The sequence below is a fragment of the Oryza glaberrima genome, chromosome 3, assembly GCF_000147395.1.
Source record: "Oryza glaberrima chromosome 3, OglaRS2, whole genome shotgun sequence".
NCBI lineage: Eukaryota > Viridiplantae > Streptophyta > Magnoliopsida > Poales > Poaceae > Oryza > Oryza glaberrima.
Window position 1 is genome coordinate 29,308,008 of NC_068328.1, and position 138,298 is coordinate 29,446,305.

Sequence of the window (138,298 nt, forward strand, 5' to 3'; positions counted from 1 at the left end):
AATTTTGCTTAGCCACGGTAACCGTGCTACACTACCACTAACACAAAATATTTTTATAGATCTGCCTTTGAGGATCCTAGGGCTCCCTCCAGGTTATATATGTGAAAGGGAAAGGCAAGTTCCAAACCTGCACAATATACTCCTACTCCATTCGTCTCTCTCATCATCTCATGCGTTGCGTACGTGCATGGCCGTCAGATTGGAAGCCAACGGCAGAGATCTCCCTAGCACCGACCATTCCCCTTTTGTACAAGCTGTAATAAGCTGACCATCAAATCGCTCTTATAACTGGCATTGCTACGGCATCAGTAACTCCGTAGTACTAATAATCACCCAAGGAATGTGAATTGAATTGCCATCAGCTGGCCTGGATGGATGATTAACCGGAGTAGTACAGGCAAAGTTTTCTCCATCAACAGTAGGAGCAGTGCAGTACACGGTGGGGTCAATTTTATAATTGGCCACGCACTCATGGAGGGGTGTAGTCAATTTCACTTTGGCACGGTCACACAAATCCCAACCACCGTGGGGACCATGCAGCAGGGGAAGGAGGAAGAGAGGAGGAGGAGGAGGAGGAGGGTGTGTGTTTGCACGCGGCCCCATGTAAAAACAAACCAAGATTCCCATCCCCTCCCTCTCCCATGTGAGCCAAGCCAAGGCATGCATCATCCCTCGGTTAACGAGAAAACGGCCTCCCAAAGTAGGGTTAGAAAGGGGTTAGTTGGAGTACCACAGGGAGGCAAAGATGAGTATAATCATCTCCTAATTCTAGGGTTTGCGTGGAGCTAGCTGATCGAAAAGGCTGGCCAACTGTTGTGCTGTGTTTTGGTGGAGCCGTTTAATTTGTGTTGTGGCACTCTGGTTTCTGACTCGCAATATTTGTTCACAAAGGCAAATGTACAATGAGCGAGGAGAGAGGTACTGTGTAATTCTGTGAAACGTATAGATTAGATTCGAGTCGAATTTTGCATTGACCCATACAGGAAATATGAATGGAGAAAAAGAAACATGTCATAAATGTGGCTTGAATGAAATTAAGAAAGTTGATGCAAAAATTAGTTCACACACTATAAATGCATATTAAAGAAACTCAAACCTTTTTTTTTACTAGAGTGAGCCAAGATCACATTTGGTTACTTTGAAGGACAAATTAGTACTCCTACATCATAATAAATCAAAAAATTACTCCCCCATTCCAAATTGATCTACATATTTCATAGGTACACCAAGACCAAGAAAAGCTAATACTATATTTCCTAGAAAAAACTCAATGCATGCATCATCCCCACTATTTCCTAGCCAATAGCAAATCAAGATATTGCATGTGGGTTATAAGAGTAAGTTTAATAGTATAGCCAACCGCCGGCTCCAAATTATCTATAGTCAACTTAAGAGCCAATTCATACAATAGTTACTTATAAACATATACTACATAATTAATAGCCGGTCCCACCTGCCATACACATGTACCTTGGAGTCTGTGCTGCAGCTAGCTACAAATCTGTAGCCCGCTGCCCTTCTCTCTCATCTTTTATCTCCTCGAAATATGTTTATAGCTGGCTTATAGCCTGCTATTGTACCTGCTCTAAATACATGTGTGCATGGATGCATGCATCAATGTTCATTTACTCCAATGCACAAATAACGAATAGACCTAATAAATGAGCACAAATATGTAGATCATTTAGGAATAACTTTAAAAAAGTTATATGTAGATCAATTTGGAATGGAGGAAGTGTCTACTAGTAGCATATAGGAGTACGTAGAATTAAGACTGCATATAATGAATGTACTGCTGACATTAATTTTCTGTTTTTTAATTACATTGTATTTGCAGTTCTACTGCGTCCTGGCAGTTTCACTGTCCACCATAATGTTGTGCATACAGTACTGTACACCACATTTTGAGCATCCTGGGTTTCCTCAGTATCTATCCCCGGTGGGAAAAAAATTTGATTCTGGTCGTCCTGTAAGAAATTATTTACACTGCTGCTTCATGCAAAGATAGCTCAAAGCTAGTAGATATCTTGGAATTCTTCCCTCGCCTAGAGTAAATTAAGGCCGATATATCATGTACTCTGATGTTATTATCCCTGTAGATTAAGATCGGATTAGTTGTGGTTGGCATCTTGATGTCTTCCTCGGATGGAGTAAACAATAAGCCCGGCAGCATCCGTTGGGTTCCACCCAATCTCGCTCGCAGGACTTCTCTTTTGTTATCTTCTTCTCAAGTCTTGTCATATGCATCCTAGCTCATTTGTCATTCCTGTAAATATATTCTAGTACTATTCGTGTTAAGATGATCGGTGGTATTAATTTGGTGTAAAGTATGTTTCGCGTGAAACCTCTCAAAAACTAAACTAACCCTAAAGTATCAAAAGAATCAACCTGCTGGTAAATTAACCGTCTACACTTACTCGAGATCTGCAGAATTGTACTATATGGAGATGTCCTGTGCCCAATAGAGGACAAGGTGGCCCTTCATGATAGTGTATAATTTGTAATGTTGGTGCTTGATCACGATTGGAGAGCTGTAAAATGTTCGAGTGTAATGTCATTTTGTGTTGATTTAGTCAAACCATACTGTGACTAAAGCATGTCAAGCTAGCTGCGATGCACGTACTTAAGTTGAGCCTTGGCACACAACACAAACTTGGGATTTCTCTTCGGATGCAATTAGTCGTCGGATGTTTAGTTTTGTACAGAAAACGCTCCCGTTTTAATTAAAAATATACAGTTAACTAGTCGCCAACCTGTGTATTTGCACGAGCTATATATTGCTGTTGATATTAATTTTAAGTATAAATAAAAATTAATCACGTGCTAAAATTGATCATTGTTTTAAAATTGTAGTGCCTTAAATTAAAAGAGAGTCCACTTCAATTACAATTCACAAATTATTATTTTTAATTTAAATTTGAGTTAAATTAATACTTCCTCAGTCTCATATAAATGCAACCTAATACATATATGATATATCATAGGACTATAAATCTGAGCAGTCAGCTATCCAAATTTATAGTATTACAATATGTTATATATGTACTACGTTACACTTATATTGAGACATACTAGAGTATTTATGATGCCACATCTAATCTTTACCTCACCACAAAATGTACAGTGTATTATGCTATTTCTAGCACTACCATTCGAATTCGTTGATTGCCAATAGGGTTGCAGTAGTACTAGAATGTTTTGCTTAAGGCTGAGTTCTTTTGTTAAAGTTTCTAACTCAACTCCCTTATTTTTTACGAGAACATTTTTCAAACTAATAAACGGTGTGTGTTTTTTTCAAAAAAATTCTATACGATAGTTGCTTTAAAAAAATTATATTAATCTATTTAAAAAACTAATATTAATCATGCGCTAATGAATCACTTCATTCTATGTATAAAAGACGAGTTCCTAACAGCAAACAAAGAACTCAGGGTGTGTTTAGTTCTTTGAGTACAGTGTAAAGTTTTTGAAGTATACAAATACACATTTGAAGTATTAAAAGTAGACTAATAACAAAATAAATTACAGATTCCGCCTGTAAACTGCAAGACGAATTTATTAAGCCTAAATAATCCATCATTAGCAAATATTTACTGTAGCATCACATTGTCAAATCATGGTGTAATTAGGCTTAAAAGATTCGGCTCGCAATTTACATGCAAACTGCGTAATTGGTTTTTTTCTCATATTTAATGCTTTTATGCATGTGTTAAACATTTGATGCGATCTTTTTGCTAAAATTTTTTTTATCTAAACCATGCCTCAATATGAAAGACCTGGGAGACACATCGGTTTAACAGCACAGAAAACACCAAGCTGCCATTTAATTAAGCCTGATGCTGCTACTCCCAAGCTCCAACAGATGCCAGAGCCTGCCCGCTGCAGCTGCCGCTAGCTTCTCTTGGAAATCTTCCCTGGCGTTTCTCTCCGGGCAGCTAGCTGCTCCATATAGCTCCTGCATGCCCAGAGCTAAGCTGATCAGTCTTTCGTCACGACTGAAAGCGTCGCCAGTCGTTGTCCGCGCCTTCGTAGTACTGCGTACGCACACATCAGGTTCAGGGGTTCAGGAGCATGCATCGATAGCATGCATGCACGATGCATCCAATTCCATGGCTGCCATGGCTGGCCATATCATCTGCCGCTTTGGGTCTTAATTGCAGCCGCGCGCGCGTTGGCCTCTGTCTCGCCGACTAGCGTACGTAACCGAGCGTGCAAACAAACACAAGAAACCAACGACATACTAGCAGTACGTACGAGTACCAGTTTTCGCCGTGCGTAACGTGCGATCGAGACGACGACGCGATATCGGCGTACGTCCTCACACCGGCTATCGCGCGTATACCGCTACTAGTGCTACGGCGGCTGGGGCCATCGTCGTGCCAGGGTCGCAGCTGGGGAGAGCACGGGGCGGACAAAAGGCACGAACATGTGCATGGGGCCGCGCGTGTGCGTCGGAATGATGGAAGGCGAGCGGATCGGGGGGATTTTTTGGCGCGGGTAGGCGTAAGCCTGGCCGGCCAGGGGGGTCGCGGGTGCGTCCAAACCACACGCCCAGCCCCCAAGGCGTAACGTACGTACGTCCGCGACGGTGGCGCCGGCCGGCCGGCGCGGTGCATGGGGAGTGGTCTCGTCACCGGATCAGGGTGGATTGCGTCTAAGCCACGACGGCGCCGCGGAAACCCAGGTAGGAGTAGGTGGCTACGAGTAGCCTCCTGGTACAAGGCTCGACATCGCACGGTCTTTCACAAGGCTAGCTCATCCCGTGTCCTTTTGCACGTATGCAGCGCAGGGTTAAGTTCACCTTATCAATTGAGCGTCAGATCCTGATCCTCGGTGGTACGATGGTTTTCTTCAAATTTCAATAGATTTTGGTCAAAATTATTACTCCCTATGTACTTTAATATATAATGTTGTTGACTTTTTAACAAACGTTTGACCTTTCGTCTTATTCAATAAAATTATGTAATTATCATTTATTTTATTGTGACTTGATTTATCATCAAATGTTCTTTAAGCATGACATAAGTATTTTTGTATTTACTAAAAAATTTAAATAAGACGAATGGTTAAACGTTGGTTAAAAAGTCAACGGCGTCATACATTAAAATACGGAGGGAGTACTTCCTAATATGAGTTCTGGAAGACCTTTAAAAACTTCGTCACCGGCATATGTACTTTCGTCGAACTAAAATTGACATTTTTTGCTGGCTAAGTTCTTTAGTTGAGGTTTCTCAATTCACATCTTTCGTTTTCTTCACACACGTTTTTAAAATACTAAACAATACTTTTTTTAAAAGTTATACCCGATAGTTGCTTTAAACAGTCATATTAATCTATTTCTGATAGAAAAAGTTAGTACTTAATTAATTACGCTAATAAATTATTTCGTTTTACGTGTGCAAGGGATAAAAAAAAGGCAAACACAGCCAAAAATGAGAAACTAGGCACTTTGGCGGCGTGTAAAATTGTTGCCTATTACTACGTGTGTGAAACTGTGAAATGGAGGAGGAGATGCAAAGAGGACCCATGTTGTTGTAGGGGTACTACTAATTAATTTTCTGAAAACGACTGGAGTCGCTGGTCCGGGTTGGCGAGAGCATGGGGACATCCATCGGCCTTACGCCAAGCATATTTTATTCCAGTCGTAAGCGCAGATTTGACCACGTCCCAGATCGATGTGAGGTGAAGGTATGGTGGTCGCTTCAACACCACGCTGCTGGCGGATGCGTTTGAATAGGAAACATCCACTCCGTCTGTACGTACTACTGTACTCCATCTACTTACTCCATCTACTTCGGCATCTGGGAATTCTCCTGTTGGAACGAACCGATCGACCGCCACGGAGAGAGAGTTGAATCATCACGTGGTGATCAGTACTCCCCGTTCATAAAAAATCAATATAGAATTAAAGAGGTTATATCATTTTTAATTCTAAGTTAATTTTTATGGAACCAGAAGAGTAGTGGTATACCTTATCAAATCCATCTCACAATTAAATGTCAGTGGTAGAAGTAGCAGCAAGCTAGCAACTGTGTACCTACTGGATCGATTGACCGAGTATGCATATATACATTATCAAAAAGATGAGTTAAATTTGAAATATATTGTTTTATTTTCTTAGAAATATTTGGGATTCAATTTTTTTAGCACAGATATAGGTATCGCATAATAGATGCACGAAAATATCGTGGGCTGACGATGCCAACAGTATCACATGGTAACGATGCGTCTCGCATAACCAAACAACGAGACTGCGCGGTCTTGCATGGCCAAACATCAACACCGTTTTGAAAAATGATTAATTATCATGATTAACGAGACCGCTTGTGACGTCACATCCACATCATTCTCGCGTAATGTTTGAGCGAAATTATATTCGTGCCAAATAATTTGAATCTCAAATATGTTTGAGAAAAAAATAAACTAACATTATATTTTCAAATTTAATTCGAGCGTGCCGGGCCGGAAGGAGTTGACAACTTGACCTCGCTTTCATACACGCGACAGTCGCATACTCCTACTCGCATACATACAAAATCAAAGGTTTTTCAAGGGTACGCATGTAGTCGTCTCTTGCTCCTAGTATTGACCTTTTCTACGACAATGTTCTGTTGAGGGAGAGGGAGAGGGAGAGGTCGAGATATATAGGGTCCCGTACGTAACGTAACGCAAAGGGGTCAGAAGTTGGCAACCCAAGCAGCCGTACCATAATGCGCACCGCCCACATTGATATGATGACCGAGAAGAGGACAAGTGAAGGAGGGCCGGGTGACACGTACATCACCGGTTTCCTACCCAATCGCATTGGAACTCGCCCGTCTTTATAACACCCATGCATCCTACTATGCATGCGGCAAGGGCAACGCAAGGCTACCGATTCATCATGCCCAAATCAAGCTTTTACGAACGCAAAAAAAAAAAATCAATACACGGGAAATTCAATACAGTAGTACTCCACTACACACTACTAGTGCTAGTGTGCTACTACTACTATTTTCCGTGTATTGATATTCACCGGTAAAGTCGCAAGGGAAGAGAGAGGCAAGAGGGGCCCGGAGTGCCGGACCCGGAGAAAGCATGACCAGAAAGCGACGGAGGGGGCAAAACTGCCATCCTGTGCTACTGTAAAATACTCGTAGTACTCCTCCTACTTCTACTAGTCAGATACTCCCATTTTTGAGTTTTTGTTTGTATTGTTTGACTACTCGTCTTATTCAAAAATTTTATGCAAATATAAAAAAGAAAAGTTGTGCTTAAAATACTTAATAAAGTAAGTAAAAAAATAAATAATAATTTTAAATTTTTTTAAATAAAACGAGCGATCAAATAGTAAAAGAAAAACTCAAAATCCCTTATATTATGTGGCGAGGGAGTACTACTACTGGAGAAGTAGATCGCTGATGCCAATCCAGTACTAGTACTACTACTGGTCCATCACACTCCATCCAACTCGCGGCTGGTTGCGACGATGCGGCGGCTGGTTGTGACGATGCGGTGGAGTGTGCGGGCAGTAGTAGAGATGGGGTGTCCGCGGATGGGACGGGACGCCGCGCGGCAGCGGCGAGAGGCGACGCGATGGCGGGCAGGTGGGCGCGCTTTATCCGTGTCGGCCACGAGGAAGCCGACCCCGTCTCCGTCACATCTCATATCTCTTGTCAATGCATATGTAATCCATCCTTTCATAATGTTTTCTGGAGTGGGGAAATTTCATTAATGTTTTCTGGGACGGGGAAAATTCGCCATGCTTGGACCGTACTAGCTATACATGCAGCCTAAAATCATTAGACTATGCTAGCGCTATAGTAGTGCGTGTTATCCGGCGTAGATAAAACAAACTGCGTCCGCTCTTTACAGCAGTTGTATGAATCGTGAATTTGTGATTAGGCGTAAAAATTTTAAAGTATACATACGTATATTTAACGTATTAAACATAAACTAATAATAAAACAAATTATATATTTAGCCTGTAAACCACGAGACGAATCTATTAAGTCTAATTAATTTATCATTAGTAAATATTTACTGTAGCACCATATTGTTAAATCATGGCGTAATTAGGCTTAAAAGATTCGTCTCGCAATTTAGATGCAAACTGTGCAATTGGTATTTTTTTCACATTTAATGATTCATGTATGTGTCCAAGCATTTGATATGATGGAATTTTTGGAAGTTTGAAGGAAACTAAACAGAGCCTTAGAGCCGTCTTTTAGGTGCAACTCATACTTTGACTTGTGATCAGATCGACTGGTTCCATTAATGGAATATTGTTCATATTCCTGCTAGTTTGATGGGAGGAGTTGTTACTTCAAGAAGAAAAAAGAAGATAGTAGTAGTTAGTTTTCGTGTTTGATGGGAGCTTACAATTGGATTTCATAAAGAAAACAGTGCATTGTGATAATCTATTTTGCTTTCCTACTTTCTTAGACTACTACAGTATAATACTCCGCACTACTTTTGTGATTTAAATCACACCCATAAATGTTATTATAAATGGACAATAAAACTAGACGTATGGTACTCGATACGAGAGAAATAAATGAAAGCTCGTAATGTTTAAGTTGATCAAAGATGTAACACATTACCAACGCCCTAAAACATTTTTTTAAAAAAAATCAACAAACAAACCAATAACCGACAACATCAAAAAAAACCTTAATCAGACAACACTACATTCAACATTCGCACATGAACCAATGGAACACCGAAAGATAAACATTCAAACAACATCGTGTATGACATTGTAAAAGATCTATTACAACACAAAAACACATGCATTATAACATCTAGCGATAGGAGGCCCCCGCCTCTTTGCCTCCCCCTCCCCGCCCCCGCCCCACACGTCCTCCTCGCTCCTTCCTCATCACCGTTGCATGCACGATTCTCGCCCGACGCGCACATCATCGTACGCATTACTGCACTGTAGCTCATCACATTTTTAACAGTTGACCTGATCCATAGCTTCACTATAATAGACCAAAAAGGATGAGGGGGAGGGAAGATGTGGAGGAGAGAGAACAAACAAAAGGGATGGAATGGAAGGGTTCGTGTGTGCGTAAATGAACATGTTGCTCGTGAGTTCATGTGAGGGAATTATAACATCTGATTATTTATCGTATGTTGGACATCTAATTATAAGTGTTATCAATTTATCATTAATAAATACTACCTTCGTTATAAAATAATTACATTTCTAGGAGATTAGAAACACGTTAGCAGCAATACAAATAACGACAATAACCATGTTTAATGACCACACTGCATACACATTCTATATGTAAACTTGATTAAAAAAGGAAGGTTAGGAGATGAGGATGGAAAGATGGGGAGCTAGGAAACAATATATCTTTATCTAATAATCTGTTGGATTTCATACCCTTTTAGAAATGTAGGGGTTGCTCAGATTGATGCCATTTTCAACCATATTATTTTTCAGTAAAGTTGTTAAAAAGTGTTTATGTTTAGTTTGTTACCAAATTTGATAAATACATAAGAAATCCTGCCAAAATTTGGTAAGTTTTATTTTGGCTACTCCCTTTGTCCCATAATATAAGGGATTTTGAGTTTTTGCTTGCATTGTTTGATCGCCCGTCTTATTAAAAAAATTGTGCAAATATAAAAAACAACTTTAAGTTGTGCTTAAAGTACTTTGGATAATAAAATAAGTCACAAAAAATAAATAATAATTCTAAATTTTTTTGAATAAGACGAGTGGCCAAACAGTAAAAAAAAAATCAAAATCCCTTATATTATGGGACGGAGGGAGTACAATCTGAACAGGCCCATAATCGTTTTGGATAAAATTTAAATTATAGAGATACAATTAGTCTAGAAGGTGTATATCAGTTCATGCATGAGTATTGTACAACAAATAGCGTGTACTACTTCGTATTTGTAACTGTCATAAATAACATATCCGTCTCAAAATAAGTTTTTTACCCATCCAATACATACTAATAATAAAAAATCTAGAACCTCTACTTTATCAAATCTAAATGTAATTGTTTTTAAAATTATTTTATAGTTTCACAAACTCCAATACAATTATTACTTTAAAAGTAAATTTATTTTCAGAAATGAAAGAAGCAAAAATGAATTAATTACCCCACAGAGGAAGTAATAGAAAGTTAGAGTAGGAGTTCCTACGAAAGTTTGAGAAAAATAAATGTTGAAAATCAGCCCCCGAAGGGATTGACGTGGTATGTTCTGCCGCATCCATGTCTCGTACAGTATACTCTCGTTGTAGTGGACATCAAATCAAGGATACAAAGATTTGCCCTCGTGTTCGTCCTACGCTTTTTTTTTTCTTTCCAAGAATCTCCCGATCCATTTAAATTTTCGCGTCACGTCCATGCACTGATGCGTTGGCGGTGGAAGGGAGTTTAAAATAGGGAAGCATGCATCCCTGCATCCTTATCCGGCCGAGAAGAAAAGGTTTTGATGATCGATCGATGATGGATCGATGCCACCTGTACGACTGTACGTGCTCACGTTCGTGTTCCCTATCTTTTCTACGCCTGGAAGCCGGAATGGCCCCGATTCTGCGATGCTACGCCGACACGACGCCAATCATCGCTGCGTGCGTCCGTGACCCTTCCCGGCGGCATTGTAGTCCGGATAGCACGATATGTGCCCGCGCCGCTCTCACTTTTCGATCGGCGTCGGTAAAATATACTACCCCCTCGTACCATAGTATAATAGGTTTTAAATTTTTGTTTGAACTGTTTGACCACTCATCTTATTTTTAGAATTATTATTTATTTTTTGACTTACTTTATTATCTAAAGTATTTTAAGCACAATTTTTTGTTTTTTTATATTTGTATAAATTTTTTAATAAAACGAGTGGTCAAACAATTCAATCAAAAACTTAAAATTCTTTATATTATGAGACAGAGAGAGTATAAAACAAGTCTCGATCCTCGCTAGACGGTTAGATGTGTTATGTGAGGTATTACCTCCGTCCCAAAAAAATTACATTTCTAGCTCTAAGGCTTTGTCCCATAAAAATTGTATTTCTAGTCATGTGGGGTCTAGCAAATTGATTCATCTAGATAAATTTCCTTAAGTTCTCTTAGCCTTCCATCCCACAATATATGGTTGTAATTTAAGTATACTAATTATATGGGTTAATTCTCTCAAACTTCCTTTTAATCATTTGTATATATGGAATGTGTGCATACAGTGGTTCATTAAATAAGGTCATTGTGGGCATTTTCCAATACTACTGTTTTGTCCTAAATTAGCTAGAAATATAATTTTTATGGGAGGAGGGAGTATACATCAACGTACGGTGAGCCAGATTGATCCCGCACGCCACACAATCTTTTGGTCAAGTTAAGAAAAATTACAAAGTAAATTTAAATTTTCAACAAAATTTGAATAATTTTGGTGGAGAGTCAACGGGTTTTAAATATTTTTTTCTCAAAAACCACATACCTCGGTTTTTAGCTCCGAAATAGTTTAGGTGTACTTGGTTGGTGGGATATATCGGATAAGACTAATCAGTCATTTTGTTGTAGGGATGTCTGTTTGATGAGCAAAATAGGATATGGTTACCAGATAGAGAATATTCTATGTAGATGCTGGATATCTAGCTCTAGGCAAATTGGCGGGATCACGCGGTCTAGAAGTGGGACGAGTCGCGCGATTGGGTATGAGTGTGTTTTCCCTACCATCTGTTTTATCACCGCATTTTGGCCACCATCTCTTTCTTCCATTCTTGCGGCAGCACAAGGAGCAACTCTCGAGGGCGCCCCGCGGCACGGGGCGACACTTGATAACACTCAATGGAGCGCTGCGGTGCAAGGGGATATGTTACTGTTTATGATGAGTGACATGTAAGCCCCACCACTCTCGAGCCCATATGTCAGCCACTAACTCTGGGCATAGCACAGATAGTGCAAAGGGTGTCGCAGGGGCGGCGTCCGAGTGTCCAACAGTCTGGCGGTGAGGTAGTGATGTCCTGCTACATCAACATTGATTTAGATATATTCGTGTGTTCTTGCTTTTTTTATGTATTCGTTCAAATCCGACGACCGACGAGGTAGTGACAGCCGACTGCACCCCTCTGGACTATACTCTCAAATTCTTAGCATGCATGTGTTGTTATTTTTGATGTATTAGTTCAGATATGATGTTCCTTACCCATTGTATGGCTTTTGATTTGGGTGTCTGCAAGGTGGCATTTGTGTTCTTATCATTTGTAAATAAATAGTGGATGAAATTAATTTACACCTAGAGAAATATTACTCACAAAACATGCAAGTCAAGGTGAGAGATAGTTTATCGACTGGGGTATCAATGCAGATCATCCATCCTAGCAAACAAAAAAATGTATCATCCCATTCAACCTATCAAACATAAAAAAAAGAAAAGAAAAGAAAGAATTACTATATCCATAAAAATATAGATGGACATGTCCTCGGTGAACTCTGGTTGGACCTCTCCCTCTCTCGTGGTGGCGCACCACCACCTCCAGCTGCCCCGGCATATATGCTCCTCCCATGTCCTCCAATCAACGGCGGGACGTACGTTGATTACGTTCGTTCGATCGCCTGCGCGTTCCATCAAAAAGGCCCGGCCCTACATGTACACCGCGGGCTAGCTAGCCGCTTTCGCAACGAGTAGGTCGGTCCTCACTGTTTGCTGTTGATCGACGTGCAATGATCCGATGCGACGATGATACACCGATTCTCGATCGACAAGGGCAAAAGGAGCTATAGCTTATACAGCACTGTTCCGTGTGTGGTAAATGAGCTAGCTACCACAATCTGCTGGCGATGCACCGGCACAGTTAATGTGATATATATAATCTCGTGCGTCTCTTAGGCCATTTCCAACCCAATAACTAGGATGGTGTCCATAGCATTAAATAAGTTGTCACCTAAAATGAAAAATAATATGGCAAGTGAATAAATAAGAAAAGAGAAGAAAACCATGTCTTGCATGAGGCATGATTTCTACAGAACATCCAAGACATCATGTGAGATAAGGAGCATTACATTTAGGTATAGAATTATAGTGTTTGTTTTGGAAGAATAGTGTCTATTACTAGTTTCTTAATGATGTGGAGTTTATAGAAACTATTTCTAATGTTTTGAGTTGGGAATGCCTTAATTTGTTTCGTTGGGTGGTGAGATCAAACGATGATTAATTCGTTGCGAGATGGGCGCGTACGGCGGCGAACATGCGTGTTGCCGGATCGGGGACATGCGTATGAATGTACCAGCAAACAACTATCCGCTTGCCACTTCTACACGGTAGATATATCTATGCAGGGCGTTTGCACACGCATTGGGTCATCATCGATCGATCGGCCGGCTAAATTGCTGTAGCCACAGCTATATAGCTACCTTTCTTCCGATGATTTTCGAGTCGAGTACAAAACAGCTAGCGACGACCGAGATGTGGTGGTGGTACGTACGAGCCACTAATTGCCAACCACTATTGGCGAACTAACCTGTCGTCCGTCCTCACTCGCTTCAATTTTTTCCTACCCTAATTATTGAACCATCGGGATAGCTACGATTGGCACGTACGGTGTTAGGTCGCTCTAGCTACGATCTGCCTCATTTTTGCCAACACGGCTCTGTGATAAATCTGTATGCTTGTTACAGCTGCACCAGAAAGTCCAAAGCGTACCTTCTACGTCTCGGTGGTACATAATCGTTCGGAAAGAAGTTCACCGAACTAAATCAAGCAAAATTTTTCAATATTTGACAGGAAATGGTTGAGATATGTATGTGCATCATTGGAAGGATTGCGATGCCCGAGGCCTCTGGTCATAGGCGCATATACACATCGTCTGCAACACTACATGTGTTCACTAATATATAAGGGCTGTTCAGATTGTAGCCAGAATAAACCTTACCAAAATTTTGGTAAATTAATAATATAATATTACTAACATTTTTGCAAGATTTCTTATATATTTACCAAAATTTAAAAAGAAACTAAATGTATGTACTACATCTTTGATAACTTTACTTTAAAAAATAGTATGGTTTAAAATGACATTAATGTGAACAGTCTCATAGATTTTGATCATCTATTTTGATGCGCATGTAGTATATTACGGGCCTGTTCACTTTGATGCCAAAAAAAACCTTACCAAATTTTGGTAAATTGCCAAAATTTTAGCAGGATTTTTTATATAGTTACTAAAATTTGGCAGCAAACTAAATGTAGCCTTTTTTTTGACAACTTTACTAAAATTTGGTAAGATTGAAAATGATATTAAAGTGAACAGGCCCTACTATGATAATGTTGCTACAATATGCGTGTGCACGTATATGGTGTAAAACGGAGTAACAAGTGCGTGCACGCGCGTGCGACTACTGTTACGGGAGTACACACCGATTTCATGAGACAACGGGCTAGAACGACGACTCGAAGGGGCCGCGTTTCAATTCGTTCGAATTGAAAGTCCCAAGTCGCTTCCAGTAGGTACTACTAGTAGCTCACACAGTAGTCAATAATGCTACTCATGGACCTCACAATGCTTCGATCATTCATTTACTTCGCTGGGGATATTCAAACGCGATTTTGGTTCACATTTTACAAGTTACACTTCACATTTACCAGATGAGGGTTAAATCTAGCTAGCACTTGTGTAACGCTAGCTAGCAGCTTTATTTCGTTGGCTTGTGCGTGAGAGAGAGAGAGAGAGAGAGAGAGAGAGAGAGAGAGAGAGAGTAAAAGAAATGCAGAGAGTAGATGGATTGGCTTTAATCGTTTGTGTGCGCAGAGGACGACAATGTTTGATTACTCCCTCTAAAGCTATGTGTAGTAAAGGTTAGAAAATATAAATCTAGAAGGTAAGAAAAAGGCAGAATAATAATCAAGGAGATTGAACAAACTTTACGATAAAAACGATCGATCAAGTCGATGAAGAAGTGAGACTTTTCGGGGAGGGAGAGAAATGATCGGCCGCTTTGCTGCTTCGATTTGATTGTTACTCGGCACGTTTTCCCCCTAGCTACCATGCATGATCGGAATCATCCGATCGAGAGATTGTGAGAAAGCGATGGAGAGATGTTTGTTCTACACTCGATGGAAGAAAAGCTTCAGGGACCGCAAGAAAAAGCAGGTTTTGGAGCGCATAATTGGCCGGACAGCCAGCCCAAAAGATCAATTAATTAGAGTTGGTCTGTGTATTTTTGCATCATCCATAGCCTTGAAAACAAAGGGGGTTGATCGATCGATGTAGGGGTCCATCCTTGAACACATTTGCTGCTTGATCTTGATAGCTGCGCGTGAGGATGCAACAGTGATATTGCTCTGCTACAGTAAGGGATATCTATCTTTTCCTGTTACTACTACTCCTACCTTTTTTCGGGCTTTTCTTTGATCGATGAAACGTGTTGCAGGAAGGAAACCTGGTCTCTCATGCATGCATGAGTAGCTAGTGGAGTAATTGACCATTGACACGCCCAAATGATGTTTGACTAGAGATTAAATTAACTAGTGAAAGAGGAGGGTGATGCATGGACCGTTTTTATATGGGTGGCCAAATGTCAACATATATAGGACTTGCGAGCTGATGCTTTTGTTGATGTCAACATACACAGAACTTTCTTAAATATGGCAGGTACGTATAAGTATAATTAACTCCAATTGATGAAATATTTTATAGCACTTATTTTGTTGATGTAAATGAGAGAGGAAAGAGACATAGGAGCTGGTCTCGGCCCTCTTCTTTAATTATCTGCTTAATGAATTAATGGATTATTAATAGGCACACTTTTCAAACTCATAAACAATGTTTTTTCTAAAAGATTATGGATATGATTTTTTGAAAAAAATTATTTTTTATTTATTTGTACTCTCAAATTTATTATCACACATCATTCATTTATTCAGCCATTGAAAAAGAACACCTCATGTGAAGAATAAAAAATAAATGTAATATTAATTAAATACCATCATATCTCTCTTGTTTGTATATAATATAAATTCTAACAGTAGCCATCTCAACCATTTTACTTGCCTTAAAAAATACATAGGGAATATCCAGTGTTAACCATCAAATACGTAAAAACATGTGAAATTACTGGTCATCTAAATTTTATCCTTTTCCTCTCCTAAGTAAAGTTGAGTTTGGACTTGAGATGTAGTCGTAGCGTGGTAGTGTAGTTTATGGTTATACCAATCACTTAGTAATTTTATCATGGATTCGGAAAACTTTTAGGTCTAGTTTTATTTGTTTTATTTGTTTGATATTTTTAATATATATTATCTCCCCTAATTGTACAATAAGGATCTTTCAGGCCAAGTAATTAGCCTTTTGTGAAGACCATAATGCAAACCTATTCCAGATTTGTACCACAAACAACTTGGGACCATTTTATTCCCTCCTACAAAGCCTACCTAATTAATCTATGCGTAACCTTAAAGTTAACTCTAAACAAGTACAATGCCACCCATATATACATGGATCGATCGATCTCATTGCTAATATAAGCTAATAAGCATTATGAGAGGCCCCCCTAGCTTGCTAGAATCTTACCATTTCTTTGACCAAGATCACGACCGCCCAAAAAGAAAGAGCTCCGTGACAAAGCTCGATTAGGCAGAGGTTAATTAACTATAGCTATACTTATACATTTTTTTCGCTATTAAGAAACTAAGCCGCTCGTGAAGGCTTGGGGGAAGGCACGTGAGGGAGCCGTGCTCTTGGACCACGCATATTGCTACTTGATGGTTTTGTAATGCCCTAAGTACATCGAGGAGGGCTAAACAAATGGGCAGTAGTAAATTAATTTGGATGGGAAAGGGGGACATTTCAAACAACTGGCATATGTTTGCACGAGTATTTATTTTGGAAGATAGTGCCATTGTGTACGTTTTTAATGCCAAGGGTGATGATTATGTCATGCTACTGGTTTTTTAATTCCATCTGATGTTTTACCTCACGGTAATAATATAGCATAGTACTTTTACTCCATATATATTATATACTCTATCAATAATACATCCTCTCTTTTAAAATATAAACATTTTTAAGTGCTTATTCACCTATTCTCCGTCATAATCAATCGTAACTATCTTTTATTTAATTTTTTATCTAGTTTTATTTAACCAATCATAATTGTTTATCACCTCAAACTTATCGAAAAAATGCTTATGGAGTATGTATTGTGTTAGGGGTAAAAATAACGGAGAATAAAAAGACAAAAAAAATCGAAATGCCTTGGGAAAAAAATAACAATATTATCCCATCATTGTAGAATGATAGAGGCAGTAACTCTCGTGCGATGAGAGTGAATATATCTGCAGTAGAAATGGGCGTTAGGTAGCCCGCCAAACACAGCGGGATTACCGTTAATTGAGCTGATCTAGCACGGTTGACCCCTACTGTTTGGGTGAACATTCTCTCTCGCGTGCAGCTTGCAGCGAGCGAACGGAGGTGATATGGTGATATACAAAAGCTCTTCTTTTTACGGCCTTGATTTACCGAGTCTTTACTGAGTCCGGGCAAAAGAAGGCAAAGATCGAGAGGTTGGAGAAATTGAGAGCGCACGCAACGTACCGGAGGCGAAAAGCGGACAGCGTACGGGCGTGGAAACCGTTCGGTGTTCCGATCGGGTCCCTGCAGGTCCATCCCTGGCACACCTTGGCGCCCGGCAAGCTAGGTTCTGTAAATTAAGGGCAGTTTTTAACAACGGCCACTTCTACTTAAAATCTTCATCTAGAAAGATGGTTCAGATTCAAACTTAGATTGAAATCAACTATAGTCGTAAAGGTTAGAAAAATAAATAGTAACCATAAGCTAGAAAACCCAATCTTTATAAATAAATACCGAGGCTGCATTCTTTGATGAGAGTTTCCAACTCCCCACTCTCGCTTTCCACGCATATGTTTTTCAAACTTAAACGGTGCGGTTTTTTGCAAAAAGTTTCTATATGAAAGTTGCTTAAAAAATCATATTGATCTATTTTTGAAAAAAATTAGCTATTAATTAATCACACGTTAATGCAAACATCGTTTTGCGTGCCGGGAAGGAGGGGTTCCCAACCCTTTCTCCCGAACACAGCCTAATTGTTTCTCAAAATTTTAAGCTCATGACCTAAATATAGGAGTTTAGAAATATGGGCTCTGGCGGTAAAGCTGCAGTTGAAATATATGAAGCAACTTTATATATATATATATATATATATATATATATATATATATATATATATATATATATATATATATATTGCAAGTTTTTATATGGTGAAAAATAGACAGCTATAAATAATTTTAAAAATTAAGTTTTAAAATTTAACTTTTTAGCTATACGGTTCAGACATCAACCAGCTGAGCTGCCTCGTGATTTCCTTTCCTTTTCTTTTTCTTTTTCTTGAAAACATACTAATTCCACTACACCGCACTATTTTGTCAAACCCTTCGTCATAGAGCATTTAGGTCTTTTTCGGAACGCAGAAATTTTAGAGGTTTTTTTTAACATAAAACAGTTTAACTCCTCCAAGATTCCCGTGCAAAATCTTCCAAACTGAATGGCCCTTCAAGTTATATATTTCCTCTGAACTGCACATTAACCTTGTTTGAGATTCAGGACTCGTCCGCTTTGCTCGTGTGGTCTAGCGTGCTAATCTTCAACCATGATTGATACTCCTGCGATCTTAGCCTACGGTATTTCAGGTGCATGTGCGCAACAAATATATATACACAGATATGGACCGATCGATCCATGCATACGTGCGTCTCGCGTGGCTGCGATTCCATGGCCTAATATCTTAATTAGCGCAGGAAGATAGTACTACTACTTACTTACCAGCTAATTGCCTAATTTCCACGCCCAGTGAGCGGCTGGAGCTAAGCACGCAGCTAGTAGCTAACAAACTCATATATCAATCAAAACTGAATCTAACACAAATATGCACTAACATATACTCCATAGTGCAATGATAAGAGGTGTGTGATTCCAACTCCAAGGTACCATACCGTTCCCAACACACTCACATTTTCTTCTTAATTTTTTTTAGAGACGTCTCTTTCTCCAAATCTCATTTTCTAAAACTGAATCTAACACCAATTATAAGCTCTAGATAAGTTATATGAAGCTATCGGCATATCACACAGTGTCACTATGCTACGTACCTGCCGTTCAATGTGTAGGGAGGAGAACGATCGAACCCACCAAATGTTGGTGTTAGTTGCTCTTGTTGCTATTGTCAACTACCGGTTACATCTATCAGTTCATCTCTTGCACAAACACAACGCTTGTCCTGGTTGATCTATAGGACAAAATGGTGGTTTCGGCTTAGCTATTCCAGTAGTACTTTCTTCTCGGAAAGATAATGTCTTTTGAATCTTCTGGGTAGGAATCATAATCCTCCTTAGAAATGTTGTTGAATCTAGTAGCATTTGGAGCAACTTTACAATGCAAAGATACCGGCACCCTACATTAAAGGTAAAAAAAAAAAAATCCCCCAGACAAATAAATCTTACCAGCTACAGTACCACTTACTACTGCTACAGCTATACAGTAAGATCTCTCCTTACCATCAATTTTGCCGGTGGTTAGAGCAGTAAAATGACTCGGTTAAAAAAAAAATGGAGCAGTAGCAGTAAAAATCTTCAAACTAGTTTCCCTTTTTACCCCTGGGTGTTGTACTACTAGTACTTGGGGCTTGTGGCTAGCCTTTGCCCCCAAAAGGAAAACCATCCCGGTTTCCCGAACGCGAGCCGCCCGCGACGACGACGCATCCGCCATTCCAACGCGACGCGACGCGACGCGAGAGCACGCGCGCGCTCGCGCGGCGCGCCACCACAACCCGCACAGCGAGAGAGGGGGGGATGCGGTCGCTTGCTCCGGTAGCTGCGGCTGCGGCGGATGAGCGGGGGAGCAGGAGGGGGCAGTGGTAGGAGGTGGGGATGGACCTGGGTGGCGGGGTGGGGGTGGTGATGGCGGCGGTGGACGGGGGTGGCGGCGGGGAGCTCGGCGGGGGAGGGTTGCTCGGATCTAGGCTGATGAAGCACGGGAGGGGCAATGCGGGGGACCAGGAGCACGGGTGGAGGCCGCCGGCGAAGCAGGCGAGGGGCGGGGACGCGTCCTCCGCCGCGGCCGCCGTGGCGGCCGCGGCGGCGGTGTCCGAGGCGGTCAAGGTGGCGGCGCCGTTCCTGCTCGGGGCGTCATGTAGCCCCGGCCATGGCGGGGAGCAGATGCTCAGCTTCTCGTCCTCCGCCTCGTCGTGCTCCTCCGGCGGCGGTGGCGCCGCCGTGGCCGCTGCGGCGGCGGCTGGCGGGGCGATGCCGCTGTACTATGGCACGCCTGCTTCTTGCTCAGGTGAGGATGGTGCAAAAATCTTTTCGTTTCCTTTATTTTTTTTCTTCTTTCTGTTCTGCTCGTCTGATTCGATTTGGTGATTGAAAAGCTTTCTGCTCCTTTTCAAGTATTATTGCTGTTTGATTCATCTCTCTTTGTTGTAGATTTATTTTCCATTTTTTATGCTACTTCTCTGCCTTTTTATTCGTTGCTATGCATCATGCTTGATCCTTGCTCACACTGGGATGGGATGGAGCTGATTTAGTTTTAGTTTTTGTTTTTTTCCCACTTGGTTCTTTTACTATTGTGGTTTAGATTCGGATTTGCATCTTGTATTTTTTTTTTGTTTCATATTTCTCATTTTTTTTGTCTCCTTTTGACTAGATCACTGACTGCGAATAGCTCACTTCCTCTGAAATAGACCAGTTTATTATCTTTAGCATAGATGAGTGTGAGTATAGACTAGTTCTTGATTTTTTCTTGATACTGGAGTATAAGTTTCCTGTTCTTTTCAGTGACATCCACAAACGCTTTCTTGTCCTCATCGGTGCGGATCGGGCGTATTCTCTTTCGTCATACCTTTTGCCGAAACTAAAGGAGAAAGCACATATATGGATGAGAAAAGTCGTGATCTTTAGCATTATATCACTACTATTTCTACTACGTTTTTCTCACTAGGGAAGAAAGAAAGGTTAAAGTAGGAAAAATAAAAACATGCAAGAAAGGTTTCAAGTAAACAATGCGGCAAACGCGAATCAAGCTTTGCTGCAACGGATCGAACATGTGGTTGGTTGGTGACTTTTTATGCACACGCCACCTACAAATCCGTGCTGCTTCTGATCCTTGCAGCCACTTTGCTTCAGATTTTTGTGTCTTTTGCTTGCCCCTATCTATGTTATATCTTGCACAAGGATCGTGTTTAGGAAACACATGCATCTGGATGGTGGTCGTCGTCTCGTCTTCTATAAAGTACATGTGTGTTTTGGCTGTGCCTTGTTGGCTTGCACTGCCTAGCTTGTTGCTCATCTCCTTGGTGTATCTGGCTGCAGGATTGAGCTCAGTGAGCTTGAGCAGCAGCATGCAGGGTGCAATGGCCAGGGTGAGGGGTCCCTTCACGCCGTCTCAGTGGATCGAGCTGGAGCACCAGGCGCTGATATACAAGTACTTGGCTGCGAATAGCCCTGTACCACACAGCCTCCTCATCCCCATCAGGAGGAGCCTCACATCGCCCTACTCACCTGCCTACTTTGGCTCAAGCACATGTAAGCCAAGAAATGGGAAAGGAAGCAGATCAACCGAATGCTTTCTTGGCTTTAGTTCCTTTCATCATGGACTGATATTTATGATAAAAGCTGTTCCATTCCCTGATCTTGGTTGCATTGCCCTTGGTTGGGTTTTTGCTTTGCAGTGGGATGGGGATCTTTCCAGCTGGGCTACTCCGGCAGCGCGGATCCGGAGCCCGGCCGGTGCCGCCGGACGGACGGCAAGAAATGGCGGTGCTCGAGGGATGCGGTCGCCGACCAGAAGTACTGTGAGCGACACATGAACCGGGGACGCCACCGTTCAAGAAAGCATGTGGAAGGCCAGTCTGGCCATGCCGCGAAAGCAATGCCCGCGGCGGTGGCAGCTGCCGCTGCCTCTGCTACCCAGCCTAGTGCTCCGGCCGCCCACAGTGGCGGAGCTGTTGCTGGCCTCGCTGTCAACCATCAGCACCAGCGAATGAAGAACTACGCTGCCAACACTGCCAATCCTTGCTCTCTGCAATATAGCAGGTAGAATGTTGGCAGCACTTTCAAGCTCCAAATATTGCTTTTAGTCAATCATGTAGCCAATGCTTAAGCTCAAGACGTCAAGTTTCGCTTTTGCCATTTTGCATGGATATTCCATTTCCGTACATATTTGCCTGCCGGCATCCACCAAATAATATAGATAGAAGGTAATTTAGTTACCTAGTTTATTTAGCTACCATGATTGGAGATGAGCCCCAAAGATAAGCTATTAATCATTTACCAGCAATTAAACAAGTCCATTATTTACATTGCTCATCTATGTACTCTGGTAGCCCTAAAGGTACTTGTTTTGTGAGTAGAGTGGCCGTTGAAGAACTGCCATACTAAAGGAACAACTGCTATATGCTGTATTAACTACTTCACTAATGAATCACTTGTTGATCAAACTTCTACAGGGATCTGGCAAACAAGCATAATGAGAGTGAACAAGTGCAAGACTCAGACAGTCTCTCGATGCTGACTTCCATTAGCACGAGAAATACGGGCAGCCTGTTTCCGTTCTCAAAACAACATAATCCTTTTGAAGTGTCCAACTCAAGGCCAGATTTTGGCCTAGTATCACCTGATTCACTGATGAGTTCTCCTCATAGCTCCTTGGAGAACGTCAATTTGCTCACTTCGCAGAGTCTGAATGAACAACAGAGTGCAGTTTCCCTTCAACACTTTGTGGACTGGCCAAGGACACCTGCACAAGGAGCTCTCGCATGGCCTGATGCTGAAGACATGCAAGCTCAGAGAAGCCAGCTCTCAATATCTGCTCCAATGGCGTCTTCTGACCTGTCATCAGCCTCAACATCTCCCATCCATGAGAAGCTGATGTTGTCACCACTTAAACTGAGCCGTGAATATAGTCCTATTGGTCTCGGTTTTGCAGCAAATAGAGATGAGGTTAACCAGGGAGAAGCAAACTGGATGCCTATGTTCCGTGATTCTTTGATGGGCGGACCATTGGGAGAGGTTTTAACCAAGAATAACAACATGGAAGCAAGGAATTGCCTATCGGAGTCTCTGAATCTTTTAAATGATGGCTGGGATTCAAGCTCAGGGTTTGATTCATCCCCAGTTGGTGTTCTGCAGAAGACCACCTTTGGATCAGTATCCAGTAGCACCGGAAGCAGTCCTAGACTGGAGAATCATAGTGTTTATGATGGCAACAGTAACCTGCGGGATGATCTCGGTTCAGTTGTTGTAAATCATCCGAGCATCCGCCTGGTGTGAGCTTCTTGATCAACAAAAAATGCAACAAGATGACAGGCATGAGGAAACGATTCAATCAGTCTTCACCTTGTTACATATCGTTATGACATCTTCAAGTGTGAGCATTTACCTCGGTACTTTGTCATTCAGACTAATCTTGTGTTTTTGGTATTTCTGCTCTGTTATTTTTCCTTTGCTTTGTAACCTTCACCTTGGATCTTGACGTGATATGACGTGTGGTATGGATGGATTTGGTACTCCATTGTGGCATATCATCTTAAAATATCCCATGCTGTGACGTCATAATCGCGGATGAATGTAATCCGATCCTTGTCTTGCTTTCTGGTAGTATTCAATGGATTGTTTGTGAGCTGATATAAGTATTCCTCTTGACTTCTTGATGCTTGTTGGTAATTTTAGTTGGTCCATGCGGCATTCGTGTAGTGTTTCACTGGTATTTCGTGTACGGACTGTTCTGTTTGTCTCCCAATTATTGGACCATATATTCGGTGTATACTAGTTTTGCATAGTACTTCTACCTTGTTTGCAGTCACTAAACTAGACAAATGAGAACTATAGTTAGGTCAGTTTGGACGAGGCAATTGGGTTTTTTTTTTTTTTTTTTTTGGGGGGGGGGGGGGGGGTCCTTGCGATTAAATCTGTGCAAAATTCTGACCAAATAGTTTAGCATTGCTTTTTGGAGCCTGAGGGCGGTCTTTCTTTTCCCACTATTATTGACAGACAGTGGACTAGTGGTCTAATCCAGTTCTGATTGTACTCCCAACCAACAGCCTCACCAGAATACAATGATACAAATTTGGGGCATTTGCAAATTTGCCACCGGTTTTTTCAATATTGCAAGGATGCCACTCGAATGACAGTTCTAGTGGCATTTTTGCAATTTTCTAGTGGCAGTCTTGCAATAACGATTCAAAGTAGTGGTAAATTTGCAATTGCCCCTACAAATTTCAGGACCATTCACCACCAGCCTTTTCTTCCTCTTTTAACAGCTGCCAAGCCCTGCAAAAAGAGACCAGCCTCCCTCTAGCTTGTGTAACTACCCAATGTTCATCACTGCATGCATGCATCCATGGCCAGCCTCTACTCCACCACAGGCAGCAAGCAAGCACTGTGTGGTTTTCTCCCTTTTGATGATTTGCACTACAGTAGCCTACAGTAGAATGATTCATCATCAGCAGCAATAGCAGCTAGCTAGGCTTGCAGTTGCACAGGTGTGCAAGATGAGAGCCCTGATGCCATTTGCCACCTGCTTTTTATGCACCCAAAAGACTCAAAAGCGATCCATGCATTGCATACCACACACATGGATGGACAGATGATAGTAGTGTTCTTCCTCCAGGAATGGGCTGACCTGGGTGACTCCTTGATTGCTCACCTGCTAGACATGTCAATATTTTTATTTTTTTTCATTTTCTTGTGCTTATTTTACTTTGTTTCTCATGCCTATTCTGATTATTTGAAGGAGAATGTTCACTGCTGGATGCAAATTACTGGTTTTGTTTGGAGGCACAGAAAGGGAAAATTTTTGACACAGAGGGGTTTCCCCGTTTTTCCTGCCTGCCCGTCACGTGTGCTCGCTAGCTTGTGTTTGGACAAAAGTCGCGCGCGTGCAATACATTACTGAAAAGCAATGCACTCGTGTGTACTAGCAGTACAGGTAAAAAATGCTTCCGTGTTTATACTATCCGAATGTTTTCGTACTTGCCCCAGCATTAGTGTGAGCTTAGCCGCACTATCAGGTACAGGTTCACACCACTGCCTTGTGTCTTCCAGAAAACGCAGTACTAGTACTACGCATGAGTCACAGTGCGGCTGCATTTCACGGACGTTCTTGTGTTCACGAGACCGACTGCAAACGCCATTCAGAAAACGACCTGAACCGACGCCGAAATCGCCGAGCCGATCACGCAACGCAACGCATGCCAAAGCAGTAGTCGATCGAGCCGAGTCGATCGCTCGCGTCGTGTGTGGCGTTGCAGAGTACGTGTGCGCGCTGCACCACGTAGCGATCTCACGGGCGGAGCAGTGGGCATCGGAGTGAAGAGGCGCGAAAGGAACAGCAACGACACGTCCACGCCTCCTTGCTCACATGCCAAGGTAAAGATTACGTGCCAAGGTCGGCCACGGTCGCACGAGAGCTGAGTACTTGATCGTCGCGTATAAAAAACCTCGACGGCGTTAGTAAAAAACTTAACTCGTCGATCGATCGATCGGAGTGAGCCGGTGAAACGGGAGAAGAACACGAGATGAGCCGGAGGAACGGCGTGGCGACGAGCCGCCGGACCAGGCGGGCCGCCGAGCAGGAGGTGCAGCCGCCGCCGCTGTTTGCCGCGAACCCGATCTTCCTGTGCGAGGACGACGGCTCGGCGGGGCGGCTGATCAAACCGGGCGGCGGCGTACGCGGCTACGGGCCGGGCTCGCTGCACGCGCTCGTGCGAGGCCGCGGCCGCGACGTGGCGGCGGACGACGACGACGACGACGGTGGCAACAAGCTGCTGCCGTTGCCGCTGCCACCGTGCAGGGCCCACCGCGAGGGGCGTGGTGGGACCCGGGTCCCCACGGCGTGGCACGTTGGGCCCACGATCGTGGTGGGCCCGCATGGCGCGGTGGTGAGGATCCGTGCGCCGCCGCCGCCTCAGCAGCATGACCCGTTCCTGGCCGCCTACGTGGCGTGCACCAAGGGCCGCGCCGGCGCCGGCAACAACAAGAAGAAGAAGAAAGCCAAGGCGGCCGCGCGCGGCGGGTGCGGCATGTGGAACGGGTGGGCGTCGGGCGCGAGGTACGCACGGGTGATGTCGTGCAGGTACGGCGGCGCCGTAACCGTGCTGCAGGGCGCCACTCCTCTTCCCGCCGTCGCCGGCTATGCCGAGTCGCCGGCGCACCCCACGCTGGACCTGTCCCGCCTGCCGGCGGTGCTGCCGGGGAGGAGACGGGTGCACAACTGAGGACAGATCGTGTACTCGTACGTGGCCGGTGCATGTGTACATTGATACTACTGCCATGACGTCGTGTGCAAAGAATTAAGAAAGTAGTAGTCCATATTTGCCCAAATATTGTCAGTCCAAAAATATAATGGGCCGTATCAGCCCTAAAAGTAAAATTTTAGCCCAAACAGTAGTATGGGCCGGGTCACAATTGTCAAAGCTTTACAACGCAATAAAATCTGGATGTCAATGTCATATCATATAATGTCATATCATATGAAGACCGAGTCAAATTAGCCACGTACGTGCCATGACAGCTAAAATCACCGTCCAAACATATTGCACCGTTTTAGACAGTTGAGGGACCTGTTGTATCTGATTTTTTGGTTCAAGGAGGAGAATGTTAAGTTAAGGGATCTCAGATGAACTTATTCATAAAATCTCGTTTATGATTCGTTGGGCCACGGATTGCGTAGGGCGCAAAGTGCACCGCCGCCGCTACATCCGAGGGTGCTTCGTGCCTTCGTCTGCTCGCTTCATCTGCTGGGCGGTGGCTCGGCTGCTCCGGCTCCGGCTCCGGGGAGAATCCGGCGTGAGCGATTGGGGAGTGGGCCTGCCTCGACGGCGTTGAAGCGGGACCGCCGGGATGTCGCCAGCCGCCACCTTCTCGGCGCTGCTCCGCGGGCTGCCGCCGCCGCGGGGCCGGCGCCTCCTCGTCGCCGCCGCCGCGCGAGCGCACAGCACGGCCGGCGGGAGCCGCGCGCGCGGTGGCCTGCCCCGTTTCCATTCCCCGACGCTCCCTTCGTCCAAGGCAAGCGCGCGCTTCATTCATTGTCCCCTGCTCGGCTGCTCGACACGTCCATCTGGGTCGGCGTGGTCATTTCGTCGAGCACCTCGTGCTCAAAAGGTTCAGCATGTCGTAAGCTTTCTTGGTAGTTGGTAGACTATGACCACTAGAGAAATGTTCGTCCCCGTTGTCGTGGGAAGACATTGTCTGTCGTGTAGACTGTAGAGTGTAGAGCGCTGTTCCTTCACTTACCGCATAGGCATTTTGCCGATCAGGTGGTGTGCGTGGGTTTTCTGCGTGATGTTCCATTCCTTAATATCAGCTGTATGCCTGTATCTAATATAGGTATTTCCTTTCAGGGTGAAGAGGTTCGAATCCAAGGAGACGAATTCTGGCACATGACAAGAGTCTTACGCCTTGGCATAAATGACAGGTCTGTCTTATTGCTCTGCATGAGTGTAAATTTGCTGCGGTGAATTCCAGCTTCAATTCATCAATGCTAGATTATTTAGTAGAAATTCTATCCACCGCTGATCCTAAGAGTCCGAAGTTTGGAAATAATTTGATTGCTGCATATGTTCATATGATAAGCCATATGTGTAAAATTTTCAGCTTTTACTTCGAGGCACCAAATTTATTTATTTATTATGAGTCTGATTACTATTTGTGTACATATTGAAACTTTATATGAAAACTTGGAAGGGTTGAACTATTTGATGGCGCGGGTGGTTTGGTTGAAGGATCTATACAAAAAGTTGACAAAGGCGGTTCAGATGTGAAGTTGCTTGAGGATGCTAGACTCATCGCTCCTGATGGCATTCAATGGCATGTTTATGCTGCATTTGGTGAGTCCCATAAATTGTGCGCACTTACTGTGAAGACAGGGTAGTTTTCTTCTCCATAGCTTACCATTTTATAATTCCATTCCCCAGGGACATTGAAAGGTGGACGTGCAGATTGGCTTGTAGAGAAATGTACTGTATGTTATGTACAATTTTGGGTGTCTTGTCTCTTCACAATCTACTTCTAAACATTATTTTACTCTTTCTCTGTTTAGGAGCTTGGAGCTTGTAGTGTTACACCTCTTCTTACAGAGCGATGCCATACAGTAGCAGAAAATAGAGTTGACAGATTGCAAAGGCTTGTGTTAGCTGCAGTTAAACAATGTATGTGTCTCTGTTGGCACCAAGATTTCAGAGCAAAATGAACTGAAATAAATTGACAGCATTACTCTTGTTTCTTTAGGCCAGAGAATACATGGAATGTTGCTGAATCCCCCAATTCAGATAGCTGACCTTCAGCCTGTTGTAAGTGTTCACATATGCTTTATTATCTTTGCACATAACATTGTAACTTTGTTACCTAGTTCATGCATTGGATAGTAAGAGTTTTGTATGGATCCAGTAACTTGCTTTTTTATAAAGTGGGCAAGCATGATATTGACCTTTGTTGAGCAAATGTTCTAGGTCAAAGCGCAATAATCTTTAGTACTGCATTGTGGAGTGAATGGTCATGATGCATTGTGCAGTGAAAATTTTGTTAAGAATAAAACATAGGAATAAAATTTTAATGTATGTACTAGAATGTAGAACTACCAGAGTCATTATTGCATCTTCTTTTACACCACGATGTGTGATTGACAAAGTCATATTATTGTGTTATCTATCATCAGATATCACAGTCAAAGCTTGCTTTCGTAGCTTCAGCAGAATCACCTCCTCTTTTAAGCACTTTGCCGAAGTCCTGCAATGAAGAAAGTGGGCTTTTGATTGTTGGACCAGAAGGAGGTAAGTCTAACTATAGATTAGATTCATGTCTAATTATTAAAATAATAAGATCATTGGTTAGGGTAAACATGTGATTTTCAGTATTCTTGTTTCTTGCTTGTATCAAATGTGCACTTCACGATTTTGATGTGATATTAGTTGTCTGTGCTTTATGAAGTGAATGCTTTATGTAGGGCCAAAAGAAAAACACACACAATAATGTCAAAGATATGTTCTTGCAGTAGCATAATGAACAGTAGTAAATTTATACTGGTATTTATTAATGCAGTTCAGTAGTGGGATTACATCGTGTTTCCTTAAGCATGCTAGATTTTAAAACACAAAATATAATTTTGAGGATTGAACTATGCGAATGATTAATGGCTTTTGAATTTGGCCTGAAAAATCTGGGGTCCAAAATAAACCAATGTCAGTAGTATTATTTCACTGGAACTAATATGCTTTGTTTTCTCAACCTCCATTTCATCAGATTTCACGGAAGAGGAGGTAAACGTTTTGAAAGCATCAGGCGCTGTTCCTGTAGGTCTTGGTCCATGCAGACTACGAGTTGAGACAGCCACAATTTCACTGCTATCTGCGCTCATGCTGTGGTCAGATGCTCATCGCCAGGAAACACTGAAATGCAGGTAGTCAATGTAGAGCTGTCACCCATGTGCTACTTTATACTCGCATTATGTCCAAACCTTTTGAGGTGATATCCTCTTAAGCAAGACCTTTTAAGGTGATTTTCTTTTTGCCTTTGAAATGTTTTTCAAAACCTAGTTGGGCTTATCAAGGAGCAAAATCAAAGAGAATCGTTCCACTGGATCTAAGTGAGCATCTCTGTAACAGCATGACAATTATGGACTGGTCAGTGGTACTAACAAAATCAGGCAAAACGTTATGGAAAATAAACAAAGTCGTCAATTTGTTGATATTATAGGTCATAGTTGCATCCCGTTGGTTAGTCGTATGTTGTCTCGCTCGCATGAATGTGACCTCGCAGCATATTTGGTTAGTACACCAGCAGAAGCCACCCTTTTCGAAGACGATCATAGAATAAAAATGATGATGAATTATGGCCTTGATCTCGCAGCGTATTGGTCGAATGTGGCTGAGACAGCTAGAAAGTTTTGTCATGTTGTGATGGCACACTGAGACACACGACCATCAGTCCAGATAAGTTGCATATGCTACATATTCCGTTCGCGGAGACGCGAAGCTGTTCAAACAGATTCGCAAGTATTTTTTAAGCTAGGAACTCGTTTTTTTGCATAATTTGCCCGTGGTTTTATCACTTTGTCATGTGCCATGTGGATGTGGAACAGTGGAAGTGCTTTTGAATTTTGCTGCATATAAACAAAGAGGTAATCATACGCAAAAATACACCTTCGCGCTCATACTGTTTCGGTAGCATACTAGCATGTGTTATGCTTTTTCATGGTCATTCGATCTTTCGAATTTGTAGGTGAGTCGTTTTTAAACTTGTATTTTGTGTAGTGATATATAATAGGGTATAATGTTATTTTTTTTCTTCGTAATTACTTAAATGACATAGAAAAACAACAAATTTGCTACATATTTATCCATAATTTTTTTCCTAAAAATTTGACAGATGTAATTACAGTACAATCGTAATGTAATTTAAATGTAATTACACTATAATTTGCATGTAACTTTAATGTAATTTTGAACCGTTATATTTGTTTCAAGATTTGTGCAAATGAGGAAGGGAAAAAGTCACAGCACGCACACATGTGAGAGGATTCGTTCCCACAACCTCCATTTCACCGAAATACTACATCCGTCCTAAAATATAAGCATTTTTTTTACCCTGACACGATCTGTAAGATGCTACTTTAACCAACAATATCTATAAAAGTAAGATGTTTTAAATAAATATAGTTACATATTATGATAGTTTGTTTAATAATAAATCTAGTAGCATTGATTTTACATGATTGGTCTTTTTTATTTTCTTGCTATTAATAGTCAAAGTTAAAAATGTTTGACTTGTCACATGCTAAAAATGTTTATATTTTGGGACAGATGGAGTAACTTGTTACGTGGAGATTTTTGAACGTTACATACAAGTTACTCCATCTGTCCCAAAATATAAGTATTTTTAGCATATTGACAAGTCAAACATTTTCAACTTTGACTATTAATAGCAAAAAAAAATATTAATCATGTCAAATTGATATTACTAGATTTATCATTAAACAAACTATCATAATATTGTAGTTATATAGATATTGTTGGTCAAAGTAGCATCTCGGAAACCGTGTCAGAGTCCACAAATGTTTATATTCTAGGATGGAGGAAGTATATTGTAGTTATATGCAAGTTATAGTGCAGTTACATCACGATTATACTATAATTATATTGCCAAATTTTTTTAAAAAAATTTATCTATAAATGTATAGATGATCTAAAAACAAAATAATTTCCCTCGCGGACAAAATGACTTGCCCATAAATACTGGGAAGAGAAGAAACCCGCACGCTGCATCTTCACACACAGACACATCCACGTTCCCCACGCACGCGCGCGCAAACAGTCGCGTTTCGGCGTGCTGACGTCGCCGTGCGCCGCTGCAGCCACCGCCCACCGCACGGCGCACACGCCACGGTTGCGCGGATGTCTCTGGCCGCCGCCACCAAACGTCCCGTGCACCACCCACGCGCGGCGCCGCCCCCATCCCTCGCTTGCCCACGCACGCACGCACGCACGCACGGGCGTCACGCCCACCGCACCGGCGCGCACGTCTCACCGCTTTCTCGTTGCGACCGCAGCCGTACGTTGCCCGTTGGGCCTTTGTCCCCCGCGGCGCCACGTTTACCGCGTCAGTCAACTCGCGCACAAACTTGCAGGTTAACCGCCTCCGCGCCGCGTTGCGGCCATCGCACGTACGTACGCGCGTACAGAGAGATCCGCGTCATGTGCATGCAGGCCCAGCGGCGGCTGACGGCTGACGATGCGGTGCGGGTGTGGGGATTGCACTCGCGGCCGACCGTGCAGCTGCACCTGCACGCATAGCGGCAGCCGGCATGGATAGGTTGCGGCTAATCGTAGGTGCTCAACGAATCTCTCGAAGCAAAAGCGGCACGACGATTGGGCAGCGCTCTCCTGCGCCGTCTTACCGAAGCAAAAGAAATTCATCGGTACGCACAATCAACTTAAGAGCATCCGCAATGATAAAATAAGTTGCTATCTATAAAACATGTGCATCTCAGTAATAGACTAGATTAATAGTAAACCACTTCAATGATATGTCTACATGGGTATCTATAGCTCTCTAATCCATTGCCTCGTTTTTCTCTATAGACTATCTCCAGATTAGTAGATAGCTTTGCTCTCTTTCTTCATTTAATCTCTTTCAAGTAAAAAATATACCGATATGGATCTTTTATAGAGAGCCTATAGATAACCATTGCCGGTGCCCTAGTCATCATCATCCTCGTCGTCCGTGTTCGAACTTCGAAATCAATAAGAAAATCCGCCCGTACGTATGGCCGTGTAATCAAGGTTCAGGAACGACGGACAGGCTGCGTCCGTACCCTATCATGCCCATACAAATTGTTGCATAATAAGGGGCGGCTTCAATTGATGGGCTTAACAATCTATTGAGGCAGATGAAAGCTATACCACGGATTTGGTATGGTTTCACGACTTCATCTGTACGCACCGCGTCCGTCAGACTCTTTTGTTGTACTGTACAGCGGACGATTGGGGATTTGCTTGACCGCTACAAGTGGAGCCATAGACATTTCCAGCCGTCAAGCAGAGTCGTCTACTTTAGTCATGCTGACAAGCAAACATTGCAATGTTGCCGATGTGTAATTTTTACACGTGAGATGGGTCGCTCTGACGTGTTGGTAGAACCAAAAACATTTTGAAGATTTTAGTTTTTCTTTTTTCCGACGCATGGACCACTGCACATATAACACCACACTCACACATCCGAGAATATACCCTAACATCCTAACACGCGCTTAAAGAGACAAAACTCTAATCTTAATAATTGTGGACATTGGGATTTAAACCTTGTTAGATTTTTTTGTAGAAATACGGTACAAACGTAGACGTTCATAACGCGCGTATGCTCACCCCTATGAACGCATACATGCACACCCTACCCCTATGAGCATCTTTAGAAGACTGAGCCGATATACCTTCAGATTGACGAAGTCATCACGGGCGCCTCGCTGTCGACGGGTACATCGCCTACCCATGAAAGAATAGTTAGTCGAGCACTCGTGTCAAATCTAGAATTTGAACCCGGATAAGCTATTTCCACGACAAAGAACATAACCATTTGAGCTACTTTCACTTCGCTAAACCCTGTTAGATGGAGTCATGCACCGACGACAATACTGCCACACTCACACTACCGATGCTTCCTCAAATTTAGTTATTATGGTATTTTTATTGGGGTTTTAAGCAATTATATAGTAACGATTTAAAACAATGGTAAATCTGTAATTGGCCTTTTTATAAAATACTCCATCTATAAAAAAATATTAGACTTATTTTATATTTTGTTTTTTAAAATAATTTGGTTATATTTGTAATCTCTATATACCCAAGATTTAAATAAAGAGATAAATTAAACATTTAAACGGAATCATTTTAATACTTATTTGTGCATGCACCCATATAATTCTTGTATAATGAACTAAATTTCCTTTATCTTAGTAATAAAATGTAGGGAGTACACATCTGTAATCACAAGAATTACGAAATGCTCATAAAAAATCAACAAAATACCGCTACTATCTTGGGCGCCACGAGGAACCACCACCACCGAATAGCCCAAGAAAAATTAGTACTACCAGTACGGTGATGATGAACCGGACAAAGGGGCGCGCTAGCAACCAGGCCGCCCCCGCCACGTGCCGTCCTGCCCGTCCGACGTGGCGCCGCGGCCGTTCGCGCGCTCAAATCCTCAAACGCCGCCGATCCGCCGAGTTGCAGAGAGAGAGAGAAAGAGACACCCCCAAACCGATCACGCGATGGCCGCTTAAGCTGAATCGCACAGCGCAAGAGAACCAGGCGCCCCGCATCGCCCGCACGTGGCCCTCCTCTCCTCCCTCCCACCTCGTCTCCTCAAGAAATCGCAACCCAATCCAAGGTAATCTCATCAATAATCTCCTCGCTACACTCTCTCTCTGCGCTTGTCACAACGTCAAGAACAGCAGCGAGAAGGGGCATATGATTTTCAGTTGGTTTCTGCTGCAAGCGGCTGGGAAAATCTCGCCATGTGATCTCTTCTCCCCGGCGATCCGCTGCTTGCGCGTGCATGTGAACCATGGGCTGCTTTCACCGTGTTGTGTTCATCTCCTTCGTTTACTTCTCTTCTCCTCTGTTCTTGGTATTGAATCGGATTGGATCTGCTCTCTGTTCTTATCGCTGTGCGTGTGTGTGTGTCAATCCCCCAGCAGATTTCGCGTCCAGGACGTGACGACGACGGACGCCACTGGTGACGTTGGGAGCTCGGTGGGATGAAGTACGTGTCCGGGCCGTACTTCGAGCCGGATTTCGATCCGCTGCTCTACCGCTTCGGTACGCCTGGGTACGCACGCGTTCGCTTCGTCCGTGGTGAATTCTCTCTCTCGATTTCCTTTTCAGGTTTTGATGATTGTGACGAGCGGCTGTGCATGGTCTCGCGTGCAGGGTCGTCGTTGACAATGAGACGCGCGAGGACTGCACGCTCGTCAAGGTTCGTCTATTCATCAGCAGAGTGGGGGGTGGAGATCGATTGCGTTCGTTTTATGGTTGATTTGATGGGTTTTGTTTCATAGGTTGATAGCGTCAACCGCGATGGCGTGCTGCTGGAAATGGTGCAGCTGCTCACCGATCTCGACCTCGTCATCTCCAAGTCGTACATCTCCTCCGATGGCGGCTGGCTCATGGACGGCAAGAACACTACTTCCTTTGGATCGTGTTGATGTCGTGGGAATTTATTGTGAAAAAAGGGATTGAATTGTGGTGTGTCTGTGCAATGCAGTGTTCCATGTGACGGACCAGATGGGGCGGAAGCTGACGGACCCGTCGCTGCCGGAGTTCATCCAGCGGGCGCTCGTCCCGTGCCAGCGCCCCGGTGGCAACGGGCCGTCGCCCAGGTTCACGACGTGCCTCGGCAACGTGGTCGGGCCGGGCGGGCCCGACGTGTCGGACTGCGCGGCGCTGGAGTTCACGGTGCACGACCGCCCGGGCCTCCTGTCGTCGATCACCCAGGTGCTCGCCGACAACGGCTGCCACGTCGCGTCCGGGCAGGCGTGGACGCACAGCGGGCGCGCCGCGGGCGTGCTCTACGTCACGACGGCCGGCGGCGGCGCCGCGGCCGAGGCGGCGGCGCCGGCGCCGAGCCGGTGGGAGCACATCGAGGGGCTGGTGGACGCCGTGATGGGGGCGCGGGAGAAGCTGACCGGGGAGCGACACTGGGTGAGCATGTCGGCGCCGGTGGAGGGGCGCGTCCACACGGAGCGGCGGCTGCACCAGCTGATGCACGACGACCGCGACTACGAGTCCGGCCCCGCCGCGACGCCCGTCGACGAGGAGCATTTCAGCATGGGCGACAAGGCCGCCACCACGGCGCGGCTGGCCCGCCGCGTGGAGACGCGCGTGTCCATCGAGAGCTGGGAGGAGCGCGGCTACGCCGTCGTCAAGATGACCAGCAGGGACCGCCCCAAGCTGCTGTTCGACACCGTGTGCGCGCTCACCGACATGCACTACGTCGTCTTCCACGCCACCGTCGGGTCCCAGGGCCCCCTTGCCATCCAGGTACATCGGTTGTATGCTGCATCGTCATCAACAGCAACGCCGAGCTGACGCTGACCTTGCCGTCCTCGCCGTCGACGGCGCCATGAATGGACGCAGGAGTACTACATCCGGCACAAGGATGGGCGCACGGTCGACAGCAACGCCGAGCGGCAGAAGGTCTCCCGGTGCCTCGTCGCCGCCGTGGAGCGGAGGGCCTCCCATGTCAGGCTCATCATCGCCATTCTCCATTTTTCTTCTGTTGGATACTCCTACGCGCGACGCCACGGTCGGTCACTGACAATGTTTCCGCAGGGCGCGAAGGTGGAGGTGCGCGCCGCCGACCGGTCGGGGTTGCTGTCGGACTTCACGAGGATGCTGCGGGAGCACGGGCTGTCGCTGCTGAGGGTGGAGCTGAAGCGGCGGAAGGACGAGGCCGTCGGGACATTCTACCTCGTCACCGACGCCGGCGGCGAGGTGCGCGCCGAGACGCTGCACGCGGTGCGGGCAAGGGTCGGCAAGGTGGGGATCTCGTTCGAAGTGGCCAAGGACGCGCCTGGCTGGCCGCCGGTGAGGAAGACCAGAGTGCCGGCACCGCCCGCCGAAGCGGCTCCGGCGGTGGCAACGCCGGCGGCACCGCCGGCGGCGGAGGGCCAGGAGAGGCCGAGGCCCTCCCTCGGGAGCCTCCTCTGGTCACACCTTGTGAAGCTCTCCAATAACTTTGGCTACATCAAGTCTTAGTGTTAGCCAGGTCAATTCATCACCCTTTGGCTGTTGCTAAGCATGGCCTTCAATTGGTACCTCCATTGCAGTGATATCTTGCATTGCATGTTGAGGAATATAGTGTCAGGAAGCAGTAAAAAATTTGTATATACACAAGTACAGTATGTTGTCATTGCAAATACAATTCTCCAGACTGGTATGCTCTCCTGTGTATAGTGTAGATGTGCAAGTGCAATCCTTTAAAAACCAACCAACGAATAGAACTTTTATTGTCGTGAACTTGAAACATCACCAATGCTTATGTACACGGATTAAAAGAATAAGATTACAAACCGTAATGCTGGTGACCACAGTGCTTCCATCAGGGCAGCTTGAGCCAAAACAAAGCAGCTTCTACTTTCACTGCTTCCAACCGGGCAGCTTGAAACCAAACAAAGCAGCTCTACTTCACTATACAGCTTTCATTCTATTGACAAAACGATTTCAACTTCGCTTGTACAGTAGAAAAGGCAAGTTTCCAACATACAGGCTGAAATTGGCCATGACCTAGAATCATTTCCCATCATCATCCTCCAAGTCACTAAAAGACACATCTTCCTCATCACCTATGGGAATGGTTGTGTGCCCGGCGAGCTCGGCCTCCTCGTCGAACCAATCATCTATGTCATCATCAAAGCTTTCTTGCAAAACATTTGGGGTCTTGCTACCATCCTTGGTAAGCTGCTCTTTGATGACAGATTTGTCGACTACTGCAACTTCAGTTACTTGGATAGGATGCTTTTCGGTCTCAAAATCTGTTATAGGGATGACGGAAGCGGTCTGTTGTAGCATAGATGGGAATACCTCTGGAATATCTTTGGAGGTATCCTCTTCTGAATGCATGCCGAAATCATCTTTACGATGAAATAGTTGCTCCGTTTCAAACTTTGACTGGTGCTGCAAACATTGCATAAGCATCGCTCTAGCTTCAACAATCTGCAAGAACAAGAACAGCATTAAACTTAGCTTACCTGATAGAGCATGTATTGTGTTGCACCAATTCTGAAACATACTATTTTAATTCCTGATATGCATTATAGAATATGTGTTGTATGCAACCAATATCAACCAAATAGAAACAGACAGAGATCAGTTGGTTGGAATGCATAGTCCTAAACAACCCTCAAGATAGCTCATCATAACCAGCCAAATTCACATTATCTACTGGAGATAGCTTGCCTTCCTTTATGCAGATATAGCCAGTGATTGCTTTGGGGGATGAGGACATACTTGTCACGCATTTATCACAATACATATATCAACGAGAAGGCTTGCTGTGTTGTTTATGCAGCAGGAATGCAGGATCCACATGTTGCCACATGCTTCTATTCAAGCAGTTTTGATAATTGAGCATAACTATTGCCATTTATTTAGCCCAATGTAAGGAAGGTCTCTCAAAAATCCTTAGCCAAGATGATTAACTGAGTATACTAGGTAGAATATGCCACTTGGTTGGATAATCAAATTCCCTACGAGTGCTTTAATTAATTCCAATTATTTGTCCATATAATTTTTCAAAACAGACTCTTAAATCTCAATGTATGGTCAAATATGCTACCTTTTGAACAGAAGTACTCCCTCCTTCCATTTATATATGACATTGGTTAGTTAAAAAATGAACTAACCAATGTCATATTTATGTGGAAGGAGAGAGTAGCTAGCAGCTGGGTTAGCTTCAGTGTTAATTGGATGAAAGGCTAGCTTTGCTCAGTTTGTTTGTCACTGAACACTAAATAACACAAGTATAATTTGTACAGTGCGCTGGCATGAAGTATGAAACTTTTCTCCAATAGCCATCCTAGGAAGGCTGAATTACCAACGCATAAGAAGAATACGATTGAATATGCACATGGATTTTGGAGGACAGCTATCCACATATACTATCAACAAATATACAACCTAACCTGGATTATGTAAGCTAAGCTGCCTAACGGGTCATGGGCATATCTACTGGTATGTTTTTGTGTCCATGTAAAATTACATAACTTGCTCGATTGATCAGCATATACTGATGTTTGTCATGTGCAGTCCACTAGGGCCTATATAGTAGTGGTCGACACCTATAGGGCCAGCAGCAGTCCATGCATGAAGTGTTCACACGTGGTTAATGTTCAGCGTTCAAGTGTGGATACTGTTCACATGGTTTAGATTAAATTGATTTTTCTTAATTTTAGAGATAAACTTTTCAAGGGTGAAGTCATCCTATCTATATAAGGATGGGGTGCTATCTCTATTCCTTACGCAAGAAACAAACAAGAGTCTTAACCATTATTTAGTCTCTCCCTCCCTGCCCTTGTGGTGCAGCCTCCATGGTGCCATCATGCCAAATTGGGTCCGGGGACAACCTCAAATAGGACTAAGGGCCCTTATCGCATCCATGCTCATTACAATGTTAACATAAAGATGGGATCTTCCCTTACTACAATCATAGCACACAAACAAGTAGTGACAATTCAAGGCTGAATTGATTCGGGTTAGGCAAAATTTTCCATGTTTACTATTAGTGGTGTTCAAGTAGCCACTAATACTTTGTACTGACAGTGAGCAAAAACAAATAGAACAAATACAAAGGGTTTCATGCAAACACTGTTGAGTAAAAACAGTCATCTCATACTTTCTACTGAATTGAATTGGTTTTGGGAACAGTTGATATTACATATAAAAATAAATCAATATCAATAATGCAGATCAATTTACCTGTGGTGTTGACAGAAGCTCAGCATCATGCTTGTTCAGTCTAGGATGTAGGAGAACAAAATAAATTTTCCAAAAACACTCTTCGCTCATATGTATTGGGCATAGTTCAATCCGCAAAGCAGCTAATCTAGGAGCAAGCTGTTCAATAGCCAAGGCATGCTCTTGCTGAGCATTCGACATGTCAAAATCTGAAGAACAAAAAGATTATGAATGTTAATAAACAACTTTCAATCTGGGCAGAGAAAATAAGGTACGATTGATATACTAAATGCATCAGAGTATCAGACTACATGGCTTTCTATCAAAATTAAGACAATGAGTTCCTTAGCAAAAACAAAACACAAACGCATGCAATGTCATCAGCATACTACTACAAAGAGTGGCACTCAACATTGAAGAAGACATTTGACAAATATTAAATCATGCATTTAAAGGGTTTTATGAATTTTGTTCATAACCTGTGTGCTCACCATGTTGGCAGAACACATTTTCCCATGCTATTATCCTATTAATTACGGAATGGTCACTCTAGGATTCTGTTCAGTAGAGTAATGTTCAATGCCCTATGAGGCTATGATATGCAGCAAGCTGACCCCAGAGATCAATCTGGAGTTCTGGACCACAAAAATTTGGCGAAGACTTCTTGGTATCAAATACTGGTACTAAGAATGCAGTCTCACTGTAAAATACCACACAAAACTTTATGACCCTGGGATCCTAAATATGGGAGCTATACTCGGTGAAATATTAGAAGCAACAGGTTAAGTTGTCAAACATAGATGCAAATACATGGATGACATCAGCACACATAAGGTACTACCTCCAACAAAATATATAGCAACTTTTGGCTATGTATCTAGACATACTCTTGTCCAAATGCACAACCAGAAGTTGTTATATTTTGGGATGCAGGTTGTAATTGCTTAGTGGAAAAATAATATGTATGATTATGTCCAATGCTTAGAAAATTCATTATCTTGTTTAAGATAGTCAGGTATCATGCAACTAATTACCCCAAATCTCGTCTTGTTTCCACTGTTATCCACGGCATAAGAGTCATACCAGAGCAATTTATGGCACTACCAATGCAAAATAGAAACAAATAAATGTCTAGCTGTCTACTATAACTGCAGTATCTATTAGTGCCTATACCTAATACAATCTTAAGAACAATACAGAAGGAGCATAACACACCTAAACCGTAGCTTTTCATGGTCAAACAAATACATATGTCTAACTGCAGAGCAATTCGATTTGTTCAAATACGAAAACAATAACTTGTAGTGAAGGGAGAACAAATTACATGAGAATGGCCCATCAGAGTCATCATCATCAGGGAGCAGTGGGAAGTCAAGCCAGGTCTCGGGGTGCCTAGCGATGTTTGTGGCGAATGCAAGCACCTCCTCGGTGATTCCTATAACATCCCACTCCTCTTCGACCTCCTCCTCCTCCTCCTCATGTCTTACAGTCTCCAACTCCAACTCGTGGTCATCCAGCTCTTTATGCATTACCTCGCCGCCATCCGCCTCATGTTTTAGCCTCTCCTCCCACTCATCATGCCTCCCCTCATCGTCGTCAACCTCATGCCTCGCTTCATCGCCGTCCACCCTATGCCGTACACTCTCTTCCCAACCATGCCTCACCTCGTAATCATCTGCCTCATGTCTTACCCTGTCCGTCGCCACCTCCTCCGCTCGAAACCTCAACTCTTCCCTCTGCTCTTCCACCCCGTAGCCCCTCACCGCATCCACCAATTCCTCTTCTTCCTCGTCTTCATCAGCGAAGAAATTGGAGGCAATCCTAGAGAATCCGGACATGGCCTTGTGATTCGAGATCCGCGAGATCCCGCTCTTGAACCTCCCGCCGATCTCGGCAAAATCGCTGCGGATCCCGGCGATCTCAGGCGGCGTCTGCGCGGTTCCACCTCCGTATCTGGCCTCCGCCGATGGCGGGGAGGGCGAGGGCGAGGTCTCCCCGGGCGGGGGCGCGAGGAAATTCGCGACCCCCCAGAACTGCCGGGTTAGGGTTTTGGACAGCTCGGTGAGGTCCTCCTTGACGCCCTCCGCCGCGGCCGAATGCGGAGGGTGGGGATGCACGGATTGCGGCGGATGCGGATTGCGCGCGGAGGGAGACGGGGCGGCGGCGGCGGCGTAGGAGTCGGGGTCGTCGTCGGCGCCTGGGTCATCTTCGGGGATGTTGAGGGAGGTGGCGAGGGAGCGGGCGAGCCATGACATCTCCGGCGATCGCCGGCGGCGGCGGGGAGGGGAGGGGGAAGGGGTGGGGAGTGGGTCGCGTCGCGTGGGGTTGGGTTGGTTCAATCGATGGGTTTGCTTATTTTTTCCGGGCTCGCGTTTGAAACGCACGGGTTGGGGGTGGGGTGACGCCACAAGAGACAGAAAGAGACGGGTGGCTTGCCTAGCTGCGACTGGGCCCGGCCCTCGTGGCGCACTAGTCCTAGGCTCACACGGCTGTCCAGTACGGCACAACAGGCAGTTCCTAAATCTGGGTCGTCCGTTTCAAATCGACGGGCTGTGGAAGTGGATGGCTGGGCCGTGGTTGGCTAGAGTGGATCGGCCCACTCATTTTGAGGCCCATGAGGTGAAAGATGAATGAAACGATCTACTTCTATAATCTCGTGAAATTTATTTATTATAGAATAAAAAAACTATTATGTACAATCTTTTGATAATTGTCAGTATATCGATGTTTTAGCTGTAGGGTGTGTTTAGTTCCTGAAAAAAGTTAGAAATTGGAAGTTTGAAGAAAGTTGAAAGGTTGGAAAAAAAGTTAGAAGTTTATGTGTGTAGGAAAATTTTTTTGATGTGATGGAAAGTTGGGAATCGAGGGGAAACTAAACACGGCCGTAGTTTGTCAAAATAGCATCTAGTGCGACAATGACAACTGCCCCCTAATCTAAATGTCAACATCTCATTCAAACAATGTACTCAATCCATTAGTACTCTATAAAATCAAATTATAATGACATGAGGGAGTAGAATTTTGGCAAAACTATAGCTATCTCTATGTTTTTAAATATATGCCGTCATTGATTCTTAATATGACGATTGAACATTTATCTCATTAAAAATAGTATGTAAATATCGTTTATTTTTTAGACTTATTTTATCATCAAATATATTTAAATATAACTTGTATTTTAAATATTTGCACAAAATTTTAAAATAAGGAGCAAAATACTAGTATATTACGTTTAAAAGTCAACAATATCATATATTTAAAAAAGAGTGGGTAATGGGCAGTCCAATGACATCGCCACAAATTTCACTTCTTTTATCCCATAGAGAACCTCAAGATTCCTACCGAATTATGCATGGGCTTAATACAAAGTATACGGGGGTGTAAAATGAATGTTTTGATCGGCTTCTTCTGTACTGTTTGGAGTTAGGGAACTGGATCCTCACATTGATATTTGCGTGATCTCTACGAACATGACAGTTCTTTTGCTTGCAGGGGTAGCACGCACGGAGTAACATGCCAGAGTTTGCTCTACGTACGAGCTCAATTAAGTTGTAGCTGTGCCCCACTAAATCCATCCTTGATTGATCTCTACGGGTAATGAACATCACTCTAAAACGAGATTTAAGGATCCTAATTGCACTTTGTACTCGCCGATCAGATTTTGTGGTGAGTTATTTCACAGCAGCAGCCGAATGATCACGCGATTGCTTTGCATGTCCTGGCGCATGTAGCACGTACTCTGTGACTTTGATGCGTTGCAAGCAGGTGTAAATGCGAAATTCAGACTTGTATCTTAAGGAAGCCTTTTTCAATTGTACCCATGGCATTGTACTGTGGATAAATTCAATTGAATTAATGGATGATAATACTGTATGGCAACGCAAACCTGCCATTGAACAAGAAACATCTGAAAGGAATGACCTCGAATTTCATAGGCTAATATGATACTGATAGTACTATTACGAAAGGAACACCTTTTAATTGCTCTTATTGTTGCCTTAATTGGCTTGTCAACGTGCAAAAAACATGCACTTGACCGGCCACTATAGGTAGCTAACTACTTCATCCGTTTCACAATGTAAGTTATTCTAGCATTTTCCATATTCATATTAATGTTAACGAATCTAAATAGATATATGTATAGATTCATTAACATTAACATAAATATAGAAAATGATAGAATGACTTATATTGTGAAACGGAGGAGGGAGTACCCCTTGCAAATTCTCAACGATTAAAAGAAGCAAATCTTGAAGCGAGCAATATAATCTAATTGTACAAAACATCCTGAGACGATCGATTGATGGAGGAGCTCGAGGTCGTGGCGTTCAGATTGATGGCGTCGATGATCCTCAAGATCTGGTCGAGCGCGCTCTTGTCCTTGAGGATGCCGGAGTGCGACACCTCGGGCAGCTCGACCACCTCCACCACCTGCTCCGGCGAGTCGGACCACGCCTTGATCGGCCCGACGAGGCTGTCGAGGTTGACCGTCCCGTCGCCGTCGCCGTACACCACCTTCTCCGGCCCGGCCTCGAACCCGCCCTCCCCGTACACGAGGCTCTCCACGGTGTCGACGCCCGTGCCGACGAGGCACGTCACCGGCACCCCGGGCTCCGGCAGCACCTCGACGAGCGGCCGTATCCGCTCCCGGTACGGCTCCACCCCTTCGGCGAACCCGATGTCCCGGAGGAACTGCGTCATGTTCTTGGCGGAGTAGGACCGGTTGTGGTGCCGCGACACCACCAGCGTGGTGTTCCCGAACACCCGCGGCGCCGGCAGCAGCCACAGGTTGCTCTCGGCGGTGCGCTGCTCGTCGCGGATGAGCGACGCGTCGACGAACGGCACGCCGAGGGTGTTGCCCGACGCGAAGGTGAGCATCTCCTGCACCGACCCGCCCCACGGCGCGGACAGCGTCACCAGCCGCTTCACGTTCGCGGCGCGCCACGCGGGGGGGCTCCGCGCCACCATCTGCAGCGCGTACAGCCCGCCCAGGCTGTGCGCCACGAGGATCGCCGGCCTCCAGCCGTTGGCCGCGCACGCCGACTCCACCAGCTTCCTCAGCCGCTCCAGGTACGCGCTGCCCACACGCGACGGGTGCCCCGGCCCGGCCAGCCCGTACCGGAAGTCGTACGGCGCGCCGAACAGGTCGAACCCTTCCTCGTACCCTGCCTTCTCCAGCGTGCTCGCCAACACGTTCATGTACCCCGTTAGCAACCTACACATCCCATTTGCAATTTGCATTCGCGTCATCACCAACAACAACGCGTTGAATGCTGATAGTAGTAAGAATCGTACTTGAGGTTGGGGTCGAGGTAGCGGAGGGTGGAGGTGGAGCCGAAGTCGGAGACCCTGGTCTCGACGCCGGGAGCGTTGCGGTAGTCGTCGGCGACGGAGTCGTAGAAGAGGGTCATCCGGTCGGCGAAGCACCTGGTGAGCGGCGCCACGACGACGGACGGGTCGAACCAGAGGCGGAACCACCCGCCGCGGCCGCGCACCACGGGCCACACGCGGCACGCGAGGCTCGACGGGGCGTACTCCTCCGTCAGCCGCGCCTCCAGCTGGTTCCCGCCGGCGCCGGGGATCAGGATCACCGGGTGCAGCTGCTGCTGCTTCTCACGCCGCCGCGCGCCGCCGCCGCCGCCCGCCGACGCGCAGCAGCACGGGCTCAGCGTGGACAGCAGCATGGCCGCCGCGAGGAGCACGACCGCACGAGCCACCGATGATGACGACGGCCTCCCCACCACCATGATGCCACCGTGTGACCACTGATCGATCCAACCCTGTTTTTTTTTTTTGGTTCCGTTTGTCTCTTTTGCTGCTCTGGATTTGGTGATTCCTGCTTCGTGTGGTGAAGCTGCTTCTGAAATTTGGATCGTTCGGAGCCGCTAAAAAAGCAGGGGAAACGGTGGTTAGTTACGTCTGTCCTTCCAGCAGTAGGTAGTTACAGTCACACACACAATGACTTTCTCTGCTAAGATGGGGACATCCACTGGGCCGTTCAGTCGCTGGGCCGTTGGCGTACGCGCGTGCGGGCTGGGGAATAATGTACGGGCTGTGCCTCTGTCGCGGGACACGACCGATCGGATGGATATGTAGGGGGAAAAAGTACACCAAAGGTCCCTCAACTTGTCATCGAGCTACAAAATCGTCCCCCAACCACAAAACCAGGTATCCAGCGTCCCTCAACTATAGGTCCACAATAGGTCCTTCGGTAGTTTTGACCCCGGTTTTATCCTAAGTGGCAGCTGAGTCAGCGTGGGACCACGTGGGCCCTACATGTCAGGCTGCCACATCAGCCTCCTCTCTCCCTCTCTTTTCCACTCTTCTCTCCCTCATCTCTCTTTCCCTTCTCTGACTCAGCCGATGGGAGGAGGAGGGCGTCGGCGGCCGGCGAGGGGTGACGCGGCGGCGGTGGGGGGAGAAGCTGCGGGTGGGCGGCGGGGAGGGGCGGCGAGGAGCAGAGCGCGGGCGGCGGGGGGAGGAGCGGCGCGCGGGCTCCCCCGTCGGCCGCCGCCCACGAGGCTCACGTCGTAGAAGTCCTTCCCGTCGGCGCCGCCCAGCGTGAACTCGGCGAGGGTGACGGGCAGCGCGCCGCCGAGGGAGCAGCTCACGGCACCGCCGAAGTCCCCCGTGGCGCAGGCGAGGGACGCGGTGCCGGAGGGTGCACAGTCCGTGCGCGCCCACAAGCGGCCGGACCAACCATCCGGGGCTGGGAATGAGACGTTGGCGCGGGTCGACAGCTCGAAGTCGCCGCCCCCAACGGCCCCCGACCGCTGTGTTTCCGGACAAGGTGGTCACCCAGACGGTGTAGGTGCAGTTGTTGCGCAGCGTGAAGACCGTCGTGTCGGCTACCTCAGCGCCGAACTGCAGCTGCGACCATAGGAACCCTGCATTGAGACACACCATTGTTGAAGAATGAAGAAGATGTGTGCTAACAGCCTAAAGTTAACCGGCCTGAAAGTTTCTCGGACTTACCAACGAGGAGTAGAAGGGCTGGAGATCGTCCGAATTCCATTGATCGAAATGGTTTAGCTCGAATGAGAAAAAGGTGAATATATTTTTTTGGAATTGAGGAGAGAAATGGCAGTTGAACAATGCACGTACTCAAAGCGTGCGAGCTGCAGCTAAGATAGTAGAAGAGGAAATGCACAAATGGTGAAGTAGCAGCAGCAGCAGTAATTTGCCTGGTGATTATCTTGTTTATATGGACCTTGCTGATATCCTCAGTAATTTGCCGTGTCGTTGCCGCCGTGCCGCCCGCCGTCTCCTCCTCTGCCTCGTGGGCCTCGTGGGCGGTGGGCGGCGGCCGGCGGGGGAGCCCGCGCACTGCTCCTCGCCGCCCACGTGCCGCTCCTCCCCGCCGCCCACCTACAGTTTCTCCCCCATCGCCGCCGCGTAGCCCCTCGCCGGCCGCCGACACCCTCATCCTCCCACCGGCGGCTGTCAGAGAAGGGAGAGAGAGAGATGTGGAAGGGAGATAAGAGGGGAAAAGAGAGAGAGAGATGAGGGTGATGTGGCAGCATGACATGTGGGGCCCACGTGGGTCCCATGCTGACTCAGCCGCCACGTAAGCCAAAACCAGAGTCAAAACCACCGAAGGACCTATTGTAATCGGTTTTGATAGATGAGGGACGCTGGATACCTGGTTTCGTGGTTCGGGGATGATTTTGTAACTCGATGACAAGTTGAGGGACTTTCGGTGTACTTTTTCCTATGTAGGGTGTTGAAGGGCAAGAGTGGATGGTCCATATTTCACGCGAAGTGAGTGAGACTTTGAGACTCAAGTGGCGTTCTTTTCTTCTGAAGATGAGGATGAAGATTAAATTTTTTACGCAAAACGAGGTAGTATTAACGTATAATTGATTGAGTTTTAATTATTACAAACTTGAGAAATAGATTAATATGATATTTTAGATCAACTTTCATATAGAAAATTTTCGCACAAAACATACCGTTTAGCAGTTTGAAAAGCGTGCCACGAAAATTTTAATCTTTACCCAACTCTTGTTGAAGAAAAGAACGGGACTTCAGATGGGGAAAGCTGCTTGACTGGTTCTGCGTTGTTCGGGGGAATGTTTGTTGCTACGCAAAAGCAAAGCAGTTAGTTAAGTTAACTTCAGGGATGTACTAACCGGGAAGAGGATAATATGGTCCATGGTGTGATTGCAATGTGCTTTTCGAGCAAATTAATTCGACAGGTTGCTTCGAGTATGGACATTCCAGTATTCCACTATCTTCTACAAGTCGCAATCCGCTATTAATTGGTAGGGAGATTTGATCGAATGGCTCGGAATTAGACCAGTGGCACATAAAAACTAGTAGTGGTAAAATAAATACGCAATCTTTTCGGAAGGTTTCCCAAATGTTTTTAAAATTTTAGTTTTATTCCGTGCTCGTGCATTTTACTTACAATTGAAGTTGCATTTGTCCATATGTAATATATTGTTTTTTCCCCAATTACACGGCATATACGACACACACCACAATACACACAACACCATACTCACTCGCGAATACGCCCCCAACACGTTTAAAATGACGTAAACCAACAACGCGCATTTTCGATCTTACTAAATTCTTATTAAAAGCACATACACGTGTACATGGGTTATGTTTGGCAAGGATTTATTTCCTTGATCCTTGTCTGGTGAAGGTAAAGCCAAACCAAACACTACTACATTCTCAAATTTTTAAGAGTGGAGTGAGTGGATGTATCTTCTCCACAAATATATAGGAAGGGTGAAGCTACGTTTTTCCAGCTTCACAACCCTAACTCCAAATCTGATTTGAGCCCTACCAAACAACCCATAATATTCGTGAGCATTAGAATTTAAATCCTAGTGGGTGAATGAAGTTAGGCACACACGATAGCACCATATTTACCAACAATGCTTTCCCATTTAACTCTTGAAACCCAAATTGTAAATCTTAACAATTTTAAATGAACTACATCACTGTAATCTAGAATAGCGGCTGCATTAGTTTAACAATATAAAAACAAAATATTACTCTGACATAAACAATTCTCCTTCATTCCTTACCTTTCATTCTTGTAACGAACACAACCTTAGGCAAACCTAAATTCAGAGAGTTATGGGCTTATGTGGGTCCATAATACTAGAATTAGCCCAGTAACCATGTGTCCTACACGTGGGCTTTTTATTAGATTGAAAGTACTAGAAAACACTATACCATTACAACGAAATAGTTTATATTTACTAGTATCATGATAAAGTTAATATGGTATCTCTGATACTAAGTCTGATACTTAAGATATCATGCTGATGTCATTATGGTATCTAGATACCTAGGTATCATCTTTGTAAGATTTGTGATATATACTTGGGAAATAAAATTGATGGCATTATATGTGTCAGTAATTATAAAGCTAGGCGCTCTTGTTGATATTTGGAGAGTATAAATGGAAATATATATGGCCTCACTTGAAGTAGTTCTCTATGAACATGAATCACAATATCTCACATTGTCTTGTGAAGTTTGTAACCACTATACTTGCTATTTGAGATATATCTAGACCTTCTATACCACTATTTGTAATCACAATATCCCCTACATTGACGTGGTAGGGGTCAGGGGATTCAACCGACATCAAAGTAGGCATGCCATGAAATGATATTTGCCAACTTCGTTGCTTTGAACGGTCAGCAGAGGTTTTATAGTTTTGAGTCTCAGATTTGAATGGCTAAAACATTGGTAGCGATCCAAAATTTAGAGAATCCCTGATTTAGCCTGCATTTTTTTTCCTCTTTGCAAAATAGTCCCCGGTGGTGAGAGGCAGCATGCAGCAGCAACAGCCCCCGCCGCTCCGGTTTCGATCGCTGTCGACGCGCTCTGGGGAACATGGAGACGACGCAGATACGCAGAGGAGGTCAGTTCGACAGTTCGGGTCCCTCTTATCCACTCTCGGCGGCGCGGCGTCAGATTTCACGCTGCTGCTGCTGCTGTTGCAACAATAACGCTGTCGACTCTCATCTGTTTTCTGCTTGCATCTGCTCAACTACAACTCGACAAGGCAAACTCGACAGCAGATGCCATGTCGTAGTTCATGGCGGAGCGGCGTCCGGGCGGCGGGGCTGAACAAGATGGAGAAAAAGGCTTCAGCGAATGGCCCTCTGGTTAAGGGGAAGCGATCCCATTGAGGATCACGGTCAATTGGTCAAAGAAGTAAAGCTTTTTATCAACACGGTCATAAGCGTTCAACTTAAACAGGCTCATTTGAATTGACACAATCGCATCACACCAGGGCGCACTAGGCGGTCAACCTAAACACGCTCTTAATTACACTCCCTTGTTCTCGCTACTAAAAAATCAAGTTCAGTGATCAGTTGTCTAGGTCCAGGTATGCTATTGTTGCACTGCACCCGCGGCAAAAGCTTTCCTGTAATTATGTTGGCACTTGGCACACTTTTGGCTGTGTTTAGTTCACATAAAAATTAAAAGTTTGATTGAAATTGAAACGATGTGATGAAAAAGTTGAAAATTTGTATGTGTAGGAAAGTTTTGATGTGATGAAAAAATTAGAAGTTTAAAGAAAAACTTTGCGCAAGCAATGCATGCAGCGTTCAGGTTCATATATCATATATGATATACGTTCAGCAATGCAGCATGATGGTCAAACCCCAAGGCAAAGCATTGCGCAAGGCTCTTGCATGCATTAATTTAATACGTAGTAATCATCAAGATGGAAATGGTTGACCAATTCATATGCAATTCCGCTGGTAGCATATTTTACCAGAATGTCAAGGTACTGTACATTGCATGCGACCTTAACATCTGGTTTTATATATTCACCTATCTTCTGACTTCAGCTAGTTAAATATAGTACTCCCTTCGTCCCTCTATCAGAGATCTTGATATTTTATTTGTACTATTTGATCATTCACATTATTAAAATTTTTTAAAATTATTATTTATTTTTTTGACTTACCTTATTATCTAAAATACTTTAAGCACAATTTTTCTTTTTATATTTATACAATTTTTTTAATAAAATAAGTGGTCAAACAGTAGATGTAAAATATCAAAACCTTTTATATTGGGGGATGGAGGGAGTACTGCATCGAGCTGACTGAAAACTTTGCATGACGCGCCCAAGAATTCCAAGCTAGCGAGCAGGACGACGTGTAGAGGCTGGATTTTAATCTATTTTGTAAGAAAAAGGAGCCCGCTTGACTTGAACCGGCCAAGCCCCAGTAGAAGCCAGAAGAGACCTGAGACCAACACCAAAAGGGCAAAAACACCCCGTGCGCGCCCGTGCGATGCGTCCTCACCAGTGCACCAGTCAATTTCAAACAGCATCGACCGCATCGCATTGCCGCGTTGTACGCCCCAGGTGAGCGAGCCGCTTCGCTCGGAACGAGTCGCTCCTCTCCCGCGCGCGCTGCGTCTCTCTCCTCCCTACATAAGCACAACCAGATTGAGCAGAGCAGAGCAGAGCAGGCGTTTCACTTATACGTACATGGCGGTGGCTGCGGCGGCGGGGACAAGGGGCATGCGGGCGCTGGCAATCCTGGGGCGGTGCGTGCGGGCGCCGTTCCGCGCGCTGGTGCGCGCGCGGGACCTGTACGTGAGCCGGATGGCGGCGTGCGCGGGGGGCGGCGGCGGGGGAGGCGCGCCGGTGGGGCTGGTCGCGGTGCCGCGGTGCCAGAGCCACGGGTTCTACCGGTCGGCGGCGGGAGGCAGCACCGACGACGACATACGCGAGCTGATCCGCCTAGCCTCGCGCGCCGGTGGGCCGCCGAGGCCTCCCGGCGTCGGGCCGCGGAGCCAGAGCGTGGCCATCGGGAGGATCGACGAGGACGAGCCGTGCGAGTTCGGCCTCGACGCCGAGGCCAGGGCGCTGGCCATGGCTCCGAAGAGCAAGAGCTGCACCGTCGGGCCAACCGCCAGGACCGCGCACAGGGTTGGCCCCGTTGCTTGATACATCGATGCACCTTCCATTTGTATTTACCAATGGCTCTGGCAGTACTACCTTCATCCCAAAATATTATAGTACACAATTCAAATTTAGATTCGGAATATTAGAATATGTTTCATCCTATATTATCAAATTTTTGGATGGAGTGAGTACGAGTGTTTTGTGTAGCAAATGTAACATGTTAAGCGCTACAGTGATCTGTACGTGTCACTGTAATTCAAAGAGTGTGACTGCGTCCGTCAGGCAAAATATTGTTCGATGTGTGCCACAGCGATGGGCGTCGTCTCCGTGCCAGAGTGCCCGTAAAGCGGAAGATGAACTCGCGGTCGAGTATTTGTCGGCTATCTGGAGAACGTCGCGCCCTTTCTTGACCGTGGCAATTCAAGAACGGGTGGCGCTGGCCAGCAAAGCTGCGGAATCGCTCGCTGTTTTTGTGTCCACACGCGTTTCAGACATGTTGAAGTAACATATGCGTCTCCGGTGGGGCAAAAAACTATGGATACGGGGATAATAGATCGAAAGAACGTTACTCGCCCAGACCGCTCGCAATCTGCCAATCTTGCTTGTATCAGACGATTTTTTCTCCATCCGATCAAAATCTAAGTGCAAAGAACTAAAACCATTGGGATGCAACGGTAAACAGAACACTAAACAATCCAGATCGCTCGCAATCTGCCATTTGCTCCTTTCCACTTAAATAGGCACGATTGGAAGATGTGATGGCACGATTTGCCATCGCTAGCACAGAGATGGCAGAACGACGCAAGGTGCCACCCACGGTGTTGCATGGTATCGGCCATCATACATGCCCCTCTGACCGTCAGAAACATGAAGAATTTGTATCTGGCGGGGGTCCTGGATTTCCAAATGATCTTCCCCAGGGACAATAAGTTCTTCCGGCTGTAAGCAATGCCTAGGCTGATTTGGTTGGGAACACTCCATTCCCCGACGCCCGTCCAAACAAGCGTGTCTGTGGACGCAGGGTCGAGGCTTATACCAGCGAGCTCGTCCCACAGGCCAAAGAATTCAGAGCTCGCCTGCTATGTCTTGCTTCTCTCGACGCTTCCTTGACTATGTACGTGCGGCGCAGTCGCGCCCTGCTTGCTCATTGCCCATCAGGAGAGAACAGAGAGAAGAGGCCAGAAATTACTTGGCTGCCCATCCCTGTTAGTACCTCCTTCAATAGTTATTTAGCACGTGCCAAGTACCACCCGGTATGGACCACTCTTAGCCGTTCGATATGGTATAATGGATGGCTCAGATCTTAGATACTTGGAGGTACCAACTACCAAGAGATATCAAGGATAGTAAAAAAAAAAAACTCCTTGCTTTAACTGTTATTGTGGAATTCTAACCGACACAGGTACAAGTTAGAAAATTCATTACACATTTTATTGAGAAAATTGCATATCTACCATGGTATAAGATGGGATTCGCTGGAATGTCATCGCTTAGATGGGCTTCGCTAGAATACCATCCTTAACCAGAGTGTCTTCGCAAAAATGCCATTCCGGATGGAAATGCCCCTGGCTTTTCTTCTTCCTCCATCCCACGCGTGAAGATCTCGCCGGTGGCCATGGCCAGCTCCACCGCCGCGCCACCGGTGCCGCCTTGCCGACGGCGATTGGGGCGCTGCCCTCCTTGCCATCTCTGCCGACCCTTGTCGTTGGATTCGTCCACTTCTCTCATCGACCAAAAAGAAAGAAAAAAAAATGTTTTCTCACGCATGGCTTCTTCGCCGCTGCTCCTATCCGCTCCGGCGGTCGATCTCCCGGACCCAATCCGGCTAGGCGTTCCCCTCCTCCTCATCCTCCGCCGCCATCGCCCCTTTTTATGCCCCCTGCTGTTGCTGCGTTAGCGGCGCCTCCTGCGGCACGAGCGCGTTCTTCCTCCCTCGCCTCCTCCCCCTTCCCCTCATAAGCCGGCACACCAATAGTGCGACGAGCAGCACCACAGACACACCGAGGAGCGACGCTGACAGGGCGCTGAGCGGCGTGGGCAGCCTCGACGACCTCAAATGCACGGGCGCACCACCCTCCGCCGCCGGCGCCGGCGGGGATGGTAGGGAGGGCAACGCCCCAATCGTCGCCGGCAAGGCGGCACCAGTGGCTCGGTGGTGGAGCTGGCCATGGCCGCTGGCAAGCTCTTCACGCGTGGGATAGAGGAAGAAGAAGAGCCAGTGGCATTTCCGTCTGAAATGGTATTTTGGCGAAGACACTCTGGTTAAGGATGGTATTCTAGCGAAGCCCATTTAAACGATGGCATTCCAGCGAAGCCCATCTTATACCATGGTAGATATGCAATTCTCTCTTCGCTACAGTAAAGGTGATTTTATCCTTTAATATTCATTTGCATGACCTTTTCTGGCTGATGTTTGTGTCCATATTATGCCCACCACTTTACATACATAAGTTACACAAATAGATAATCATGGTAGGTTATGTACAGGGTGGTTACCATGTTGCTACAGTAAACAGGCCTAAACAAGGTTTTGCTATGGGGCAACGGTGGTTGGACAATAAGCCTCTGTGATGCATTTTGTCAAAAAACCATGTCGCTACATTAAACAGGCTTAAACACGGTTCTGCTTTTTGTCAAGAATGTTTGTAGGGTTGAGGTGCCACTTTAAGTCAATCGACTGATTTTTATTTCCTTTTCAGTAGTTGATTTTTCTCCATCCCAACAAAATCTTTAGCAGAATGCAAAAATAGTCTTTAGCAGGCCCGTAAAGAATTATTAACGGGCTTAAAAAGCCTTAATGGGCTTGGTGAAAACCTTTAATCAAGTAATAAAAGCAAATAGTGGGTCAGTAGAGGATTGGTGTGTCTACGTAACAAATCACATATAGCAGGCGCTATAGTGAATGCTAAGTTCTAATGGTGAAATTTAATAATCATACACACACATACACACTAACATATATTTTTTTTTTGGCTAAATAGATGTAAAAATGAGAAGATCATAAGACCTCACCTTAAACAGCCGCGTGGGAGTCGGACATGATAGTACACAATGACGTCCTGCTGGTTGGATTGGTTAGTGATGGGCCCTGACCGGCAGTCACACAACCGGCTTAGGCCTTTGAGCCAGTCCTGCTTTAATTGTTAGTGTATAATTCTAATTAACACAGGGTGCTGTTAACAAAAATTTGGTAAATCCGGAGTAATCATCGGGTTAGAGTCAGCATCGACTTTGAAATACTGAGATTAGCCGATGAGAGTTGTCAAGTTAGTTGTCGGATTCTTGCTATATTCGATTAAGGAAATTGATCTATTAAAGGAAGCTTATCCAGAAGAGACCGAGTTCAAAGAGAATGCGGCATGGCAAGTTATCTATTAATTAGGAATAGTTTGTTAGTTTCCTTTTATCTTTAGAAAAGTGTGTTTAGTGTCCTATAAGGACTTTATCTTTTCCTTTTATCTTTAGGAAAGTTTCTTTCTTGTCCGATAAGGACTTGTATCAACCTATGGGTATAAATATGTACACCTGGGGTCTATGTAATCTATCGCTACGATCAATACAATTCGGTGCATCGCCACCCTTTTTACTTCTACTTTTGTTTTTACGTTCCGGCGGAACTTGGCACCCGACGCGGGGCTGCATTGTCTTCGATCTCCAGTGAAGGGATAAGTCCAATGTTCCGCCGGTCCAGGCAACTGTATCGTCTACGTCGGCGTCGTTCAAGGCTGCATCAGGACATTCGACCTCTTGGATTACTCTGGTTTGGATAATATATTTGCCTGGCTATTTATCATATGTCTATGTTAATCTAGTCCTAGCATCTCAATTTAGCTCTATCGGCTGTTTCTCGCTTTAGGGTTTCTGCCAGTATCGACTAAATCGTCTTACTAGATTAGATTAGCCTAGGCATCTACCACCCTGAAAATCAGTCAACGGCTTGATTGTCTAGATATTTTGTTTCTTTTCATACTTAGTGCTGCATCAGTTAAGTTTGATATACTAAGTCGTGCTTAGAACCATAATCCCTAGCCTGCTTCTTGATTGCCAATAAGGGTTTCATTGGAGTTTCAGCCGATGAGTTATCTGGACATTGCATCGGCTTACAAGGATTGCAAACATATTGGATTTAGCCGATCGCAATAAGATTTAATTGTTTAATATAATCTTGTGGATTTTATGACATCGGACCTCCAGCCGATGTATGCTTTAATCTTCGGATCAATGCTTATTATATATTGTTTCTAGCCGATTGGTTTATACTCGATTATATTACATCAGCCGATTGCCTTTATATCATCATCTACATTGGACATATAGCCGATTGTTTAAACCCTATCGCTATCGGCTGGTATCAGCATCGGCTGAAATCATTACATCGGCTTGTCAGCCGATCGGTTGTTTTATCTGCTGTTTGCATATCTTGTCAGTTGCAGGATCAAACTGACTGGCACGTCCGCATCTCATTAATTTTTGGACCTGCACAGGAGCTAAGCAGATCTCCGCCGATGTGTTCGATTTTTTCGTTAACAGGTGCAAGATGAAAAAAAAAATCATTACACATTACGATCTCAATCTGTCATCCACTCCCCACCCTCCACTTCCTCCTCCACCGCCTTACGCCACCACCCGTCTTTCCATTGGGCACCTCGACCCACCTTCTCCTCTTATGACCGGGGTCACCGTCCCCATCTTCTCCAACGAGACGACAGTATGTCGCCACGTTAGTTTTTCATTATAGGTTTCTATAACAGGAGATAGAGGGTCCGGCTAATACGCGATTAGTCGTTGACGGACGCGGCACACGATCGGCGACACTCGACACGTTTTTCCCTGAGCCTAGCTCGCGGCTTGCCTACACACGTGCATGCTCGATGAGTTTAAAACCAATTTAAAAAATAAGTTCGGAAAAACGAAAGAGAATAAAAAATATATTGCACTAAAAACTATTCATATACATTGCTAACTTTGTACATAGGTGTAGAAAATGTTTTGTAAAAAATATATTTAAATTCAAATCCATCGGTAATATAAACTTTTATTGCATAAAGCTTAGGTGTGTACAAACTTTATGAGTTTAAACTTTAATAGTAAAAACTTTAGGTATGTAAACATACTTAAAAATGAAAAGCACGAGATGGAAAAAAAACAGTGCCAAAAATGCAAAGGGAGCCAATCGTGCAACTTGTCGGAACCAATCGTGTAACCTGTCAGACACGCGAGCACCACACGGACTAGCATTTTCCGGAAACGACCGCGTCGACTTTATCCAAGCGAGCGATCGTCCATTAGGATTTTTGGGATATATATAGCTCATTATAAACCCATAACAACCATTTGGTTATGGTATACAGAGGCAGAGAGCCCCATACGGCAGGGTGACCCACCTGCCGTACCCCCGGCCCCGCCCGCCCGTTCCTCCGCCAGCGAACAAATGAGTCGTTGCTGACCCCGTGAACAAACCATGAGCGGTATAGCCTGTATGCAGCCTAGCTTCAAACTCGAGCTTCTACCAGTACCAGCTACCAGGTGAACTCTACGTACCATCGTGAGGATGGGCTCACCATCGTTGCTTGCGTTCTGCACTTCTGCTCCTAGCAGTACTGCACAAACTTCTTGCGTTCACTGTTGTTTACCTGTTATTTTTAATCTTCTTACGAGAGGTACCATCTCATACATGCAAATCACATATGTCGCGTGTTCGATCCATCTAAATTTTTCGATGTGCTCCATCACTGATCGCGAACACACATTAATGTGCATAATGTGTGGTGAGGAATCGGTTAGTAGCTAGTGTGTCTATATCAGATCAAACAGTACCCTTGGTTTTATTTTTTTAAGAATATTATATTGTTTTCTCTTATATATCTGCGCGTGAGTTGTGTGCTGAATAAATTAACACAACTACTGACCTCATGTCCTCATTGATTATAAGCTTGAGCTTTACTTAGTTCCACAAAAAAAAAAAAAAACTGTTGACAAAAAAAACTCAGATCTTCAAGCTGCCAGAGCACTGAAAAAGGAAGCAAAGCAATGGTCTTGGAGCTTCTCACAATGGCTGCTCACCGCGTGGGGCGATGCATGCTCCTGCAACCACCGCGCCTCGCCACCTGCGTCCTCTTCCTCCTGCTACCGCTGCTGCTGTCGTGCTCGGCGTCGTCGTCGGTGATCACCCACCTCCCGGGCTTCCACGGCCGCTTGCCGTTCCACCTTGAGACCGGGTAAGGGGCTCCCTGTATGTTTTCTTTTCTCCAGCTGTTACATATGACTTTTAATCGAAGGGAAATTGGAAACTCAAACGCAAAAGGGAATCGAATCCCAGGGGAATTAGGAGTAGAGCAGACGACTCGTTTTGCTTGATTTGGTTGGTTTCTGACTTTCTGCAGAGAGAATGATATGGGATGCCACTACGTATTTACACTATTCTCTGTTGAAAAATAAATCTATTTTGTCAGTGAATCTGGGACAGTGGGACTGAGGGTGTACATGGCTTAGGGAGACGCTGATCCGCGGCTGCAGGCGCGTGGTCAGTTTCCACCGTTGCGTCCTCCCCCATATACTACTGTATGTACTCTCTCTGTCCAGAATATAGCAACCTAGAACCGAACGGGACATATCCTAGTACTACGAATCTGGACATGCCTCTGTTCAGATTCGTAGTACTAAGATACGTCCCATCCGGTCTTAGGTTGCTATATTCTGAGACGGAGGGAGTATGTATATATAACCATATACGCATATACTTCCTCTGTTTCACAATGTAAGTTATTCTAGTATTTTCCACATTCATATTGATGTATGTCTAGATTTATTAACATCAATATAAAAGTGAAAAATGCTAGAATGACTTACATTATGAAACGGAGAAAATACTTTAGATATGTATAAAAGAATTTATACATAAACTATATAGGTATAGAGTTTATAGGTATACATGTAAAGTTATAAAGTTTGCATGTATAGGGTAGAAAAAATATATATTTGGTGGGTCCGAAACTTATAGCCGGTGCCACCCTGCTAACGACTGATTGCTAATTAGCGATTCGAAATGGTTTGGATTAAGTAATTACCTTATTATAGTGTATAGCAATTCTAATATTTTAAGTTATTTCTCGGTTCCTAATATTAAAAAAACGTATTTATCCGTTACAACGCACGGACATTTTTTCTAGCTGGACCTTAATTGAGAAATAACCTTGCAGGTATGTTGGTGTGGATGAGGAGACGGGCACTGAGCTCTTCTACTACTTCGTTGAATCGGAGAGGAGCCCAAGTACAGGCCCTGTGATCCTCTGGTTGACAGGCGGGCCTGGCTGCTCCGGATTCAGCGGTGTCGTCTTTGAAGTAGGTTAGTAGTGGTGATTGGGATTTGATGATGAGAAAAAGATTTGTAGAACTGACAGAGACTATGCTTTCATTGCTCTAAGGTTAATACTATTCTCATGTTGGCTCAATCGAATATAAATTATGCATGATTTTTTTGAGTTAATAAATTATGCATGATTATATATATTTTTGAGTAAATTGCATCATCGGTGAACAAACTTGTCATGTGGGTGTAATCTAGTGCACGAATTTGTAAAATGCTCGTTTTGGTGCATGAATTTGTCTGGTGTGTGTGCGGGGAAAAACCAAAAATACGCTAAGTAGCTAATCTTGTTGATTTAGAGGTTGATTAGCATACTAGGTAAACACACACACATGAGAAGATTGTTGTTAGATATACACCTCTTCATAAAAAGATAGAATATGATATAGTGATTGTAAAAAGATATGAAAAACCAAACAATGATCGATATAAGGGTTAGAAATATATGAAATTCATCATTACCATGATAAAGGATAAAATAGAAACCAAAATTATAAATATAATATGTCTTATGCATACTCATTACACATATACACGTCACGTCCTGATAAACATCAACTTCGTAAAATTAACATTGATAAGCCATTTTTGTCATGGTTTGCACGAACTGGAAACGAGCACTTTACAAGTTGATATACTAAATTACACCCACCTAACACATATTCGTGCATGATTATATGGTGGCCAAGATTGTACAGTTTGCCATGGTTTTGGACTACTGGGGAGCAATTGGGTCTGCTCCTACGCTCTGTGCTCTCTACACTCACACATATTTTACAATGCACGTGTTAACCTTCTGATATCCATAGGTGATGATTATGTACAGGACCTATGAAATACGTGTTGGAGCCTTATAATGGTAGTTTGCCACGATTGGTTTATAATCAGTATTCATGGACACAGGTGATATGATTTTACTTATTTGTGGTTCTGTTACTATGATCAGATGGCAAGCATCCTCTTCTTGGACACTCCTGTTGGTTCTGGTTTCTCATATGCTCATGATCCTAAAGGTTATAATGTCGGGGACATATCATCGTCTTTGCAAGTCGTAACATTTCTGAAGAAGGTGACCTGAAAGCACATCTGGTTTTCTACTACAGTAAAAATGGAAGAACAACTTCTATATTTATTACTTACCATCTTGTACGTACTAGTGTAGTGGTTCAATGATCACCCACGCTATCTCTCAAATCATTTCTATGTTGGAGGAAGCTCATACGCTGGAAAGGTGATTCCAATTATCATGAAGTTCATTTCAGAAGGTAATCAACTATATATTTCACATATTCTGCGATGAATTAGATGAGAAGATTTTTTTTAGATAATGGAATATAATCCCGACCTTTGCTCAAAGAGTTACAGCCAATTATTACACCAACTCAACAAAAATTCACACCTGAATAAACAAAAGCATAGACAAACTAATAAAAACTCACACAGCATAAAAAGACCACAAAAATTATTGAATTTTATTTGTGAATCTCCATCGAAAGTTGGCGAACAGCTGCATAACCAATAACTCAAGATTACGACATGCACCTTTCACTGACTTGATTTCTTCATCACACTTTAGTAGCTGAGCCCAAGATCAGAGCCAGTATGTTGCCCTGAAAAGATTTTTTATTAACTCCCACAAGCCAATTCTCAAAAATATAAGATATACTATGAGGAGATAATTTCGGAAATCATCTAATGTATATGTTTTAGAACCTCTGTTGTGTTATATAAAAGATGCAAAAAGTGTTCAGCGGAAAGTTCAAACTAATCTCAAAAGACAAATGGTGCATTTGTTTGTTAATTTCTTCAGAGTGATAAGCTCACTATGTTTTCAACCTTTGAACTTCAATTCGCCACAAACCAATTAATGTTTGCATCTACTTATGTTTAATCATTACCTCCAATCAAATAACTAATTCCTTACCTTGTTTGGTTTATGCCTGCTCTCCAGGAATTGAACAAAGGCAGCAGCCATTGGTTAATCTTAAGGCATGGCATTCTGTATCCTTCAAACAACTAGTGACCTTTGCATAGTTAATAATGTGGCATCATGTTTCTTATATTCTTTTTGGTGATTATATATGAAATCAGTTACAGGGTTATATAGTTGGCAACCCCATTACAGGCTCGAAGATTGATGATAATTTCAAAATTCCATATTCTCATGGTGTTGGGATCATATCTGATCAATTATACGAGGTAATTTCACATCCATACAATTAGAATATGGTGATACAACTCTGTAGCATTTTCCTTTCCCTGTTTGTAGGCTGCAGTAGCAAACTGCAATGGAGATTATGTGACCACAACAAATGAATTATGTGCTAAGGCCCTAAATGCTATTGATAATGTAAGATTCTTGTCTAACCTAGTTTAGAAGTTTACTAATATCCAACTACTATCAAACTTATGCATATCCCTTTTGTTTCAGCTCATGTCTGAAGTTGATAATGGAAATATCTTGGATGATAAATGTGTTCGTGCTACACCAAAACCCATAAATGAAGTTTCAAGAAGTAGGAGTCTGCTAGAAGATTACATTCGGCTAAGTGAGCCGACTGTTCGACCTACTATCAATTGTTTTGTAAGTTATTATCATTCATCGATCCCATTGTGTTAGTTTGATTGAAGATTGTAGTTTTTTTTTAAAGAAGCAGTATAAAGAGATTGTAATGATACATTATATCACAACTCTGTTTTTTCCTAATGTTAATCTGCCTCCTGTTTTTCTTCTTAAATGCAGTCATACCGTTACTATCTATCATTCTTGTGGATGAACAACAATTTGACTAGAGAAGCTCTTAAGATCAAGAAGGTAACCATTCGTTATCTTTTGCCTGTATAATTAGGACCCTACAATGTGTTTCCCTCCTAAGATTTCTTGCGAAGCTTAAATGAGAAGAGTATAAGATGCCATCTATACAAAGTATGATTTGCTAGCTAGGAAAAGCTTCCATTATTTTTTAAAAAAGTTGGCTAAATATAACAAATCCAATAATGGCGCAAATATGACAATAGGGAACAGTCGGCGAATGGATAAGATGCAAGACAGGGCTACCCTATGTTCAAGATGTCGCAAGCAGCATCAAGTATCATTTTGACCTCACCACAGGAGGTTACCGGGCACTTGTGTTCAGGTGAAATCATCAGAGGAAAATTCATTTATCTGCTTCCTGCAGGTTAAATCCATATTCCATGTCTTAAAAATTATTATGACATTTATGAATGCAGTGGTGACCATGATCTCATATTGCCATTTCTGAGCACCCAGGCATGGATAAGATCCTTGAACTTCTCCATAGTTGATGAGTGGAGAGCATGGCATGTGGATGGCCAGGCTGCAGGGTTAAGCCATCTGTTTCTGCTCACAAATTGTGCATTTCAATTGATGTTTTTTTCCATGTTTGCCTGATCTGATATTAATATTATGTGTCATCTTCTTTTATGCAGATTTACAATTTTGTACGCCAACAACTTGACCTTTGCCACAATAAAGGTGATACCTTTTCTTTCTTGATCTTTTCTTGTTAAACTGGTATTTGTGTCTATAGTGTCCAGCCCTTCACAAATCACATACAGGCTTTCTGAAGAATCCTAAACAAGGTTTATGATGTGCAGGGTGGTGGCCATACCTCTATAGAAACCAATCCTAAACAAGGTTTTGCCATGGGCAAACGTTGGCTAGATAATAAGCCTCTGTGATGTTCACCTGCTTTGACCCAACCTGTATACTCGTGCCACTGGTATTGTTTGTATGAAGAACTACTTTATCTCCCATGTTTTCCAACAATGAATAGAAGACAAGATAAATACTCCGCCAAATAGAGGGTCCAGCACTGACCAAATTGAAAAATGGAGAGAAAAAAAAATCCTGATCAGTTGTAGAAGTACTAGCCCGGGTTGCTACTACAACTTTGGGATACAAAATGCAAATGCACCCGGTCAAACCACTTTGACCACACGATGTTTTTACTCACTAATTAATTTAGCACTCGATTTGAGAGGCTACTATAGGATCTCGTAAAGGTCCACCCAAAAGCTAGCTAAGAAGGTGATGGGCTCCCTTACTTAAAACTTACAACCCATTAAATTCTAAAACTTAACATGCAAAGATGCTATATCATCATCCACTAACAAGATGTCTCATCATTATCCACCAACAATTATTAAAAGATGTCACATCATCATCAAGTAACAAGATGCCACATCGTTATCCATTAACGATTATTACATTTATACATCATGCAAATATGCTATATTATCTATAATTTTATAATTTATTAAATTATAGAGCTTTTAAAATACAAGCATGTTAAATCGTCATCCCACATAATTCACATAATATTTTAATATATCTCTTCATCATTGTTATAAAATCCTACATACCTATATAGTTCATCCTCACTTAATTAATGCTATTTCTCTCATCTCATTAAGCCATATCACATCAATTGTTTTTAATATTTAAATGATTAATCTATGGTCCAAATTATCTCCCTCATTTTCTTCTCTATTAAGGCATATCACCTCAATTGTTTTTATTGTTTTTAGCTCTTATTTAATATGTGGTCCAAACTATCTTTCTCCTTTTCTTCTATCATAAAGCCACATCACCTTACTTTTACATTTGAATTATCATTCTATATACTATTTAAATTTAAATTATCATAAACCACATCAACTAAGCTTATGTTATCTAGCTATTTTATACATTACTTTTACTTATTGTTATCATACTGAACTCCCACAACGACACACGGGGTTTCACCTAGTTTATTAGGTTCCTTGCCCTTCCACAATCAACTTGAGACTATTCAATAACTACTAATCTAATGTGCACCACACCTAGACTTTAGCACTTTTGAAACTCCAAGCTACTAACATGTATAGTCTTTTTTCTGTCACTGCCACATTTACCCCAACTCCTCGAATGCATTATAGATGATCAAGAGAGGTAGTAGATTCATCTTGTTGCAACCGTTCTGTTGAGGGTTTGAGCAGCATGTTCACACGTTCATTATCGAAACCCTAATCTAATGAGGTCCTCATCACTTATTTAGATACACACAGTACTCCTCAAGTTTCTATGTAAGGTCTAATTACCAAAACTCGCACCCGATAATTGAATTTACAGGTGAGCTTGTTTCTAAGTACTTCTTTATTTGATTTTGAGGATAGATTGATACATAATGATTTAGTTATGGTTAGAAACTATGAAGAAGACCAGAGAGCATTTGGGAGAGGCTAGGAGATGAACAAAGTCATCATGGACGTTCAAGTTAAGATGGAGGCCAAACTTCTATCAAGTTCGAGTCCACATTAGACTCAAGAAGCAGTCCGCACTAAAAACGTTGCCCGGGTTACATTCGGACTCCGTTTTCTTATGTTTTTCATATGTATGGAAAGCTAATGATACCACATTTTCAATCGATCTATTCCCACATTAAAATTCCTTCTAAGTCAACAAGAATTGTTAAAAGGAGGGCATCTAGAATCTGTCCGGGTATTGCATCATTGTCTTTGGCGCGTTGGGCCATGTATCATGTTGGAGCCCAATAAGGACGCGTCCAGGGGTTCTTGGTTGACCCTAGAACCTATATACTCAGTATCCATCGTTGAGTTAGTGTTGGGTTTTGCTTCTTTTTTTTTGACAAAAACACAGCAAGGGGAGGCCCCCGCTGTTAAAGAGATTTTATTAAATGGAAGAAAAATACAAAGAATTACATCCAATTTTTCACTACATCTTTGTCAATCTCATAAAGTCTAAACAAAAGAAGAACGAGATCTCACTTAAGGAGTTGCCTCCAGGAAGACAAGGAGGGAGGTTTATGATCAAAGATAAGATCATTCCTTTGCTTCCATATGTTCACATATGTTTTGCTTAGATTATTTCTACCATTGTAGTTTCACCGTTTATCGGTTAGTGGAACCCCAACTTCAAGTTCTTTGATTCACATATAGGGATTAGCCTTCTTGACGAGGTCAATTGGGTGTCGGCATGGTTGATAACCAGAGGAGATGTGGTGCTGCAATTGCATGGTTTAGATCGTGTTGATCGAAAGCTGGATCATGTATGTCAAATTTATGTCAAATTAATAGTTATCTTCACCCAACATAAGATCGCACACCCTGTTGCCATCATAATCCATGTTCAACACTTAACAACCATGATTAGTTCCGATGATTATATTATCATCAACCACCAAAATACCACATGGGGTCTAGATGCTTTCAGACACATCCTAGCATTATAAATTTGGACGGACACCCCATCCAGATTTATAGTAGTAGGACATATCTTACCCGATATTAGATTGTTATATTTTAGGACATATGTAGTTATTATATACATATATTTTGAAGATCAAAACATGCAAGGTACCAATATTATAAGGAGGGAAAAAATTTCTACAAGATACTCAAAGTTCACGGTATTTGTTGTAGAACACCGTGAAAATATGGTAATTAGCTGATTAACATCGGACGTGTCATGGTTATAGATATCACATACCCAATAGTAATCGATTAAGCTCGACCGGGGCCCACTATATACCATGTCTTATACGGAATCATATCTTTTATATAGAAGGAGTTCTGGATAAGGAATGACAAGTAGAGTTCTATATGGAAACGACAAGGACTACTCGGATCGTATTCATACTTGTCTCCCTAGTTCTACTTGGACAAGGGGATATCTATGGGTATAAATACAAGACCCCCTAGGAGGAGAAGGGGGAGATACACACAAGCCAAGACAAGCCAACACACGCCGCCAGACATCGACATAAGAGATAGCCTAGACAAACCCAATCTTGTGCCTGCAGAGGCCGACAAGAGTGATCTCGACGAGTTCATATTCGACGAGGAATACTACCCCGTCGTCGACTACATGTTGGTTTTCGTGCCGCCATGTCTACAACGGCTAGATAAGTTATCCCAAATATTATACTTGTATGATTCAGATGAATAAAGAGCAACACCAGTTTCGGCCAATAGGAGTAGGGCTATTAGGGTCCGAACCTGTATAAAAATCCTTGTCTCTATCTCTTTTACCTTAATCTCGCATATACCCTGGTATCATCTAGGCAAAATATATTCTTGAGCAATCCTTCGGATCCAGTGGATCATAAACTTCAATGCATATGTACGGCATTCAATCCTTCTTTTTTTTTTTGTTGAGAAATGGCATTCAATCCTTTGAGAACGAAAATAAACAGAACAGAAGGTGACAGATCGAATTGGCCAATTGGCTGTAGTCACTTTACTCCTTTGACTACCCATCTAACAATGAAGGAGTACTTATGATTTTGGTCCCTCCTGCCTACCAAGTAATCCTTTGACCCCCAACTAAGCAACAACTTATTATGATTTTTGTCCCTCCTACCTACCAAGCCACGACGATATATTGATTTTAACAGGTGAATTAACAGATAATTAAATCTTCGTTTAGGAAAAGAGCAACATATATACTATGTTTAGGAAAATCAACAACGAGAGTGGCCTCGCTGGAAGGCTGGATCTATATACTACCTCCATTATATCTTTTCTTTAGAATTATAAAAATTGAAAATGTTTCTACAGCCCATAATTTTTGTACGTCACCTTATTCTGATACGATGTCGTTGTACGAATATGTGGGAGTTTGGTCCATTTCATCCATATAATTATGTCCAATCTAATCGTATTAGTTGCAGATTAGGCTATACAGCCATACAGAGATAGGGACGTATATTTTCTGGCATGCTTGCTTCTTTGGTTATAAAGAGATACGAATTCAGTACATGGCTAATTTGTGTGTGTCTGTTTGATTAGGATTCCAAATGATTCAATAATTGAGACTCAGATTTAGTACATGGCTAATTTTTATATATTTGTTTGATTAGATTCACAGGAATCTAATTTTATCCATTCTCTAGCTCTACCATTATGAAAATTGAAAATTGAAGATGTTTCTACCCAAAATTTTGATACGTCACTCTATTCCAATAAATATGTTATCGGTCTATGAGAACGTGAGTCTGGTCTGTTTCATCCCATGTAATTATCTACAATCTAATTGGATCACGCATTAATTGCAGATTAGACTATACAACCATCACTACTATAAGAAAGGTTTTTGTAGGCGGCCAAAAATAATTTTTCTAGACGGGGGAAAAGACCGCCTGTAGGCAAAGGCCTACGAAAATAGATGATTTTCGTATGTGTCCTAGCGGTAGATTCACCCGCCTACGAAAAACATTACAGCGAATAAAAAAATAGCGCTGCCGCCGGCCTCCCCCTCCGGCCGACGGCTCTCCTCCTCCGTCCGCCAACCTCCCCCATAGCCGGCATCGTCGTCGTCGTCACATCTCGGCGCCGTCATCGTCGAGGCAGTCGTCATCCCCACATCGCCGCCTCTCGTCCTTCGTCCTTCGGCTTCCCCATAGGGCGCGGCGGTGTCGTCGTCGTCGCGCGTCGCTGGGAGAGGGGAGAGCCGAGCCATCGTATCTCCTCCTCCGTCCACCCCTCCCACAGGCAGCGTCGTCGTTGTCGTCGTCGACGCACGTCGCCGGAGAGAGGAAGGAGCCGAGCCGCCGCCTCTCCTCCTCGTCACCGTTGCCTCCCCTCCCCTCTCCTCCCCTCCCCTCCCCGAGACCGGCCGGCGGTGGATCTGCATGCCCGGGGTGAGCCAGCGGCGGATCCACAGGCGGCGTCATCGTCGTCGTCGCGGCGGCAGGACGCAGGCGTAGGCGCCGTCGTCGTCGTGCGTTGTGGCCGGCGGCGGAGGTGGCAAGGAGGCGCGGCGGAGGCAGCGAGGAGGGGAACCGGGGGCAGAGACGGCGAGGAGGGAGCCGTGGGAGGGGCGCCCGCGTGCGGCTTGCTGCTCGTGGAGAGAGAGAGAGGGGGGAGGGAAATGAGTGGTGGAGATGATAAGGATGGTGGAGGAGAAGATAAGGGTGAGACTTAGAATTTTTTTTTGGTGGCATGATTTTTTTAGGCGAACCAGATAAGGTTCCGCCTGCAAAAATCATATTTTGTTAATAAAGGTATTTTCGCACGCGGACCTTTTAAGTGGTCTTCTTGGAAAAATTGATTTTCGCAGGCGGACGGTGAGGTCCACACCGGTTTACATTTTCATAAGCGGACATTTGGCTCGAATGGTCATATCCGCCTAGGGAAAAACCCCACGTATGTGAAAATACTTTTTCTAGTAGTAAAAAGATATATACGTATATTTGTTGGCATGCTTGCTCCTTTGGTTATAAAGAGATATGGATTCAGTACATGCCTAATTTACATATAAGTATGTTTGCTTACGATTCGAAATGATTCAATAATGATTGATTCGGATTTAGTACATGGCAAATTTACATATATTTGTTTGATTAGATTCAAAGAAGTCTAATTTACTCTTGTCTATCTCTATCTCCGTCTCTTCAATTTTCTACAATTATAAAAAATGAAGGTGTTTTTACCGTACTACTTTGATACGTTATACGTTTGAGCTGGTTTTTACATTTGTTTGCTCGAGTCATATATGTCGTCGACCATCGTTTGGTCCATTCATCCATCGTCCAGCATACGTCCGTCTCCGAGTCAATTGATTTTTGTGTTTGCCACCGCAGCCCACGAAGACGCAGCACTATACTAGACCACCAGCAAATGCATGCAGTCAAGGGATTAATTACAGGACCTCTAATTTATACACAGTGATGTATATTCGATTCTATGCGAGGACTCGTCCAGGAGCCAGGATGAGACCCTTACATGTAATATTTGTGTTTGATCAACAAGGGGATCAACATAGTAGAATTAATTGTATAATCAAAATTTTAATTGAAAAATATTATTAATAATGGTTGGAGTTATTTCAAATTATAAAAAATAATTAAGGAATTTCTTCACTACCTACCTATAGGAAAATCTTAGCATTTTCATTTTTTTTCATTCATAATCGGTCACAACACGGGATCCAGATTTTTGCATCTTGGGGTGAATTTTGATATATGAGAATGTGAACGAATTTTGCACAAGGGAAGACTGATTAAAAATAAGTAATTCAAAAGGGGAAATTGAATTTGCTTTCAAAATTTCGAATTGAGTTTGAAGAATTTTTTAAAAAGCTCAAAGTGCGGATCTAATGTTTATCAAACTTTTAGTTTGTCCCGATGTTGATTTTTCACGTAATATTTGACCATTCATCTTATTCAAAAGTTTAGTGTAAATATATAAAAATATAACTCATGGTTAGAGTTTCTTTAATAATGTCATAACAAAATAAATGGAATTTATAATTTCTTTTAATAAAATGAATAGTTAAACCTCACGCTAAAACTCAACACCATCATATATTTAAAAAAAACGGAGTGTTTTAGCATCATTACTTTTTGCCCCTGGCCTCTTGTCATGCATTCATTGGCTTGTCGAAGCTACAAGAGCACTAGCAGAGCAACAGAGGAAGCCTGCAGCCACGCTCCTCCTGGATCTCCTCACGATGGGTTCGCATCATCGCCGCAGCGCAGGGCAATGCAGCCTCGTGCAGCCGCTGCGCCTCATCACCTGCCTTCTCCTACTGCTGCTTCTGCTTCTGTCGCCACCGGCGCTCCCGTGCTCGGCGTCGTCGTCGTCGTCGGTGATCACTCACCTCCCGGGATTCCATGGTCGCCTGCCGTTCTACCTCGAGACTGGGTAAGCACCACTCACCGAGGACCTGTTTGGGGAGTTTTAGATTCCGAGAAGCAGCTGTTTGGTAACCAGCTTTTAATAATCTAGAAAAGCTCTGAAACCTAGCTTCTTCAACTTTTGGCTTCTTAGTTCATTTTTCAGAATCTGTACGACTGTAACTACAGATTCTCAGAAGCTGTGAACCGTTTGGGATAGCTTCTAACATATGGGACAAACTCCCCTAAACAAGGCCCGAGAGTCCCATTTTTCTTCAACTGTTACATACTATACGAGCATAAATTCATCATGTAAGAATTGGGTACATATGCACGTACATGTGTACACTGTAGATATATTGGTGTCGAGGAGAAGACTGGCACTGAGCTCTTCTACTACTTCGTTGAATCAGAGACGAACCCTGACACGGACCCTTTGGTATTGTGGCTGGTGGGTGGGCCCCGTTGTTCGGCCTTCTCTGGCTTAGCCTACGAAGTAGGTTAGTAGTCCAATGATTATCCAAACCTTTTTATTTAAGAAAATAATCACCCAACCTAACTGTATTGTTCTTGTAAAAAGGGACCATTGTGGTGAATATTAATTATTCGTTCGTGTTAGAATTACGCATATAAATACTTAATATCCATTGGTGATGATTTTATACAGGTCCTTTGAATTTTGTGTTGGAAGCTTATAATGGTAGTTTGTCAAGATTGGTTTATAATCAGTATTCATGGACACAGGTGATATATATCCTTCTCCCAAACCCTCGTGAACTTCCTTTCTACCTAGCTTTTACTTAGTGATTTGTGTTACAAATTATCAGATGGCAAGCATAATTTTTTTTGGATAGTCCTGTCGGTTCTGGTTTCTCATACGCACTTGATTCCAACGGTTACGATGTTGGGGATATATCATCTTCTTTACAAGTGGTCACATTTATGAAGGAGGTGACTAGAAGCAAATTTCATATCCTAATATAGTAAGAATGGAAGAACACTATGTATTTGTATTCTAGTTTATTACTTAATTATCATCTTGTGCATATTAATGTAGTGGCTCAAATGATCACCCACGCTACCGCTCACATATTTGTTTACTTAAACACCGTGGGAATGGGAAAGATTAGCTTGCCACCTCATCAATATTTTCAGAAATACCCCTAATCTCTGGTTAATTGCGTTCTGCTTCAGGCAATCGAGGTCCGTTCGATCTCGGGCTAGCATTGATCTCGCCGTCCACGTGGCCCAGCGTGGCTGTTCTTTCTTAGCCATAGGATCGGTGAAGCCAGAATGGACGGTTCAGATCTATTGTGGGAATCACCGGAGAAAAACCCTACCCACACCCTCGGGTGCTCGCGCTCCCCACCTCCTCTATCGCGAGAGGCGGAGACGGCGGCGGCGGAAGCGCGACGCATCGCCTTGCCTGCCCGCCTCTCTTTCTTCCTCCCACTCGCTCCTTATTCTGTCCGGCCCTCCCCGCCGTGACCAACAGATGCCATCCACAGCCTCTCTTCCTCCGTTCGCCGTCTTGCTTGCCACCGCTCGAACCCTACGCATTGCTGGAGCAGGAGGTGATGGGGTTTGGCTGACGATGCGCCGCCGTGGATTTGGGCCTCCCGAATTTCTATCTCCGGTGCGATCAAGGTATCACCTTTAGCCATCTACACTGTTTAGATGTGCGGCAGTTCCCGTCCACAGGTCAGCAGTTGCGCCTTCTTTCTTCTCCCTAATTTATTTTCCTTTTCCCATACCCTAGCCTTCCCAGTTGTATCAACAATGATTTAGCTTTTGCCTTTCTAAAGAGGATTTAACAAGCCGTCTCCTGCCTGCAGGATCTACTAGGCCATCTGCTCTATCACCATCTTCCAAATCCCCAGAGCCATGGTACCATCCTCAATTTTGGTTCAGTTTATACGGATGCACTTATCCCTCACAAATTAACTTGTTAGCCTTAACTGCAGATGGATATATATAGTTTGTTTGCAGGTTCTGGAGAAGGGATGCTTTCGCCATGGTATGGTATATCTGCGTACTTCCTCACAACAAGATGTCAACCTACCTGCTTTGGTATATTAGTACCGCATTCAAATTTCTTGGTTGATTGCTGTTAATACTACTCTGATGATGTACTTGCAAACAGACGTATGCTGGCCAAATAAATTAGTGGAGGAAAGTTTGGTAAACATAACTAGCAATTCACTATTTATTACTGCCTCTTTCTCTCCATGTGTGTTGCTTCTGCAAGTATATATGTATGTAATATGCGCTGCACATTCTGTACGTAGTTCCAATGGAGGATGCATTGCATGCTGCCACAAAGAAAAACTGAGCAAATTCAGCTTAATTTCATTTATTATATATCATTTTAATTTCCATATCATGCTATCATGGTTTTTATAATTTGTTACTTTACTGATTATCATACTTTCTTACCTCGATGCGATGTTTGTTTCGTTTCTGCAGGTCGATAAGTGACTAAAAACATAAATCTCCTACACTTATCCATTATTCTAAAAAGGTTCTTTTTAGGTAACACATTCATGAAATACTATGTCATCATTTCGTTTGCTCTCATCTGCTGATCCCTTTTCCTCCTTGTGATAGTCAATATATGATCGTGCCATATGCTAACATATATGTATCTAAAATGGTGCTCTTAATATATTTGTAGACATTTTGGCATATCCTTCTTAGTTGGGTTTGACTCATTTAAGGCTTTGTTGTTGGTCTGATTCTTCAGATGCTAAATAACAGTTGCTTTCTTTTTTTTCGGTTTGAGCAGGATGATTAAGACTGTAAATGGACCACTGCGTGACAAACATGCATGGAGATGGGTAAATCATCTACTATCCAGGCTTTTTTATAAGAGTGAATTAATATCAGAGTATGTACGTCCCCATTCTATTTTGATGTCAGCTATAGTATATATATCTATTGTTTATGCTTGGCATCTTCATCTCCTCTGAGGCATCTAAGGAGTTTACTTACCAAGTGGAGTTTAACTCTGTAGTCAATATAAAACCGTGTCCATTTAATTCTTGATGAATGTCATGAGGTTCTGCGCATAAGTATTGGTTCCCAGTGTGTAATAATTAATGGGGCAAAAGATGCTATTTATAAAATAATTAACTATTTATATATAAATGAAGAACGATTTAATAACTATCTTTGTAGTTCTAGAATCTTTCAGTTTATGTTCCTACTTATTGTCTAGATATACCAAGAGAGATCTACGGTCTAATGAGCCTACTATGAAATATTTACACATGGGTGGGACAAGCTCTTCTATTCTGGTTCATGGTTTCTCTTGGCTATATGCTTCATTTGGGGCTAGATCGAGCTCCATGAGATTGTGAACGGTCTTATTAATACACAAATGTATAACTCCTCAGGAACACTATTTATAAAATAATAAACCTATAGATAAATGAAGAATTAAAGCTTAGTTGACTTCATTGTTTCGATAGGCACTGCAGACTTGCATTGATGCTTAACAGTTTTTCACATTGAAGATTAGCTGTTGCTTTTCTTTCCATTTTCTGAATTGAGGTTGTTAATTAGGTGCATGAATTGTCTTGACAAAAGTTTGGTCTTGCTGTTATCAGGGCAGTCAGTCAGTGCTATGAGTTCTTTTTTTCTTGGACTACTGGCTACAAGCCATGATGTCTGGATCTAGCATGTCCATTGCCTTATAACAGGATGGATTTATGCGTGGATCCTATACATAATACATGTATAGGCGACATATTACCCAAAATATTCTTTAGAAATGTGCAAATGTCTAATCATATTTTTATCATGTATATTTTCTATAGAAAGTGTTGATGTGCATCTCTTTTATATATGTATATATATGTATATCAGTAAAATAGTGACACTTCATACCACGCCTATTGTTTACCTTTTCATAATATAATTACTGATGGAGTTTTTTTTTTCCTTTCAGATATCTGCCTTTCGTCTTTGCAGTTTGCAGATGGACGAGCTCACGAACACAGTTGCAAATACAATTAAACAACTACTTTAGCAAGTCTCATATGTGAAATAATAAATAGTCTGGAGGATATGTTTGTTTCTTTATTCTTATTCTTAATGTCAACATATTTTTTGTAAGAATTATCTTCTAACCTGCTATGCCGCATGATTCTCTGTTCTATCTTGAAGGCATACTCTGTCAGTTACTCACTGGTCTCTTGACTCCCTTATTAGGAGAACACTATTTGGGAACTATTTAACATTTGGTGACATTTACCTTGTGTGCTAAATGATTTATGAAATTTATATATTATATCCTTGAGAATTCTATTTCACCAGTTACTATTGCTCTTTGCTCATTACTGATATACGAATGATCCAAATATTGAGTATATCAAAATGCTTTCATATCGTTAAATTTGTTGGTTGACAATTCTATTTCATCAGTTACTGTTGCTCTTTGCTCATCTCTAATATACAAATGAACCAAATATTGAGTATATCAAAATGCTTTCGTACCGTTAAATTCGCCAGGCGCAGCGAAGCGCGCCATTATTGCTAGTAATTTCTATGTTGGTGGAGCTTCATATGCTGGAAAGGTGGTTCCAGTTATCGTGCAATACATTTCAGAAGGTAATCAACGATACACTTAACATACTATAAAACGAATTAGATGATAATCTAATTTGCAGTTATAACCATATGTTTTAGAACCTTTGTTGTGTTCTTTCAAATATGTACAAAATTGTTAAAAGTTTCAAACTAATCTCAGAAGGCAAATAATGCCGCACCGGAGTGACAAACCCCACCATATTTTTAACTGTTCAACTTGTTCACATGCCAATAATGATTGTGGTACTCTTTTTAGCTAGTTTCTTACCTTGTCTTAATTTCTTCCTACTCACCAGCAATTGAAGAACAAAGGCAACGACCATTGATTGATCTTAAGGCATGCCATTTTTATCTCTCAAACAGTTTATAAAAATTTCGATAATGCAGCATCATGTCTCTTACTATTTCTTGTAAATACAAAAACAGTTACAGGGATATATAGTTGGCAACCCCATAACAGGTTCAAAATTCGATAAAAATTTCCATGTTCCCTATTCTCATGGCGTTGGAATTATATCTGATCAATTATATGAGGTAACATCAAATCCATGCACTCAATTTGAGTGGGGTGATACTATTGCATAACATTTTCCTATTCCTCTTTTGAAGGCTGCGGTAACGCATTGCAAAGGAGATTTTGTGAACCCAACAGACCAATTGTGTGCTAATGTCGTATATACTATTAATAAAGTAAGATTATTGCACTGTACTAATTTGTATGTTTACTAATATTCATCTAGTATTATCTTACTGCACAAATCCCATGTGTAGCTCATGTCTGAAGTTTCGGATGGAAATATCTTGGAGGATAAATGTGTTAAAGCTGCACCAAAACCCACAATAGATGTTTCAGCAAGCAGGGCACCGCTGGAAGAATACAATCAGCTAAGCAAGCCACCTATTCGACCTTCTATGGATTGCGTTGTAAGTCCGTACTATCCATGGGTCCATTGTGTTAATTTGATTGAAGAACGTAGAATTTTCTAAGAAATAGATTTCAGTTTTGATCTCACTAACACCTAGCCTAAACAAGATCACCGATTCTATTGTGGAATAAAGTGATAGAACTGACCATAGTTAGATAAAGCCATGAATGCCATATAGTCACAATCGTTTTCATCTACTCTGTTGTTGGTGTAGGTGAGATAGGAGACTGGCTTGATGCCAAAGGCGTCGGTGTCTCGTTGTAGATGGCTATGGGCACCCACCTTCTCCAATGGCCTTGATCGGTCCTATGGATCCTTTCCGACGCCTCTAAGGATAGAAGGATAGGTTTAGGATTTTTAGTGGAGGACTAAGGGTACGAGAGATCGTCGTTCATTATACAAGGTCGTTCCCTTCTTCATATATGACGTTGGCGGGACTCAGCCTGTCAAATAGAAAGCACAAGCATCTCCAATCATGGTGCAATCCCTTTAGGAAGGTGTGCGAGACGTGCGGGGTAGACCATGTCCCCTCAAGACTCGGCCGCAGTCGTTAGGAGTGTGTGTTCATAGGTGTATCAGGCCCTTCATGCAGGTCATGGCTCCGTTAGCCAAGATAAACTGACATTAAACGGAAGATTGTGTAGATACATTACATTGCAGGGTTCATCTTCCTCTTTTCATAATGTTAAGCTGCTTATCATTTCTTTTTTGAATTCAGGCATATGGTTACTACCTATCATATTGCTGGATGAATAACAATACGACCAGATATGCTCTTAAGATCAAGAAGGTAACCATATGATATGTTCTGCATTTATAAACATGGGCATATATAGGGGCTTTCCTTATAAAAAATGATTTTCAAATCGGCAACATCGTAACCGTTGCCGGTAAAGAAGATGATATATCCCCAACATAAGAGCATGATTTTTCTAACTAATTAGGTTGCTAAGTAAGTATGACTGATGCACTAATTGTACAAATATGGCTACAGGGAACCATTGGTGAGTGGTTAAGATGCAATAGAGGTGTATTTCCCTATGCTAAAGACATCCCAAACGCCTTGGATTACCATTTTAATCTCACCACAAGAGGTTACCGAACACTTGTGATGAGGTGAAAGCATCAAAGGAGAAAATTCAGTTATCTGCATCATTCATACATGATGAACATTATTCTGCATCTTAAAATCATAATGATATGTTCATCTGTGAGTGCAGCGGTGACCATGATCTCAAGGTGCCATTTTTGAGCACTCAGGCATGGATAAGATCCTTTAACTTCTTCATAGTTGATGACTGGAGAGCATGGCATGTGGATGGCCAAGCTGCTGGGTTAAGCCATCTAATTCTTTTTTCACATACTCTCAGTTGATGTTATTTTTCATGTTTGCCTGATCTGATGAGGATTATGCATTGCTTTTCTTTTCCTTCTTCTTTTTTGCAGATTCACAATTACGTATGCCAACAACTTGACCTTTGCCACAGTAAAGGTGATTTTATCCTTTAATGTTCTTTCGACTGATCTTTTCTAGTTGATGGATCCTATTTGTGTGCATATAGTGTCCACCCCTTTACATACATAAGTGACATAAATGAAGAGTTGTGGATGATTCATTTGGTTGGTTGTGCAGGGTGGTTCCCATGTCACTACAGTAAACAGGCCTAAAGAATCTTTCGCCATGGGGAAACGGTGGCTAGCCAATAAGCCTCTATGATGTTGCCAGCTCCTATTTGTCAGAAATGTTTGCAGGGTTTTAACTCAACCATGTGTCTGCTGTCCAAGTGCCACGGTTCTCGAAAAAATACTATTTGTAATGGAGCCCAGATAAATAGTGTTCTCTTCTGCCGAAAGGCAGGTTTCACTTAAAGTGAAATGGAAAACACAATAGTTGTATATTAATTTCTCTTGAAAAAATTTGATCCCTACTACAGATCCATTGGTTTCTATTTATAGGTTTACAAAAATAGTGTTCTCTTCTGCCAAAAGGCAGGTTTCACTTAAAGTGAAGTGGAAAGCACAATAGTTGTATATTAACTTCTCTCGAAAAAATGTGTTCCCTATTACACATCCATTGGGTTCTATTTATAGGTTTACAACTCTAGGATATAGTAGGCTAGTGATTTCGCATAACCGTCCTCATGGCTGGGACTCATTTGACCCATCTGACTGGTCCATGGGCCTCACTGGGCTGCAATCACACCACTGGTTGGTCCTCTCTTTATTTTGGTATACTGAGGCCGACCGTGCTTTGTCGTCCTTTCGCTTTGCTTCACCACCGGCTTGCTTCGCCATGCCTTGCCTCATGCTACCAGGTCTTTGCCTTTTGGTGCTTCGCTCCGTTGTTCCACCTTGCTTCTTGTCGCCCAGTCTTCACTTTGCGCCACTTCGCCAAGCTCTAATGTTGCTTCGGCAGGTCGGTTGAAGGCCCATAGCTTACCTCCAACAAATAGATAAAAAAAAATAAGAGTAGAGTGCTTGTGTTATTTTGGTCTCGATGCTCTCAAAATGTAGTTATATGTCTCGATACTTATCAAGTGTGTCATGCTGGTCTCAAATTGTGTTGATAATCCTATGTAGTGTTGACGTGACATGCCCATTCATGTTAATGTGTCGAATTAAATTTAAAAATATACATCTTTTTTCATTATGTTGCGTTTATATACCTATGTGACGAAAATTTGCACAAATATACCTCTCCCGCAGTGTGGTTACGCGGGACCGAGACGATCTCGCACTACCATTCCACGGGACCGGCGGTCCCGCAGCCCAGCCATGCGGCACCGCCTCGCTCCCGCAGCCCGGGAGAGCGGTATCGTGGTGGCACGCGTGGGAGGGGGAGGGCGCAACCACCGCGTCGGTCCCGCGGACCAGCCGCGCGATCACGCAGGCCGGCCGCGCGTGACCGTGCAGCCCGCTGCACATGCATGCACATGCACACATGCATGCATATACGCATGTATGCACACACACGGGTCGATGCCGCAGGGCAGGCCTGCGTTACCGCGCCGGTCGCGCGTCGCCGCAGCGCGGGACTGGGCTGTTGCGCGCGAGAGCGGGGGCGTCCCGCGAGGGAGCGACGGTCCCGCATCCTCGTTCCGCGAGAGCGAGCAGTCCCGCGTCCCCATTCTACGGGAGAGGTATATTTTTGCAATTCTTCTCCATGCATGTATATAAATGCAATATATTTCAAAAGGAGGTATATTTTCAAATTTTTTTCTTAATGTGTCATCTTCAATAACTCTACACTAACTAGCAACTAGGTCTTTTTTTTCTTTTTTCTTCTTCTTACTTTTTCCCCTTTTTCTCTCCCGTTTCCTCTTTCTTTTCTTTCGATACGTTGCCAATATTGCTTTCTCTTCTTCTACCTTTGACTAAATCTTTGCCTCGAGGCGGCGCCAAGCTACTCCTCCTCCCTCACCCCTTACCCATCAAGGCCCTTGTCGACGAGAGGGATGATGGACTAGCGAGTCCCTTATGCCTCCTAGCTCAATCTCTGGCTCCTCTATATCCTACCAGCGAGCCTACGTCCACACAACATGCTCCTTCCTACCGCTCCACGCCATTCCTGCTCCCCACCCTCCACTCCTCTACTTTTGCGCCACCGCCCTCCACTGCCACCATGCCTTCTCTTCCACTCCCCCGTTGACCCTCCTTTCATCTTCCCCATCTCCTGCCGCAAGCTTGAAGCTCACCTCGATAAAGTATCACCCATGTTCTAGGACCGCATCATCCAGAGGAGCTCCTCCTTCTCATTTAGCCAGCAGCCATGCTCTCCTACTCACATCCGTCGACCTCTAGCTTCCTTGATCCCCTTTGTCCCAAAGGGGTTATAAGCAACAACCACAAGAGTGGCGGCAGGCCAGCGACATGGAGGCCATGGCGAGAAGCAATTCGACTGTAGCTATCCTCGCCAAGGTTCAAAATTCCAGAATGAAATTCCAAAATTTCGAAAATTTCAGTTATCGAACCCCCTGATGTGATATTTTTTTTCTGAAATTTTTATTTTTTTTGTGAATTTGGCAATATTAGTTCAAACTTGTAGACTTACTACCTAAAGCGTAGCGCTTGGATTAGTAAAGAAAAGCGCTTCTTTCTACACCCAGCGATCCCACCACCTAACACCACCCTGTCCTCCTCCATTGTTGCGTTCCGAGTAGTAATTCTTTTACAACCTCATCTTGTAAAGTATATGCTACTTTTACTGTAATCAACCAACCGCTTTCTCTCTCCCACTTCATTTCCCCCCCCCCCCCCCCCCCCCCAATTTTCTTGGATCTACTACTTCTAGGGTCTCATTTTTTCGCCTATACTTATGTTTATTAGCCAAAATTTAAATTTTCAACCTTAAATTTAGATCTGATTTTGAGGTTTTTTCATCGAAGTTTATTTTTTAGCCTTTGCTTTTAGATTGCTAAGAACATAAATATAAAAGTTTTATTCACAAGTTATTTTTCGTTTGCAAATATACTGTCTCGCTTATTCCGCGAAGAAGCGATGGCTCCGCATCCGCTAGTATCCATCCACCGTCACAGCCAGTTGATCGGTGATGCATCTTGGCGATGATGGCGGTTGGCGCCGGTGACCGGCAAGCAGTGCACGCCAGGGAGGAGAGCCACTGACCAGTGAGGTGGACCGGAGATGGAGAGCTCGCGCCAAGTGATCTCCTCTCCGTGCCACTCCTCCTCTTGCACCTAAAAAGTGCTTTGTTAAAAAAACACGTCCCTAAAAATGACAAGTGGTGTTATAGCGCTCGCTAGAAGGCATCTCGACCCTTTTTTAATTGAAGGTAGAATCATATGGAACCACCTCAAACTAGCTAAATAACGAAGGCCCATAAGATGTAGTTGTCTCCAGAGAAATGAGCTGGAACCATGGCTTCCTTTTTTTTTTTTTAAGAAAACTGGCACAAGGTTACTTTCGTGATAGCTGAATGCTTCAAGAAAGGCCATACATCCAGGTTAATATAGCCAAATTAGATAAAATGGTGCCATATTAATGACTTAAAATGACCGGTGAACCTTTTGTTGCAAGCTGGTGAGGAGGGTGGCATATTCTCGGCGTCGCGCGGCTGGAGGGTGACGATGGGTGGGAGGTCGTCTGGCGACCCCCCCTACTCAGTGGCCGCTGCTCGTGCTGTCGATCGGGGCCCTCTTCGCTGCCTCCGTGCGCTGGCCACTCCTGCTTCCTCAGCCATGAAAGCGTGTATTTTTTTTCTTTTTTATTTCGTGCAGTGTGGTGTGATCCACTGTACAGTAAAGCATTTATCTCTTGATATATTTTCTGTGTAAAATAATTACTACATTGAAAGGAAGACAGACTAGAGATCTCATCAGAGTAAATATATTATCTCTGGGACTGCTGAGAGATCTGTGTTGCAGAACGGAGTAAATATGTTACCTCCTGGGGACCAATAAAAAAATGTTGTAAGGAATAGAGTAAGAGAATTACTCCCTCCGATTCACAATGTAAGACTTTCTTGCATTGCCCGGATACACATAAATGTTAATGAATCTAAACACATGCATATGTCTAGATTCGTTAATATTTAAATAAATATAGACAATGTTAGAAAGTCTTACATTGTGAAACGGATGAAGTACTTAGTATTTGCTCACGGTGTGGGATTAGAGTTATAAAAAAAATACTAACCATGTTGTAATTTTTTTTATTCTAGGTGCGTGGTGGGGCCTGTGTTTCAAATTTTTTTTTACCACATTTAAAACGGGAGGTAGGGGAAGCCCAAGAAAAATGGAAGGAGCGTGGGAGTGGAACCAAAAAAAGGGAGAATCCGGAGAAATTTTCCGAGCACGGCGTGTGTTAGCTCTACCGTCACATTTGATCAAATTTTGTCAAAAATTCAAATAATTTTGGACGGAAATTTAGGCACCCTGATAGAAATGGAGAAAACGAAATGTTAAACCCTCATTCTTGCCAGCGGCTGTGCTCACTGCCGTCTCTTAGCCCTCGGTGTTAGTGCCGCTAGGAGCTCAAGCTCGGTGAGGTGGTCACCAACTGCGGATTCTTGAAGTGAAAAAGGACGAAAAGAGAAGAAAAATATAGGGAAAAGAAGAAAAAAGAAAAATATTTTTTTTAAGTGGGACCCACTTGTCAGTTAGTGTAGAATAATATTATTGACGATGCCATGTCACGCACATAGAGTTCCAAAGAGGTTGTAACTATTTGGCGCTTAGATCTGCATTTTGAGCGTGTGAAAATCTAGGTGACATAGACGGATAAGTTTAGAGATCGAACGTGCAATTTACTTAAAAATTAAAATGCGCAAAGATGCTATAGACAATGTAATGTGATTTTTTGTCGTAAAGAAAATTACTATAGACCCCGCACTGCCAACACATATATCGTTTATCACTAAAATAATAATAAGTCGTAAATACGAGCAGACTGACACATCTCAGGTAAGCCCACGATCGAGAAGTAGGTGGTGCGGTTTGTGCGCGGCATGGGCCTACATGGTGAGGCAAGCAGTCTGGGAGAGGAGTGGGCTAGCGCTGCGAGTAGCAGGAATATGGGCAGCGGAAGGATGGGTGACAGGATTACATGGGCCTACATGGTGAGGCAAGCAGTCTGGGAGAGGAGTGGGCTAGCGCTGCGAGTAGCAGGGATATGGGCAGCGGAAGGATGGGTGACAGGATTACAAAATCTGAATATTGGTGATGGTTCACTATTCAACATAATTGAAGGGGGTGTTACAGGGGTGTAAAGTTTTGGCGTGTCACATCAGGTATTATATAGGGTGTCACATGAGGTGTTCGAGCACTAATAAAAAAACTAATTACAGAATCCGTCAGTAAACCGCGAGATGAATTTATTAAGCCTAATTAATCTGTTATTAGCAAATGTTTACTGTAGCACCACGTTGTCAATCATGGAGCAATTAAGCTTAAAAGATTCATCTCATGAATTAGTCACAATCTGTGCAATTAATTTTTTAGCCTATATTTAATAGTTTATGTATGTATTCAAACGTTCGATGTGATTGGGTGAAAAATTTTGGGATGGGATCTAAATAGGGTCGAAGTTCAGTTTCTCACGGAATCCAGTGCTTTTCAAATTTTCTACTATTTTCTACTGTCAAACCAGATCATTTTGTAGAAGAAACAAAGTTACGCAAAAAAAAATTTAGAAGCTTCTTTGCAGCAACCTACAATGTAGATACAAGGTTGTCTTTTACATAAACTTTTGTTTTTCTTGATGGTAATGTATGACAAAACTATAAAGAAAGGACATAATTGTTGTTTCTACTATATCAAACTTTCCCGTTGCAACGAAATTATATTCAATGATTATGGAACATCATTTTTTCTGGCGTGATTTTAAATAGATGTAAGTTTTTTTTTTCTCCGAAGCAACGTACAGGCATGTAACTAGTAACACATAAAACTTGGGTGGGCAGTTCCAGCCCCAAGTGGCCTGATCATCTAGAGGGATTATGCAGAAAAACTTGGAGGAAACAAAACCCTACATAATTCTTACTGAACATATATCGAGCGCTGCCCACAGAATAGCCGCTCCTCTCTCTCCTCTTTGCCACTGCCACTGCCACTGCCGCCGCCGCCTCACCCTTCCCCTTCTCCGATCTGCAGGCCTCCCACCCTCTATGTGATGGGGAATCGGTTAGTAGTGTGTGTCTGTTGATCGTTCAAACAGTGCCCTTGGTTTTTGTTCTAGAACAATCTGCTGTTTTTGTTCTTTATATATATCTGCCCGTGCCTTGCATTTGTGCTGAATAAATTAACAGTAACGCAGCTAGTGATCTCATCAGAGGCTTGAGCTTCAGTAGTTTAGTTCCATGTGCCTATTGTACCACTCGATGCCTTGTCTTTTGCTGTCTCCATGGCTTGCTGACAACTAGATCTTTCCCAGAAAAGGATTGACAATTAACTAGAAAGCAAATGTTCTTGGGGCTTCTCACAATGGGTGCTCACCCCACGAGGCAATGCAGTCTCTTGCAGTTGCAGCCGCTGCGCCTCGCCACCTGCATCCTCTTCCTCCTGCTGCTGCTGCCGCCGTGCTCGGTGTCGTCGTCGGTGATCACCCACCTCCCGGGCTTCCACGGCCGCTTGCCGTTCTACCTTGAGACTGGGTAAGGGCTCCCTGTAAGTTTTCTTTTGGAGATGCCAATGTGTTAAGCGGAATCTAATAATCACAGTGGAGCGGAGAATGTTTGCTTGATTAGTTTGGTATATATGGGATGCCACATGGTTTGGGTTAAGTATGTCGACGGTGGTGGCTGTGGCGCTGGCGGTGGCGGCTGTCGACGGTGATGCAAGGCCATCATCCGGGGCTGACGGTGTGTCGTCGTCGGCAGCGGCATGTGGAGGCGGGGAAGGAGGAGTCCGGGTGCGGACGCGCCGTTGAGAACTGTGGGCGGTGGCCTTGGCCGAATTTCTGAAGGGCCAATGTTGTTGACCGACGAAGATCCTTCTTATGCGGATTGGTGGTGTGGGTTTGGATAGGGAATCGCGGGCGAAAGCCTTGCCGAGCCGTTTGGCCAGCTGACGACGGCGACGCCGTTTGGCGTCGTTCCTCTCCTTGGAGGCGTCGTTTTAGATTACCCCTCTCCTTTCCTAACCATATTCTCCGGGTGAAAACATTGCTTCGTTCCGAACGAGCGGTGGCGGCGATCCACGTCGCGTCCTTTTTGGGGGCACCGCTTTGGAGAAACCTCTTTGTGCAAGGATTGTCAAGGTTCTATGCATTGGCTTCGAACTTCAGTCCTAGGTTTTGACGAGGCCTTCTAGCTTCATATTTTGTTTTGCTTTTCTTAGTTTGGGTCCTCTCTTTTCCTGTTTGGTGTGTTCAACTTGAACTACACTCTCTTCTAGAGTGGAATTTTGTAATAATTGGCTGTAGCTCTTTTTAGCAAAGGCCAGGATATTATATTCCATTATCTTAAAAAAAAAAGTACGTCCCTTAATTGTGCCTTAATTGGTAGTGCATGTACATGTGCATACACAGGTATGTTACTGTGGATGAGGAGACCGGCACTGAGCTATTCTACTACTTCGTTGAATCGGAGAGGAGTCCTAGTACAGACCCTGTCATCCTCTGGCTGACAGGTGGACCCCTTTGCTCTGGATTCACCGCTCTCGTCTTTGAAGTAGGTTAGTATTTCACCAGTCACTCATACTAATTGTTGTGGCATCCCTTGCGGAGTGTTGAATCCCACATATGATAAATGCACATATATCTCTATCTCTACTATTATAAAAATTAAAGATGTTTTTGTCGGTATTTTGATATGTTATCCGTGTTTGAGTCAGTTTTTAAGTTTGTTCGCTTTTGGAAATACAAATCCGCGTTCGAGTCGGTTTTTAAGTTCATTTGTTTTTAGAATTACAAAAGGAGTTGTATAAGAAAACTCTTTAAAAAAAACTCATATGCTAACTTGAGATATAATACGGACTCCTAATTGCAGCTCATAATTTTATAAAAAAATATCTAATTGAATTCCCACTGAATTTTACCCTAGCTAAACCGTCTAACAATAATAAAATTAAAATAGCATTTACCTGTTGTAACGTACTGGTATTTTTTCTAGTATATACAGGTGAAACTGATATATGAAAAAAATGAATTGTCGAACTAGCTAACACTGCTATGTTTTCGTTGCTTTTAGGTTAAGATATATATTCTCGTGTTAATAGAACAGAAAATAAATTATGTATGATTTATATGTGGTCATATTGTAACAGTTTGCCATGATTTTGCCCTCTTGGGGAGTTAATGGGCCTGCAGTTTGTCCCCTATCCTCTGTAGTCTCTGACAGATAGTTTACACTGCCCGTGTTGATTTTGTGCAGGTCCTATAAATTTCGTGTTGGCGCCTTATAATGGTAGTTTGCCACAATTGGTTAATAATAAATATTCATGGACAAAGGTGATATGCTCCTTCAGAGGACTCAGGCCCTGTTTAGTTCCGACGCAAAAACTTTTTACCATGTCACATTAAATATTTGGACACATGCATGGAGTATTAAATATAGGTAAAAAAAACTAATTACACAGATTGCGTGTAAATTGCTCCATTATTTGACAATGTGGTGTTATAGTAAATATTTGCTAATGACATATTAATTAGTCTCAATAAATTCGTCTCGCGGTTTACAGGCGGAATCTATAATTTGTTTTGTTATTACTTTATGTTTAATACTTCAAATGTGTGTCCGTATATTCGATGTGATACGCAAACTTTTCACCCCTGAATCTAAACACAGCCTCAGGATATTTATTTTCAAAGGAAAAAATAAACCCAGGATATTTATCTATTCAGTTTATTTGATTAGTTTGCAATTCGATAAATTACTACACAGATAGCAAGCATCCTCTTCTTGGATACTCCTGTTGGATCTGGTTTCTCATATACGCGTGATCCTAAAGGTTATAATGTCGGGGATATATCATCCTCTTTGCAAGTCGTCACATTTCTAAAGAAGGTAATTAGAAGAACAGTATTCTAGTACAATAAGAACAGACCTTATTACTACTGCTTATCATATTGTGCATACTAGTGTAGTGGTTCAATGATCACCCAAGCTATCTCTCAAATCATTTCTATGTTGGGGGAAGCTCATATGCTGGAAAGGTGATTCCACTTATTGCACAATACATTTCAGAAGGTAATCTATGATATATATTCACATGTTCTCAAATAAATTACTCTCGCCATCCCAAAATATAGCAAGTTTTAGCCCTTGGCATAGAAATTAAGGAGAGGGATAAAATTACTTGTTTGCCTCCTTGGGATGGGTGAGGTGTGGGCCCGAACTAGTTGGGGTGTTGAAACCAAGGGGTGGTACGGGGCTTTTAGTGGTAAAAATAACCTTTTACATGTACTAGTTTGTTATATTTCAGAAAAAAAAACTCTAGAAGTTGTTATATTTTGGAACAGATGGAATAAATGATAAGATAATTTGTAGCAAACCGTCTTTACCGTATGTGTTTGTTAGAACTGTTATTGTTTTTTTATTTTTTTAGTATAAAAGTGTTCTTACAAGTTACAAGAAGTTTGAACTAATTTCAAAATTCAAATGGTGTTTCAGATTGACAAATTCCCTACATTTTCAACTGTTTAACTTGGACATAATTGATTAATGTTTGCAGTTGCTTATGTTTCATCATAAATTCTAATCGAGTAGCTTGTTCCTTACCATGTCTTGATCTCTTACCTATTCTCCAGGAATTGAACAAAGGCAGCAACCATTAATTAACCTTAAGGCATGCCATTCTGTATCCTTGAAACAAATTTTCTTTTGGCTAAGGAATTCTAATAGTGTACCTTCATGTTTTTTTTTTCTTTCTTGTGCTTATATAAGAAAATATTTACAGGGTTATATGGTTGGCAGCCCCTTGACAGACCCAAAGTATGATCGTAATTCCATAATTCCATATGCTCATGGCGTTGGAATCATATCTGATCAGCTATACGAGGTAATTCCATATTTATACGCTTCGATAGTGTGGTGTTACAACTCTAGCATTTCTCTTTTCCTCTTTGAAGGCTGCGGTAGCGAACTGCAAAGGAGATTATTTCAATCCAACAAATGAAATTTGTGCGAATGTCCTAAATGCTATTGATAACGTAAGATTCTTGCACTGGCCTAGTTATTTAAAATTACTAAAATCCAGCTAGTATCTTACTGATGCACATCCCTGTGTTGCAGCTCATGTCTGAACTAGACAATGGAGATATCTTGCTTGATAAATGTGCTGGTCGTTTAATACCCAAACCCATAAATGGTGTTTCAAGTAGGGCTCTACTAGAAGAATACAGTCGGCTAAGTGAGCCACCTGCTCGACCTACTGTCAATTGTTTTGTAAGTATTATTCATCCCTTGAGTGTTATTCCGATGGAAGATTTTTTTTTTTTCCGAAGCAGATGCTCATAGGGTTCATCTCCCTGTTTTTGTAATGCTGTTTCGCATTTCTTTCTAAAATGTAGTCATACCGGTTCTACCTATTGAACATATGGATGAATGACAAGGCAACCAGAGATGCTCTTAAAATCAAGAAGGTAACCTTTGTGATTTCTTCTACCTTTATGCATAGGGATAGCTAGATTGCTAAGCAAGTAGAATTATTCAGCTAATTTGATGACACAACCATGAAATAGGGAACGGTCGGTGTGTGGACAAGATGCAATACCGAAGTATTCCCCTATGCTAGGGACGTTCCAAGCACCATACAGTACCATCTTAACCTCACCACAAGAGGTTACCGGGCGCTTGTATTCTGGTGAAAGCATCACACAAAAATTATGTCTATATATACAGCTTGAATCTTATTCTACGTCTTACAATTATTATCAACTCTCTTGGTGTAGCGGTGACCATGATCTCATGGTGCCATTTCTGGGCACTCAGGCATGGATAAGATCCTTAAACTTCACCATTATTGATGACTGGAGAGCATGGCATCTTGATGGCCAGGCTGCGGGGTTAAGCCGTCTACTTTGTTTCACATGATGCACATTTCAGTTGGTGTTAATTTTTGCGTTTATCTGATCTGATGGGAATTATGCATTGTCTTGTCTCTCTTTTGCGCAGATTTACAGTTATGTATGACAACAACTTGACTTTTGCTACATTAAAGGTTGATCCTTTTTCATTTGCCTGATCTTTTCTGGTTGAATGATCCTTTTTCATTTGCCTGATCTTTTCTGATTGAATGGATCGTTGTTATCAGTGTCTAATGCTCCCCATCTCTTTACATGCTGTCTTTGGATGTAAGTGACAGAAATGAGGACTCATGGTTGGTTTGTTGTGCAGGGTAGTGGTCATGCTCCTATATCATACAAGCCTAAACAAGGTTTTGCCATGGGTCAACGATGGCTGGACCGTAAGCCTCTGTGATGCTTGCCTGCTTTTCTCTGAAAACTAGTGGAAATCCCGTGTGTTGCCGCGGTCATAGAAATGCATCTGAAAGAAAACTTTGAACATGTGGAGTGTATGTGTAATAATAACCGGTATGTGGATTATTTATTTCATATGTCGGTTGTTCATCTTGCAGATTATATTACACGATGGAAATTAAACGTTTTAACAGTGGATGGTGAAACAGACTTCACAGTCAAAGTAACTGGCAAAATGAAATGACTCTGCAGAAACACGATTTCCCTTAGTAAATAACTGTGCATCTGTTTGAGAGGAAAAAAATCACTAGCAAGGCATTTGTATACAATTACTAATCTTTAGGCATAAATTACCAAAAACCCTAAAATATCTCGCAAAGAAAAACCCACCAAATTAAATACATAAGAATCTGAGGTGCCATAAGACAAAGGTATTACATTAAACTTGCAAAACGCTGCTGTGAATGTATGATACAGTAAAGATAGAAGCAAAACACCTCTACAAATATAGAGGGAATTCAATTACTATCTCGGTTTATATATAAGTTACTTTGATTTTTCGAAGGTAATGTCCGTCTGTCTTATTAAAAACAATATAATGTTTTATGATTTTATTTTTCATTCATATATAAGATTTTCTTTTTTCGATTATGTGAATGACACCCAAGCACACACACCGTACTCATGTACCCGTGAATGCTCTCAAGCACACTCTCCAAGAGAGCAAGGTCAGTCACAAATTCTTGATTTTATTAAATTCCATGAAGGCGTGATGTATGTCGGTATGTGTAATATTTACAGGCGTGTTTAAAATCTAGTGGAGTCATGCATCAACGATTATCTACCAAAGCACATTAAGGGCTTCTCCAATTATCCACGATTGTCTAGTGGAGTCATGCTCCTCCTGGACATCCTCCGGTCCAATTATCCGACGCCATCGACATCTCGCAGCAACTTAGCCTCCCCGGTCAAGAGTAGCAGCAAGTCCCCCCTTATTTGCCTTCGCCTCGCCAGAGATGGCCGTCATCAAGAAGTTTCTCTAGCTTCGAGACAACATTCCCTGCAATATTTGCACCAACCGCAGCTGTGCCACCCACCAATGCATCATCATTGTGGTTCGGCCAAGATTTGGCATGACCAACTATGCTCAGCCGCTCAGGTAGATCCAGTGAAGGTGGTTGCATGTGGGTTGGGTGGCAACGCTGCCAAGTAGGAGAATAGCCACCAAGTTAGAGAGCCGAAACCAATAACCATTTCCACTCTTTCTCCTCTCCAACTCTCAGCTAAGTGGTAATATCAACATGTATCGGCTTGGAGAGAACTAGATCTTGTACACATATTTGGTACCCACAGGTTTCAGCCTACAAGTATATCAGTCACCCTTTCTCCTCTCTCCCTCTCAGCTAAGGTCTAGTACCAACAAGTATCAACTTGGTACCGAGGGTACCTGCAGGTATCAACCTGGTATATACTAGGAGGTATCAAATTTGATACCACTCTGGTATCAATCTCATGCAAAACAATAGCGACCCCTATAAAGTTACGATTATGTGTCTTAACATATCGTAGGCATGAATTCTTTTAAAAAAAAAATCATGCACTTCATTGATACTAGAAACATATTATATGAGCTATGGTTACATCCCCCAACGGGGAAGAACGAAGACTATCCATTGTAAGACAAGTAGGTCTATAACACACATGTGTATCGTTGTGGCAAACTTGTTGAACTCTTGAAAAGTTTACTGTATTCATAGCCTTTTCTGGTAGATAGTATGCCATCTTGTTTACTTCTCTTCTGACCCATCTTGTATTTAGAGGCTTTCCTTGCGTTAAGATCTGCAATTGAAAAATAAATGGTCCAAGACTCCAATAATGTGAATTTTGTGCAAAGTGATTATGTTGTAGAGTTTCCACTAAGAGCTTGATTATCTGAAATAAAAATTGGATGTTGTATTTGTAGCCTGCAGCACACCTTATATGCTAGAACTAAACCTGCTAGTTCAGCTTGAGCAGAAGTATATTTTGAAGAGATTGCTCGTGTGAAAATGATTGTATGAGTCTTGAGTTATGGATGAAAATTCCGAAGCCTGAAAAGTTCTCCTTCCATGAAGCATCAATGCAGCATCTTGTTCCTGGAGGTATACCTAGATTATTATAAGAACTGATTGTGTTTTCAGTTGTTACCTCAGTCTGTCAAGACTCTTCCAATTGTAGAAACTGATTGAAGGTTGAAGTCATTGCAGTCAGGCACGAATTCTAGCTGCAGCTTATGAATCTTTGTTAAGGTAAAATGCGAACTGCAGGAAAGAATGTTCCACAGATATGTATATTGATATGTATTCGTTGTTGTAACATAGACCTTAACACTTCCGCTAACTGAATAGAAGTTTCGAATCTTCTGAGGTGAGGGCAATACAGTTGATATAGATCATATTTCGTACGCATTAGTTACAAATAGGAATGTGCTGTCTATAAATAACATCTAGAGATCCTACAACATACATCCGAAACTTCTCGATGTTTTTTTACAGACAAACGTATTCTGAAGCCCCTGTTAATAACAGTTTGTGGTCATCCACAAAGAGGTATGAAAAAATTCCTACAATGTTTGTCAGCCTCCAAGTTCATAATCATTAGCCAAAATCAGCCAAGAGGTCAAGCTTCCCGTATTGTGCTGTGTCCAACTCAGTATGTGTGCCGAGATCTAAAATTAATTATCTCGGGATTCTTTTGGTAGTATCTCACGTCTCCGTAACCTTAAAGGGAATCTCCGACCTGTAAATAGCAAGCAAGCTCAGCTAAGGCAAGCTAAAACAGCATTAACTGGTAAAGCATTAAAGAACTACCAAACTTAAGAAAATTGTGATGTTTAAGTGTTATGAGAACATACCTCGGGAGCTTCTTGAGAAAAACTTCAATACCTCATCAATCAAAATTACCTAACAATCAGATAAAGTTTGTCAAGTAGTGAAGGAAAAATTAACTGAATGTTCACGACACTGTCTAACTTTTTCATTTCCTAACATAAGAACATTAGTTCACCAGATAATTTGAATTAGCATTGTAAGTCAAGGTAGAAACAAATACTGACAGGAAAGGAGAGATAAAGAACGACTTTCCACTCAGCCCAAGATAATGGAGACACCTGTATAAGTCAACCATGATGAATCAGGATTTCCTGGAACATTACTATAAAGAACAGAGGGACATTTGAATACAAGCATAGTGCATATAGACAGCTACAAGGGGAAGAAAAATGTGACTTACTGAGAAAAGAGCTGATAGAGGTTCAATATACAGAACAGATATGTGAAGAAGCATTGTCAGGACAATCGACCCAACAAGCCACAGGTTACTCCATGGATGAATGGCACTAAATGAAATCAAGTGCAAAAGTAAGTTTAAATTATTTAAATTAGAATAAATTTAAATTATTCCAGATATGTAAGATTGATTTATATCTTGCCCAAAGATCAAAGTAAAGACAAGAGCCAGATATTAGTACACAATATTGCACATGTTTAGAGACACCTATTACCATCAGCCCAGCAAAAATAATAAGAATGTCTAGTTGCAATATCACACTGAAGTTATTGAGAATGAGACAGGCTATTAGAGATATCTTCCACTTTGTTCATGTCAGAGTTCCGAGAGCAAAACACCCCCTATAATATTAGGAGCATAGGTGCCAATTTTCTAGGCAGTTTTTGGATAGTTATTTGGCCGAAAGACCCCATACACTAAATTGAGTACATGGGAGTATGAGTTTATATATTGACGATTTTAGACTTAAAAGGTAAAGATAAAGTGAAGCATAAGAGCTCTTACAGGAGAGATTGATTTTCACTTAGGTTATTTAGGGCATTAAACATCTCAACAACAACAAGAACAGTCATTGAAACAGTTGATGGATGGCGATCCTCAAAGATGCTGCAAGGATATGATGTTTGCCTAGTTGAACATGAATCAAAATTAACCTGCAGTAGAATAAGAGAAACAACAACTTAGTAAGAAACTTTTTTTTAAAAAAAAAGGAATTGAATACAAAATATATTGCTAAGACATGTACGGAGAAAGGAACTATAGCAAGAAAAATGAAAATAGCTATTAATGTCCAGTAGACACATATGTACATAACTGAGCAAACAAGTGAAATGGATTTGGTGGCACAGCAAGGACTAGGAGAAGTGCTCGCAACAGAAAGTACCCATCCAGGTGAGATCCACAAGCATTATACCACCCATAGTTCACAATAAATCTGATTCCTTAAAAAGAATCAAACAGATGAACCCAAAAGAGAATAAGTGAATAGGTCAAACCATCGAATTCAAACCACACTCTTGAATTTGCAAATAAATCTGTCCAGTAGAACGTTAGTCCCAAATGCTTTCTGGCTGTGAGCCAGATTTTTTTATTGTGACCGACTTTTAAATTCTTGTTACACAAATAAACATCACTGAACTTCATTATTTTATCACCCAACCTGAGGCCCAATAGAAGGAATCTCTTTGATTAAGCTGATAGGTTTCTGTTGATAACTTGATGTGTGATTATTGCTCCACATCCTGAATTTAGTTTCACAAATTTCATTTAGAGATTATAAAACATCTATATCAGATCACATGTGTTTTAGAGTGATAATTTGATGCTAAAGAAAATATTTCAGAGCAGTCCTTGTAGTTACTCCTGAAAATTTTCATATCAGCCTAATTGCACTCCATGTATCTAACTAATAAGGGCTCTTAAATGCCTTATCATACCATACCATACAAAAATAACAGCATATATTAGTAGTAGGGCTCCCAACTACTGTTTCCCATTCGAAGAAAAAATGGATAAGCTCCCTGTTTGGTTACGTTGGCATACAGTGAGAGCACTTTTGGCAGGATGGTCGAGCATGTTCTTAACTGCCCAATTGTGGTCTTCTCTGAGAGAATCAAACTCTAATTACATTTTGTCCCATTTTCTTGCCAACAGAAGAGCATGGAGCAAGGGTTTTCTAGCCTGCATAATTGTTTTTCAAGCAAATGTTCCTTGCCAAGCAAGACTGGACCAGGCTTGCCCAAGATCTAAATATTCTGGAAGATGCAACCCACGGAGAGATAGTCAACAGTGCAATCAGGAGATTGGTATTTGTGCAAAATATCTACGCTACAGAAATATAATTTCGGAGTAGTTAATATAAGCCTGTGTTTGACAACCGCTGATTAAGATACAGGTACTATGATTCCAGTAAACATCAGAACTTAGCAAGGCAAAGAAAAACAATTTCGAATTGTTAACTTACCAATTCTGAGTATGGCAACCTAGGACCATCTTCAGAATAAACAAACCACCAAACGAACCCCGCTATGGTAGCAAGACCAACGTAGGCTGCATTAACAGAACAGAAGGCAACAACAAATATGCAAGGAAAGAAAAGAAGATGGTAAGATCAAATCTAGCGATGTGTAGAAAGCAAAGCTAACAATAAGTAGATACAAGCAGCAAGTCCATACCACCAATGATCAAATAACGGAAAAAGAGCCATCCGTTAACCACAGCTTCATTAACCTGCAATGCAATGGGAAAGGCATTGCCGACAGCTTAGGCAGCAATTCTAAAAAGATAAATAATAGATTTACACTTTGGAGATAACCTAGCTAGAAATTCATACTCGTCAACATAAATCTCATTCTTTGGAAATCTAGGTCGTCGTATAGTAATAGTGCAGGGGCAACTAATGCTTCATCTCCCTGTTGGTTGTCATCAAGGTCTGCACACAAACTTACAGCAAATAGGAAAAGTATTGTGTCCATATTCTCGTCCTATCCATCACCTATTTCAATCAGTAGTAGCACCAGCTGCTGGTAGGCTAGCACAGTGTCACCTTCACACAGCAGTGATGGGGAAGCACAGCATGCCGTCCACCCTATTGGTAGGAGTTTCAAAAAGGTAGGAGACACTGCAGCGGCAATGCATTGGACCAGCCTAAGACAGTGACGGAGAGGATTAGTTAAGGCAGCAGTCTGTTGAACAAGGCAGTGCCAGATCTTCTGGATAGCAGAGACATCCTCATCGCTGCTAATGCCACCGCCATCTAATCTGCACAACAGCCCATGTTCACATTGGTCAAGGTCACCATCCACACCCATCACGTCAACAATGAAGGCAATGCCAAAGCATTGTTTTCCATGTGCATCTGTTAGCCATCTAATAGTAGTGGTGGCGGAGTGGTGCAGGCCTGCCAACAATGCGCAGGAGGCAAGATGACAGGAGTTGAGCAGATCAGGGAACCAGAGAACATGGTGGTCACAAGATGTCCACATGCTAGGTAATGTGCACCGTCAGCTTCACATCCAAGTCTGTCATACCAGCAGCTTCAGCCAGTCAACCATCTATGTCAGATCAAACTCCACAAGCAGTGGCAAAAGCAATTCCCATAGATGACAAAGATTCTGGTGTTGGAGATGTGCAGGAGATCAAGGATAGGATGTTTATTGTAGTTTCGTACTGTATCTGTAATTCTGTACAATGTGAGCACGAATCTCAACAAGAAATTATTGGATAGAAGGGAGGGAAGCTGTTCACAATGTTCTCATTAAAACATTTAACCTATGTAGTAGTCATTACAAGCAAATAAGTCAGCATGCAACTGAGAATCTAGGAATCTACAGTCTTATAGAAAGGAGCATAATGTGTGGAAGGGGCAGTAACAGGAATGGATTTCTCGTGGTGTACCATGGCGTGGGTTGGTACAGATGCGAGAATCAGGGGTAGGCACTGACCTCATCTAGCCATGGACAGGACTTGTCCCTGACATGGTAAACGGTTCTAAGGCTTAGATTAACTCTATTTCTCATGACTTAAATGGGATACATGGTGCATCTTTTATAGAGAGATGATTTTGATCTTTAACCGCAAAAAGATTTTCAATCACATTACAATTTCAAGTACTCCAGAACAGCTACATAGTCAAGTAGATGGATTGTTCATTATACAAATACGGTCTGCTACTAAGCCAATTTATTCAAGTTAAATGAATTTTTCATTGTACAAATATAGTCTGCTGCTAAGCCAATTTTAAATGAAGGCAGGATGGCCATTAATTACCAAACAAATACTAAAACACAAGCTGACTCATAGTTTCAGCAGAAGTTCAACCAAAAAAAGCTTTCAAAAAGAATAACTTGTGATAAAGAACAAAAAAATATATATATTACCTTACGAGGCTTCACTGTCATGATGTTGCTATCAGGCTTGTTGAAACCAATCGCAGTTGCCGGCAACCCATCGGTAACCAGGTTTACCCAGAGTAGCTGGACCTGTAAAGCAATGAATAGGCTCGTAAACATATTCCCATCCATCGGAAAATCAGCGAACTCCAGAAAATGAAATATAGGTACGTTTGTAGAATATTAGCCATGGGAGAAAGATACCTACATTACAAGGTAAGGGTGTTATAAATGCATTTATGAGCATGGTTTACGCATAAATTTGATAAAGAATCATATTTTTAATTTGTGATATTACTTGAACTACAGATGATAGCTTGTAATACCTCCGTTTCAAAAAGTTTAACACCCTAGAAAAACAATGTGTGCAGTGAAACCTCAACATCTTCAATCATTCACATAGCTATAATTTTAATAGTTATTATAAATATATAGTTTGAAAAAGTAATGATAAAACATGTGTATTGGAGACTTTCAGTGTCCAAAACGTCAAATAAAAAAAATCTCGAAAACACAGAACTGTTTCATTTCAAACAAATAAAAAAATGGATGTGGTATTTAAACAAGTAGACAAATGTTATATCAAGAAAAACAGGGAATAAGAAAGAGTTTTAACTCACAGGTACAAGTGTGTCAGGCATCCCAAGCACAGCTGCCACAAAAATGCATACTACCTCCCCAATATTTGATGAAATCATGTACCGAATGAACTGCTTGGTGTTATTATATATGGCCCTTCCCTCTGAAACAGCCTGTGAACAAATGATAAACAAAGTTTGATTAAACAAAAGCCCTGAGATAGGATCCAATGGTTATTCCATTATTTTATGTCATGCAACGAGAACATAATCTTACTGCAACAATGGTAGCGAAGTTGTCATCAGCCAATACCATGTCTGAAGCACTCTGAAATAGAAAGACAATTAAGTGGTTAAATCCAACAAATTTATGAAGCAAACGAAAAATGAATACAAGAACTCACTCAAGATTTTGAAAAGGAAAACACAAGAAGGACACTAAGTTGGTCTTCAAAAAAGGAAGCAAATTAAATTTCCCCTCTTTTACTCTTACTTTATACTAGTAATACCTTTGCAACTGCAGTTCCTGATCCCATCGCTATTCCTATATCTGCTTTCTTCAGGGCAGGTGCATCATTAACGCCATCACCAGTCATTGCAACCTTGCATATGAAAACAAGTATCAAGGCTACAGTGAAAACAGTAATTGGATGGGGCGAAGAAGCAAAAACATTGTTAGAATCAATTCCATGGCCATTAAAAAAATATTTATCGTGACAACTAAAGAAGCCCCAAGGGATATGCTTTGTCAACATGTACAGGCTTACCACTTCATTGTGTAACTGCAAAGCTTCAACAAGCATCCTTTTATGAGAAGGTTCCACTCTACAACATCCCGTAAAACTTATCAGACAAAGAAAGGGTCAAGTGAAAGAATGAAGCTGAAGAATTACTTCAGTTGCATTAATGGTTTTGGGTTTTGATCATTTGAGCAATCTTTTCTAGCTGATTTTTCACAGAGCCCGGCACATAGTTAAGTACATAGCACTAGATTGACATAGTAAAGATACAATTGCTAACTAAGGCTGTGTTCGGATTCCAGTGATGGGAACTAATCCCTCCCGCACGGAAAACGGAGCGATCCATTAGCGCGTGATTAATTAAGTATTAGCTAATATTTTTTCAAAAATGGATTAATTTGATTTTTAAGTAACTTTCGTATAGAAATTTTTTACAAAAAAACGCATCGTTTAGTAGTTTGAAAAGCGTGCGCGTGGAAAACGAGGGAGATGGGTTGGGAACATGGGGATGCAAACACAGCCTAACTGATAGTGGTGTCTGTTTTCATTTTTATTTTATGGATACTAGTAAAAGTAATAAGTAAAGTTCAATAATGGAAACGAATTTAGCAGGAAAACACATGTAAAATAGGATCTGTTCATCAGCGATGAGATGTGGAGACCTAGAACAAAGCATCTTAATCAAGTAAAACAGTACTCCAGCACATTGGATAGTATTTGTTAAGTTAATGAGTTGATTGCATGAGATAAGTGGTGTCATTACTCATTCAGCAAGGGAGTGGCTATGAACTAAATTTTCTAAAATGTGATGGCAAAATCACCTGGAGAACAGAACCATCCTTTGCAACGCATTTGCCTTTTCTAAAGGAGGAAGCCCTTCAAACTCTGATGCTGTATAAGAATACCCTGTAAAGTCCTCCAAATGCTCAAAAGCACCTATTTGCCGACATAGGGATTCTGCAGTGGACTAAAATAGCAAATATTCATTTTCTCACCAAGTAGTAAAAGATCCCAGTGCAATTTTTTTTTTTTAGATAATGGATTAAACCGGCCTCTACATCCAAACGGATGTACACAGCCAAGATCCCAGTGCAAATTTAAACTAAGACTTTTCACCTACCTTGTTGTCTCCAGTAACAACTATAACACGAATACCTGCAGACATACAAGAGTGGATAGCATTCCGAACTTCTTCTCGTGGTGGGTCAAGCATCCCAACCTATAACCAGTGGCAAAGGAATTTGTATTCATCAACTACGAACATCACTACTGTATTAAACAACAGAATGTGGTACCTAACTACAATAGCAAAGCCAAATTAGAACTTAGAATTTACGAGTAAGAAAATGTAGAAGATTGTTGAAAAAGGAACAGCGGGATAGCATGAAACTGGCATCATACCAATCCTATAAATGTGAGATTTGCCTCATCATTATAGCTAAGGCTTTGTTGACCTTCTGGCATTCGTTTTAATGCTAATGCCAAGCACCTTAGGGTATCTTTTCCTGCAAAACTGGAGTTCGCATAGCATTTAGTATACCCAAACTGAAGCAGAAAATCATATTACTTACTAAATGAGTAATTCTATGTTGGCATCAGCAAGAATGTCAGAGGAGACAGTCTATTTTTAAATACCCTGATATAACTTGAATATTTTAATAAATCATGTTCATTGAGAATCATGCAAGCACGAGAACCTGAAAACAATGTACACATGAATAGGCTAACCTTTGGAATCTAGCTTCCAATTCATTACGAATGTCCATAGTCAAAGGTACAGAAGAACCATCATCATTGCACAATATATGGGTGCACCTGGCCATTACACTTTCAGGGGCACCTTTCGAAAACATAATCTCCTGTTGTTTTCGACTGCAAAGGACGCTCATCATTTTGCGATCTCGGGAGAACTCTAGAACGGATATCTAAACAAATCAGAAATAGACAAACATATTTATGAATTTTCGCCATGAATCTAAATAAATAAAACTGAAGTAAATTAATTCAGGAACCAGTTTGCATATAAGCAATAAGGTGACATCGGCAACGTTGCAACAAAACAACAGACAGTATAGAATGTGTAACTAGCATCAAGATGATTGTACGAACTTTATAGTGACAAACATTTGAAATTTTCCAGCATGAGGAACAACTAATGATAATTTTAATATGCCAAAACAGTAAGTGTTTTCAAAACAAGGAATTCTGGTAATAGTGCAAACAGGCGCCACAGTATGTCAATTTTGATATGCCTGCACATGTGCCATGTTCCATGAGAGACTCTGCTTTTGTAGGGAGTGAAGCTGCAGAGTGATGAGAAATTAAAGGATCCAGATATTTTCATTAAACCAGGAGGTCACACAAAAGTTGAACACCTTACGGTTATATACTTTGTCAGTTACAAAAGGGCAATGTTACATGGGCCTACTTATTCTAGACATAACAAGCCAAGGAATTTCCCTCAATGACATAAGAGAAAATAACAGGCTGCAAGCCAATCCTAAAAAGGATTACAAAATAGCAATGTTGTAGAACACAAGAAATGTCAACAAGTAGAGGAATATAACCTTTCTGAACTGATTTTCCCAGTAACGGTTGCAGTATGATGCGCGCTCATGCTTGGTAAGCATGTTCAGGGCTGAAGGCATTGAATCAAAACCAGGAAGGCCAACCTAATAGTGTTTTATTGTACAAATGAAACATTAGATTGAGATTTATATTTCCCATAAAATAAATCAAAGGTGTGTTGGTAAGTTAATTCCATATCTAAAATCTGACCTTCTCCACCAGTACACGCAGAGCAACCTCAGTGGACTCCCCAATTTTTTCGTAACATTTTTTATCAGGATTGTATTGTAAAGTGGACTCATTGCAAAGAGCTGAACACATTGCTATATGAAGGAGACATGGGGATTGAGGAGGAAACTCCAGCTGCAACATACGAAAGAACCGTCAAATCAGTGCCCAAAGCCAAATGACAGTTGCCACAGGGATTGAATAGTAACCTAAGGGGCTAAGAGGCATCATGGGTTCCACGGATCGCAAAAGTATCTGAGCGCAATATAATCGAATGGCTGGTAGCAGAACATAGTCCATTTACAGAGGCTTAAGGCTTAGTATTGTAGGGAGATGTTGGCATGCATATTGCTCAAAAGTTTTGCACCAAAATCAGCATCTGAAAGGGTTTGTATATTCCAATGCAAGACTAGTTCTGTAAAGCTGAACCTTGCTGGGTAACAACACTGGCAAATAGTGGCAATCATGATCAAGTGTCGTGGTTGTAACAATTGGTATAACTAGGACTATGAATATTTATACTTAGGAAAACAAAACTTCAGCATTAAGACAAATGGAAAATGCAGCCACTCAGGTTGTTGCACTGCAAGGATCCCAAAATCAACTGACCATTGTGAAATACATCATCTTACCTGCAATCCACCAGCATCATATATAAAACCATCAGGAGCAAATGTAGTTCCACTAATGGAGTACTCATCAGTTATTGGCCTCTGGTGCACAGACCGCACAACACAGACCTGGGATATCAAAAGAATACTTCTTAGTTATGCAGTGAATATAGTGCATGAAAGTGGTGTAACAAACTTTTTTTTTCTTTTTAAAGGTGCTTATCATATTTTACACCAGTGGGCAAGTCAGTGCAAAAGAACAGATAGAGAAGGCCATCAAAAATTAATGGAGTTTTAGCATGAAGCACTCACCTTTGATACGGACATCATGTTTGTTGTAAGAGTACCTGTTTTGTCACTGCAAATGACTGTTGTGCATCCTAATGTCTCTACAGAGGGAAGAGACCTAACAATGGCATTCAGGCGAGCCATTCTCTTGGTACCAAGAGCTAAGCACCTGGAAGCAAAATGGATCAATGATTCATCTCATACTTGCATTCACTTTAAAATGTACCAAATTGCCACAAAAAGATAGATTGAACCACTAAAATGACATAATGTGATTACAAATATTGGATATAATTAGTAATACAAATTGTCATTTTAATGCAACCAATTTTGGCCCTCTCTCAAGAAAAGGACGAAGTACCAGCATGTTCGAGTAAAACTGACTAATTTGTAACAATTAGCAAGCTACGGAAACTGTGTGCACCAAATGTATGGAAGCAAAGTTCATTGCTAAAATACTTTATGATTGTCTGCATGTGCTTCAAGAAACATTCCATATACACAAGCTTCCAAATGATCAAAGTCCAAAATTTCTCGTTTAGTATGACTCTGTTTCCACTTTATTAATCGAGTAAATTTCACTTTGGGCCACCTTTTATTACTAATATTTCGCTTTGGACCACCCTTTAACCAATGTTTTCGCTTTGGACGGTTAACAACGTTTTCACTTTGGACCGGGTATTTTTACCTTTCTGGCACTTTGGACCACCCTCAACTCAGATCTATTTGAATTATATTTACTTTATTTGGTGCTATTGAAAGCCTAAAGTTTGTTTGTAAGGAAACTCACGTTGTTACTACAGCTGGGAGACCTTCTGGAATGGCTGCAACAGCAAGGGCAACAGCTACCTATCAAAAGAAAGAAACATTAGCCTTCAAAAAAAAGGCAGCAGTACATATTTTGTGAAGAACAATGTTAGGTGCAATGAATTATAGTGAGTAAATGCAAGCATCTAGATAAAAACAAAATCAACTACTACCCTCAGACAAAATACTCCCTCCATTCTCTTTTAATTGACACTCTATGACAATGCACACATACTTGCAAGTCAGCCTACAAGTGCTTCTTTGTTGGTACAGTTAGATATGCACATTGGAGAAAGATTTGAAAGAATTGGGCGCCATTGAGATGCAAGTTCTTTACTTGTCTTGTGTTTAACAACCGATGTTGGACAGTGGACCAGCTTGCCAGCACAGGGCTGTCACACCGCTCTGCCTGCGCGCTTTGTGATCAGGCAGAAGAAACCATCCATCACCTTCTTGTGGAATGTGATTTCTCTCGGCAAGTTTGATATATAATCCTCCAAAGGATGGGACTGGCCCATATAGCCCCAGGTCCAGATACAACCAACTTATCAAGGTGGTGGTCAAGGGCACTGAGAGGAAGAGACAAAGACACCAAGAAAGGACTTAGCTCTCTCATCATTCTGGTGTTGTGGGAGATTTGGAAGCATAGGAATGACTGTGTTTTTAACGGTGATAACCCTTGTGTAGCTACTGTCCTCCAAACAGTGGCAAAAGAGTGTATCATGTGGTCGCTAGCTGGAGCTTCTAGGCTAAAGGAGTTAATTGATAGGTCAATAGCCCCTCAGAGGTGAGGCTTTTTGCGTGTGTTGTAAAGGCTTCGGCCTGTTTTGGATCAGGTTGGTGGGCACCGCTCCCTTCCCATTCCTTTTTTTTTCCTTCTCTTAATGAAATGATACACAATTCTCTTGCGTATTCAAGAAAAAAATGACAACGCACACAACTACACAATCATTATATTTTCTGGATGATTTTTGCACTTATGATATTATTTAGTGTTGTGGGTAGCAAGTAGGATAAAAGAACTTTCTATATTAGTGTAAGTAGCAAGTGCAGTGCCAAATATTTGTAAACAACTATTTTTGTCAAAATTGCCAATTAAAGAAGAATGCAGAGAATATAAATTATTCTAGCTTTGCCGCATGAACTAAGGAGTAACATATAATGGCCTTTCTGCCTTCATTTATCCCAAAAGGCCAAAACTCTGCCGGAATGGGATTTTCAGGAGGCCCACCTATTGATTAGAACACATTTATTTAGGGGGCTGCAAGGATATAGTTGTAATAGGAGTAAGTGAGATATCTGTGCCTGGAAGTTGTCAATGACCTAATATTTTTAGAGAGAAGTTCATACAGCTGAAACAAACTAGAGTAAAAGTCAAAATACTTCACAGGTACACTATTGACAAATAAACCCTTGCAAGTCAGGAACAACCATGCTGTGTACTGCAATGGCCTGAGTTTAGCAGTAATACTAGTATACTACTAAGGTAGCCGACTCAACTATTATTGGCTTGTTGCAGAGTTGATATGTGTTACAAGAAAAGACAATAAACAGTGTTGTTCTACACATACATGCAAGTATAGAACATAATAAGAAGAGGCACAACCAATTTGTGTGAACAGTTATCTTTCAATAAAGACGAGGGTTGTTAACTATAACTGTATAATTATAATCAATTAAGATGATGTCACCAACTACTTTGGTCATATAGCTGGACTCTGGAAAAATAGAAACAATTCTACACTACAGCTTAGCATGCAAACAAAAACACTTTTGTTGACTGTATTAAAAGAAGATATATATTAGTAAAAATGTAACAAGACAATGCAGTAGGCTGGTTGTCAATCCACAGTGAACAAATGCTACATGATTTAAACTGAGGCAAAGAAGGAACAGTAATGTACTTTAAAATAATGAATGGCGCCCCTAAGAAAACCACCATGAGAAGGATCTCGGAAGTGTCCAATATTTACAACCCAAACAAGAATACAGATCCCTGCTATCACCTGAAAAGAAAATAATGTGCGATGAAGCTTAAGAAACCTGTGCTTCTGAAACAAAAGGTGCATCACATTCATCAGAATTAATGTTTAATTCATTCTTTATGGCACTGTAAGATGTTCCTACTATTATATGTAATATTTTCTTTTCCCTTTAATTATGATCAGTTTTCAATGTGAATTCTTCATCATGCATTCAAGCCTTCTATTCAAATATCAGGCAATAGAGCCACTTGCTTTGGGAAGGAAAAAACTACTCACAACTTGTTCAAAAAACCAAGATCACCTTTGCCAAAAAAGTACCAAATTCATCAAGTTTCTTCTTCAATGGGGTCGCTTCCTGAAAGTAAGCAGCACCATCAGGATGAGGTCAGTGTCAAAATTTAAGTCCAGAGACAACTCAAAGTAGCATGGAATAAAAACAATATGAAAGTATATGATTAGAATGAAGAGAAAAACATAGTTTAATTTTTCAATTTTCACAAAATATATAAATAAATAATAGCTTACATCTTCAGTTCTCAGCATTGCATCACGTATACTTCCCATTGCAGTATTAGAACCAACACCAATAACAACAGCTCTTGCTCTACCAGCTACAACAACAGTACCCTTGGAAGCAAAGAAAGCAGACAGTAAATAGAGGATGACTGCAATGAAGCGAATGCTCAAAAGAAAGTGGCCATATTCATTAAGATGTAAATTGTCTCTGTTGGTTATATTCTGAATAGAAGTAGAACTGGAGTTGTTACCAAATGTTTCTAAAAAAATATTTTGAGCAACATATTAAGAAAAATGAATTTGAGCGATTCAAGAAAAATAAATATATTATTGTTGAAGTGATGAAATTTCTCATTTGATACTGTTCCATCAGAGTTTCAGATTATAATAAATATGATGACAAAAACAATAACAAACTTGCATAATCTCATTCATGGTGTTTGGATGCCGCTATGTTTGGAAACAAATGTGCTCACAAATAGAAAGAGATGCTAGCAGACTTTAACTATTTTATAGGAATAAGACATGCTGATATGTAAATGATTTATACAAATATATATTGAGAGGACATATAAGTGTGTACTCATCCATGTGCAATAAAAAAAATTGTGTCGATCGCTATAATTGGATCAATGGATGAATTATTTTTCCTGTGCATGGGTGGGTCCCCCCGTGGTGTTGAGAATCAATTTATGGATAACTTCGCAAAATAACCCACAAATGCTCAAAAAGTTATTAATAAGAGCTCCTACCTTCTAAAGACCATCACAAGCTGATCATTCATCCCTTGACCAATAGTTCAAATAAGGATTTACATTATTTCACTTTAAAGCATATTTTCATTTGATATTTCCTCTACATTGAACAAATTAAACAAATAGGAAGTTTTATTGGATATCTTTACTCTTATAAAGAGGGGCCTGAAGAAATTGGGATAATGACAAGATATAACCTATTTTTTGTATTTTTTTCATGTACTTACTGAGAAAAGAATGTTTGTCTTGTCTTGGTAGACAGCATTCATTGTTGAAGTTGATTCAAGCTCTTTAGCCACTGAACAGCTTTCCCCTAGAATAATGGGTCCACAACATAACCAAATGTATTTAGAAAAGCTGGCGTTAGAGCAGTTTGATAAATCATAACTCATAAAGATAAGCAACAAGCATCCTATCAATCACTATCTCTAGAATATATGATTGTAACACCAGTAGGTTTGGCAAATTTCATTTTTCTGATGACAAAGGCTATCGGCAAAGTAGAATATTGACTAAAACGAAAGCAATGAATTTCAATCCTTAATTGCTATAACTAGGACTCACCAAACAAAAAATAAATATATTTTCCCTAATTCTTGCCCAAAAAAAAAGTTATCCCTCAAATGCTTTCCAGCAGATTTTAGAAAATGCGCACCTCGTATTAACAATGTTATTGAGAAAGGTGAAAGTCCTATTTTGATCCTTCAAATTCAAGCATGGCCACTTTCAGATCAAAAACATTTTTATTATCCCCATATTGGCCCTTCATTTATTAGAACTTTTTATTCCATGCACAATAACAAAAGGTTACTTCTAATGAATGTAAATGTTAAGAAGTTACAATAGTTCGAAGAATTTAGAGCGTAAAGCAGAAAACTAGAGTAGAGTCCAAAGTTCAAGGATTGTAAGGGGTCTACTCCCCTACAAAAAAAAATATGAAATTGTTTCAAAAATAACACCAGAGGGATAATTTCAAATCTGATAGAAATTTGAGGCCAAAGTTTGGTGCTGCCATGTATAAATCCCAGAGAAAAAGAGACAGGCTTGGTGGTGCGCAAAAGTTTTTCTTTAACCTTTTACACCATAAACTGGAGTTCCTTTCAAAAAAAAACCTGCAAATCAGGGATTTTGCATTTACAAATGTCCCAGGCCTTCCCAAAAGATATTTTGTTTTCTTTGGCACCTAATCATTTAAGTACAAGAGTAGCTAATCACAGCCCCCTGTAATTTAATATGGCTCACTTGTTATACGAACCATCTAGCCCAACGCTACTAGGTTTGGTATGGGTTGAGTTAAGCAGAAACTAGACTAATCAATTGCTTCTCTCTGGGTCTGCTACCCTCCAGTGTTCTGCCCAATACACAGTCGCCACCCTGCTCAATACAAAATTTATCTGAATTTGAACAGATTTTGCAGAATTTACAAAATTTGAATTCTTCTGGCCAAAAGAATATCCTGCCAGGGGACCAATAGATGACCTCAAAAAATACCAAAAAATTAAAATTTTCAGTCCAAAATATAAAACATCACTTATATATTTTAAAACTGGCAACACATTTGCAATATATTATTTTCTTCGCAGGGCTATTTGTTATATATTGTTATTTTGCTATATACCCAATCGTTGTTGCTTGGCCCAAGTCTAAATCCTGGCTCCACCATTAACTTCTTTATAGCACGCACATTATTGTCATAATTACCTAACATGAAGTTTCTAATGAGAGCAATATTGGCATAGCATGTTCTACTCTGTAAAATAGAACTATCATAACAAACTATTAAAAATTCAGGACTCATACTAGGACATATAAGAGGGCGGTGCAGGTAAAGAAAAGTAGTACCTGTCAAAATTGCCTGGTCAACACGCAATTGATGACTTAACATTTCAATTGTTCTCATGTCAGCCGGAACTTTGCATCCAACTTATCAACAAGAAATAATAAGTAGCCAAATTACATTAGGAGCTTAATAGGAACAATACTAAACACAATCATCTGAAAAGCATTGGGTAGTTCATACCTCCCACTTCTACAATATCTCCAGGGACAAGCTCCGTTGCTGGAAGTATAGAAAAGCAACCTACCAAATTGAACATTAAGAGGTGTACCAACTCAGTCATATAGTATGACCACGATAACTTAAAATACACTACTACCTCCGTCCCAAAATGCTGCTACCTAGTATGGGATTTGACCCATCCTAGGACTAACAGTTAGTCCTAGGATGGGTCAAATCCCATACTAGGTAGCAGCATTTTAGGACGGAGGAAGTAATTTTAACAATGAATTTTTGAAGTGGACATATATCAAGCACATATATCAAGATAAGCACTTTATTTCACTAGTCGTCAAAGATAATGAGGATCCCTGCCTAAGTGTATTTAGATAAAAACAAACCATTCTGAACAAAAGTATCATGTGTTCAATAGGTCATTGTCTGTCATGATTTTTTCTGAACTGCTAGCCTTTACAAAATTAGCTTGATCACAGAACAAAGCTTGAAATGCCTAATTCCTAGTGTATGATATATATACAGCGGATTATATCAAGAGGAAGACATATGTTTTCAGAAATCAGAAACGCAAAAAGGAAATAAATAATAGGAATGATGGATTGAAAAAAAAAAGTTATTTTTAAGACGATGCTTCCATAATACGAGTAATGCACCATAGCAATCAATGTTTGAAGGAAATCCGTACCAAGCAAAACTGCAAGTTTAAATGCTCACTTATTGTGTCTAATGTGTGACCACACAGCAAGTGGTATTTTAATGAAGTTGAATTTTCTGGTTGGTATGGTAATATGGTTTTAAGAATAGACTACCCATGATTGAAATTTCAAAAGTCATAGAGAGATAGAGATGTGACACACAAGTTAAGAAGAGTTTCAAATGAAACATTATGCATCATGGGATCAAATGAAATGCAACAACTGGTTTCAAAAGCTTCTTACCATTGCGCAGCACTGTTGCAACATCAGCTTGATAAGCCCGCAACTCCTACAAATTTGTTACAAGAGAATCACCATGAATGGTCAACACAAGTGGGCAATCCAATGCAAAATAGAGATCTAGATTGCAAGACAATGACAATTAACAGGTCACACTCTACCAGTGGCATATGGCAATTAGGATAAATCATGCATATCAGCAACCAGTATGCAAAAAGATCATTATAGAATCGATAGTAAGGACCAAAAACAATATTCTGATCACTACTCTCAATATATGATTGTACATCAAAAAGAATCAGATATCTCAAAAGTAAACTACAATGGAAGAAAAAATAGTCAATGATAAAGTCAGTGTACACATCAAAGTGGTTAACAATAAGTTATTTAGACATTCCATCGTTCACAAAACAGCCGTATAGTTATGTTTGTAGAGAAGTACAGATATGTAGGGGCAGTAGAAAGACAAAGGCACAATATTATCCATCAACATTTGCAAAAACAAAGAAAAGAACAAAAGAAACAAATCATACAGCTGAAAACTATATTTGCATAACTAAATGTAACATTATAGCCTTTTTAGGGATATTAAAGCCTTGTTAAAAAGGTAAGAGACCTCAAGAGCTTTCTCAGCATTTGTTTCAGTAATCACACCCACGGCTGCATTTGCTGCTAATATCAGAAAGATGACCTACAAATCGAGGTAAAAGCCATATAGTCAATACTGCCTTCACATGGCACTTCACAAATCATCTTACCCAGCAAACTGAATCAACTTACAGATGGTTCCAAAAATGCTGCCAATCCAGTTTCACCATTCATTCGAGCCAAAAGGAAGGATATCACAGCAGCTGCTATCAATATTTTCACGAGTAAATCATCAAACTGCTTCAACACTAATTTCCAGAAGGGGGTACCTAGGTCAAAAAATTAATGTTAACAGATAAGTAAAAGGTACACAAATGTACATACAAAGAACACATAAAAACATGATGATGAACACAACATGTATGGTGTAAATAAATAGGTAAACTTTAAGCTCGGAAGAAACATAACAAACAAATCGACAGATAAACTTAACATCCACATTGACGTTTCACAAATAGAAACATATTACAATAAACGAATGTAATTGTATGTTATACGTGTTTGCAAGAATACAACCACCAGACAATGGAAAGGCACATTCTTCACAATAAAAAACAATTAGAATGGTGGGATTTCACACTTTTTTGTTGGCTACATTGGCAGTAACCACACTTTTAAAGAAATGCTTACATGCCACCATATATCACTTTCTTTCTTTTTCCCTTTCTTTATGTGGCAATTCATACTTATGATTTTAATATGTGGTAAATCCTCCTCGCAAAGCATGATTTTGTTAGTCAAAGTTAATCTCATTTTTAATTTATTTGCTTCTGTACCTTGGGGCAAAGAAACGGAGAAAGCATTGAACCATATCATATAGGCAAATTTGGTTCTAGCATTGGAAGTTCTCGTTTTTGGTTTTATAGCATCGAAAGTTCCTGGTTCATTTTATTAGCACCCAACTGTTCCTGTAAGAAGCATTTCCGTCCAATCCATCCCAATTGATGATCTTCCTAGGAAGCTCAATCAGCATCAACTCGTTAGTTGTACTTGACATCCCTATTCGTCTTAGTTCCCAGTTTCCCACCCCGCCAGCGGCCTTGGCCCCATGGAGTGCCCCTGCCAATCGTTGCCTGCATGTCCCATTTGTTGTTCCTGCCGTTGAATGTCATTGAGGCAAATCCCCATCCATTTGCCTGGCTGCCTCACCACATCACTGGAAGTCGGGAGACTGCCGCCGCAGGCACTGCCACACCCATCTGCAGCAACAGGTATGCAGCAGGTCCTCTGCTGCTTCGCTCGCGCATGAGCGCATCACCAGTGGCCTGACTTGCGGCAATGACCTCAGCCAGTCTCCCACTTGCTACTTACTTTCACATCAATCCATACCGGTTTCAGTGGATGGCTCTTTAATTCAGTAAACTGAAGCAAGTGAAATTGCTGAATTAAATTTATGTATTGGTTGCAGATGAATGGCCCTGGTGTATTCTTCGCGTGGGAACCAACAAGAGGATCAGAGACAAGAGAGCAGATTTAGAATTCTTGAATCTTTGTGTGGGAGGATTAATTTTAAATTTGTTTGAGTTGATTGCAGGAATGTATTGAACCTAGTCATGTAGGAATTCTGATTGCAAAGCAGCACCGAGATCTCCAGCATACAGCCAAGCAGCACGCCTGTGGCAGCAGCGGCGGGGTTGGACAATGGGTCGATAATGGTCAAAGAAAACGGGAAATGGGATGAGTTGGACAGAAAGGCTACCTACAGGAACAGAGGGAGATTTTGGTGCTAATAAAATGAACTGGGAACTTTAGATGCTATAAAACCAAAAACAAGAACTTTCAATGTCATAGAACCAATTTTGCCTAGCATATATACTGTGCGCATCTAATGAGACTTTGTCTCTAATATATTAAATGCAAAGTGAAAGAATTGTTTTTTGGTGCATTACCAACTGACATTTCAGTGTAAGTTTATCCCCTCTCTCTCCCCTTTGTACACGGATGCTATAAAAGAGGTTGATTGATCGTAGTGTGCCAATTAATAGGGTATACACAATCCAATATCATTAACCAAAATCAAAAAATACCACTTTTAAAACATAAATAATACATAGTTGTTACCGCGAGCTTGGTCAGTCAAAATTAAAACTGACATGTAAACAGAGGGGGTATTTGTTATATTCTGCACAACAATGGTACATATGCATGGTACACATGTATTTATATTGTGCAATGGGCAGGGTAGATCAGTAACAGTTAACAAGCACCAACTTATTTAAATTCTATGCCATTATGGTTTGTGGACTACACAAGTACAGTTGGGGAGTACTAAGCTAGTGCCATGTTTAGAAGTGGTACGATAATTACATATTAGGATTGTTTCGCAAAGACATTTGTCGATTGATGTGTGTTTGGCTATGATACAGTGAAGCTGGAATAACAACTCTATTAGGGCAAACACTTGAGAAATGGTTTATGATATAGTAAATAATGCGCTGAGACACATAAAACGAAGATGGGATATTAGAGTTGGTAACTTACTTTCTTCTTGGGGCAGCTCTGAAGATAACCCATGCATAAACAAATGTGCACAAATCAGGACAGAATTATGATAACAATGATAAGTATTGAAAATTTGTGAACTATGGCACAATGCAGAAATTACAAAACATAAATACATTATACATCAGCACTCGGATTTGTATAATATACATGTAAATAGACTATGCGGTACAGGAAAACACAAGTACGAAACCTAAAGTATATCTAAAAAAAAGCATCCGTTTGAACATCAGTTACTACAGCTGAAGTTTTAAGAGAATGAAATAGTGGGCTGAACTATATTTTTTAAAACCAAAGGGCTCAACTGCAATGTAAGCACGAAAGGTGTATTGATTCAGTTCAACCAGCATTGCTGCCTTTTGTTGATCAGCACAAAGTTCTCACTTATTCCATGGTGCTGTCGCTCAAAAATGACTTTCCTATTCCATGAAGGTATTAAAAAGGTTGATACCTATGAGTTGTGGCATTACTTCCAAAATAAAATGTCAGCATAAACTCATATCTACGATTATTAAGCTTTCCAATGGTTGAGACATATCTAGAGTCGTGCAAACTACATTTTTTATGTGCAGGTGCTATGGTTCTAAAAGGTGCAAATTACCAGCGATTAACACTAAGATAGATCGCTCATACCATAGGCAACAAACATGAAGGAATTGTACAACTAACTGCTTTGTGAAAGGTTAAAAGTACTTCACTGTGATGAATATGGAGTGATTGTGATTAAATTTCAACAAAAAAAATGCTCAAAATCTTGAAACCTCAGCATGATCTCAAAACCTCCTCCGTTTTCGTTGCAATAAATGGTTGCGTAACATTTCATCTAGAATGTAAAATTAGTGGCACGCAGGCAGAAAGCTACCATCAACAACAACAATACAATTTCGACTCAAAGCTACAACCAGCCGATCCCTAGCGACAGGAAACCGAATCTAAAACCCATAGTAAACTCGAAGCACTTACCGTTTTTGCCGTAAAGCCTAGCATGCTGCTCCACCTGCGCACATCATAAACCCGAAAAATACAAAAATCAGTCCAACCCAATCCACCCCCATTACCCGTACCAGCAACAGGACTTGACTAATAGCTTCGAACCAGACGCAACCTGCTCATCGGAGAGGCCCTTGGTTGGATCCACGCCGAACGCCGCGAGCACCTGCGACGAACCAGATCCATGAGACGGGGGGCAACAGCGGACGCTGGCGCGGAGAGGTGGTGGTGGGAGGCGGAGACGCGGAAGGGCTCCTTACCTCGGCCACGGACTTGGCGTAGGCGTCCTCCATGGTCGGCCGCCGCCGGCGACGACGACGATGACGACGGCGCGCGCGGCCTCCGGGGAGTGTGAACTCCGGAGGAGAGAGAGATGGGAGAGGGGGAGACAGATCGCGGCTTGGTCGGCGGTGTGGTGCGGTTTAGGGGAAGCGGCCGGGTCTCCCAGCTGGGATATCGACGGTGGGATTTGCTCGAGGGGAGTAGACGTGGCATGAGATGACGGCGATCGCCCTGCACTGCACATGGTCCGGCTCGACCGCAAAAGAGCACGTGGGGAAGTGAAGTGCGAGACAAGTGATGCACACCGCTTTGCTTTGTGTTCTCGCCTTGCACAGTTACTTTGGGTGTGTTTGCTTGCTTGTATGTCCCTAGCCAGGCTCGTATCACTCATCCTGGATGAGGCTAGCCTGGATAAAGTGGTACAACCTGACTTGTTTGGTTACCGTATCAGCTTATCCTGGATAGCACGAGATGTTGTTTGGTTGCTTGCATGAGAAAGTGTGGCACATGATCAATTTTATTTGGTTGGTTGCATGAAACCGAGTTTGTTAGCTTTTTTTTTTTGAACGTGAAATAAAAATGTACAAATAACTATAGTTAGATTATCTCATTTAAATTGTTAAAATTTAGCACACGCTGACTAATCCTCGCTGAAAAACAATGGTTCAATACTAATCAGATCAACAATAGCCCGGATTAGATAATCATTAAAAAACCACTCAACTACAGTATTTGATCGGGCTTAAAAGTAATCGATCGGTTAGAGAAAAAAAAGAAAAGAAAAGAAAAAAATTTATCGCTGCTGTTGCCTTTCTCGTTCCTATCGGCGCCGGAGTCCACGCTGCTCATCGCCGCTCAATCCTCACCGCCGGACCACGCAGCTCGCTCCCCACCGCCGAACTCCAAGATGCTCATCGCTCGACTCCGCAACCGAGCTCCCCACAAGATCCCATCGCCTGCCTCCCCACCGAATCCCGTTGCTTGTTCGGACTGCCATTCGCCGGATGGTTCTCGCCCCGCCGTTGTGGCCGGCGACAAGCTCCAGGCTACCGGATCTGCTGCCTAGGAGCTTGTGGCCACCGGATCCGGCATTTTCTACCGGGCTTCTTCTTCCTCTTCAACTTCAAGCCCCTTCTTCCCCAGCTGACCTCCTGAAGCCCCTTCTTCTTCCCAACGCAGAAAGACCACACCGGTCCCTGGTGCTCCTCGATTGGCCGTGAATACTCGAAGGCGAACAGCAAGAAGAGAGGGGTAGGAGGATAGGGAAGATGCAAATGAGACTGTGGAGGTGAGTGGACTGCAGGCGCGTGCATCGCCCAGACACACGCTTGCACCCGCGCCTGCATCCACTCAGCCAGGCTGAGGAGCGAAGCTCATTTCTTGCGTTCCTCTCGGGTCAGGCTGTGGAGGGAATCTTGCACCTAGGGAGCCTGGCTGAGATCTTGGAACAGGCAACCAAACAAGCCGAAGTTGCATAGGCGGGTGCGAGCCAAGACACATGCAGCCAACCAAACACACCCTTTACGTTTCATGTATAAAACTACTCCTATGTTCGTTTTGTCTCTATTTATATATATATAGTATGAAAAGGTCAAATTACCCATAAACTATTGTAACATTGTGAGTTCCCTTTAACCATTAAACCAGACATCCTTCACCTTCAACCTCTTATACCGGACGAATTACCACCTAACTCGATCTGGAGCAGTTTTGGTTCTACGTGTTCTACACGTGCTAGTCCAGTTAGTATAAAGAATAAAAAAGCGATAGGGCCTACATTGTCAGTTATGCTTCTTCCTCTCTTGGTCTCCTCTACCCTAACTCATCTCGGTCGTCATCGATTTACACCAGCCGCTCGTGAAGCAAGAGGCGAAGGGAGAGAAGATACGAGGTAGGGTACATCAGGAGCTCAGCGAGGTGGTGGCGGTGGCTATAGAGGCGGAAAGTGGGGAGCGGGCGTCCAACATCGCCACCTCGCTAGCCCTAACCCCAAAGCCAAACCCTTGCCGCTCGTCGTCATCGCCACCACCACCGAGACCTGCCGCATCCGAGGTCAGCACTCGCTAGGAGGTGCCCACGACGGCAGGGGAGACGGCGCTCTCAGTTCGTCTCTGTTTCAATGCGATACGCAATCTGTTTCAACGAGATCCAGTATCCTTCAAATCCGCCTCGATGTTTATCTCCAAATCTGAGTATACATTGCCAAATTGCCCACATGTCATACGCTTTATTTTCTTACTAAACTTTCCTTAAGCTTAGTTTGTCATTTTGTTTGCCACAAAAGTATGGTAAGACTAGGCTTAATCACCTTAGTGAAAAAATGTGGCAACATTAGTCTCCAACCAAACAAGGCCTTATGGCCTCATCGCCAAACGACATATTTACAAACGAAAAATAATTTGCAAACAAACTTTTATATATATGTTCTTAACAATCTAAAAAAAATGCTGTAAAATAAATTTCGATGAAAAAAACTAATAATCACACTCCAATTTTAATGTCGAAAATTTAAATTTTGGCTGACAAGTATAAGCATAAGAGAAAAGATGAGATTGTTAGTCTATTTTTTTCCCTTTGTTTTGGCTTCAAAATCGATTGTAGCCCTCAAATGTGTATATAGAAGAACGAATGTAATCGCATAACAGCTATTCCTCTATCTTAAAATGAATCCAAACATACTCCCCTTATTAAAAAAGAATCAAACCATACGGATGAATCTGGACACATGAATAAATATGTTGATGTTGACAGTAAACACGTGGCCTGGGAGATTTGCTTAACTCCAGTGCAGGTCCAAAGCTCGCCTTCGGATGTTGTTAGCGTGCCAGTTGATTTGATCCTGTAATCAACAAGAAATACAAGCAAAGAAACCGTGGTTAAGTCTATAAATGATAGCCGATCGGCTAGGTGCCGATGACATATCATTTATCTTTGAGCCAATGTCATCTGTGTATCGATCGGCAGTCATGAATAAGTAAAGAAGAACTAAATCTACTCGATCGGCTATAGATATTAACGATATATACTCCTTATATCGATGTATACTTAAATCAAGTGATTGGGATAGATCGGTCACCATGCCGAGACAGTATAAATCACTTAGATCGAAATATATATCAATAACAGGACTATATATGTTTGTAGCATAGCCGATCAGATAGATCTAGCATGTATCGGCTAATACTCCGATACTACTCTATATCAAGATATTAAAGCAAGTATAATATATCGAGCAAAAGCCTAACATTCTTAGACACAGCAATATCTTAATATAAAGGGCAGATTTAACATATCATTGAAGCATATAGAACAAATATAGTTAAATCAGATACGATCGGCTGAAACTCCGATGCTATTCTAATCGGCAACTAGAAGGCAGGCTAGAGATCGATATTCTAAGCACGACTCAATAGGTCAAACTCAACTGATACAGCATTAAGTATGAAAAGAAGAACGATATCTAGACAATCAAGCCGCTAGAAGTTTCATAGAATGGTAGATATCTCATATAATCTAGATCAACATCAAGATCTAACCTAATCGGCGGCCCTTTGCATACAGATATTAGCCGATAGTAGATTAGGTGGCGATATTGCTAGAGATTATGTAAGATATATGATAACTCGACGAATTATATAAACAAGATTAGAGTATCATAAAGATGGAAGCACTAATCCTAAAAACACAATCCGTCATAACGAGTTTTACCTCTTGTTGAAGATCGATGCCGATGCAGCTCAACCCGAAAGCAAAAACTCGTCGAAGCAAACTAAGGCAAAAGGGTGGCGATGCGCCGAAATTGTATTGAACGTGTGTGTTGTTAAATTACATAGGGCTCGGGGTCTATTTATACCCGAGAATTACAAGATATGCCCATACCGGACACGACTATTATCTCTAACAAACTCTAAGATACCATAAGTCTTTGCGGCAGACTTTTGCCCACATTTATCTATAAGGAATTTACATAAGATATCCTAATTAATAGATACAATTGCCTTCCCAGGACTCCATCCGCGTGTGGCAATCATCCTGAAGTACATTAATTTGAACCCGATGTCGCGTACAAGTCGTATTGTCGAAATCGGTCGTATCGGCTTATTTAGCCCGACTCAGACCCAGCCGATTCTAATCGTAGCCGATCTGGACTCCAGCCGATTCCTGCTCTGTTTCCGAACTCGATCTCCGCCTCCGACTTCGCTTTGATCAAATCTTCTTTCCTGACACAGATGTCACCAAATTTGGTCGTTAACACATGCCCCCTAGGTCCGGGATATTTGATCATGTTCCGGATTTGCCATGTACCGACTCCGAGCAAGTTTCGCACTCCGCCGCTTTTGACCGTTATCCCGAGAAATCTCACGCCGTGACTTCCGTTTTCACCGCTCAAGCGAAACCTCTTCTCTCTCTTCTTAACATTAAGATGATGGTCTAAGATTAAGATGATGGGCACGATCTCTATCTTAACATTAAGATGATGTCTAAGATGATGGTCGTTAACAGTAGACGAATAGATGAATCTTCGCTATCCCTCTGTAGAAATAATTCAAACATATGAATAAAGGAGAAATTTTCTTATATGCCACTCAAAACTAGTTTTCTTATATGCCATCAAAAATTAGCTATTACCATATATGCCACTATGTTGTAATTTTCCTTCCCTATATGCCACTCCCGTCGATGTGGTGTTAATGGGCTTTTAAACTGATTGCACAAAGACCAAATTGCCCACACCCCCTAATACCCGAGCTAAAAAGGATCAAGCTAGCTAGTGGCTAGTACCACGACGACCACCACAGCCGACGAGGGGCGACAACGTCTTGTTGCTTGCGCAGATCGAGTTCTACCATCCATGTCACATCAATACACATCGTGTGTCGTCGTTCTGCGTCCCAAAGTGATGATCGCCAGATGGCACGATCGGCGTGTCGAGACTATGCTGGGAATTGAACCTTAAGCTCATCGACGTCACTCACGTCGATGACGGAGGGCATCCTCAGAAGCTCGTCGTCATGGCCGTTGGCCATGGAGTCACCTGCCACCATCACGGGGAACGACGAAACGAAATGATCACACAGAAGCTGCTGGTCAACGTCGGCAGCATAGTTTGACGACTGCCCAATTGCCATGAGCATATGACGTGCGTGAAGGAAAAAAAAAAAGAAGGAAAGAAGTGGATATGTGGCATCACAAGGGTAGGATAGCCATTTTAGAGATGGATAGCAAGTTCTGTGCACTAACGGCATGGGTTTGCAACGGAGGTAATAGCAATGGCACATAGGGAAGGAGAACTTTAATTTAATGGCATATAAGAGAATAGCTAATTTTAGGTGGCATATAGAGAAACATAGAAACTTTAAGTGGTATACAAGGAAATTTTTAAATAAACGTGGATTAGGCACCTGTCAAGATATTATCTAAAAAAAAAAGGGCATCTGTCAAGATTTCACTATAATAGTATAATTAAGTTTTTGTAAGGATCCCCGTATTTTCGATCCAACGAGTTGGGGGCCATTCACCTTGCACGAACCCGGTCCACGTGCACCGCTCTCCCGTCCTCTTCCTCTCCCCTCGCAGGGTCGCCTCCGTAGACCGGGTCCACTGTCCACCCTACGGCACACACCCACACCCCCCCGTGACGCACTGACGCTACAACTCGTCCCCCCGACCCCGAGGCGGTGGCGGCACACAACCACAACCACCGGCCGGTTTCGCAGCGTGCACATCACCCCCCACACCCCAACCACCAGTCCACTCCACCACCACCGCCACCGCCCTCGCCCCAGATCTGAGCCCGCCTGACCTGACCCCCCCTGACCCACCCCCCGCCGCCCACCTCGACTCCATTCGTCGCCTTCCCGATCCGGAGAGATGCCCCCCCGCGCGCCCTCAAATCTGGGAGCAGCCGCCGCCTCCTCCTCTCTCGTCGTCTTCCCCTAGTCCGCGTCCGCGATGCAGTCGCGCGTGGCGTCCATGGACGACGTCAAGGACGCCCGCCCCGCCGCCCTGCCGCCGCTCCAGCCGCAGGGGAGGGTGTTCCCGACGGGGATGCTCAAGGTGTTCCTCGGCTTCCTCCTCCTCGGCGTCTGCCTCTCCGCGGCCGGGATGTACATGGCACGCCACACGCTGGCGGCCGCCGCGCCCGCGCTGTTCCGCCCGTGCCTGGGGGCGTGGGGGGCGGCGGGGGCGCCTCCACCCCCGCCGCCGCCGCCGGAGGGGCTGGAGCGGTGGACGCGGGGGCCGGACCGCGTGGAGCACGCCATGGCCGACGGGGAGCTCCTGTGGCGCGCGTCGTTCGTGCCGCGGGTCCCCGGCTACCCGTACCGGCGCGTGCCCAAGGTGGCCTTCATGTTCCTCACCCGCGGCCCGCTCCCGCTGGCGCCGCTCTGGGAGCGCTTCTTCCGCGGCCACGACGGGCTCTACTCCGTCTACGTCCACGCGCTGCCGTCCTACCGCGCCAACTTCACCACCGACTCCGTCTTCTACCGCCGCCAAATCCCGAGTAAGGTTAGCATTAAGCATGTCCCATTGTACTACTAGGCTTGTATTGTACTGTACTATTCCTGGACAAGACAATTCGCGTGTGATCTGGACAATTGGTTAGTGAATCCCAGTGTTTCACTTCTTTGGATCTTATTAAAACTGAAGGAGTATCGATATAGTACTGAATAAGGTGGCACTTTACTAACCCATAGTTTCGCTTATCCTTATGCTTATTCGTACAGCTTATTAACAAGCAAAAATTAATTTGTAGGTAAAACTTTTATATATGTGTCTTTTAGTGATACAAAAGCAAATGTTGTAAAATAAACCACGATGAAGAAAACCATAAAATCAAACTCAAAATTAAATTTTAAATTTTGGCTTATAAGCATAAGCATAAGGGAACGATGAGTGCCGAAGCTAGAAGTCTAGAGCTTCTTGTGAACCTAATGGATAGTTGACCTTTCTTCATCGTACTTTATTTTTCTTTGTCACAAAGATGGGTGGCAAATATGCCGTGTTGGTGCGACAAACCATCCATCATTGCATTGACATTAATCCAATATCAGTCAAACTTTGTGGCGTTTCTTCAATGCCACTCAACTTTGTGGCCAAGGAACAATTTTTTCACTTTGTTTACCATGCTCAGACGGCACAAGTGTTGGGCACTATGTTTGATGATTCCACTGTAGGATGCCAATCTAGTTTGCGCATTTACCTTGACAGCAAAACTTTCCGAGATCTGTTATTTCCATAGATTTTAATTGTGGTTCTGTGTATCTGCAGTTCTGCACCTTTAGGAGTTACATTCCTAGTCTTTCTGGAGTAAACCAGATCTACAACACTGTTCTAGCAAATCATCATTTTTTAGTTGAAATTTTTCATAGGAAGATCGACAAGCAAGCCATACCGAAATGTTAGAATCACCTGATGTTGACCACAATGATTCAAAAGTTATAACAGAAATGATAGTCTTTCTTTTTATTCTTTAACATCAGGGAGTTTGTGAGTTAATTTCCATAATGGCTGGTCATGGTTGTGACATTGATATTGGTCATGATGGATATGTTATGCTGGGTTGTCAGATTAAACACAAAAGAAAATATTTGGCGTACCGTGATTACATGCAAAGATCATTTTGTCTTTGCATGGTTACTGTTATCTTTTATCGCCCTAATAGGAATGAGTTTTGGGCTAAGCAGAGCCACATTAGCCAGTCTATGATGGGTTAACCGCATGGGCCAATGAAGTTGTATCTATTATTAGTGTTCCACTGGAAAGGCACTAAGCTCTATTATTAGGGTTCCACCAGAAAAGTCATTTATTTAGCCTTTTGTGTTGATATGGTCTAACATATTTTTTGATTTGTTTGCTGATCACAGGTTGCAGAATGGGGTGAGATGACAATGTGTGATGCTGAGAGACGCCTTCTGGCAAACGCTCTGCTGGATATATCCAATGAGTGGTTTGTCCTTGTGTCTGAGTCATGCATTCCTATATTTAATTTCAACACTACATACCGATACCTCCAGAATTCAAGCCAAAGCTTTGTCATGGCGTTCGATGATCCTGGACCATATGGACGGGGCAGGTACAACTGGAACATGACCCCAGAGGTTGAACTCACACAATGGCGCAAAGGCTCACAATGGTTTGAAGTAAACAGGGAGCTTGCCATCGAAATTGTGAGAGACACGCTCTATTACCCAAAATTCAAGGAGTTCTGCAGGCCTCATTGTTATGTTGATGAGCACTATTTCCCTACAATGCTTACAATTGAAGCACCACAAAGCCTGGCAAATAGAAGTATTACTTGGGTAGATTGGTCAAGAGGAGGTGCACATCCAGCCACCTTTGGAAGGGGTGATATCACAGAGGAATTCCTGAGAAGAGTTCAAGAGGGCCGGACTTGTTTATACAACGGCCAGAACTCTACGATGTGCTTCCTGTTTGCTCGAAAGTTTGCTCCAAGTGCGTTGGAGCCATTGTTAGAGTTAGCACCCACTGTGCTTGGTTTTGGTTGATGTATGGTTGAACAGGTGTACCCCCTGTAATTTTGATACGAGATCATTGTAGGATTACATGGGTAGAGAAGTGGGCTTATCTTGATAGATGAAAGCCTGCACGTCGCCCATCTCTGCTCCATTGTGTTATATACACAAACTTGTACTGTTTTGTACAGTAACGTGACATTGAGTCACATGAGGACTTCTTATCTTAGAATATTACCCTGTATTTTTTGTTTATCAGAAGTCATACAGTAAATTTTTGAAGAAAAAAATTCATCCAATATCAGAGCTAACGTGTACCACATAAAAGTGTGAGGCAAAAATAGAAATTCAGTGCTGGAAGTGTAACATCAAACTGCAGTTGGTGTAGTACCAAATGGGCTTGTCCAAAGGTTACGGGCTACGGAGTAGTACTGGAGTTGTTTGTGTGACTTGTATGTTGTATCCGGATTGAGATCCAGTGCGGTTGCTATTGCGACTGCACAATAGCAACTCCACACAATTTGAGCCCTCTATTTCTTGATCCAATGACCCAAATCACTTGCTACGGTGAATCCGAAACTTTTATACTCCTCCATTTCTAAATATTTAACGTCGTTGACTTTTTTAAATATGTCTTATTCAAAAAATTTAAGTAATTATTAATCTTTTTCTATCATTTGATTTATTGTTAAATATACTTTTATATATACATATAGTTTTACATATTTTACAAAAGTTTTTTATAAGACGAACGGTCAAACATGTGCTAAAAAGTTAACAGTGTCAAAATATTTAGAAACGGAGGGAGTAAGTTTTATAGCAAAACGCTATAGTACTTTGCTACAATATTCCGATGCATCCGGGTCATCCATTTCGAATCCAGTGGTGCTTGTGTGACCAATCCGTTGTATCCCTGTGTGATCCAATCCAGAGAAACCTGTGGTCTGGCTTCCACACATCAAGCTTAGCTATCTATCTGCTTCATGTGGGAAGCGACTAGGAATTGGGAGTAAACAAAGATCACTCCAACTACCATGGCTCAGCCCCAAGGGAAACTGGTGGACACAATCAGGAGGCCATTCACAGCAGCTTCAACGTTTCATCGATCAGCAACAAGGCATCTCCAGCCACTGGCCATGTTGGCTCAGAGGAACGGCATTAGCAGGAGGGGCCTTCTCACTTTCGTCACCTCCACTGCAGCCATACCTGAGGCTGGTGAATCAAGAAAGGCTCTACTGCAAGGTATGCGCCAATTTGGTCCGAGTTTGTAATTGTTCTGGTACCCGGTTGTCCACTTTGGATAGATCATCAGATAATCCAGTTTCCTCCTTGGGTGTATTAGAGTATCTGAAGAAATCAAAGGAAAACAAAGAAAAGAACGACAAAGAGGTATGCGACCTTCGGGTTTTCTCCTTGGCACACATATGATGTATTATATTTTTGGATTCACCGTGAGAAATGCTTTCATAATATATAACTCACATGATGTTAAACTACACAAATTTCAAAAATTTAATGGTCAAAGATAGATATGTTTGACTTGGACAAACATTAGAACGACATAATTTAAAACGGAAGGAGTAACAAGTTCCAGTTAACATATGACGTACTTTAAAAACTAGATTATAGGCTCAAGTGACAAATCAGAAATCTAGGCACATTTAGTCTAGGAATAGCAATGATGAGTTTGAAGTAAATTGGTCCATATGAAGAACTTCAGGATAATTAAGAATGGTATTTGATAATGTTCCAGTGAATAGATCAATGGTTGGAGTAGTTGCTCATGAAAGCTAGTTACAGATATGTAGCATACTTGAGGTTCTAGACTTTGTCCACTTTTGTGCTTAAATAATTCATCAAAAATGGTATTGACGCAGATTGGGGTTGCCACTGATTCTACCGTCATTTTCTTGTATTCCAGAGGCTAGACGACTACTACAAGAGGAATTACAGGGATTACTTTGGTCTGATCGAGGGCCCTGCAAGACAGAAGAATGAAGATGAGCTTACAGAGTCGGAGAAAGGAATTCTCGAATGGCTTGACAAGAACAAATAGTCAGAAGCTCAGGATAATATGCATGCCTAAATTCTGGAAGGTTTTCTTACAGTTATTGCTTTAGTTATGCAGTCTTGTGCTGCTTATCTGAGAGGCATGCTTTCTTGAAGGTCATCCTTTGTAGTGCCGGTACTCTGGCAGTAATGTTGTAATTACAAGTGTGTTCATAGACAAAGTATAAAAAATGCTGAACGATCTCAACATAATAGTTCACAATCAGAGAGGCGAAGACAGATATTTTATATGTAGCATAGTTTGGAGATTTGACTTTGTGCAATTGCCAAAAGTAACTGACAAAATTTCAACTTACCTGCCAGATATATTATTTAAGCAAATGAAAAGGCGAAGTTTCGGCATAATGTCAACTGATACAAATCGACTTTATAAGTCTAGATATTGATATATTACATTTTGCCCTTCAGAAAAAAAAAAGATTCTAAATAGAGAAGCAGACTGGTAAACCTACAGATATATTATATGTTTGCTTAAACATAGTCAAACATAGTCACACACACACAAAAAAAAAAAAACCTCTTAAGTGTTGCCAATGGTGAAACAATAAGCTTCGGTGAGCATTTTGTATATGCTCGACAATGGATCTGGGAGATTATCCGTGAACCTTAGGCGGAAAGTGGAACTGTACCTATGTTTCGTCTCCAAGAAAGGAAACATACATAGTTTCAGCCATTTCCTGGTAATATATATTACCTTGCTTCAATCCAAGCTGCCGAGCACAATATGATGCCGTGAAATGCAGTTTACCCACAAAAAAGATCTGATCATAAAGGCTATCCACTGAACACCATTCAAGTCTTGAGAAATCCATCTTGAAGAGGCACATATCGCGTATACAATGTCGGTCATAAACAACTAGATAGAGCCTCCCACGGGATTCGACGACCAGATGTGGGAATGCCAGCTCCCAACAGTTCCGTGAAACTTTCAGTGTCTTAACTTGTATTGTGGTAAATGTTGGATTCGGATTTAACTTGATAACTCCAAGTTCTGATGCGGATATGTCAAAATAGAACTTCTCATCAATAGCAACTATGCTCTGTATCTTGAACCTTTCGTAATGACGATTCTCATTTTGCAGTGCCATGCACATCATTTGATATTCTTCTTCTTTTCCCATTGCCATCTCCATTCAAGATGTCCTCTGACGATGTTTTGTCCATGAGAACTGTGTTCTGCACTTTCGTCCTTGGACTCTCTATATAGTAGATGGTGGAATAAAATTGGTGATTTTTCGACAGTAATTGTATATCCATGTCTAGTCCATTCCTTCCCTCCAACGCGGCAAAACCAAATTACAGGTTCATCAGCATCAACAATTAGCACCACGCAGCGGGGAGATTTAGGTTCATAGGAGAGCAGACACTTGCAGTCTTTGGTCCACAGATTGGCAGTTCAACCTTCTTCTGATTCAGGGGATTCTACAAGGCAGTGGATAATGAAAGCATATCTAGTGTGAGCAGCCAGCGTTGAGGTGTCGCCCAGCACCTAGTCTCCTTCATGTCACATATTCACTCCCTTTGGTTAACAGCTGTATAACTGTGTTTACAAAAACTTGAGCTTCTTTTATAGAAGGGCCATGACACATGACAGGCTGAAGCATGCATTTCCTCCATTAGTTGTTCCATTGCTGAATTTTGGTTTGGTCAATTGGTGGCTGATGATTTGCGCACTTCTGCGAACAACAAAAAGTATGAGTTAGCATGTACAGTATATATAGTAGAACCTGGTAGAACATGCAGAATACTTGATGTTGAGTGAGCACTAACATATCATAACCGATAAATTTATGTATCAACCAATCTGGATTGCACTAATAAAAACAATCTATTTTGACATAGAAGCTAGAACATGCATGAACATCATTAATAATCCTGGCAAATATAAGACATCTGCTTTAATTGGAAAGAAATCAACTGAGGTTACACGTCAGGATGACAGCAATGCAATCCATTATATCACCCCCCAAAAAAAAAAAACTCTTATCCAATCAATCTCACAAAAAAAAAGGCAATCTTTTCATCTACACTAGAAGCTCACTGGCCTGATAGGCAACAGCAAGTTTGCAAGTAGCATCGGCATGGAGGAGTACGGATATGCGCAAAGGATCGAATCCGACATAGCAATCAGCCGATCAAAAGATTTGGGATAATCGGGACAATCAGAAGGGGATTAGGCTTACCAGAGGAGGTACAATCGATCTTGCGATGTCCAGTCGAAAGGAGAGGAGGAGGAGGAGCTCGTCGCCGCCAAGCCGTGCCCTTCCGATCTTAGATGAGCCCGCAAAGCAGACGAGCGGCTTGGAGGGGCAACGGCAACGCGAGCATATTGTGGCGGCGGCGAGAGACCCGGATGGGGGCAGATTGGCGGCAACGGATTCGGTTTGCGAGTCTCAAGTCTCAACCCAACCAGGCTGCTTCGTAGTTCGTACCAGCTGGAAAATGCTGCAGCCGCCACCGCCGCCGGGAAGTCTCCGGCGGCGGAGGAGGAAGCGGCAGCAAAGTGGCCGCATTGTTCGCCTCGCCACCACTCGACAGTCGACAGCGACGAGGAAGCCGGCGTCGTAGTTGTCGGTGGCACCGCCTACCGCGATCAAGTTTATATCACTCCATTTTTGTTTCATAAGTAAATTTTCGCATAAGGCTCAAACAAATTGTCTGGGTGGTGTAGTTGGTTATCACGTTAGTCTCACACACTAAAGGTCCCCAGTTCGAACCTGGGCTCAGACATATATTTGATTTTGTATATTTTTTGGCCAATTTCATTTTAATACTTTGCAATTTATATTTATATTTATATTTATATTTTTAATTTCATTTTTAAATTTTTTATTTGATTTCAATTTGATACTTCGCTATACCAATGTTGCACAGATTGTTTTATTTTACTTTGCTACGCTTTTTTTTTACCTACGGAGTATTTCATTTTGATACTTTGCTATACCACTGTTGCAAGAACGGTGTTGATTTCGTCTTCATTTTTGTCGTACCAAATTTTGCAAATACGGTGTTAGTTTTGTCCTTTTATACACCAAAATTTCATAGCGGTGTTAAAATTGTCCTCGCTGCTGTTTACCAGAGACGTTTGAATGCAGAACAAAGGAGTACGTCAGTAGTACGTCTGTACGTGTGTTCTCCAAACTTGCAAGCTATAGAACGCGTCTCGAACAAAATGAGCTCCCATCACAAGTCTTCAGCTGATCATCGAACCTCCGGTCGCTGTCTCCACTCTCCAAACAACACACGCAGCACACAAAAAACACACACTAGACTCGCTCACTCTCCGCTGGGTTTGGCCGCCTGCAGCGTCCAAACTTTGACCTGTGCACATGCCCACCCAAAAAAAGAATACTGTAACAAACAAATCATCATCACGCAGCATTCACACTCATGACGCCCTTGTCCACCACCACCAGTGTCCCCCCCTACTTGCTGCTTGCTGCTTGCTGCCTGCTGCCGATGGATATATATTGGATAATGCCACGTGAGATCGATCGATCGATCACAAAACCAACACAGATCTAGATCCTGCTGCTGCATATGCTACTCGTACTAGAGCAAGTTCAATAGTATAGCCAACTACTAGCTCTAGTTTATCTATAGTCGATGTAATAGCCAATTTATACAATAGTTGCTTACTATACTATTAATATCTGGTCCCACCTGTCATACGCACATTATGTCTTAGAGTCCGTGATGTAGCTGGTTACAGATCTGTAGCCCACTACTTTTCTCTCTCTTCATTTATCTCTCTAAAATATGTTTATAGCTTGCTTATAGCCGCTACCGTACATGCTCCTAGTAAGTGGGTTACCTGCGATCCATAGAAAATGGCAAAAAAATGCTCCCCCATCATCATCAGCTTCGGTGGTGGTGGTGAACTGGTGACTGATCGGCCTCCCGGCCGGCGACAATTGGCAGCAGAGCAGAGCAGCCGGTTTGACCCCTCCCTCCCCCTGCCGCGAGCGAGCGAGTGGTTGAGCGAGTCGTTACGTTCGGTTGAGCCGCAGAATCGTACAAGTCGGGGGTTTCGCTTCGCGTCGTTCACCGATTCGTTCGTATGCACATACGATGCTGGTGTTAGTGGTTAACAACTCCAGCGGAATGGTGGATCGTGCGATGCTGGAAAGGTGAAGAAGCCCTCAAGCGAAGCACGCGGCTACGTACGCAAGTACGCCTCTCTCGCGTCCTCCTCCTCGACAGCTGCCGCGATTATCATCAGCATCATCAGTTGAATAATTAATTACTACTCAATTTATTAATTAACTAGTGTAATTAATTACTTGATTGATTGAGTATAAAGCTGGGCGATATATTCTTTTAGTTTTTTTTAATAAATAAAATAAATCGCAGGAGGTTGGAGGTTGGAGCGGCCGACGGCAACAGAAACGGGGGCTACGACTACTAATTCAAAAAGTGATCACCGATCAGAGCGAATTTCGTTCTTTTATGAATTTTAAACTCTGTGGTTAGGCCGCAACGGTACAAAAAGGAGGAACCGGATTACAGAAGAACAGCTCCACGTCTCCGCCCCAACTGCCGGGGCGGGGGCGATGGCACTCCCCCGTAATTTCCACCCAACTCCCCGCCCCTTTTCCCCTTCCGGCATTAATAGCGGCCGTGGGCGTGGGGCGCAATAGTAAAATGCAAAAAAAAAAAAAACGATAACATCTCGTTTCTTTTCTTTTTTTTTTCTTTCTTTCTCTCTTCTCCGTCTCAGTGGTGGTACTAGTAGCCTTCACGACTAAATCCACCACCAGTACGCCTCCACCTCCACACCTCACCTCCTCCACCTCCCCGCGTCTCCGCCTCCTCCATCCTCTCTCTCTCCTCCTCGCGGGGGGTTGGGCTGCTCCTCGTCGGCGTCGCGGAACCTAATCCTGCCTCGATCTGCGGCGAGCCGGAGCCGGCGGCGCGGAGGCGAGTGGGTGGGTGGTGGTCCAGTGCGGTGGTGCGGTGGGGGCCAGCCTGGTGGTCCCCGTCTCGGCGGCGGTGCGGCGCGGCGGAAGGAGGAGGGGTGGTGGATTCGTAGGGGGGGTGGTGAGGTGGAGGAGGATGGGTGCGGCAGGGGCGTCGCCCGAGGGGCGGTGAATGGAAGCGGCGAGGGGGGCTGGGGCTGCGGGCGGCCGTACATGGAGGACAGGGCGTCGCCCGGCGGAGGCGTGTGCGGGAGGGTGCTTCGGCTCGCGAGCGTCCAGGTGAGCCGCTTCGTTCGATCCGGTGGGAGGGGTTCGGTTGGTGAGCGGGCTGTGTTCGCAGATTTCGTGCGGAGTGGTCGGGGAATTTCGCGGGGTTTGAGGCTGCCGTGGCCGGATTTGGTATCAATTTGATGCGCATTTTAGGTTATGGAGTGCGATTCGATAGATTCGCGGCTTGCTCTGGTGTTGTAGGGTTTTACCGTTTTGCTTCGGATATTTTTGGGGGAAGGGAATGTTGTTGTCCCTTCCATTTTTGGGAATTTTGGCGGTAGTTAAACAGATGGAAATAGATTGATCAAAATTTAGACTGCACTGGTAGATTACATGCTGTTTGCTCTTACAGTTTGCTAATATTCGAGTTCTCTTAGGTCACCGTGGTCTATTAGAGGACTCTGTACTTGCGCTGGTGTCTGTAATTGATTATTCCATGTTTGCTCATGCTGCAGATTATTTTGATTCTGTTCTTGACTCAAGGAGCCTGCTCGAGTTCCCGTGACGGCAAAACATCGCCTCCTCAAGGCCTGGATGCTGGGGAGAAGGACATTTACCTTAGCCATTCTTGCATTCATGATGAAATACTTCATCAGCGGCGACGAGCCGGTCGGAAGGAGTACTCTGTCATGCCTCAAGTCTACCATGAACGCAGAGAGAACATGGAACGGCTAAGAGGAAGACACTTGCTGGGGGTGTCATCTTGGCATGCTTCACAGAAGAATGTCAAAAAGCCAATACGGATTTATCTCAACTATGACGCTGTTGGGCATTCACCTGACAGGGACTGTAAAACTGTTGGTGACATTGTTAAGGTAGGTTTAGCTTTTGATTGTGCTGGCAGCTGCTTCACCGGCGAAGTATATTGTTAAGTTTGTTGTTTGTTCATGTTAGCTCGGGGAACCTCCTGTTCCATCAATACCAGGAACACCTGTCTGTGATCCTCATGGAGACCCACCATTGGTGGGAGATTGCTGGTACAATTGCACCGTTGAGGATATAGCCGGGGAGGACAAGAAGCAAAGGCTTCGAAAGGTTCATTTTTCTGCCTTCTGTGGTTTCTGCCTGCCACTTCAGTTTGCACTCCATCATGACTTGAAAATATGATCTGCCAATGATCTTAAGTCTTGACTCTGATGGAAGATATAGTAATGCTAGTCCCTTGTGTTATTGATATCTTTGTTTTTATGCTGAATCGGACCATTGGACAGGCACTGGGACAGACAGTAGAGTGGTTCAGAAAAGCCTTAGCTGTTGAACCTGTCAAAGGGAACCTTCGGCTCAGTGGGTACTCTGCTTGTGGTCAGGATGGAGGTGTACAGCTCCCCCATGCATATATTGAAGGTAATTTACCATTATTACTAGGGATAGCAATGGGGACCTTTTTCTTGCCAACCCAGAGGAGTTCTTCTATTAGAGGGATGGGGGAATTTTTTTCCATTGCCACTCTACGTGAGGATGGGGACAGTATGCCTCCCTGTCTCCACTCCTTGCCATATCTCTGACATGTGCTCATATACCAATGTAAATCGATGTGTCTATACATCCAAAACTTGTGTGTTATCCCTTTACCATCACTAGCATATGTGTCTATACATCCAAAAATTGCTACTTATTTCATACATTTCTTTCTTAAATTGCAGATGGCGTTGCCAATGCTGATTTAGTACTCCTGGTAACAACTAGACCAACAACAGGTAACACCCTTGCATGGGCTGTGGCCTGTGAACGTGACCAATGGGGCCGTGCAATTGCAGGTCTGTGTAAATCCTCACACTTTATATACTAACATCACACGTGCGGGGTGTTTTTAATGTTAATTTGAACTAACATATGTGATTTTTTCCTTTAGGACATGTTAATGTGGCCCCCCGTCATTTGACCGCTGAAGCAGAAACGTTACTTTCAGCCACCTTGATACATGAGGTCATGCATGTTCTAGGCTTTGATCCTCATGCCTTCACACATTTTCGTGATGAAAGGAAACGGAGGCGTAGTCAGGTACTTAGCAATGTCTTTCCTCATTGTTTTAGTGTGATATATTTTCTTTCCTTCACATGGAGATTCAACGCCCAAAACCTGAGCTGATCCTTTTATGGTTGACATCTCAGCCGATTCAATTTCTTTATTTAAAGCTTCTTAAAGAAGCAACTCAATTGGATGTATATGCTGATTTTAGGCAAAGGCACAAAGGCCCCTAAGTTTCTGTTGTTACCATATTGGGCAATTATCTCACTGTGGCAAATCTTGGCATGTGTGGTCAAATAAACTCCAAAGGTGCAATGGAATATTTCTTGATGCTTTCAGATTGTTGAGAGCATGGATTTGATACCTCTTCAAAAGTCTTATAAATGGGATTAAGTTGCACGATTACTGATGCCTACAATCCTACATGCCTAGCGGGACATTGGAATTAGCTGGACAAAAGATGATTTTAATTTGTAATTTGAGGAAAGATACAGCACATCGATGAACAATCTAATCAACCAACCACTGTTCAGAAATCAACCCGGACAACAGTGCTTGTAGATGAGTGTGAATTTGGAGAATTGTATGTGTTCTACTCAAATCAATCCCCAGAAGCCTAAAGAACAACATTTCAACTATAAATTCTACTCTATAGTAATACGTAAATATGATCCTTATACGCACTCTTGAACTCCTATTGCCTCCTTGGGGCTATTATTCAATACAAATTATATTCATAGCAGTCCCGACCTTAGATTTCTTAAAACTATGAACTCTAGGCCCTAATGGCCTCATTCTTTTTGGTCAACTAGTATGTGCAGTAACAGAAAGCTAATCTTGAAAGACAATTTCAAGCTCTTATGGCCTGTTTGACAAGTCGGTTGTAAGACGTGTGATTGGGATAACGGAAGGAGCAAAGGGTTAGAATGAAATGAGGTGGGAATAATGGATGGCTAGGATAAGAATGGATGGGCTAGGCAATGTTACCCTTTGATGGGTGGTATATCATTTCCCTATCCCATTTGCCAAACTTGCCCTTAAGGCTCAAAATTGTAGAAGGAAGTAACTCTGAAATGGAAATAAATAAACTTCATCTAATTTTCTATAGCTTGTGGTCCCGCATTGGATGATTGAGGATTTACAAGGCTGGACTTTGACAAGTTGTGCTCAGTTTTGTATTATACCCCCTTCTTGTCAACTTTTCGCTTGTTCTCTTTTCCATTCTGTAGAATTTGGGTTCAACTAGTTAAATACTTGTGCGTTGCAATGAACTAGATAGATATTTCATAATCTACTCAAGTTTACAAAACTCATGGTTGTTTGTAGACCTTGTTTGGATAACACCTTGTATTTCAAAGTGGAGGATATGACAAAGAACTAATTTGCTCCTTAGTATCCTCCTTATGTTCCTTACCTCGAAAGACTAAGAAGAAACAAACATAGCTATATGGGCCGCCTAGCAATCAAAGATGGCTGGAGGAGGAGAGGCCCAAAAGGAGGCTGACCATGGCTCCACTTGTTAGGTTGGCGATGGTGGTGGAAGATCACGTCCACCACTGCTTCCTTCTTTTAGATCATATAAAGGTTTTTCTTCATCTGACTAATCCACCTGTAGCTGGCAACTCAAACCCAATACCCTTTATGGATAATTTGACGAGCTGTGTAGAGAGTACAGTTTCATGTAGAGGATGCAAATCAATGAAACCCCACAACATACTACGTTACAAACTCAACCAACAATTTTATTGTTTAGTGGTTGTGTTGCCACGAGAGGTCCTAGTATATTTTTCCTAGTTGGATTATTTACTTAAGACGTTGTGCTAAAAGCAAATAACTTTTTATGGGCTCTAGTTAGCTATATCATCCAGTTTATTTATTCATTTTGAGGGGGAAGGAGGGGGGGGGGGGTGGTCTATGCAAAATAGCACAGTTAGCATACCTCCAAAACTTGAGTGAAAAGCTTTGGAGATAATGCAACATGGTTTTTGTTCTGCACCAATTCTTCAACCAGTAGATAACTAACCAGTTTCTCTAGTCCAAAATTTATTATCTGCCTATTGCATTGGTAAGTTGGGTAGCTTGAAAGCTTCCCCTCTCTAGTTCATGCCTTGCACACGATGATCTGAGTGTATTCATGTGTCTTTCTTCAGGTAACTTCTCAAATTTTGGATGAAAAGCTTGGAAGAATGGTCACACGTGTTGTCCTTCCACGGGTTGTCATGCACTCTAGGCATCATTATGGAGTAAGTTGTAACTAAAGATACTGGAGCTTTCTTAAATCTGTTAGTCATTTCTTAACTTTTACTTTGAGAAAAAGTATTCATTTAAATTGATCGATTTCTTGGTTGTGCTAGGCGTTTTCCCAAAACTTCACTGGGTTGGAACTGGAAGATGGTGGAGGCAGGGGTACATCAGGTACACCCATATAATTTGATATTTGTACTGTTGGCATCATAAAGGTTCAAGAATAACTGTGTGTTTTTTCCCTCCCTACTGAGATTTGCCATATTTACAGGTTCACATTGGGAGAAAAGGCTCTTAATGAATGAGATCATGACTGGGTCAGTGGATACAAGATCAGTGGTGTCAAAGATGACTTTAGCATTACTGGAGGACAGCGGATGGTATCAAGCTAATTATAGCATGGCTGAGCATTTAGATTGGGGTCGCAATCAGGGAACAGAGTTCGTTATCTCTCCCTGCAATTTATGGAAAGGGGCATACCGCTGCAACACAACTCAGTTATCAGGATGCACATATAATAGGGAGGCAGAAGGTTACTGCCCTATAGTAAGCTATAGTGGGGACCTGCCCAAATGGGCTCAATATTTCCCTCAAGCTAATAAAGGTATGGTTATGATACAATATGTGATGATTTAGTTTGATTTTATTGTTAGTAACATTTGACAGAGTGCTGAAATGATATTTGGAATTTTAAGTGGCTCATCTTTCTGTTTTGACCTTTTCCATTTGATCCCTAGTGGGTTGGATTGTAGATCAAGGCGGGTGGTGTAAATTAAGGGGAAGGTGAAATGAATAATATTGCTTATTTGCACATAATGCCCAGTTGTTAATATAGGATATCCCCTGTCCACACGCATGGAACAACTCCTAGAAAAGGAACAAAAATAAGTGTAGAAAGTTTCTTTTGTCTTTTGCTACTGTTTGCCTAAAGATTACCCAGTCACAAGCAGGTTGGATTACCTTGTTAGAGGTGATCTGACTGAGCTCTAGATGGGATCACTTTTGGAACTGTCAACTGTCTCTGGAGTTAATCAAATGAGTCTTCCTGGGAGTTTCCTATCAAGTTCTCATATTCCACAAGAGCCCTCATCTTTTCTTATTCTCTTCTTGAGTACCCTTGATTGGTTTCTTATTTCAGCAAATAGTACTAAAGTGCTCACCTATGTGGAACTGTATTCTATGCATGTAGGTGGCCAGTCTTCGTTAGCAGATTACTGTACATATTATGTTGCTTATTCAGATGGTTCGTGCACTGATGTAAATAGTGCACGAGCACCTGACAGAATGTTAGGTGAAGTGCGGGGAAGCAACTCAAGGTGAGACTGCAGACAATAAGTTCTATCATACTTGTTTTACTACATATCAGTTTACAGTTTTAATTCGTGATGGAAGTTTTGCTTCACTAATGAGCAGGTGTATGGCCTCAACTCTAGTGCGAACTGGGTTTGTTCGCGGATCTATGACACAAGGAAATGGCTGTTATCAGCATCGCTGCACAAATAACTCCTTAGAGGTTAGTACCACTCCCTTCTTCCTTAGTTTATCAGTCGTATCTTTTTTCTCAAGAGTAACCATACATGATCTGAAGCCCACCAAACCTTGTTAGAGGAATGAGAATTACTAGCCCATTCGCCCTTTTCACTATGAGCTTTTAACAAAGCATTTTAATTTTTTGGTGATTACTCTCTTTATCGAGAAAATATTTTGTTGAATTTTGATTTTGCATGAGTAAGTTCGTGGTGAAAATGGGAACGCCAGATAAAATGACTTGATGGCATTCGTATTGTCTTGTAAGATAAAATAAATTGCTTTTTTTTGATGGTCATGAATAAATGCATACTCCCTCCAGTAAAAGGATACTTGATGGTTGACGCTTGACTTTTCATGGTCGTTGAGGTGTGCCCTTTGACCACAATTTTATATTAAATTACTTTTATAAAATCTAATAAATTTATGGGATTATGAAAGTACTTATCATGGCAAATCTACAGATAGCAATTTGTATGGTTTTTAATTAAATATGTAGAAGTCACTGATGGTCGGTTTCAATAGTGTGATCTGAGGAGGTATAATAATCACAGAAATAACAAATAGGGGCATAGTAGGAAAAACCATTAAACATGCATGCAAACCTTATATTTAAGAACAAAACCATTGAAACCACAGTCATTATATCTCTCGCCAGATGTATTAAATAATAAATTTGGTTCTTTCAACTGTCTTAGTTGTTTTATATTCTTTTTGGGCTACATGCTTATGCTGTTTGTGTCTATATTGGCTGCATCAGATTTGTCCAAGTAACCTCATGCATCATATTCTATTTTGGTTCAGAAATTCTGCTCAGCTCTGGCTAAACTTTGCCATTTGTGGTGTTCAAAAAAATTATTGATGTTTAGGTTGCCGTTGATGGGATCTGGAAGTCATGTCCGCAAACTGGTGGACCTGTTCAGTTCCCAGGGTTCAATGGTGAGTCTTGTTATTTGATGTGTATTATATCAGAACTCTCTTCTTTTGTTTCTTACTTGAGTAAATTTCGTTGCTGAAGGGGAGTTGATTTGCCCGGCATATCACGAGTTGTGTAACACCGTGCCAGTTCCAGTAAGTGGCCAGTGTCCCAAGTCTTGCAGTTTTAATGGTGATTGCATTGATGGAACCTGCCATTGCTTCCCTGGATTTCATGGCCACGACTGTAGCAGAAGTGAGTTCTATGTCTATGCTATCCTTCCGTTTTCATCCAACTTTTTTCTTCTCCATCTGTTAAGCCTTTTCAGCACAGGTTTTCCAATCTTGTATTCAAAAGATTTATGGATAAGCTGGATATTGAAGTGGAATATTTTTAGAGAAGTGGTCAAGCATCCTTTTGAAAGTAGTAGTTTATAATTGTATGCTTCATATATATACATTTATCAATATTATGAACAATCTGTTGGTTCTTGTGGAGCTTCAATTGAGTGAAGAGGACAATGGATTTTTGTAGCCCTTGGTGGGCCCCTTCAAAATTGGCTGGATTGCTTTTCTGATATGCTGAAGTATCCATTCTGTTATAGTTTGGTCTCACTGACTACCATTGGTTTGGTGTGCAGGATCTTGCCCAGCCAAGTGCACAGGTCATGGTATATGCAAAGCCAATGGGATCTGTGAATGTGAAAGTGGATGGACTGGGATTGACTGCTCAACAGGTGAACTTAATGAATACTGAAGTTTTCTGTTAAAAACATGAAGATGAACTCACTAATTTTCTTTGTGTTTGATTCGTGAAAACTAGTCACACTAGGTTTTAATGCATTTGAATTTCTTATGAAAATGTGCTTTGCCATACATGATCAGATTTGAGCACTTAAAACTTGCAATTGAGTTTTATTATGTTGGAGCCTTGAACGCCTTACAATTTATTATATGTTTCAGAATTGATGATTGCTAAAACTAATGTCATGTTTCTTTTTTAATGCAGCGGTTTGTGATGAGCAATGTAGTTTGCACGGAGGAGTCTGTGATAATGGTAAATGTGAATTCCGCTGTTCAGATTATGCAGGCTACACTTGTCAGAAAGGTTCTGCAATATTGCCCAGCTTGTCAATGTGCCATGATGTACTGGTTAGGGATGCTGACGGGCAGCATTGTGCACCAAGTGAACTCAGTATTCTACAACAGCTTGAAGCAGTGGTTCTTGTGCCAAATTACAATAGGTTGATGCCAAGTGGGCGGACCTTCCTTAACTTCTTTAACAATGCCAACTGTGCAGCAGCTGCAAAGCGGTTAGCCTGCTGGGTATGGCCTGCTTCAACCATTTCTCAAATATTTATATATCTTGCGAACTCGTTCTGATCTTTAGATGTTCTATCTTCAGCTTGCATACACGTTATGAGGTTTTGTTTGTCCGCATTGCTGTTTTTGCCTTTAAACAAGCATAGTATATTAAGAGCACAGCTTACTTGTAGCAAATATACATATATACAAGAAAGAAGCATGTATTATTTTGTTAGAACATAGTGAAAGGAATCCTCCAAGTTCAATGTCACGGATCTGCATTGCCTGTTATAACACGATTGCATTTTTAGAAATAAACACTGAAAATTCTGCATCGAGTATAAGATCATCTAGCCCCATTTCACTGAGCAGGAGATTTGTCTAGTTTACTTACGCTAAATACTAGTGATATTTAAACCAATTGTCTTTTTGTCAATGCCCTCATTATCTCTATATATCCATACGGATTCATCTTGTTTTACTGTTGAGAGCAATAATTTGTGGAGAAGTAATACCTTCCTAAATTTCTTTCTTCAGATCTCGATTCAAAGGTGCGACGAAGATGGGGATAACCGGCTTCGGGTATGCTACTCTGCATGTGAGTTGTACAATACAGCATGTGGGGCGGGTCTTGATTGCTCGGACCAGACCCTGTTTAGCAAGAGGGAAGAAGAGGAAAAGGGTGTTCCGTGCACAGGATATGGCGAGAAGAAGTCTTTCTGGCTAATGACTATAACTTCCCCGGGCGTTTCTTCCCTCTGATATCTCCGTCTGCGGCTCGGAGATTGTGTAAAGTATAATTGGCGATGTCCTATCCATATTCATTTTCTCTTTTCTTTTTGGCCACCACTTTCCAATTGTAGGATACGGCAAGTAGTGGCCCATTTCACCTGGGCACCTGAAGATGGGTGCCTGGTGTATAAGCAGTGTTGGAGCGGGCTCTGTGTGTTTAGGAAGTTAGTCTGACTGGAAGGAGGGTGGAGTGAGAAGCTGGAGGCGGGCGGTAGATTTTTTTTACCTTTTTTTTTTTGTCGCGTCAGAGTTAGCGGAGGAATGTAAAGTGTAATGTGTGTTGTAATCCCATGACCCATCTAACAAACAGAGCATCTCAATGAGAGCCCCCTATGTTGTCTTGTGTGTTCAGCTGATGCTATATTGTTCGTATTCGTCCATTTCTGGTAATGGTATTAACGCAGCAGTCCAATCTTTTCTTGTCAATTGAAGTATCAGAATTGGATAGGAACAAATACATTCTCATGAGGCCCTCGCGTCGCCTCCCGTGGGAGACTCGGGCGGCGAAACCTAGCCGCCCCTCTCCACCCTCCTATCTGCCTCGCCGCTGCGGCCGACAAAGCCGACGGCTCGCGAGGACGGCGGCGGCGGGGCTCGCCGCGGCGGCCACCCCCGGTTCTGGCGTGGGCGGACCTAAAGGTGGAGCTGGCCGGATCAGCGTCAGCGTCGAGATGGGCGCACAAAAGGTGGAGGCGGAGAAGGACGAAGCCGGCGACCTCTCTTTGAGCGGGCACTCGTGGAGGGGAGCGCCCACGACGGGGCGGTGGTGGCCGCTAGATCCGGGCTGCTCCGGCCGGATCTGGTGGGGTGGGACGGGGAGAGCGACGGCAGCAGCTGGCGACGGGGAGGGCGGCAGCAACGGTGGCGGGGAGGGCGACGGCGAAGGCAGGTGCGTGCGGCGCCGACCGATGGTGCTTGCAGGCGGCGGGGATGGCGTCGGCAGAGAGCGCGAAGGCGGTTGCGGTGATCCCTGTGCGGCGACCGCGCGGTTCTCGGCGGCGGTCTCCCCCAGATCTGCGCCTCTTGGCCGGATCTGGAGGGTGGCCGGCGGTGGTGGTCGGCGACGGCGGCTGACTTACGACGGCTGGCGATAGCAGCGACGGTGGTGGTCGCGGCAGTTGGCGGCGGCGCCGACAGCTGACGACGCCGACAGAGGACTTAGCGGTGACGTGGCGGACGGCGACAGCGAAGCGGCTGCTGGCAGTGGCGGCTGTTCGCGGAGGCGGTGGCTGGCGTCGGTGGCAGCGGCGACAGCGGCCGACTTGCCGGCGGCTGTGGCTGTGGAGGCGCTGGCGATGTCGGCGGATGTGGGTCGCTGGCGGCAACAAGTGGAGGTGCGCGGTGAGGATGGCGACGGCGAAGTGGCTAGGCGTTCAACAACAGCGGCTGTGGTGGTGGTGGCCGTGATTGCGGTCACCGGAGGCATGGCGGCCTCAGACGGCTAGCCGATAGCGTGGGAGACGGCTACATTTGGTTGGCGCGGCATCGTTTGGTGGAGGGTCGGAGACCAGCTTGGCGTAGAGAGGCGCAGCCGATGGCAGCGGAGGCCAGCTCGGTGCAAGAGGCATGGGCGGCGGAGATTGAGGCCAACTTGGCGTGAGAGGCGCAGCTGATGGAGGGAGGCCGGATTGGCGCGAGAGGCGCGTCCGGTGGAGGAGGCCGGCTTGGCGCGAGAGGCGCGGCCGGCAGTGGAGGAGGCAACCTCGGTGTGAGGAAGAGCTGCCGGTGGGTGTGGCGTGATCTTCGGCGCTCGAAGGCTAGCCGGCGAGGGACGCCGGTGCAGGGGTCCCACAGGTCGGCAGAGCTTGTGTGGTGGTGGGGCATCAGTGCGTCAGTCGTGGATTTGCAGGTGGTGAGCGGCGGGTGAAAACTCAGTCCGGCCTTGGCCAGACCGATAACGATGGTTCATTCCCCCTCCTGAGGGCGTTGTCGTGCTCTCTTACCCCTCAAGGGTGATTGTCGGGCGAAAGCCCAGTCTTGTTTCCTTCGAGTCCCGACGGACGGCGGCGACGGCTTTTCCATCACTTCTCTTCTTGAAGACGTCGTTTTGGCATCCCTTACGGGGCGATCTCGTCTGGGTCCCTTTGTTGGTCTAGTGGTGGTCGGTCACGCTTAGCGGCGGCCGATCTGGTGCTAGTCTTCTCCTGGGCTTGTGTGTTGGCGATGTCGGTGTGTGGGTGGTGGTATATTTTTCCTTTTTCCTGGTTACGATCCTGCAGGGTTGTAATCTTGTAATTTTTTCCTGCTCTATCAATAGAACTTCGCACCGTCTCGTGCGAGTCGTTCAAAAAAGTGTCAGAATGGGATTGGGTGTATGACAATGATGCTACTAATCCCATTGCGTATAGGCACTGAGAGGATCTTCTGTTACTGGGAGAAAACAAACTGTTTCTGTGGAGTTCTATAAATTGAACATGTTTCAAACCAGGCTTGCAAGTTGTAACATAGAGGTTGGTAGGTTTACCTCAATATCCACATGAGCACATACACGCGTATGTCCTTTTGGTTTTTGAAATCATCATTAACTGAACTAACAAACCCGCTACTCATACGATCCCGCTTGTCTATCGGCTTCAACCTCACAATTCTCCATGGCAATAGAGCTAAAGGCTTCACTCTAACACTGAGGAGTGCAACCGACTCGATATCAAGCAGCCATGTCGGCGCCGGCTGGTCTGCGGCAGCACTGCGCATTGGGCCGCGCCATAGCCGTCGTCGCCATCTGCCTCCTCGTCATCGTCGGCACGTACCTTCTATCTTCTCCGGCCGCCGGCGACGGCGACACGGAGGAGGAGTTCTTCAGCGTGAGGCGCCGCCGTCGTTCATCGGTAATACACTAACAACTTCACCAATCAGCCGCCGCGAAGTGATTAGCATGAGCACTAATTAACTCACTACTT

The 138,298-nt window shown here is 42.7% G+C and overlaps 14 protein-coding genes, 1 non-coding gene and 2 pseudogenes across 23 annotated transcripts in view; 13 read left to right on the forward strand and 4 right to left on the reverse strand.

The window, feature by feature from the left end:
- Nucleotides 1–19,880: 19,880 nt before the first annotated feature.
- On the forward strand, nt 19,881–23,638 carry LOC127769002 (growth-regulating factor 6). The gene is made up of 4 exons (XM_052294680.1): nt 19,881–20,292; nt 21,321–21,533; nt 21,680–22,043; nt 22,457–23,638. The coding sequence occupies exons 1-4, from the start codon at nt 19,881–19,883 to the stop codon at nt 23,277–23,279; spliced, it is 1,812 nt and encodes a 603-aa protein (XP_052150640.1). The 3' UTR covers nt 23,280–23,638.
- A 1,855-nt stretch (nt 23,639–25,493) lies between these two features.
- Nucleotides 25,494–26,610, forward strand: LOC127768295 (uncharacterized). The gene has a single exon (XM_052293844.1). The coding sequence runs from the start codon at nt 25,526–25,528 to the stop codon at nt 26,222–26,224; it is 699 nt and encodes a 232-aa protein (XP_052149804.1). The 5' UTR covers nt 25,494–25,525; the 3' UTR covers nt 26,225–26,610.
- A 136-nt stretch (nt 26,611–26,746) lies between these two features.
- LOC127767784 (uncharacterized) lies at nt 26,747–29,502 on the forward strand. Of its 2 annotated transcripts, none has more exons than XM_052293227.1 (8): nt 26,747–27,014; nt 27,350–27,423; nt 27,693–27,835; nt 27,923–27,969; nt 28,048–28,156; nt 28,236–28,297; nt 28,663–28,777; nt 29,247–29,502. In XM_052293227.1, the coding sequence occupies exons 1-8, from the start codon at nt 26,850–26,852 to the stop codon at nt 29,405–29,407; spliced, it is 876 nt and encodes a 291-aa protein (XP_052149187.1). In that variant the 5' UTR covers nt 26,747–26,849; the 3' UTR covers nt 29,408–29,502. The 2 variants fall into 2 exon arrangements, with proteins under 2 accessions (XP_052149187.1, XP_052149188.1); XM_052293228.1 differs by lacking the exon at nt 26,747–27,014 and adding an exon at nt 27,032–27,110.
- Nucleotides 29,503–33,508: 4,006 nt separating this feature from the next.
- On the forward strand, nt 33,509–36,357 carry LOC127767600 (ACT domain-containing protein ACR3-like). 5 transcript variants are annotated; one of them, XM_052292982.1, is made up of 7 exons: nt 33,509–33,890; nt 34,198–34,331; nt 34,433–34,478; nt 34,561–34,675; nt 34,767–35,542; nt 35,639–35,743; nt 35,834–36,357. In XM_052292982.1, exons 2-7 carry the CDS (start codon nt 34,261–34,263, stop codon nt 36,257–36,259), a joined length of 1,539 nt encoding a protein of 512 aa, XP_052148942.1. In that variant the 5' UTR covers nt 33,509–33,890; nt 34,198–34,260; the 3' UTR covers nt 36,260–36,357. The 5 variants fall into 5 exon arrangements, with proteins under 5 accessions (XP_052148942.1, XP_052148945.1, XP_052148941.1 ...); XM_052292985.1 differs by having other exon boundaries at nt 34,198–34,265; nt 34,388–34,478; XM_052292981.1 differs by having other exon boundaries at nt 34,201–34,331.
- Nucleotides 36,358–36,479: 122 nt separating this feature from the next.
- LOC127767599 (uncharacterized) lies at nt 36,480–41,311 on the reverse strand. Its single transcript, XM_052292980.1, has 3 exons — nt 40,281–41,311; nt 38,978–39,165; nt 36,480–37,216 (listed from the first exon to the last, which is right to left on the reverse strand). The coding sequence occupies exons 1-3, from the start codon at nt 41,209–41,211 to the stop codon at nt 36,794–36,796; spliced, it is 1,542 nt and encodes a 513-aa protein (XP_052148940.1). The 5' UTR covers nt 41,212–41,311; the 3' UTR covers nt 36,480–36,793.
- A 1,572-nt stretch (nt 41,312–42,883) lies between these two features.
- Nucleotides 42,884–45,225, reverse strand: LOC127765944 (lecithin-cholesterol acyltransferase-like 1). The gene is made up of 2 exons (XM_052290923.1): nt 44,252–45,225; nt 42,884–44,171 (listed from the first exon to the last, which is right to left on the reverse strand). Exons 1-2 carry the CDS (start codon nt 44,701–44,703, stop codon nt 43,226–43,228), a joined length of 1,398 nt encoding a protein of 465 aa, XP_052146883.1. The 5' UTR covers nt 44,704–45,225; the 3' UTR covers nt 42,884–43,225.
- Nucleotides 44,870–46,105, reverse strand: LOC127766398 (pathogenesis-related protein 5-like; annotated as a pseudogene).
- Nucleotides 46,106–50,435: 4,330 nt separating this feature from the next.
- Nucleotides 50,436–51,087, forward strand: LOC127765035 (uncharacterized). Its single transcript, XM_052289831.1, has one exon. The coding sequence runs from the start codon at nt 50,436–50,438 to the stop codon at nt 50,895–50,897; it is 462 nt and encodes a 153-aa protein (XP_052145791.1). The 3' UTR covers nt 50,898–51,087.
- A 5,652-nt stretch (nt 51,088–56,739) lies between these two features.
- Nucleotides 56,740–61,996, forward strand: LOC127766173 (serine carboxypeptidase-like 18). 2 transcript variants are annotated; one of them, XR_008016211.1, is made up of 13 exons: nt 56,740–57,073; nt 58,055–58,196; nt 59,168–59,290; nt 59,384–59,486; nt 60,173–60,210; nt 60,313–60,420; nt 60,491–60,571; nt 60,653–60,805; nt 60,965–61,036; nt 61,240–61,400; nt 61,493–61,566; nt 61,672–61,717; nt 61,840–61,851. XR_008016211.1 is itself a non-coding variant. In XM_052291244.1 (13 exons), exons 1-13 carry the CDS (start codon nt 56,886–56,888, stop codon nt 61,921–61,923), a joined length of 1,371 nt encoding a protein of 456 aa, XP_052147204.1. In that variant the 5' UTR covers nt 56,744–56,885; the 3' UTR covers nt 61,924–61,996. The 2 variants fall into 2 exon arrangements, 1 of the variants encoding a protein (XP_052147204.1); XM_052291244.1 differs by having other exon boundaries at nt 56,744–57,073; nt 61,240–61,358; nt 61,453–61,566; nt 61,840–61,996.
- A 6,608-nt stretch (nt 61,997–68,604) lies between these two features.
- Nucleotides 68,605–76,273, forward strand: LOC127766175 (serine carboxypeptidase-like 18; annotated as a pseudogene).
- Nucleotides 76,274–81,849: 5,576 nt separating this feature from the next.
- LOC127766172 (serine carboxypeptidase-like 13) lies at nt 81,850–87,722 on the forward strand. 3 transcript variants are annotated; one of them, XM_052291242.1, is made up of 15 exons: nt 81,850–82,014; nt 82,344–82,484; nt 83,360–83,505; nt 84,204–84,280; nt 84,714–84,836; nt 84,917–85,019; nt 85,580–85,617; nt 85,729–85,830; nt 85,901–85,981; nt 86,064–86,216; nt 86,342–86,413; nt 86,513–86,634; nt 86,723–86,836; nt 86,946–86,991; nt 87,168–87,721. In XM_052291242.1, the coding sequence occupies exons 1-15, from the start codon at nt 82,004–82,006 to the stop codon at nt 87,249–87,251; spliced, it is 1,413 nt and encodes a 470-aa protein (XP_052147202.1). In that variant the 5' UTR covers nt 81,850–82,003; the 3' UTR covers nt 87,252–87,721. The 3 variants fall into 3 exon arrangements, with proteins under 3 accessions (XP_052147202.1, XP_052147203.1, XP_052147201.1); XM_052291241.1 differs by having other exon boundaries at nt 81,851–82,014; nt 82,265–82,484; nt 87,168–87,720; XM_052291243.1 differs by lacking the exon at nt 82,344–82,484 and having other exon boundaries at nt 87,168–87,722.
- Nucleotides 87,723–89,555: 1,833 nt separating this feature from the next.
- Nucleotides 89,556–111,044, reverse strand: LOC127766171 (calcium-transporting ATPase 3, endoplasmic reticulum-type). The gene is made up of 34 exons (XM_052291240.1): nt 110,893–111,044; nt 110,748–110,798; nt 110,606–110,639; nt 109,622–109,639; nt 107,273–107,409; nt 107,109–107,183; nt 106,496–106,541; nt 105,564–105,623; nt 105,386–105,466; nt 103,771–103,856; nt 102,798–102,899; nt 102,574–102,627; nt 102,192–102,293; nt 100,271–100,329; nt 99,505–99,649; nt 99,214–99,321; nt 98,564–98,716; nt 98,353–98,457; nt 97,514–97,710; nt 97,187–97,298; nt 96,906–97,004; nt 96,607–96,752; nt 95,813–95,870; nt 95,555–95,647; nt 95,323–95,373; nt 95,088–95,219; nt 94,456–94,557; nt 92,752–92,806; nt 92,541–92,626; nt 91,082–91,230; nt 90,521–90,626; nt 90,345–90,398; nt 90,144–90,192; nt 89,556–90,028 (listed from the first exon to the last, which is right to left on the reverse strand). Exons 1-34 carry the CDS (start codon nt 110,923–110,925, stop codon nt 89,964–89,966), a joined length of 3,003 nt encoding a protein of 1,000 aa, XP_052147200.1. The 5' UTR covers nt 110,926–111,044; the 3' UTR covers nt 89,556–89,963.
- Nucleotides 111,045–116,709: 5,665 nt separating this feature from the next.
- LOC127765044 (glycosyltransferase BC10-like) lies at nt 116,710–119,597 on the forward strand. The gene is made up of 2 exons (XM_052289841.1): nt 116,710–117,421; nt 118,780–119,597. Exons 1-2 carry the CDS (start codon nt 116,867–116,869, stop codon nt 119,419–119,421), a joined length of 1,197 nt encoding a protein of 398 aa, XP_052145801.1. The 5' UTR covers nt 116,710–116,866; the 3' UTR covers nt 119,422–119,597.
- A 754-nt stretch (nt 119,598–120,351) lies between these two features.
- Nucleotides 120,352–121,749, forward strand: LOC127765794 (uncharacterized). Its single transcript, XM_052290753.1, has 3 exons — nt 120,352–120,630; nt 120,731–120,777; nt 121,310–121,749. The coding sequence occupies exons 1-3, from the start codon at nt 120,423–120,425 to the stop codon at nt 121,442–121,444; spliced, it is 390 nt and encodes a 129-aa protein (XP_052146713.1). The 5' UTR covers nt 120,352–120,422; the 3' UTR covers nt 121,445–121,749.
- Nucleotides 121,750–124,114: 2,365 nt separating this feature from the next.
- On the forward strand, nt 124,115–124,188 carry TRNAV-CAC (transfer RNA valine (anticodon CAC)). Its single transcript has one exon. It is a non-coding gene; the product is annotated as a tRNA-Val (tRNA).
- A 2,004-nt stretch (nt 124,189–126,192) lies between these two features.
- LOC127766883 (uncharacterized) lies at nt 126,193–135,749 on the forward strand. Its single transcript, XM_052292047.1, has 16 exons — nt 126,193–126,656; nt 127,103–127,462; nt 127,542–127,682; nt 127,859–127,991; nt 128,291–128,404; nt 128,500–128,648; nt 130,766–130,858; nt 130,970–131,030; nt 131,131–131,463; nt 132,049–132,175; nt 132,273–132,372; nt 133,256–133,325; nt 133,405–133,557; nt 133,943–134,038; nt 134,311–134,627; nt 135,144–135,749. The coding sequence occupies exons 1-16, from the start codon at nt 126,591–126,593 to the stop codon at nt 135,366–135,368; spliced, it is 2,538 nt and encodes an 845-aa protein (XP_052148007.1). The 5' UTR covers nt 126,193–126,590; the 3' UTR covers nt 135,369–135,749.
- Nucleotides 135,750–137,970: 2,221 nt separating this feature from the next.
- LOC127767967 (uncharacterized protein At1g28695-like) overlaps nt 137,971–138,298 on the forward strand; it is a 1,981-nt gene continuing 1,653 nt past the window's right edge. The window contains exon 1 of the mRNA XM_052293460.1: nt 137,971–138,226. Coding sequence (XP_052149420.1) covers nt 138,056–138,226 — 171 coding nt within the window. The 5' untranslated portion in view covers nt 137,971–138,055. The remainder of the gene's footprint in view (nt 138,227–138,298) is intronic.

What these genes read in the sequence shown, in the direction of transcription:
- LOC127765044 (XM_052289841.1), top strand. Translation starts at nt 116,867, where the DNA reads ATGCAGTCGCGCGTGGCGTCCATGGACGACGTCAAGGACGCCCGCCCC. An exon ending in GCCGCCAAATCCCGAGTAAG is followed by an intron (nt 117,422 to 118,779) that starts GTTAGCATTAAG and finishes TGCTGATCACAG; the next exon opens with GTTGCAGAATGGGGTGAGAT.
- LOC127767599 (XM_052292980.1), bottom strand. Translation starts at nt 41,211, where the DNA reads ATGTCATGGCTCGCCCGCTCCCTCGCCACCTCCCTCAACATCCCCGAA. An exon ending in CTCTGATGGGCCATTCTCAT is followed by an intron (nt 39,166 to 40,280) that starts GTAATTTGTTCT and finishes TTTGTTCTTCAG; the next exon opens with ATTTTGACATGTCGAATGCT. An exon ending in AGCTTCTGTCAACACCACAG is followed by an intron (nt 37,217 to 38,977) that starts GTAAATTGATCT and finishes TTGTTCTTGCAG; the next exon opens with ATTGTTGAAGCTAGAGCGAT.
- LOC127765794 (XM_052290753.1), top strand. Translation starts at nt 120,423, where the DNA reads ATGGCTCAGCCCCAAGGGAAACTGGTGGACACAATCAGGAGGCCATTC. An exon ending in AAGAAAGGCTCTACTGCAAG is followed by an intron (nt 120,631 to 120,730) that starts GTATGCGCCAAT and finishes TGGGTGTATTAG; the next exon opens with AGTATCTGAAGAAATCAAAG. An exon ending in AAGAAAAGAACGACAAAGAG is followed by an intron (nt 120,778 to 121,309) that starts GTATGCGACCTT and finishes CTTGTATTCCAG; the next exon opens with AGGCTAGACGACTACTACAA.
- LOC127768295 (XM_052293844.1), top strand. Translation starts at nt 25,526, where the DNA reads ATGAGCCGGAGGAACGGCGTGGCGACGAGCCGCCGGACCAGGCGGGCC.
- LOC127767784 (XM_052293227.1), top strand. Translation starts at nt 26,850, where the DNA reads ATGTCGCCAGCCGCCACCTTCTCGGCGCTGCTCCGCGGGCTGCCGCCG. An exon ending in CGCCTTGGCATAAATGACAG is followed by an intron (nt 27,424 to 27,692) that starts GTCTGTCTTATT and finishes AAAACTTGGAAG; the next exon opens with GGTTGAACTATTTGATGGCG. An exon ending in GATTGTTGGACCAGAAGGAG is followed by an intron (nt 28,778 to 29,246) that starts GTAAGTCTAACT and finishes CCATTTCATCAG; the next exon opens with ATTTCACGGAAGAGGAGGTA.
- LOC127766171 (XM_052291240.1), bottom strand. Translation starts at nt 110,925, where the DNA reads ATGGAGGACGCCTACGCCAAGTCCGTGGCCGAG. An exon ending in CCGTTATTTGATCATTGGTG is followed by an intron (nt 92,627 to 92,751) that starts GTATGGACTTGC and finishes CTGTTAATGCAG; the next exon opens with CCTACGTTGGTCTTGCTACC. An exon ending in AGTGAAAATCAATCTCTCCT is followed by an intron (nt 90,627 to 91,081) that starts GTAAGAGCTCTT and finishes GATTTCATTTAG; the next exon opens with TGCCATTCATCCATGGAGTA.
- LOC127766173 (XM_052291244.1), top strand. Translation starts at nt 56,886, where the DNA reads ATGGTCTTGGAGCTTCTCACAATGGCTGCTCACCGCGTGGGGCGATGC. An exon ending in TATCTGATCAATTATACGAG is followed by an intron (nt 60,421 to 60,490) that starts GTAATTTCACAT and finishes CCCTGTTTGTAG; the next exon opens with GCTGCAGTAGCAAACTGCAA. An exon ending in CCCTAAATGCTATTGATAAT is followed by an intron (nt 60,572 to 60,652) that starts GTAAGATTCTTG and finishes CTTTTGTTTCAG; the next exon opens with CTCATGTCTGAAGTTGATAA.
- LOC127766172 (XM_052291241.1), top strand. Translation starts at nt 82,294, where the DNA reads ATGTTCTTGGGGCTTCTCACAATGGGTGCTCACCCCACGAGGCAATGC. An exon ending in CGCTCTCGTCTTTGAAGTAG is followed by an intron (nt 83,506 to 84,203) that starts GTTAGTATTTCA and finishes GATTTTGTGCAG; the next exon opens with GTCCTATAAATTTCGTGTTG. An exon ending in TATCTGATCAGCTATACGAG is followed by an intron (nt 85,831 to 85,900) that starts GTAATTCCATAT and finishes TCCTCTTTGAAG; the next exon opens with GCTGCGGTAGCGAACTGCAA.
- LOC127765035 (XM_052289831.1), top strand. Translation starts at nt 50,436, where the DNA reads ATGGCGGTGGCTGCGGCGGCGGGGACAAGGGGCATGCGGGCGCTGGCA.
- LOC127769002 (XM_052294680.1), top strand. Translation starts at nt 19,881, where the DNA reads ATGGACCTGGGTGGCGGGGTGGGGGTGGTGATGGCGGCGGTGGACGGG. An exon ending in CTACTTTGGCTCAAGCACAT is followed by an intron (nt 21,534 to 21,679) that starts GTAAGCCAAGAA and finishes TTTGCTTTGCAG; the next exon opens with TGGGATGGGGATCTTTCCAG. An exon ending in TGCTCTCTGCAATATAGCAG is followed by an intron (nt 22,044 to 22,456) that starts GTAGAATGTTGG and finishes AAACTTCTACAG; the next exon opens with GGATCTGGCAAACAAGCATA.
- LOC127765944 (XM_052290923.1), bottom strand. Translation starts at nt 44,703, where the DNA reads ATGGTGGTGGGGAGGCCGTCGTCATCATCGGTGGCTCGTGCGGTCGTG. An exon ending in TACCTCGACCCCAACCTCAA is followed by an intron (nt 44,172 to 44,251) that starts GTACGATTCTTA and finishes TGGGATGTGTAG; the next exon opens with GTTGCTAACGGGGTACATGA.
- LOC127767600 (XM_052292982.1), top strand. Translation starts at nt 34,261, where the DNA reads ATGAAGTACGTGTCCGGGCCGTACTTCGAGCCGGATTTCGATCCGCTG. An exon ending in TACCGCTTCGGTACGCCTGG is followed by an intron (nt 34,332 to 34,432) that starts GTACGCACGCGT and finishes TCTCGCGTGCAG; the next exon opens with GGTCGTCGTTGACAATGAGA. An exon ending in AGGACTGCACGCTCGTCAAG is followed by an intron (nt 34,479 to 34,560) that starts GTTCGTCTATTC and finishes TTTGTTTCATAG; the next exon opens with GTTGATAGCGTCAACCGCGA.
- LOC127766883 (XM_052292047.1), top strand. Translation starts at nt 126,591, where the DNA reads ATGGAGGACAGGGCGTCGCCCGGCGGAGGCGTGTGCGGGAGGGTGCTT. An exon ending in GGAAACGGAGGCGTAGTCAG is followed by an intron (nt 128,649 to 130,765) that starts GTACTTAGCAAT and finishes GTCTTTCTTCAG; the next exon opens with GTAACTTCTCAAATTTTGGA. An exon ending in TCAGTTCCCAGGGTTCAATG is followed by an intron (nt 133,326 to 133,404) that starts GTGAGTCTTGTT and finishes TCGTTGCTGAAG; the next exon opens with GGGAGTTGATTTGCCCGGCA.